This window comes from Semicossyphus pulcher, unplaced genomic scaffold (genome assembly GCF_022749685.1).
Source record: "Semicossyphus pulcher isolate SPU_LCO1_2020_fin unplaced genomic scaffold, fSemPul1.0.p SCAF_8, whole genome shotgun sequence".
In the NCBI taxonomy this organism is placed as follows: domain Eukaryota; kingdom Metazoa; phylum Chordata; class Actinopteri; order Labriformes; family Labridae; genus Semicossyphus; species Semicossyphus pulcher.
This window is the reverse complement of record NW_027211759.1, coordinates 8,955,632-9,099,810: the sequence shown is the minus strand read 5'-3', so window position 1 is coordinate 9,099,810 and position 144,179 is coordinate 8,955,632. Positions and strand designations below refer to the sequence as shown.

The following is a 144,179-nucleotide window of genomic DNA, read 5'->3' as shown; positions in this document are numbered from 1 at the left end:
TCCAGTGGTACAAATAATGTGTCATGAAGTCTTCCAAGAAAATACTAAATTATTATCAACAACAAAAGGAATCAGGAGAAACATCTATGAATACGGCATGAGATATTCCTTAAAACCTGAAGGCTGATGTAGATTATACTCTGGTACGGTATCAGAAACCGTCAAGGACATTGTGTCATAAACACCCAAGCTGTGTTCAAAGGTCTGATTTTTCCTCTTCCCTGTGCTTTATATTTTCCTCCACTATCTCAGTAAGTCTATAAAGATAACCACTCTCAGGCTCTGAGATGATGTTAATCTTTTTCTCCTCGACAGGCTTTAGAGGCTTGCAAAGACGCAGGGCTGGTCAAATCTCTGGGAGTCTCCAACTTCAACCGCAGACAGCTGGAGCTGCTGCTGAATAAACCCGGACTCAAGCACAAACCCGTGTCCAACCAGGTCATCTTTCATTTGGATACCTGACAACAGTTATAACACAATCATTAGAGATAAGATCGTGTGTCCCACATAGATACAACGCAATTCTCTGCTTCCGATTCAGAAATGCTGAAATATTAACCAACAGTTTGGTGATCTTTGTGAGCTCATTACAGTCACTTAATGAAGTTTTCTATTATTACCTTAGGAAATGAATGTGTGCAATGGGTTTCAACGTTATCTGTTAGTTTAGCAATTTAATGTTACTTGTTTTGCTTTAGTTGAATGGTAAAATCCCCACATAGCATGCCTATTACTCAACAGGCGTACAAGACACCTCTCGTGTGGGATTAGATCTGTCTTTTTACTATCCAAATTTACCTTGGCTAGTTAAAGCACATGGCGCTGATGCTATGTCAGATCTTTTTGTGCTAATTCTGTATTTTCTTCTCTCTCACCTCTAGGTTGAATGCCACCCATACTTCACACAACCCAAGCTCCTGGAGTACTGTCGCCAGAATGACATTGTGATCGTTGGCTACTGCCCAATTGGCTCCTCCAGAGATGCATCCTGGTAAGTACTTTTTTTCAGAGGAAAAACAAAGAAGTTGCTCATGTTTTGTTCCCCGTGTTGTTGGATTCGTGGAGGGGTTAAAAATACTCAGGGTTTTTAGACATTACACAACAACTCAGTAAAGTAAATGTTTGTTTCCCCTGTTTTGGTGTCACCGTGACCTTACTGAGTTGCGGTGACACCAAAACAGGGGAAACAAACATTCACAGATGACGAATCAATGTTCAATAACAAGTTGAAAAGAAAAGTGAATACTAACACTAAAATGAAATTAACATAATGCTTAGATATGATAGACTAGACATAGATAGAATCTTACCTACAACATCATTTAACATAACACTGCAACCCACTTTGATAAAAGTCCTGGCATCATTTCTACTTTCTTCTGTCTCTGGTTTAGGGTGAATGTGAAATGTCCCCCCCTGCTGGAGGACGAGCTGCTTGTGTCCATCGGGAAAAAGTACAACAAGAGCAGTGCCCAGGTGGCTCTGCGCTTCAACGTCCAGAGAGGAGTCGTAGTGATTCCCAAGAGCTTCAGCCCCGCGAGGATCACACACAACTTCCAGGTGGGTTTACCAACATGATATTTACCTTGCTTTGGTATGTATGTAATATACATGTTCAATAAATGTGGCAATAGGACAAGTTAATGTGTCAAAATTCCTATTATATGCATGGCTTATGCAGTTATTTCTTTAATTTTTTATAAAAAATATTATGTTTCAGGTATTTGATTTTTCACTCACTGAGGAAGAAATGAAAGCCATTGAAGCACTGAACAAAAACATTCGTTTTGTGGAGCTGCTGATGTAAGTATAAGAAAGTAAAATATAAAGCGAGTTAAACTGTACTGTGCTTTTTATGTACATTTGTAAGTTTTATGTTCATGCACTGGGTTGTGTTGTTTTTGTGTTGTATGCAAGAACAGTTTTGTAAAAGATGAATAATTCATCATCATCCTGCTCAAAAGTGATAAGACTTCTTTCTGCTGTTTTAACGCAGGTGGAGTGACCATCCCGAGTACCCATTTCATGATGAATATTAAACTCTTGGATATGTTTACACTGGTGCATTTTCACACTAAACACTAGAGGGCTCTGGCTGACAGTAAATGAAAAGGCCAAATAAAGGAACATTTTAGGGCTCAGATGTTTGATGACAAAGTTGCGTATTTGTTGCCAATGAGTTTCATTTGAGACTCACGTGAAGCTTATGTAAATTACTACCTATTTGAATGTCCTATTAAATGCAGCTGCTGCTAAGGAGACCTTTTGAATTCACATTGGCAAAATACATTGAGCAATACATCTGGATGATTCTGGTTTGCTGAAATAGCCCTCAATGTTTGCCTTTACAATAGTTTGCATCAGCTACTAATGACCACATTATCCCTGTATTTCAGTTTAAAGATTACTGTAGCATAGAAACACAGATTTTTAGGGAATGCTTTTTGTATTGTTAGTTGTGATAAAAGGAAAAATGTGGAACGTGTGTTTAAACTTTGAATAAATACCTCCTGGTCAAAATCACTTTATGTGTAAAGCACATTTTTACACAACTTAACCAACGTCCTCCTGTACGTATGTTCAAGGTGAGGCTGAAAAAAACAACTGAGATATCGAACAACCTTTGACATTACAGGCTATTATGCAAGTCCAACAGCAAAACTAAAAATGACACGTAAAAGGAGAAGTATTTGGTTGTTGGGAACTTCAATAAATAAATAACTGTAGTTTTAATAAATTCAAATGAGTGCACATTTAGTTAAGCCCATTTGACAGCTGTTACTGGAAAGGGTGAGGAGGATACAAGAAAAGCAAATAATTATTATAAACACGCTGCATGTCATTCTGAATGGATTCTGCAGTGGTTTCGAGGAACTATATTATCAGATGAGTCAGAACAATTCATTCATAAAACTGTAAATAAACACAGGAAATATACACCGTCTCCAAGGGAAGACATCAGCTGCTACAGTCGATTTGAAAAGGGCAAACATGCAAAACATGCTGCAAAGATGTGACGTCATTAATGAGTGTTGCAGGTGCTTACCTTAGTTTAAACTTCTGCTCTCCTGCTGTCCAAGCGACATAAGACACAACAGCATTATTTATGGAATTGAACATTTTAAATTGGATTATTACATATATAGTCCATGAGCCAGGGGGTTGGTCATGCCAATTTGGAGGGACCATGTCTCATAGTGATTTTTATAAAGGTCTATGTCTCTAGTGTTGGAAAATGTATGATAGCATTGTAGCAATGGTAGCTTTCTATGTGCTATCACTCCTTTTTTCATCCCTCCATCATTACAATTTTTCATGTTTTTTCGCCATTTTTCACATAAAGCCAAGAGGTTAACATACACAGAATAACATGAAGTCATATATCGTTGTAAAGATTAGATTATAATCAATCTACCAGTCACATTTTCATGATACTGAGGACGACAGAATTTGACCTTTGACCTCTAACGCTGTAACAGGGCAAATTCTGCATGCCTCTGCAAATGCCCTTATAACTACCTTCATACTAACCTGATATGCGTTTGGATAGCTCCATCATAATGAGCACAAAAAGAGCTTTAAAATGATATATTGCATGAAGAACAACAGTTACAACATTTCTTATCAGAATAAACTTCACTTAGTGCTGTGTGTTTCTGATAGAATGTTCAGAATTTTGCACTGGATTCTGTTATTGTTGCAGCTGTGAATGGTGAAATACAAAATAATACACAAACTCAAAACCTTTCCTAAGAAATTCATCAAAAAAGGACACGAGATAAGACAATTGAATCTGTGGTTTACATATATAATATCACATTACAGAAAAGTACAACTGCAGCTAAGACCTCTTTGTGTTGTGAAATTATAATTATTCTTGTGTATTATTGAAACTGTAACATGAGCCAAATGTCCGCTGGTAAACTTTTAAAACACTAGAAACGAGCTGAAAATTTTCCATCAGACTTTGATATAAATCTGAACTCTCTCTGTCTTGTTTGGTCAGTGAGGGCAAACGAGTTTGAACAGTTTGAACGGATCAAATCTGCCATCAGAGTGTTGACACACCGTGTAATCTTTGTGTACACACCTATTACCTACTTTGCCCATCATGGAAGATTTTCAAATTGGATGTTTGTCACAGTTAGTGTTTTTCACAACAAAATAAAGACGGCGCAAGGTTTTACAAATGTGGGTATTGTGGGTGCTTTTTGCAGTTTAAATGTCCTTTTTCTCCATTGAGCAGACACGTCAACAAACTTCTACTCTTTTGGTCTTTATCTTTGGAAAACCTAAAAAATTTAGTGGACTCCAAACATGCAGTCCAATCAAAATATCCGATACAGTTTTCTTTAGTGCAGTAACCTCATGTTGTTTTTGGATCAAGCTGTTCAATATCAATCATTAACAAGTCCTGTGCAAGTGTGCCCCCATAATGTCTGACCAGCTATGGATTACATTTTAACTTCTTTAACGTAAAGCTTTTGCTTTTTTTAAACTGTAAATAACACACTTGAGATTGATGTAAAGAGACAGGATGGACCATTCAAGACAGACTACAATGTGAGCAGTGACCTGTGGCTGTGTACAGTCAGACAGTTCATTGAGGAGCCCCATGTCTGCATGTCTTCTTTTGTGCCTCAAGGACGTTTGCTAGCATGACAAGCACTCTGTATGAGCATATTATAACATTTGGAGAAAGGAATAGTTGCAATGCTTTTGTTGCAATTGACACAACCAAAACATAATAGTTGAAACAATAGGTTTTTTTTAACATGCTGTGTTTTTGCCTTCTTCATTTTCCAATTTGCAGATTTAAGTCGTGTATACAAAATTCATACAAAATTTCTTTCAGAGAGGAATAGTTTGACATTGGGAAGGGAGGAAGATAATTTTCTTGCCAGGATGTCTATACAATTAGGCCACAACTGGCAGCATGTTACGTTAGCTTAGCATAGCACAAAGACTGTAAACAGAGAGCAAAAGCTAAGCTATCGTATTAGAAAGGTAATGTTACCAAAAAACTCTAACCAGTCCTTTTAGATAAAGACAAAATATAACAAGAAACACAATTTCATAAATATAATAAATGTAACTTGTCAGGTTGTGAATTGAATGACCAAACTAAAAATTTAAACTTCTAGACTATTAGACTAGAATTCTAATTTAACCATCTCTTATTTTTGGTTAGCAAAAACAAGGTTATGCCATCAAATGGAAATGACCTGTATGTGATGGGTTTCATCATCATCATGTTGAAAATGGCAGAGATTTGAAATGAACCCGTTTCCATAGGTTAGTACGTGAGACAACAATGAACTATTTTAATTTCTTGTTAACTTATGTAGGATTGTGTAGGATGTAGGGACTCATGTAGGAGCCAGTAGGATTTCTTGTTAACTTTTTTTAACTGATTCTGGAAAACTTGGACAGGTTTGTTGTTCATATATTTAAAGTCAAAACTGCCACAAAACTTAAGTCAGGCGGCTTTTCCTCATGTGTTTGTGTCTTGAATTATAATTCGATTTGAGGAGGGGGCTGAGGAGTTTCCAAAAAAACAAGGGACCTCTTCCTGAAACATTTCAGACAGGAGAAGCAGTCACTCCCCCCTATCCCCACCTCCATAAAGACCCTCTGGATTGTGACCTTCTAACAAATGCCGTGAACCGGACCACTCTGGACCCCTGCGGTGGGAAAATGTTCTGAATGGGCTACTGGGTCTGTGAGGAAGGAATAAAGACTTCTTTGGGGGGGCATGAATTAAGAATGTTTGGAGCAGGGGGCTTCTTGCAACAGAAGTGATGTTTTAATTACAATCAATCAGTAAAGACAACTGAAATATTGGAGGCTCTTGTTGTGCCCACATGATATAACATTTAACTGTTTGCAGATGATGCAGTTTTCAATCTTTAAATTATTATCAAACCAACCTCTGTAATATTTGGGATTATTGCACATATGCATACACATGTGCACATACATGAGCATCCTCTTACCCCCCGTACTTTGTGGTTGCTCTCTGGACAGAAAGGCCCTGGGAGAATGTGTGTGTCAAAAGGTTACGCAATCAGCCCACCACGCTGAGACAGCACAGACCTCTAGTGTGCTGTGGGTTGTGTGTGTGTGTGTGTGTGTGGCGGGGGGGGGGGGGGTGTCTGAATGGAATTGGATAAAGGGGAGGGGGAGGGGGGGTCATCAGAGAGGGGCAACTCAGAGGGAAAATCTCACTGCGGGCTGCACCAAACTTTCTCAGCTCTCCGCCCCTGCATGAAAGTTATTCAGTGAAACCTGAAGCGGCAGCAGGCCTGTGTTGAGTGCCCAACTCTCTTCCGGAAACTGCCTTGAACAACATAATGACAGGTGAGTACCTTTGATTATTGATCATGTTATTTATTTATTTATTTGCGGTCAGAGATAGATAATCAGTTATTCAATATAATTAACATTTTCACTGACATGTTTAATTTGTACATGATTGCTAATTTATGGCCAATGCTCCACAAAAGCTGTTGTAGTAGTTCTCTGGCATACGTGGTTTTTTGAGAGATCTCTGCATTGCTTACTTACCATGCATGGTTCTGTCCTGCTATAGAGGCCTGCTGTATTTAAATATATCTAATTTGCTCAAGAGCAAAGACTGTGCATCCGGGATATAAAACTTTGCTTTTCTAACATATTTTATGCAACACAATTCATTGCACACTGACAGTCAGAAAGCAGCTCAAATGCGACAAGATGTGCTTTTAATTTAAGAAAAAACTGTTTGTATTGAATGTTATTCATCCCCATATAATAATATAATGTAAAATAATAATATAATAATCAATGTAAATAAATGCAACTTATCTAAGACAGAGAAAACCTTTTGTAAAATACATGTTAAACAAGCAGTTGAAGATGTATTTGCACATTACATTTTTGACACCTGACACTGCAGGTTATTAATTAAATAAATGTTCATACATCAAACTTATAATTCATAGTGATGCCTTCAATTTGTAGTTCTTGCACAGCCAGATTTATTATTCATAACTACAATCTTCCTCAGTTAGTATTCAACATCACATTCTGCTGTAAATATTTGCTGCAAACAGGTAGACGTGTTGTCTCTATCTTACGTAACAAACCCGGTTATGTATTAGCCTGCAATCAGCCAACTGTGAGAGCTTGGGAGTACACGACAGGATGAATATGTAACTCGGAGCTGCTCGTGTTTAGAACTGGAGCCAGATTACTGCCACAAAGACCCACATGCCAGGGGCATCCTCATGCTTTTGTCACGGCCAACACACAACACTATCTGCTAAACTAATGTCTGTCTGATCCGTCAATGTTCTCTTTGACGGCTTTTCACTTCTAATATCAGAGAGTGGACTCGGTGGGTCGGTCGGTCTCAGAGTGAACGGTCTACATGTAAAGTTCTGATCAAATTACAGGTTATAATCAACTATCAATCAAAATAATCAGTTATTTGTTGAAAGCATGCAACTGACACGTGATGTTGGAATTTCACTTAACAAGCAGACATATACGAGGCTCGTATTAAACCTTGATATTAAATAATTTTGCGACACATCTTATTTGATTAAACCAATGTCAAGTCAAGTCATATTTATTCGTCATCCATCCACATGGAAGCTATAGATGAGCAAAATGTCGTTTCTCACAGACCAGTGGCTAAGAAGGATAATGCACTTAAAACTGACATACATGAGGGAAACAAACAAGACTGCAAAGCCTGGTGTGCTGCATAAGGCGCTGTTAAGGTGCTGTGTGCATATCAAATGCAATCAAATGTGTCAACATCAGCTGTGAATCCCGCTTCTGCTGAACTCTTGTGGTTTGATTCCCCTTACTTGTGTGTAAGGAGGCTCCTCAAAATTCCCTCCTCGATCTTTGTTTGTCCAAACAATATTAAGAGTATTAAGATGGCGGGTTCGCCACTATTTTCATCTCGAGCAAGGGTCGAGGAGCGAGGAAATCTTAATTAAGAGACTTGGGCTGTACCCTGAGTAATACATTTTGCACCGCCATTTTCTACCGCAGCCCGGAAGGGACACACAAACACTGTCTGTAGAGTAGACCCTTTTTTAAGTTTTGTGGCCGCTGTAGTTTCTCCAACACAACTGGAAGGGAAGGATTGGATGCGCAGCTGGTTGCAAACTGCAACCTCAGGATAGAAGCTGCAAAATCAAGACTCAAGTCCTCTTAGGTTGAACGATTTTGCACATGAAGCTCATCTGCTCCATGAATACATTTTGAAGGAGGTGTGTCAAATAAATTCAATGACTATGTCATCAGGATTTTGGTGTCTTAACCTGCGCAAAGACAAATAAATGGCGACATTAGTGACATCACTTGAGGCTAAAAGGAGGGAACTAACCAGAACTGGCTTTTCTGATTGAGGCTGCCAGGATAATGAATCAAGTCTCTGGCCATACTGTCAATAGCAATGTGGCATTGTGGGTAATGAAGGCATCAGATTTTTAAAAGAATGCCTGGAATAAAAAAAGACAATATTCCTGGTACTGCTGCATCCATTTTAACACCTCTATTTAAACTGATCATTGTGAGTCTGACAATGTTATAGAATAAAATAAATCCTTTGTATAATTCTTAAGAACCATTGGTGCATAAGGACAAAACAGTGCACAGGATGTCCAAGGAGTCAGACACATTCAGTCAATCATTCAATAGGTCAGTCTGTCAGTCATTCAGTCACTTGCTCAGTCAGTCCATGGCGTTTTAGAGAGAGGTGAAGTTGGCAATGTTTCCTGAGGGTAAAGCTTCACTGCGCCTCAATAAGGTCATTCTGCGTCTTGGCATATTTTCTCACAGAGTGCCTCTCCACCACAGTCTATGAGTATCCATGTGCAAAGACAGCTTCGGCCTATAAATGATCATATTATTGAGTCTCACCTACTAAAAGGGCAGTGTTTGAAGTGTGGTATTTGGCTCGTGTGTTAGCACCCACAAAGAAACTGTGAAAAAGTGAGGTAAAGTGTGATCTGGCTGCAGGGCCATTGAGGATTCTCACTTGCCAGCACAGAGCTTTTGTTGAACCGAGCCTTCATTCCCACCAAGTACCTTCCGAAAACAAGGGGCTCTATTTTTACCTCAGGCCACAATTTGGCTCTGGAGCTGGAGGTTTTGGCACTCAACAGGGTGCAACCTCCAACCCCATATAGCCTACACAGAGCACTCACAGAGTCACACTTGTGCTCCACCTCTGCCCTTTGCCAGTAGGAGCACATTCCTAAAAGTGGTTTCACACAAGACTTCTGGCTAAATGGGATTTCCATCCCGTGTTTTTTTCAGAACCAAACTCAAAAAAACAGACATTTCGCTTGGTCCTGTGAGACCAGGTCACACAACACGCAACGTGTTTATTGTGTGGATGTGTGAAAGATAAAGGAAGGGAAGGCGGTCTGTGTCAACATGTACAGTATTCTTGTAACTGAATTAGTTTGAGCGTGTCCCTGCAGAGTGATGACCAATTTGTTTGAATTTGGCCTGCAACAGCGACCATGATGAGCTGCAGAGAAAGGAAAGGGGGTAACAGAAGGGTTGGTGAGAGGGCTGGTAATGCAAGCTGACAGGAGTGAGCACAGTCAGTGAGCTGTCTGTTTCCTCCACAGAGAGAAATTCTTTCAGCAGCGCAGGCCCCAAAACGGGGTCTTGCCAAGGGCTTGACAAGCCTCTAACGTGGTCACGTAACATCAAGCAATTAGTGACCTCATCAAAGCCAGGAAAAGTGACATACAATAAAGCTCATGTAAACATAAGCATATTTAGCACATGATATGCACAGTGCAAATTAACTTTGAGAACTAGCCAAGGTCCTGAAAGGTTGAATTGGCGTACAGTAGATTAGAGAGTTGTGTCATTGGGTTGGCTGTCAAATTAGCTAGTTTTATCAAATTAGCTAATTAGTATGTATGATAGAGTTCTTTTAACAAACAATGGTAATAAAACAAGCAGTTGTGCAACCTTTCTGTGCTTTTATGTTGGCTAATAACGGCCATTGCAGTGCAGTGTATTTGTCTAATATTGTGTTGTTAATAAAGTTATTAAAAAAGACAAATCGGGCAGGAATAAGTATGAGCGTGCGCAGAACGGGTCGGGCATCCGGCATGATTTGATTTGATTTGATGTTGAAACATAAACTTTGAGAATGTCTCTTAAGTTATCAGGCTTTACAGTAATAATGAAGCACCTTCCAGCTGCAGGCTACCTGCTTTGACCTTTAACCCATGTCTATCCTGCTGTCTTTATGTATTCCGTTGCCACATTTCTTCTTTGTAATTTTTGTTTTTCCTCTTTCCGATGTAACCTCTAGGACGCACAGATGACTCGGACAACATGTCTAAGGTGGAACCCTCCAATGGACACAGCAGGCCGCTGGACATCGTTCCCAGCACAGAGGAGAAGATGATAGAGAGGGGTCAGTGGGGCAACAAGCTGGAGTTTGTTCTGTCAGTGGCTGGAGAAATTATTGGCCTTGGGAATGTCTGGCGTTTCCCTTACCTTTGTTATAAGAACGGAGGGGGTAAGTGCAGGAATTTCTTATCTCTGCTTTGCTATCTTTTGTTCAACAAAAGCTCAAGTTTCTGCATTTAGCCATTATCTATAACATCTGGGTGTGGAGGCAGGATGGCCCCAAGAGAAAGGGGGCCACTTAGTTCAAACATGTTGGGATACATAAAGATAGATTAAAAGTAAGTATAGTAGATTTTTCACCTACCTTTGAAATTGTTCCACCACAAAACACAAACCTCTTGAAAGTCCATCGTCTGATTTGCTTGCAAACCAACAGTGGTGCAGGTAAAGCAATCTTATCAGAGGAGATGATCTCGAATTTACTGGACTAGCCCATTATCTCATGTCTGATAACCTTTTAGTAACAATTCCCCACAATGTAAGGTGATTACATTTATTTAAACATTTTGCAGACGTCTACAAAACCTTATTTTGCTGTGGAACATAATGAAGGTATTAAATCTGTGTTTAGGTGCCTTCTTCATCCCGTACCTCATCTTCCTGTTTGCCTGTGGAATCCCTGTCTTCTTCCTGGAGACATCTCTGGGCCAGTACACCAGTGAGGGAGGCATCACCTGCTGGAGGAAAATCTGCCCGTTATTTGAAGGTAAACTATATCAAAAGATGAATTAATGGATGTGTGATTTAGTTAAAAAAACACTTCATTGCAGAATGATTGCATCAACCTCTTAAGCCTAGACGTTTCAAAAGTTAACATGCGGGACGGCATCCATCTTGTCTGATGATGTTCTGAAAATGAATAATTAATGTTCCAACATTCGGGTATGTGTGTTAATCCACAACAGTTATCGGCTTGTGCACAACACACATGCCTACAAAGATTTATGAGGACAAACCAGTGACAACATCTGAACATGTCATTACAACAATGTGGGATGAAAGAGAAGTTTCACACATGTGTGTAAAACGTGTTTTCGTGCACGTATTCTTTCCAGTTAACACTTTGTGCATGCTTGTGTGTCAGGAAACCACAACACATATGCTGTACAGATGTGGGAGGATACATGAAGTAGTAATTGCTGGCAGGAAACCAGCACTGCCTTATGTTCCAATTTTCTGCCTTTAAATAAATCTGTAATGAGCTATAATCATAACCCACAGAGAGAGGCTGACAGGTGGTGAAGATTAGAGTCAGGCATGCTGGAATCATGTATCAGAACATGAGTTTAACCTAAAATTGTGCCTTTTATAATTTGCCCTGCATTTCATTTACTCTTCTGTGTAAATTATGCTTCTTTGTCTATTGTTAACAAAGCTGTCGGAAGATTTATAAAATAAATTGTATTAATTGCAGCACTTTAAAGATATAAAGTCAAACTTCTCAGTTTGTTCTATTTGGCGGCACCTAATGGCGATAAAAGGCAATTGCAGGCGCTTATGTCCCAGATTACCAGATGTTCACAAATTTGTTTCTTTTTGTAGTCATCGATCTTTTCTTTGTTTGTTCAGCCACAGTAGATTATTGTTTACTCGCAACACTTGCAGAGACCGGAAAAGCAGCCGCTTAGCTCCGCCTACCCTCTCTGGCAGACCTACCTCTGCTGGCTGATGGAAAACACGTCACTAACTGGGCGCCGCTTGTGAATTTTTTACGAGAAAGTCGCACCAGACACCCAGCTGTAATATTGCAAATGCAAAGGCTTTCATCAGTGGGCTCAATCACCATTGTGTTACCTCACTTTGCGATAGATAGTGACTTAAAAGACATTTATTTAAATGAAAATCTTTGAGATTATATCTTTAATGCTCACATCTAAACTTGGATGGTTGTTTTTTTGTTCCAGGTGTGGGTTATGCCACACAGGTGATTGTTGCACTGCTCAACATCTACTACATCGTAGTGTTAGCCTGGGCCATCTTCTACCTGTCCAACTCCTTCACCTGGGATCTGCCCTGGGCCTCCTGCAACAACAGTTGGAACACAGGTGAGACAAAGGCCCAGCGAGCCAATAGCATACAGTACTAGACATACAGTATATACTCTGCGTTTAGTCATTATCTTGACATGCTCATGAACGTAGGCGTGGACATTGAACCAGACTGAAATAGCTCAACTATCTGATGGATTACCATGAAATTTGGAACAGACATGACTATGGTAATTCCTTGTCTTTTCCCGTCTGCTAACATGGAGTTGACATTTTGGATTAGTTTGATCGGCTGGCTGTGAGGTCTTGCACATTTATCTACCTCTTGGGATAAAATGCAACCTTAATGACCGCTTGACTTTTCATCGAGCGCTATAATCGGGTCAAAGTTGAACTTCCAAAATCTAGTTTCTAAGCAAATGCCATAAAAACTAAAAACATTCCCATCATTTCAAAGGGTGCTTTTTGTTCAGTTCTGATAAACAAATATTAGCGTGCTAACGCTGCAAACTAAGATAGAACAGGATAAACAAAGCACCTGCATGTTAGCATTGAGCCACTATCATGGCTGTTGACTTTTAGTTTTGTTTGTACCTAAGTTAATGTTACAAATATTGATGTGAGTCTTATCCCAGTCTTCTCCTTCATCATTTCATTAATTTATGGTTTCATTTATCTTAAGGAGTGAATGTCCTTTTACCGTTTCACGCCTCCGTCTCAGTGGTGGCATTGTTTCACAAGCCTGTGTGTAACTTGGAAACCTCAGAGAAAGCTTGGATTTCTTCACGGGATTGAATGTCTTTTTGTCTTTCCCTCATTCAAGATTCCTGTATGGCATTTCAGAGGGGGAATAGCTCCATCAATCACCATGAGAACACCACCTCTCCTGTCATTGAGTTCTGGGAGTAAGTGCCCTTTTTGTTTGGCCTTGTCCTCAAATGGCCTCGGTTGCCAACAAAGTTTGCAAAATATTCAATTCACAAAGACGATTAGTCTTGCATTCAATCTTAAATCGTGTTTTTGTTGTCTTAAAAATGCACGATTGTATGTCTGGATACCAACTTTTTTTGACCCTTAGCTTCTTAGCTCTTAAAAGCAAACAAGAATTGTCAGAGTAGATATAGTGTTTCTAATGTTTGTCCTGTTTGTGTGTGTGCTCTAGGCGGAGAGTGCTCAGAATTTCCTCAGGTATTCATCACATCGGCTCTCTAAATTGGGACCTGGTAATCTGTCTGGCCGTTGCGTGGGTCATCTGCTACTTCTGCATCTGGAAGGGAGTCAAGTCTACTGGCAAGGTGAAACGTCTCCTTCATTCATGACGGACAAATGTTCACGATATTGTAGGAAGAAGAAAGTTCAATCATATCATTAATAGTCTTCTGCAGCCATTACATACATTTGCTGTGAGGTTAGATCTTCCTCACACATGAAGGAAGTAATGAACAGCAAGGGGAAAGAATGACGTGGGAGCTAGCATAATTAGTGTTAGCCACGCATGTAAAAGGACATGAGGAGGAAAAGGCATGTCATAAACCTTGTAGACACATATTTGATTTGGAAGTATTGCTGTTTGTTTTCAGGTTGTGTACTTCACAGCCACCTTCCCGTATGCTATGCTGCTGATCTTGCTAATCAGAGGGGTCACTCTGCCGGGAGCCTCCATAGGAATCCACTTCTACCTCTACCCTGACCTGGGACGACTGTCTGACCCACAGGTAGGCTGGAAATGCACTTGCTGCATACGTTTGTTAAACATTTACATAAAACTCTCTCACGTGCAGAAAAAAAAAAGAATGAAATTATGATCTTTGTCAAGAATGTTTTTAATGCTTTTCTGTCTGTCTTTTAAGAACCTGGAGTCACTAAAAGGGTTTCAGATCATAGCATATATCAAAGATACAATAGATAGGCATCTCTATTGGTTAGCCATTGAAGCATTTTGCTTACTTCTCAGCTGGGAAAAATACTTCTGTATTTCTCAGTACTGGCAATAAAACAGCTCATGTAAGAGCCTTCCTGAAAACTTGATTGTACCTGATCTGCTTCTCCTTTGGCTGAGATGTGGTACGTTTTTAGTAACTAGAAAGGATAGTTGATAAAGGTCTTACATTTGTCAGGTGATCAGACACATAAATCCAAATAAAAGTTGCGCCGAATTTGCTTGATGCAAAAAGTATTTGCTAGCAAGTTTGCCAATTACCTTAAATCGTGATAAGTATGGCAGTGTTGTGTTCTCAGCCTGCTGTGCCCCCAAGTTGCAAAACAATCACTTATTTCATTGTTGAGAAAATGGGATGTTAATCCTGTCTTTGATGTCAAATTATTTTTGCATCCATCCATCTACTAACATCACATTAGTTCCTGTTTTTGCACTTAACATACATACTAATTGGTTTAAGCAGTTTTAACAAACAAAAACCAATACTTCCTACAATTTTTCCCAAGGGATCACTGTCATTTTAAAAAGTGTCCAGCAGAATGTCAAGTCTGTTAAAAGAAAGAGGATTGGAAATGTTGGTAACGGGGACTTTTCAACTAGTGTGAAAATCTGAGGGGGGCCCTGCAACCCCCTCTGGGGCTCTGGAGAAGAATACAACCCCTGTATGTGCAGGCCAAGACAAGCAAGGCTGGTGGGGTTTGTGCCTTTGTGTAATGTTGTGTCCAGAGCTTGTGTTGTTGGTTGGACCCCTTGTCAATCAGATCTTCAGTGCTGGCTGCTAGGTATCTAAAACATGCCCCAGTGCCCCGAGAGCACTTTAGCAGAATTGCAAGCACAAAGAGAAAGCTCATTTAAATTTTGAAGTGTGGATGAGAGTTCACAGAGAGGATGGAAAGTGCTGCATTTAATGCCTGGGAGAGACCGGGATGGATAATAAGGCTTTGCTTGGTGGGTGATGTCAGGATGGTGGGGTTGAGAGGTTGAGTTAAGGGGTTTCAGGATTTAATAGATGGGAGTTAGATTGTGTTTTAACGAAGAGACAAGTTGGTGTGAACACAGGAAGTTCTTTTTTGCTCTTGTTACTACTGTGGAGTCAGCTAAATGTGTGGAGCATTTGAGTTCAAGACCCAATGGAGACAATGGGGTTTATCACATTGTATCGTATCGTATCATACCGTATCGTATTGTATTGTATCATACCGTACCGTATCGCATTGTATCGTATCGATCGCATCGTATCATATCGTATCATATTGTGTCATATCGTACCGCTTCGTCTCGTATCGTACAGTACGCTATCGTATGGTATGGTATGGTATGGTATCGTATCTGACAGAAAATGTAGCCCAGAAAACCCTGACAGCTAATTTCTATAGGAAGCTGCTCTGGTAACTGAGAGGCCGTCAGTTGAATCAAGTTGAATAAACGTTAAGCCCAATTTAAAGAAGTGTTATGTTGAGCATATCATATATCTATTCTCTCTTCAGGTTTGGATGGACGCTGGAACGCAGATCTTCTTCTCTTATGCCATCTGCCTCGGTTGCCTCACTGCCCTGGGAAGCTACAACAAATATAACAACAACTGTTACAGGTAAGGATGAGATTTCAGACATCTCTAGGTAAGACAAAGCTAGGTAATAATCAAATCACATTAACACATGTAGTTCCTATTCATCATGTTATATGCTCCTCTCTATGTTATTTCCAGGGATTGCCTGTCCCTCTGTTTCCTGAACAGTGGAACCAGTTTTGTTGCAGGTTTTGCCATCTTCTCCATCCTGGGCTTTATGTCCTACGAGCAGAACGTGCCCATCTCAGAAGTGGCTGAATCTGGTTGGTTTTCTTTTTATGACTGTTTATATACTTGTAGGTATACTAACCTTAGATATACTACCTGAGACATGTTCTTTAGCAAACGTTTCTATTTAAACTGATTTACTTTCATTGAATTATTTTGACTTTGGATAAGAGACAGAATAGACTTTACTTTACTACTTTAGATCTATTTATATTGCAAGAGTTTAATGAAGTTTTTGACATCGAAATGTGTTTACAGTATATGATTAATAATGTTATTTTTAATACGAAAATGACTTTGGAAATCTATCTAACTCAGGTCCAGGTTTGGCCTTCATAGCCTATCCTCGTGCTGTGTCCATGATGCCTTTCTCCCCTCTGTGGGCCTGCTGCTTCTTCATTATGATTGTCTTCCTGGGACTGGACAGTCAGGTGGGCAACACACCAACAGGGAACTCCAATGTTATGGTTTAAAAACTGACGCATGGATTATTCATTGAGCAAGTGTGCACATATCTGCTTGCTAATTACGTCTTAACTTGCACCAATACACCTACATACACACTTAAATGCAAACATCACACACTTGTTGTTTCTTCCTCCTTCAGTTTGTGTGTGTGGAGAGCCTGGTGACAGCCATGGTGGACATGTATCCCTCCACTTTCCGGCGTAAGAACCGCAGGGAGCTCTTCATCCTGGCTTTGGCTCTGGTGTCCTTCCTATTGGGGCTCATCATGCTGACAGAGGTTGGTCTCAGTGTCCCACTTCATAACGCACTTTATAGAATCACATGACAGAATAAATTTAATGTTTATTGGCCATGTAATCTTTCCTAAAGAACTGCACACCCCTACTCTGTACACTGTACACTCCTGGGGTTACAAACTCTCTGTCTGTCTCCACAGGGAGGCATGTACATCTTCCAACTCTTTGACTACTATGCAGCCAGCGGGATGTGTCTGCTCTTTGTGGCTATTTTTGAGACTGTTTGCATTGCTTGGATTTATGGTGAGTGTGTCAGCCAGGCTATGCAGTAATGCGGGCCAGTGGTATTAAAAATAAAAAGGCTTTATGCTCACTATACACTATTCATCCCTGCCCATATGCCCTCCACATTCAGCCGATCATTGAAAAGGGAAATTAACCCCCTGGATTGGGCGGTTATGGCTGAGGAAGGGAATTTTATTTCAATCAATTGGTGTATTGAACTAAATGAGATAAAAATCATACTAAAGAAACCTACTTGGTGATTTCATGTTTAATAAGCAGTCATTTCTGCCACTAACAAAGATGATTAAAATAATGTGTTACTTTGAACTGACTGAATCTTGACACAGATATTGATGTAAGTTTCCCATTTCCCTCGTCTCTCCCCGATTACAGGTGCCGACCGTTTTTATGACAACATCGAGGACATGATTGGCTATCGCCCCAGCCCTGTCATCAAATACTGCTGGCTTTTCTTCACCCCTGCAACATGCTTTGTGGGTGTCACGTTCACTTTCAACAAGCATTCTGTTAGACAGCTCTCATGAAAGAAGAGCGGCCTCTGGTGGCCAAAATTGAAAATACATTTGAATCCTTAAACCACCACAAATGGTCAAATACATCCTTCTTTGTCTGTAATGTTAAAGACAAAATTGAGATTGAGGTTAAAGATAATTAGCAGATATGTTTCTTAAGTTTATACCAGCATTTCAAATATCTATGCTAAGCCATGTAAGAAAGTCAAACCATTTATCTAAGAACCATAAAATATTTATCTGTCTCCGTTTTTAGGGAACCTTTGCTTTTGCCCTGATCAAGTATTCACCTCTGAAGTACAACAATGAATATGTGTACCCATGGTGGGGCAATGGGATAGGCTGGATCCTGGCCTTGTCCTCCATGATGTGCATCCCTCTCTGGGTGGCCGTGAAACTGCACTACACGCCAGGAACACTGAGAGAGGTAGCTGACCTGAAAACTTTTGTTTTTAGATACAGAAAAAAATAACATAGTCAAGCAAGTTTACTGTTTGGTTCAGTTTCACTGCTCTCATTAACCTTTCCTCTAGCAGGTACCTTTTTTTAAAGCATTGTACCTGCTCAGCACAAACAAAGTTAGCAATTAGCTAAACACAGAGTAGCATTAAGCAGCTAAAAAGCTCGACATTTCCCTGAGGAGTTGTTGGGGTAACAAAGTTAAAAAAAGGAGAGAATATTGGACTTACATTTGTTCCGAGGGCATTTAGATTTATCATGTTACTCCTTATCTGCTAGGTTGTAATATGTCAGTATTGTATTTACAGCAAGTTGCTCAGACTCAAGACTTAGAGTTATTTGTTGAAGGCGATTGGAACCCTTATTTTGGGGGGCATTATCAATGCTGCATCCCCAATGCCACTGCACGCTAAAACCAATTCAAGCAACGAAACATGTGATGTAGCAGTAGGCTGCTAAGCTAGCTACTTTCAAAATCCATTTCACATGGCTTCTAGTTTAACATAACACACAGGTGTTTGGCATAGCATGATTTATTAGCCACACTTACCACTGAAATGTAGCAAAAACTACCGTCCAGTTTGTTTGATACTGATGGAATAGCAAATACAGAACGTTCCACATCAGCGGCAGTCATCTTGGTTGTTTACAAAAGTCCCTTAACAGGCTTTATCAGACACATTTTAGATAAACAGTTCTGCCGATTATACAACTTAATAAACTTCCACTAATGTCAGTTCCCATGCCTATGTATTAAATCTGGTGTTGGAAAATTAATATTCATCAGTTTCTCCATCATTTTTTCTTCCCAGCGCCTTGTTCTGCTGACGACTCCGTCCTCTGAGTTGCCGAAGACGAAGCAGGAACAGGAGAAGCTGCTGGCCATCTACTCAGCAGACGGCGACAGCCTCCATCAGAGGTCACCTCCCAATAAGGACGGCTACTTCCCTGTTGATGAAAAAGAGTCTCACTGTTAGAGAATCGAGGGCTGAAGTCCGAGCCTTGTAGGGGTCAAAGGTCACTCCTCAGCTTTGACACTGTCTGGCCCAATCACAACTCTCTCTGCAATACCTCACCAGACATGGCGGCTAAACAGGCACAGCGCAGACTTTAAGAGTCATGTGACCTGTAACTGCAGACCTGCTGCTGGAGATTTCTCCCTTTACACTGCCTTCAACATACAGTATGACGGCTTCAGTATTCCTACTCACAGTTATACATTTTATTTGAAAAGTTTGTCATCATTTGCTGCCAGTTGCAGATTCATGTGTACATTTGAAAAAAAAAAAAGTCCATTGTGACGCAATGGCTCAGAATTTACATTTGATGGTTTCTGCTTTCTAAGGAAGCATTTTTTTTGTTATGGACATCTCTAATGTTCAGTTAGTCTGACATGACATTACTTATTTGATTCTAACATCTGCAAATGGAGCACATGAAATGGCACAAGATTGCACAGATCATAAACGTTCGCTTGAATGAAAGCGATGTGTGTATAAATGCACTTCTGTGATGTATACAGAGTGACAGAGTGGAAGTGTATTGTGTATTCCACCCATGATTTCAATCTTGCTGACAGCGTTGTTTTACTGTGTGGGGGAGAGTTATCATCTCAGGAGGTACAATTTTCTAATAAAAAAATCTACAAAAGTTTATATACTAATAACCAATTCTTGATAATTCAAGAGTTGGATTTTGAATTTACAGTTAGCTGAACTGACCTCAACTCAACTCACAGCTGCTTTGCTGCTGATTTTTTTTTCCGAAGGACTGTTATGATGTTCATTATTCATGATGTGTTTTTTTCCTTCTGTGTTACTGGACATTACAGAGTTGCATGATTGTGTTACATGAGCTCCACCCAATCTTCTGAGTATTGACATGATTTTATTGAATTGGGTTAATGTAATGTAATGTTTAAGTTATAATCTCGAAGGTCTCAGTTTCGTTCTCTTTGGCGACACCCATGGCGATAAAACGGTAATTGCGGGAGCACACTTCCCAGATATCCAGACAGTGTTGCATGTGTGACGTCCACGGTTGGCTCCGGTTTTAACTCCTGATTTTCCTCGCTGACGGTCGCTTTCCTTTTTAGACTGTTTGCCTTCATCATCAACAGACATTTATTTAAATGAAAATCTTCGAGATTATAACTTTACATGTAAAGTGCCTGAAGGAGTTGTCATCTATTTTTTTGCTGTACAATAATGAACCTCATCCTGTGTTTCTTTAGATGTTGGAATGAACATATAATCATTGATTACTGATAGGAACACTTTTACACTTATAACTTTTATATGTAATTTTTTTTATGACAAAATACATTCAGTTAAAACAAATATTAAATATTAAATATTTGTTTTGTGGCACATTCATTTTATTATTCAGTGCATGACATGTTCTTTCTGCTGAAGAAGTATCCGGAAGTTTTAATGTTATTTAAAATGTATAGGCCGTACTTTTATGGATAACTCTTCCCTGACCCTTATACCTTAAAGTCAGCAGGCTGTTCTGGGTGTCATTTCACATCAGCAGGATTCTGGAGGAAAGAGAGACAAGTGTTTTGCCTGGACTCCAAAAATCAGAGAGGCTTGTACAAGAGGTTATTAGTGGGAATGCTGTTCAGCATTAACACTATTGTTATTCGGTTCTTTATTATTTGGAGGCTACTTTACAAAACCTTCTGACTTAAAATCTTGTAGTTTAGTAACAACAGTAGTAATGTAACAAAAAGCCCAGTTCAGACAAAAGATTGAGGACTAGACAAAACCGTGGTAGAATGTTGCAGAGAAAAGTTGCGGCACTTTAAATTTGTTTGTCTCCGCTAAACATTCTCAAACCCAGGCCATAGTCGCAATGATCGCAGGCTCGACTCCCGGTCTGCTGATCATTTGGTGCATGTCATTCCCCACTCTCTATTCCCAACATTTCCTGTCTATCTCTAGCTGTCCAAAAACATTTAATTTATAACAGGAGGCTGATCTTGTGTTGGCACAGTGGCACGCCTTCTTGAACTTCCCTTATCTTCTGCCAAGTTGAATCACCATATCGAAAACGTGTGGATCTCCTCATCCGTGGCAGCACAGGAGACATGACTTCTTCTAACAGCATCTGCAATGACACAAGCAGATCATACCAAATTTCAGGAACCCCCACTGCAACCACCAGTTTTGTTATTTTTTATTTTTAAAGGGATACACATCGCCACTACCTTTAAAATGAAAGTTCGGCAATTCTGAAAATGTGCTTACTGTATCCTTGCAAAAAGCAAGATTAGAAAATCTCAAGTCTGAATAATAAATATTAAGCTCAAGTTAGAAACAGCTTCTTATATTTGGTTGATATTGAAGAAGTTTTGTTTATAATAATCTGATTCCCTACTACTTCAGTTAAATACAGTACGGTTTGAGCACAAATGGAAGAAAAAGAAAGTCCATCTTACTTTAGTCAGGGCAGCAGGAAAGAAACAGGCAGGCCCATGTGCACGTCGGGTGTGTCGGACGTCGGGGTGGGTTGCATGTCGGGGTGTGTCTCAGTCGCAGAGCAACCTGCAGCCATGCTGTGAGGATCTGAGAAAGAACAGTGGAAATGACTCAATTCTCATGTGTTTTTGAGACAACACCAAATGTTGGCAACACAATGTAAATTCTATGTTACGCGGATCAAAATGTGCGGCAGTCGCAGTGTGTTTAACAGACACAAAACAGTGAAAATGGCTCCTAATTGTTGTGTGATTTGGTCTCAACATCAAGTGTAGACAACACAGTGACAATGCCATTCAAGCGAAGGATGCATGTCACACCAGGCTTATTACCTCGAGCCAGTGGGTGGCACTCCGACAAAGACTGATTTTTAACATGTACAAGTGTTCAGGAAGGGACTAATACAAAACATATAAACTTTAAGGCAGATAAGACCCTGTATGTTTAAGTCACAGCAACTTCCTGTTTCATGGTGAGACAGGGAACTTTGACAAGCTGCCACGGCCACACCCCTTTAAGTTTTTGATCATTTTCATCGCCCAAGTCTCCTCTACCGGTACACCGAATTTGAAGTGGATCGGGTGAACGGTGTCGGAGGAGTTGATTCAAGTTTGACCCCTGAAAATGGCCAAAATTCACAATTTTTTCATATTCATCATAAAATTGTGGACTTCCTGTTGGGTTTGAGGTATGGGTGTAACAGGCATTTTTGTAGGTATGGACATGCTTAATATGCATATCAACTTTCATACACCTAGGTGAAAGTAGGCTCTATAGGGACCCCTTTTTGAAAGTCTAAAGGTGGCACCATTGAGCCACTTTGCCGCGCCCATGTTGGAGACCCATAAAATATCACATTTTCGCCATTTTTCATGTGCCTGCACGGTTTCATTCGTTTCGAGCATAGACTGTATAAAAAGATGGACGACATGACAGCTTCCTAAAAGTGAAGCCAAAACATTTCGGGCGCCCCCTGCTGACTGGCTGCAGTATAGGTCATAAAGTCCGCCTCCTCCATGTTAACAGGTGGGACATGGGTCAAACTATAAAATCAAAATACACGCCAAATAAATTTTTCTCAAACATGGTTTCTGTCATTATAGCTAGTTCTTATCATGCTGATTTACGTCCAAGTGTCAATGACACTGTTGAGGAAATGCTATGACAGACGCAGACCCGCCTTAAGCTGTCAAATCATAAAGCACTGAGAGTCTGCAAAAATATTTAGAATTGCTTGGGGCATTCCTTTTTAATGTTCTGACATTACTCAGGAAGTGGTACTAAAGACGAATTTATCTCTATCTGACATTAATTGAAGCATTAACATAAGAATTATAAGTTTCTGGTAGGGAGACAGCTCTATACTGAGCATCAAGGATTTGGTGCAACTCTTTTTACTCATAAAATACTCAAGTACAAAAAGGAAAGTTTATGGAAGTGCTAATTTTATGTAATGGTTCTGGCTCTACAGGTGGTATGTGGGCTCCTGGCTGTCAGTGTGCAGCCTCGGGGAAAAGGGAGCTCCTGTTTACCTTGTCTGCACGCCCATTATTCAGGCTCGCATACAATATCCATGCTTACTTGTGCTCCAGCCTTACTTTAACCTATCTCATCCCTTCAATTTAACATGCCATCTTACCTAATGATAAACTGTTTAATTAATACCTCTGAATGTGCCTAATAAACTGGCAACTGAATGAATATTTAGAAATGGAAATATCTCAAACTTCATAAATAATTGATGAAGCCACAGTCTGAATTATATATGTTTTCAGTATTTATTATTCTTATGATCCTGGTATATCAGACTAATGTTTGAGCTTTAAGTATGTATTACATAATTTCAGTGGTGGAGGAGTTATTCATATCAGCTGCCTAAATAAAACTAACAATACCCAGGGTAAAAATACATTACATTACATACATTATATATATCAAAAATACACAAAAGCTTTTTGAATAGAGAGAGTTTCTGTGTAAAAACTATTCCCCTGTGATGGTTGTGTTGGAGCTAATTTAACTACTACCATAGGGCACCCTAACCATACCAATACCTCATATTTCATAAATGATTAGAAAGCTGTTATATAGGCCGAAATATTGAATAGAATTGAACTTTATTTAGAACATGTAAATAGAGAAATGAACATACAAATAATAAGTAATAACCTGAACAGAAATATGTAAATTTTACAAACAATGAAAAGGAGAATGCAAAGGAAGAAAATAATAATATTTGTCAAACACTTTGTTAATTCGATTTACACATCTGAAAAGGAGTGGGAGGAAGTATAAACTTATTAAATCCCACCCATCCCCCCTAAGTCAATGATTATATAAATAAGGAAGCTGACTGGATAATTATCAAACCTATACATAAATTAATTTTCTTAAACTTGTTTAAATATATTATATTTATTACCAATTACAATTGTCTTTATCATAATCATACTGACTAGTTATCGTTTTATATTTGAATATATGAATATATATAATATATATTATTCTTATACATTTATATATACTATGTGTGTATCCACATAACCATAGACAACATATTTAAATATTATTGTTATTTAGAGAAAAATAGAAGATGCAATTTAAAAAGACTGAACACTGCCTAAAAATAATTATAATATAATATGATATAATAATATAGTGGAGGAAGCGAGTGTTTTTCTTGAATGTAATATACAGAAAAAGAAAATAAAAACACTCAAATGCACATACATCAAAACTATATGTGCGTACAGTTGGCTAGTTACTTGAAAATGTTACATTCCCCCACTGTATAATTGGAGTATTAAAAAAAGCAGCTAAAAATGTCTATTACTGCTTCTGCAACTTCTTACCGAGCCTTTAGGCGGTGCATGCTGACATGTAACTGCAGAAGTGCCTCTACGTGGCTTGTCATATACTCTTTGGTCTGTATCGAGCTTTACCAGTAGGGGTCGCTGTCGCCATTATTCTGAATCAGTCTGTTTACGGAAGTCCATGTGACGTGTCACTGTCCACCGAAGCATTGTGGGAAGGAAAGTGGAGCTGACGGCCGCTGATGGCAGACTCCTCTATTAGGCAAATATATTCGATAAGTGAGCAGCTTTAGGAAACAAAGATTAAAGGGAACGGCGTTACTTCATGAAGCTAATGTCAACAGGCTTTGAAGAGGGGGAACATATGCCGGTGTCATCGCTGCTCTCCTGCGCACGAGCGCCCGAAGCAGAGAAGTGGGATACTGTGTCAATGGACCGCGGCGTTTTTATTTTCCTCTACAAGGGAGCCGAGTGAAGTAGCGACGGATTATATCCCCGTTGTGGATGGGTGGGGGGCGACTTGTCTCCCGCATTCGTTATCGTTTGAAGTTTCCTGAAATATCTATCGAAGACGCCGTCAAAGATGTCGACCAGCAGTCCCGAAGCGGTGAAGAAACTGCTGGAGAACATGCAGACGGACCTGCGGTCTCTGTCCATGGAGTGCAAGAAGAAATTCCCCCCAGTCAAAGAGGTTAGCCGGCTAGTTAGCTTGACTGTGCTGTTACCCTGGTTTTCAGCAGGGTGTCTCCTTTTTAAATCTGATTTTAAACATGTAATAATGTAGGTTTTACATATCTGTCCGTTTGAGACCGCTTCCCCACCAAACACTGGGCCTCTGCTCTGTTTAGGGATGTAGACACTGAGTTTTCCTTATACTGTATTGCTAATTTAAAAGTTATGTCAGCTCCTGGGCCTTCCTGCCAACCAGGCATTTAAATAATGGGATATACAGGTGTTTAATATGGCCTTTGTCAGTTGCTTCTAGTATGGTTCGCGTGAGGCATTCATAAAGCCGGGGAAGCTATTGAACTTAGCTGACCCACGTTTTATTGACATAGTAGCGCATTACACCTAACTAAATACATGTTTTGAATGGGAGTCAGGTTAAATATGTGGTGACATATCCTTTAACTGTTACAATCACGTTGAAGTACTGTCGCTTTTTTTTTTTACTAACAGTAGCAACTACCCATATTTTAAAACATGAGCAAATTAAAACATATTTTAACTGGCTAATATACTACTAGAAGTTAGACATAAAATGTTTACTCTCTAATTTTGGTAAAGTAACCCCTGGTGTTCAATTTGAAATGATGTACATTTGGTTTTGTTTATGATATTAATTATCTGGACATTTGTACCACAATGCTTAGGATTTGGATAGTTTAACTAATAGTTTTAAACCACACTTATATGGGAGAGTGATGCTTAAATGATTTATTCTTCAGCCATGCGACCATAGAAAGTACAGTCACCTTATATTATTTATTATATATTCCCTCGGGATCAATAAAGTATCTATCTATCTATGTATCTGTTAGAGTTTCAGGTCATGCAAATTACACACATACACATGTATACATTATTTTCTGATGCTTTGAGCACAGATTTACATTTAACCTAGTTATATAGGGGTGACCACAGGAATAAAATCATGATATCTGAGGACCTCATCAACAACCAACAAAACTATCTGCATGGCTAGATTTCTCAACACTATTGAGTGATTTGTGAGAACCAATTTTTATATAAACCAGGACAGTAGTGCAGTAATGAGTGGACAATACTACGCATATTTGGTTTATATTATTACATTTGTCACAAAAGATCTCACTTTGAAAGTTGGTTTCACAGCCAGCTTTCCATCATTGACACAGCAAAGAATAATTCATAAAGTTTGTTTGTTTTTTTATATTCTTTTGAATGACTAATAGGCTTTGTTTAGTAGCTGTGTTGATGACATCATGGCTTAGTTTAAGAAAAGAATAGTACAAGGAGGGGCAATGTCAGGGCCTGCTACAGTGTATGTGTATTGTTAGATTCTCACATAGAAGACTACAGTCAAACCAGCTCTTATGACACCCGGCTCCAAATGGTACAGGCCTCTTTATTACATGCTCTGCTCAAAAAGTTAGGCAGGGCTTTGGTGAGATTTCATGTACATCTAAAATGTATTTTTTTTTTCAACCGTGACTTAATGTTTAAAAGAGAAATATAAATATGAGGCTTGTGACATAATATCTCGCTTAAACACAACCTCCATTCATTCTGTCGTAGTTTTACTGCACTGCCTTTTTTATATGTGTGAACATGTAGGTGCTACTTTATCATTTACGCCTCTGAAATGCACACAGAGAGCAGACAGTGTTCTCCAAAAGTTATGTAATTCAACCGACACCATCTCAGTCACAGGCTCCTTACCTTAATTCCCTGTAATTCCCAGGTACTGCAAGTTCACTGTTTGCTCGCATACGTAACAGTGGTCACTCGGGTCATTAGATGAAATGCTGTATTGTATGTGGGGCTTTTGGGGCTGTGGAAATATTCGTCAGCCAGCTCAGCGGGGCGATGCATATCAGGCTACACAGCCAGGCCTGGTTTGTTTTCCCTCAGGACTCACCTTGGATAAAGAGCATTACATAGAGAGAGGAATAGTTCAGCAAGTGCTACCAGTTCTTTTGTGATTCTGCCACTGCAGCCTGCTCCACTCCATTGACTACTTCTTTGACAGTCCAGCAGGATCATAAAAAGCATGCATCTCAGGCCTCAGGTCTCAGGCTGCCTGCCGGCCTTTGCCTAAGGGCCTGAAGAAGCGTCTCCTTCAGTATTGATTTATCATCACCCATGTTTCCCTGCTCTTATATCAACATCTCTCCCTCAGGGATCACAGCAGTACATAGACTACTTTGATGTTCCTCACAGCCTCAGCTCTACTTGTGTTTATTGTTGAGAAATCAAATTATTAGTTTGCCTGAATGTTACAGATACGGTCTTCACTCTTTTAAGTTTTAAAATGTTTTTTATTTTAAGATTAGCATTTCTTAGAGATGTCCCAATACCATGTTTCCCTTTCTGATACTGAATTTGATAGCTAGACTTGAGTATTGTGCAATATTACCGATACTAGTGTGACTAAAAATCTGCATAATATTAATGGAAACATTTGAAAAGAATCAGCTGCGTAGATATTTTTAAAATAAGACCGTCATGTTTACAAAAGTAGTGCATCTTGATTGCAAAAGACAACAGAGGAAACCCAGTTCTCATTTCCCAGCCACATTTTACATTCCAGTTCCTTCCCTATTTCCCAATCCATCTCCCACAGTGACATTGCACCACAGCCAGTGGTTACTCTGGGTTAAGAGGAGCCAAGAAGAGCCCCATTGATTTCTCTGCATCATAGCTTCTCACTCAGAGCCTCGTTTTCATTGAGAAGCAGTCGGTGAAACCACCAGGGCTTTGCTGTTTGTTGTGCTCTGATTGCTTTTTGCTTAGGTGAAAAAAAAACATCAGGCAGCCAGCCCTCGGCTCCCTCTGTGGATGAGTCAGGTGCTGCTGTCAACTCGCAGTGAAATGTGACTGCGTGTCTCGGGAAAACCTGCAGAATTAATGAAAGCATTATGGACAACCTTTGTATGCCTCGCTTAGCACGTCTCGTTTTGTAGACAGGTCATGTAGCCCGTACAGAGACAAAATAACAAGCGACATGGAGGGAGGATTTAGTGAGCTGACACTATTGCACTGAACTGAATAAGCCCTTTTCATAAGTTGCTAAGTCAGATCCAAAAAACTGCTGTGTTGAGAGACTCTCACAGCATGTTTCTGAGGAAGTCAATGTGTGATGAGCTTCACTAATGCTGCTTTTCAAAGAAATGAGCTGGCACTCAGACATGGGTCAGTTCCGCTTTGAGGACCCTGACGTAAAATAACTCCCTGGAGAAGAAGTGAAAGTATTGAGCACTTCCTGGTACGTGTTGGTCCAAAAATAGTTTGTACAGCAGAAAACAAAGTCCATTCAAACTAGGTGTTGGGTTTTCTACATGTTTGTATTTAAAGTATTTTGGCTTAATTGTTTGAATTGTTAAAATATCTACAGGAAACTGCCTGAATGATATATACACTGTACATCATTATGTGGTGAGATTGGATGACCTAACAGATAAAGGTGTAATATTGGATTTAATGTATGCGTGTCATATTCCCCGAATACAATATACTCCATTGTGCTGCAATGTGCTGTATGAGAGACTGTAGACTGAGACTGGGTAGAGTCTACAGTACAGTGGTAGAGTTTTTTGTCTTTCAATCAAAGGGTCGGTTGTTCAATCTCCGGCTGCCGCATGTTTACATGTTGAAGACACTGAACTCCGAATTGCTCCCGAAGGCACAGCCTGTATTAAAGCGCTTTATCTGATGACTAGAAAAGCACTATATAAGTACAGTCCATTTATCATTTGTATCAATGATTAGTATAATCATAAACACAGGTTTGAGCGGCAGGGTCTGGGTATCATTCAAAAATGTTGATTCTAATACAATATCAGATTTTGTGTTTTCATTAATATAAAAATGTTTCTTAAAGTCGAAATGAAACAGCATTTCGAGAGTTTGATTTGATCGTAGAGAAGAGGGCGTTGACAGACGTTCTCCACAGCGCATCAGTGGATGTCATGATATTATTGGTTGAATTTGGTTGGACCTAGCTTACGTAAGCATCTAAAAGGATTAAAATGACATTTTTCATTTCACCTCGACTTTAAAAAAATCATTTTTCAAAGTTATTGCCAAACTTCAGAAATTTGGTATCATTGTTTAATGTCTGAATTCCAGCAGCCCTACTTTGCTCGAATAATTTACATCAAAATTACTAGGTTACTACTTAATTCAAGCATGTCAAATCAAACTTAAAGTTAACAAATAGGGATGCACGATACTGGATTTTTGCCCATCTCCAATGTGCCGATATTTTCCCTTTTTTGCCGATTGACGATTTCGTGAACAGGTTTTAGATTCTCAGAAAGACTGTTGAAATCTTCCACTAGGCAAACCCATTAACTGGAAAGGGTTGAAGTTTCTGCTCTATGCTGAGATGACATCACTAGACCAGTGATATTTCCTTAAACGTGGTGCTGACTTCATAATGCTGACAGTTTTCGGGGAGAAGTAAGCTCTACACTTCTCAAGAAAAAATATGAGGAAGTAGGTGGAAAAAAATGCGTTGACATTCAAAGAGAGTTTTCCATCAGCCTTGGACTCCATCAAGGATTTGACCAACATGAAAAAAAACCTTTTCCAGTTAAGAGACTAATTCGTACTAGTTTTCTGCACAAACATGCAGGGATTTACCGTCATTGGTTTCAAGATGGAGCACCTGGTTCCACTTGAGACTGAAGAAAGGAAACCCAAACAATATGCTTCTAATAAGAGGCATTTCTGGCTTCTATTCAGTCACTTCCAGATTCTCCAATTGCAAGAAACATTTGAGGAGTTGTGCAGTGGGCAGCTGAGATTAATCATGATTATTAATCAAGATGCACTTTGCTTTCTCATCACCCTCAGAAAAAAATCACAGAGGATATTATCCTGATAAATCACCTCCCAAACCCCAAAAATCCCTAAAATTGAACACATCCTGGGAGCCATATATCTTGATTAATACTATCAGTACTCATACCCAGGCCCTTTAGATAAGTGCAAAGGCTCATGTTAGAAGATGTTGGCGAAGGGACTTGAGATTCTTTTGCTGTATCTGGCGACTGGAGGAAACATGCCCTCCTTTCTCTCTGCCCTTGGGCCACAGACTGTGGAATTTGTGGGTGACTCATATCAGTTGTCAAGATTGAGTGCTGTAGCACAGTATGCAGTTATGCCATGATGCAGTATATAAGCGCCGAAGGAGCATCACAGGTTCACAGGCGTAGACATGTTTTAAAACCAGCTGCTACTGAAGCACAACTCATGGAGGGCTGCAACTAACAATTATATGCAAAATCAGGATTTTGTCTGATTTAACCATTAAACACATCTGAGAATGTACATTCATTTTACATCAATTATCTGAGAAAATGGTGAAAAATAACAACTGACCATGAGTTAAAAATTGAGACATATTGTGATAAGTGATAATCTCGAAGATCTCAGTTTCGTTCCCTCTGGCGGCACCTATGGCGAAAACTGGTAATTGCAGGAGCACACTTAATATCAAGACAGTGTTGCATGTGTGACGTCCACGGTTGGCTCCGGTTGTATCTCTTGATTTTCCTCGCTGACGGTTGCTTCCCTTTTCAGACTGTTTGCTTCATCTGTGTGTCAAATTTGTTTCTTTTTCTTTGGATTTTCACTTATTGTTGAAGTTGTATCTGTAGTCATCAGTCTTTTCTTTGTTTGTTCAGCCATAGTAGATTACTGTTTACTCCCAACACTTGCAGAGGCCGGAAAAGCAGCCGCTTAGCTCCGCCTACCCTCTCTGGCAGACCAACCACTGCTGGCTGATGGAAAACGCGTCACTAACTGGGCGCTGCTTGTGATTTTTGCTGTGAAAGTCGCACCAGACACCCAGTCTGTAATACTGCAAATGGAAAGGCTTTCATCAGTGGGCCATAGGCTCAATCATTTGGCGGTAGATAGTGACTTAACACTTATTTAAATGAAAATCTTCGATATTATCACTTTAATTTACAATGAAATGAAACTGACAATTTTTTTTCATTTTTAGATGCTAGCAAAAATATCAAATAAATCTGTAACTTTTATCTTGGTGTATGACTGAGAAAATAATCATTTTATGTGTGACTATACATTTTTTGTTCATTAACTAATTGTTGATGCACTAATCGTTGATCAGCTAATTGTTGCAGTTGTTTTATTTTTCCATGGTAAAAATACCAACGCATTAAATTTACAATGAGATTAAACTGACATAAGCAGGAATTTTTTATGTTTTGAAATTCTGTGAAATTTCTTCAACAAATGTTTTCTTTGATAAGTGACTCAAAAAATCAACAATTGGCAAAATTTTGGACTTTTAATTCTCTGTCGATCCACTACTCCACCACTCCAAACTCAGACCACAGCAAGTTAGGTGTTATTAAGCAAATCACATACAGGTTGTAGGACTGTATGTAGAATACTGTACTGTAATTCGGTCAGAGCCGTGATGGTATTCAGTACAACATCCAACCTTGAGTGTAATATTGCTTTTATACAACAGTTATACAAGCGGCAAATAGTAGTAAAAAGTAACAATCAACGACAGATTCCACAACTGAAACTCAAACTGAACTTTTGTTGCCAAGCAACCCAGACATTCTCCTGCACTGTGTCTACAGGTTGCCACTGATCAGCTGTTTTTATCATGTACATTTATCTGTAGGTTTCAATTCATCATCAACCAGTGAAAATAGTCTGCTGTGTGAGTCAGAGGTACCAGCTTGATTAATGTAGACAAACACAGTCTGCTGTATGTTAATTAGTAGTATTCAGAACACCTGGCTGAGGCCGAGTGATGTTCTACTTTATATCAGCACTCATGGAATGCCTCTTGTCCACAATGCACAGACTTTTATTTTAAAGCTCTAAATATAAGTTCAGGTTTGAATGTTTGTAGAAACGTCGCTGCCATCCCAGACTTTGCAGTTTTGGCTCTTGTCTTTTCAGTTATCCTTCCTAGCGGCAGAAGTGTGTTATTGTCTGAGCCTCTGGGAATATCAGAAGCAGCCACAGCATTGTTGTAATTACTCCAGACTAAAAAAAGCTCTCTGTTTTCTCCTCGTCGCCCTGTAAAGACCTCTGGCTTTGTGAGGGGAACAAAGGAGAAGAGGGAGACTTGCATTTTTTTGAAGATTAACTTTTTAAGGAGCCGTATGGTAATGGGCCAGTTACCAGGGGTTGCTTGGTAACCGGCTGTTCAGCAGGTTATGATTTGTTGACTTCAACAGTGGCTCGACTATGTGGTTGTTCAAATAACACGTTGAAGTGATACGAGCCTGTTGTTGACTTAATATTTCATCCACTCCAACATGTCTAGGTGAAATCATTACATTATGCATACAGATGGTGTGTTGTTAGAGTGTTTTGCTGCTTTCTTAACTTATTTTTTAACACATTTTTCACCGTGTTAGACCACAAACGCCAGATAAAATGTCTTATTTTGAATACTGAATATGTTTCTGTGGCTGCAGAGATTCTAAGATGCTACAGTACTCAGATCATGCTGTGACTGTATGAAAAATGCATCAAGGTAATGTAGGCCCAATGGCTGTTTGCTCTGCTGAGAATGAGCTGCTAGTACTGATGACTATGTATGTGTGTAATAACTTATTACATGCTGCATTTTCTGTTTTCCAAGGGAGTTATATCAACAGTTATAAAAAGTGTAAATAACTTCACATGCTGGGAACCTCAGCATTGGGGCTGCAACTTATGACTATTTTGGTCGTCGACTATTCATCGATTATTGAAACGATTAATCGACTAATCGGATAATGACTTGCACAATTACTTAATGGCTCATTTATTTATTGTCTTTATTGTTAGTTAGCACATGCTTAAAAGCACCTGATAAAAATAAATCAAATCAAGTCCAATGTGCACTCTCATTTTACAAAAACTGCAGGCGATTTGAAGTTTTAGGAAGCGATTGTGTTGCATCGGCCACCGCCATATTGCTTTTATGCTTATGTTTTGTTTACCTGTCGCTTCCCGGTCGCTGTTTTGCATGCGCAACTCTCAGCAGAGATAGTAAGGATGCAAGATGGCTCACCCCGCAGCAACTCAGCTTGAAAAACATGTGCGATGACATAACCAACTAATTTGTTGGCAAATTATTTGTTCGATTTTTGTCGACACTGTCAAATAATCGTTGCACCTCTACTCAGCATGCAGTTGACAGTGAGGTGACTGATGAATGAAATAAATAATGTAGTTGTAGACTGTCAATTTGCAGACTTACAGTTAAGTTTTGTCTCAAGGTATAAGAAATGTTTAGATATCCTTGTCCACACTGATTCTGGTGCCTAGTCTTGAGTATTGGGTGATACTGGGTGCCCCTCCAATACTGAGGGTAATTAAGTAATTAATAAAATATAAATATTCTTTTTTTAAAGGCTATATTTTACTATCCTTCTATCTGATATCATTGCTATCATTGATGTATGGTCAGGCTAATTCTTCTTTAGGCACTGTCTCTGTTGCATTAACCCATACACTTTATATTTTATATTTTCACTTATATTGAGAGTAAATAGAGTTGTTTTTTGTATTTCTCTAATTTTGTACTTTATTTTTGGAGCTATCTGGCACTATTATTTCCTTCGGGATTAATAAAGTTCTATCTTACCTTATCTTATTTGACAGAAGGAATCCTAACTTAGAAACAAGCTTATCTTACGGTCTCTCCTAACGTCCTGTTTCTGCAGAACAGCGTCCGACATAAAGCGTCCGACAAACCCTGTTTTTTTTAGCATGCGATAACATGTGTTTGTACTGGTTTAAATCAGTTTACCTGAATTCAGTTCCTCCTAGGTTCTAGTGGCAGCCATGAAATATATTTTTGCTGTATAGACGACTGTTTTGGAGAAAAAGAAACAAATGGGCTCATAAATGATGAAATTGGATCGATTGTCTGTCGTACTCATCGATACTTGTTGCCACGTTTTCGGTAGTATCAGAGGCATTTCCAATACTTTGGAATCAACTGTAACTAATGTGCACATTGCATCTTTTACACAGATTGTTATTTGTATGAAAAGAGATTTTCTTCTCATGGTAATGACTAACAAAAGGTCAGAGAAAAGATGATAGAATAGTAAGAGGGAAGAATGCTGGGAGGAGAGGAAGCAGAGATCTATTCATCCTCTCAGTGGCTTCAGGTTGTTTAGAAAGATAAGAACAACAGCCTCTGTTTCGACTAGTAAACGCGCAGTATCTCTGTTTGTCTGTCTCTATCTCATGCCTTCCTCCTGGCCTTTCACTCTTTTGACATTCCTGCTTCCCCCTCACAGTATCTTGCCATCTCACCCCTGCCAGATACCTCGCTGGGGAAATCACTTTCTGCTAGCACATCCTTCTCAAGCCGCTTCTTAACAGTTTTTCCCAGCCCCTCTCCGACCGTGTCTCTGCAGGCAGGCCTCGCTGTTTCTCCCCTCTGGCCATCATTAAGTGCGGTTGTGTCTGCCACTGTTGTCTGTCTGCACCATCAGCACCTTTTTGATACACATTATATGTTATATAAATGTCTACTCTATCTTTTCGCCCTCTAGGCTGCAGAGTCTGGCATTGTGAAGATTAAGACCATTGCTGCCAGGAATACAGACATATTGGCAGGTGAGTGAGAACGTGTGAACACCACAGCTGAGATATCTAGCTGCCACTTTGTCAGAGTCAAAGTGCACCCTGACTTGCAAAGGATTTAATCATTGACCAAATATTGTATCTGTTTGAATTGAATTTGATAATTTATAAGATTATTCTTGATAATACCTGATTTTTTTTGGATTAAGGTGCAAAAGTGCTATTACATCACTTTTTTCAGTGTCAAAGTCAACAAATTTACACTGTCCCAGATCAATAAAAAAGTACACGCAAAGTATAGTATTAATGTTTTTATATTAATATGACATCAAAGGGAAAAACATTTTCCACTATATCTAGAATTGTTCTTGTCTTTGACGAATCACGTGCAGTGTATTGTACGCATCTGGCTTCAACCCCTCAAAAATATATTGGTTGTTCACCAAGTGCACTGGACGATGAAGGAAAGCTTTATATTTATGTACAGCCCTGGAAAAAATGAAGAGACCACTCCAAATTTCCTTAAACCAGCATCTCTCTCTACATGAATTCTTCCTCCATGAGTGGCATAACGTCATCCAACTGCAATGTGATGGACTGGTGGAGAGCATGCTGAGACGCATGAAAGCTGTAAATAAAAACCAGGTTATTCAACCAAATATTGATCTGTGAACTCTGCCTAAGTTAAAACTTTAGTGTTCTGTTGTTTAAACATGAACATGAACCTGTTTTCTCTGCATATTTCTTAACCAGTTGTCATTTTCTGAAAATAAAAGACCTAAATGAGAATATTTTATCTGGAAATAGGGAGAAATCTAAAGTTCATTTTACAGAAACACAAACCTATAGATTAGGGGTGGGATCAAATATCGTCGTCCTGACTCGTGCGTACAATAATGAATACCGGCAAATATCGATGTTTTAATATACAAATATACGGCGCGCTAAACAGATTTCCCTGCGATTTTGAGTCACCAGTTCACTGCTTCATGACTCCTCACGAAGCCAAAGCCCTTATTTGTTGTTACAGCTGTTTTTTAGTTATATACTGAATACGCGTACATTGTTCCATCTCAGTTATTCTTCAGTTAATCAGATATCTTGATGTATCATTATATGATTTTCTTGTAATATATCACTTATCGCAGAATCGCTATATCATGATATTATCGTTATTGTGGGCCACGTATCGTGTATCGTATCGTGACTTACCCTGCGATTCCCACCCCTTCTATAAATAGAAGAACCAGAGAACAACATATTTTTGCAGTGGTCTCTCAACTTTTTCCGGAGCTGTATATTTGTGCTCAACTTTGTTTGCAAATTGCCAACATTGACTCCATTGATGATCTGAATTTACAACAAAGAGAATTCTAATGGGGCTGCTCTCTCTAACACTTGAACAGGAATTTGTTTCTATGCTGTCCGTATAAACAAAGTCCAGCTTTTAGCAACATTTGCAGAGTCGACACATTTTCTGAGTTCCACTGTCGGCTGTCCCGCGCTGACTGCCCCTCTGTGAACTGTAAAATGTGCAGAGGAGTTCATTTATCCTTTGTTTCCAAAATTAATGTGTCTGTGTAATGAGGTGTCACATAAAGATTGATTGGTGGAACCTGCAGGTGTAAATCATGCAGGAAAGTTAATCTGATATAAAAATGATGAAAATCAGGCAGGAAGTTGGATGCCGAGCACTTTATCACTGTTAAGATGAGGGAGCAGCACAAATGTGTGAAGGCCACACTTTCCATTTTATATTCAATGTATTAACAGTTTACGCTCCTTGATGAAAACCCAGTACGAATATATTCTCAAACCTTGACAGTGAAGAGGAATTGGATTAATTTGACAATATTTTTTAATAACCCAGCCTTGGATGGTAATTTAGCACTCAGGAGCTTCTTCAGAAGGTCATACAGAATTTTCTCGTTCTGTTATTTTATTCTGTGGTTTGTACTGTATTTGTTTCACACCCCCTTCCTTTACACTACCAGTGTTTGATTCTGATATCAATTTTGATACATCTAGGGCTTCAGTCTGTTGAATGTGGCTTCTAAAAATCTCATGCTTTGTTTATAGAAGGAGTGTTTTATTTACTGCTAAGCAAATCTAATAAGTGCATTTTTTGCTTTCCATTTTCCGGCTGAATTAAAAAGATCTGCCTTAAAATGTTCAGTGACGTGGAGCTTTATCTCTGTCCTCTTACTGCAGCTCTGAAGGAGAACAGCTCAGAGGTCGTGCAGCCTTTCCTGATGGGCTGTGGCACCAAAGAGCCCAAGATCACCCAGCTGTGTCTGGCTGCCATCCAGAGACTCATGTCCCATGAGGTGGTGTCTGAGGTGAGGACCATGACCTAGCCTGCTGTTCAGAAATGCTGGCATATACATACACTACATTACGCTACAGCTTGTGTTGTGAGTTTAGACATGTGAATACACCAATCGGCACTTTTTAAAGAGCAATATGAGTCTTTTTTGTTGGCTGAATTATTCAAGGTCCTGACTCCTTTGTGTCAGCTCTGAATCGGAGCGTAAAATGCCCCAGATTTACGCTCCTTCAGGCTAAAATCGTCTACTCTCCCTCCTTTAAAAAGTGAAATCAATAAGAGGCTGTCGCTCTCCTCTGGATTCTTCACCTTGTGACACTCAGCTTCACAGAGTGACACAAGGTGCTTATCATCGTGGAGAGTGCTAAATCAATATTTCATGTTCTTGTAGAGAAGGTTTTCCCATGTATTCATTCAGAAGTTTCTTAACAAGATGAGTGTAGAGAACATTTCTTTAAAGTGTTCTGTGTGCTTGAGGTCATGCAATCCCTTGATCTTCTTACTGTGTATTGATTCTTCCGTATTTAAGATTGTCAGAATTAATACAGGAGGGAAAATTGCCAGTTCGCTAGCCGCTGAATAACTGCATACTGATTGAGACATCAGTGTTCCTTAAAGGGCCTGTTCGCTAATTTTCAACCTCAGTCCTATCATGCTATTATGTGGAGGCCAGGGAGCTTGTTAAACCGATGTCCGATGTCATGTCTCGTTCAAAATCGTCAGGTTTGACATGTAGACTGCAGACCTGAAGATTTTTTTAGACGATCCACCGGTATATTCTCGTCGTATTTCAGATTCTGTACCGCTCTGAGTCATTGCTTGAAGCGAAACGGTAGTATTTCACTCAACCGTCTCTCGCTGGGCCGTTCCTTTCAGAGGGAGGGGCGCAATGCACGCTGGGTGTTGTAGGAATGTTGAATGGGCGAAACCACGAGCTGTTTGTACAACTTTCTCCACAGCTATGGCGCCAATTTCAAATATTATTGCTTGTATCGATTACAGAGAACACCAGCTTTTTCCAGGGGTGAATTTTAAGAGTTGCACATTCAGTGTACACATGTCAAGTTCACCCAGAACCTCAGGCACATCCTGCCTAATATCCAAAGGTTAATTCATTCAGATCAATGAAACGCATCAATACTCAATCAGCCGATGTAAATATTACAACTGTTTACGTAAATGTATTCCTGTCACCTGCTAGCTACATCAGAAAGTGGCCAACCCCCCTCTTCTCTGCCACTACTCATTCTGTCCTGCATTTTCACATGGTCTGTGTGTTCAGTGGCACTTAAAACAACCCTGAAAGACTACTTGGAATAATATCCTCAACAGAAATATATTTAAATCCAAGCTTATGTGATGATTGAAGAGGTTTTGAACCTCTGTTAATAAGCCAGCTGTCCCCCGCAGTCAGACCTGAGATCAGAGCTGTGTCAAAGCTGACACCCTGGAGCTGCTTCACAACCGCCTTGTTAATACACCATAAAAGACTGTCATTAAAAGCTTATGAGTTACCCCGTGCTTTATACATTTTGATGTCGGGCGTTTATTTAATTAGGCTAACGGAGGGTTCAAAGCTTCTGCCTTTGGTTAGAGAGTCTAAATGCTCTACACACCAGGAGAAAAGCTTCTAAAGACAAGTGGCACATGGCTAGTTGATATATATATATTTGAACTCTTACCCCTTTCCATAATGAACACATTTAGGTTGAAAATACATATTATTGTTGCTAATTAATATGTGTCACCTGTTTTTATGAGTAATTGATACACTATCTGCCCGTATAAGAAAACAGTATAAAACAGTTCTCTATCCTAAAAGACTAATCCTTATTTAAGGCCTAGTCTGGATCGCTGGAAACAAGCTGTTGTTGTTTTAGCTTATAAATAATATACATTTATTTATTTTATGCCAACCAACACTAATCCACATCATTTCATACTGTTGCATGTATTCTAGGGCTGCACAATTAATCAAATATTAATCCCGATTACGATTTTGACGTAATCGGGATCTCGTTATTGTAATCTGTTTGCGTTTGTTTTCACCAGCTGTTCCCGCCCTTACCCTTGCGTCACCAAACGCCGCTCCTGTCGCCTAGCAACAGCTAGCTAGCAGGCTGACTAATGTGAAAATACATACAAAATTTTAAATTTTTTTGAATCTGTAATTCATTTATAATTGGGATTAAAGGTACAGTACTCAATTTTCAACCTCAGTCCTATCATGCTATTATGGGGAGCTAATGCCATTAAAAATGCAATTTCGCTCTGTGCCTTTGGAGGACGCTATCCGCTTCTTCAATGGGTCCTGGGAAACCTCCGCCAGACTACGTGAAATGCGTCATCTGGCGGAGGCCAGGGAACTTGCTAAACTACCCTTCCTCAATCTAGGACGCCCGCTTCTGATGTCATGTCTCGTTCAAAATCGTCAGGTTTGACATGTCGACTGCAGACTGAAGATTTTTTCCACCGGTATATTCTCGTCGCATTTCAGATTCTGTGCCGCTCTGAGCTGTTGCCTGCAGCGAAACGGTAGTATTTCACTCCAGTGTCACTGGCTGGGGCGTTCCTTTCAAAGGGAGGGGCGCAATGCACGCTGGGTGTTGTAGGAATGTAGAATGGGCGAAACCACGAGCTGTTTGTGCAACTTTCTCCACAGCTATGGCGCCAATTTCAAATATTATTGCTTGTATTGATTACAGAGAACACCAGCTTTGACTGACAGTGGCTTTTTCCAGGGGCAAATTTCTCCTTTAATAATTGTGACTTCAACATTGATCAAAATAATCAGAATGATCATTTTGGCCATAATCGTGCAGCCCTAAATGTCTTCACGCCTCGAGGATACGGATGTAATGAATACATTTTATTGTGGCCTTTTGACTGTGGTGGGTGAGAGCTTTGTTCAAGCTTAAAGTGCATGAGGCCGATTTTCTCAGCTCCACTGAAGTTTCTGAAGTATCTTTTGGCCTTGAAAGATAGCATTTTATCCTTTTGTTTCTTTCTTTTCTTTTATTCCCCTCAGCCAGAGTTGTTTCTCCTCCTCTTCGAGCGACTGTTATCACACTGTTGTTCCAAAAACAAACCACTAGAACATCTAGGACATCTAGGACGCACACTTCACCTACTCTACAACACACACTTTCCAATCCATTGAACATTGTAACTCCTCTCTGTTTCTCTGCCAGCACCACTCCACATCACAAGCAACTCACAACTGCAGGGTTTAAAAGCTACCTGAGGGCCCCGCAGGACAGAACCGCCTCAGTATTGATTGTTAAGATATCGCTGGAGACAAGCGAGTCTGATACTTTGTCATGTTTATGTCAGTTTGTTTCCTCGGGGAAGGAGAGGGGGCTGTTCAGATGTCTTGAAAGAAAATGTTGTTATAGGACAGAACAGACGCTGAATTGTCTCTCATTGATTGCAAACCTATCTGGGACCAAGACTGTCAACATTTCCAAATGTGGACATCAATCTCTGCAATAAAACACTGTTAAGAATGTATGCCACATCAACATAGTAAACATAGAGTCACGTTGATGCAAGTCTTAAACTGATTGCATGTAAACCCCTGTAGCAACGTCTTGCAATGTAGCATAAAAGAGCCTGTTTATTCCTGCAGTCTTTAATGTAACTGGAGCTGAAACAAGACAAGAACTAACAAAAAACATAAATCTGAGTTAAAAATTACTGATTTTTCAGTAATGACTTCTGCTGTGACGTAAGCCTGTAACACACAAAAGAGCATCTCAGAGGGGTTGCGTGAAGAGTGCTTGTATTTCAGGCGGCTTGACCCATCAAAGGACATGCAGTGTCACTTACTGTGAGCATCAAGTGACATAATATTAACTGGCAGTTAGATTAAGTGTTATTGAACTTGATGATGTTGTGACCTTTAAGCAGGCAGCACCAGCTGATCCCACAATTTTTTTTTTTTTTAGCATGTCTTTGGTTTAGGGGTTGGGCTAACTCGGATCCCATTGGCTATAGTCTGACGACGATTTCACAGGACAACAGTGACCATGCCGGGCGTGTAGCCAGCGGTTAGCGATAAACGACTTCCGGTCAAGACTTCCTTTTCCGCATGCTGCATTGTTTACAGGAAAATAACCTGTTTTTCTTGTGATTGACTTTAATTAATGGGTCTTACCTTTACTGAAACTTTAACATCATGATGCAGATTAGTAAAAAGTAAACATGAAGCTTTGTCAAGTCAAGAAAACTACTTTCAAAGTGCTCGTTTGTTGAACGGAGGTTGGCTCAATCTTTTCTGATGCATTCGAGGAAGTTGGGAAAACTGAATGCTGAACGGCTTTCGTGACACAGCCTCAGGGGAATTTATCTCAATTTAAATTTTAGATCTAAAACAGATTGTTAGCTGTTAGCATGCAGATGTCTGTTCATAGAGATGAATGAGAAGCTGAAACATCGTCAGATGGGGCGCTGGTTTAGCTCAGAGTGTAGAGCAGGCGCCCCATGTACAGACGCCACAGTCCTCAATGCACTGATCGCGGGTCTGTCGATCATTTGGTACATATCATCCCCCACTCTCTGCTCCCCACATTTCCTGTCTCTCTTCAGCTGTCCTATAAATAAAGGCAAAACAAATCATCGTCAGATAGCCCCTGATGGGAGCCGGGATGTCATTACGCCGCATTACGTTCCGCCTGCTTTTTGCACTCCACACGGACTATTTTTCCTGCATACGTGATTGGTCAATATTACTTGGACTACAAGCGTACTACAAACTGAAACCAGAACCCTTGCCATCCCTAAAATACCACGGCCCTGCATTCTACATTTCTATGTAGAATCTGTAAATAGAGATTAGGGATTATGTGACCTCCGGCTGAGCTCTCACCTGACTTTTTTTTTGTCATAATCCAGCAGTTCAGACTACATGCGTGCATGTATGTGTTTCTAATATGTTTGTGTGTGCATGACAGGCAGCTGCGGGGAACATCATCAACATGTTGTGGCAGCTGATGGAAAACGGTTTGGAGGAACTGAAACTCTTACAGACGGTCCTGGTCCTGCTGACCACCAACACAGTCGTGCACGATGAAGTTCTTTCCAAGGTAGAAAAACAACACCCTCCTATATCACACATACTGTTTGTATAGGGGTCCTACTCCTTGTATCTTGCAGGTAGCCATCCATATAACCCGATGATGCTTCTCTGTGAGTCATCTTTCATATATTATTAACCTGAAGGCATAATAACTTATATATATGTGTCTGTGCTCCACTTTGTGGAGCGTCGTAACACAGTAGAAGAACAATTCAAAGTATATTAAAAGTAAAGTTGAAGCTCTCCATCTACTGTTACCGCATCTCTCATACTTGTGTTGTGCTGCCCAGGCGATCGTGCTGTGTTTCCGTCTCCACTTCACCAAGGACAACATCACCAACAACACAGCGGCCGCCACGGTCAGACAGGTCGTCACTGTGGTCTTTGAGAGGATGGTGGCTGAGGATGAGCGTTTCAAAGGTCAGGGGGGAAGACTTGTCGCAGAGAAATGCAATGTTTGACCGTAAAGAAGATTTACAGCAAATATAAGCATCACTTCATGGCATGCTGCTGTTGATGGGAGAGGTGTCTACTTACAGAGTAAAGAGTGGCGAACAGGTTGTGTGTTGAATTCATGGGAAGTCAAGCTCAGAAAAGAAGGAAACATTTCCTTTTTAAGAGGCAATCAGTGAATTTTCTTCTTCAGCAGCAGAGTAAGAGAAAGATAGTTGCTGGTTAGACTACCAAAGAGTATCCTTTCTCTTTAAGGAAATAATGGTTGTTTTTTAATTAAGACTTGGGTTGCTTTTTATCAGACATCCTTGCTAGAAGTTCATTTTTCTGAGTCCAGTAGGAAAATTAACACTAGTGATCAACCAATGTATTAATCTGTCATTATTATTCATCAATCAGAAACTTTAAAGGAGTTTATAACCTGTTGATTCTTTCATGTTCCAGCTGCAATCTCAATGAGTTTCTCAAATACCTGTTTTCCTCTCCAGGAATTGTCGAGCAGACCCCTCCTGTCCAGGGAAACACCAACAGGCGGTCAGTTAGCACTCTGAGGCCCAGTGCAAAAGATGCATACATGCTATTCCAGGTATGTCCACCAGGGGGAGGCAGCCCTCTACACAGTGTTGTGGCCTTTTCCCAAAGGCTGTGGGTAAAACCGTTGGTTGGTTTTGAATCATGGCTGATGATCTCATCGTTTGTAGACTAGAGTCATGAAAACAAAACATTCCCAACAACAGGAAATGAGTGTTAGTTTCATTTTTGCATTGAAATTACATTTGCAACAAGTGATTCAAAGGTCCCTTCATTCTACACCCACACTGCACTTTTCTGACTGCACTGTATCAAGCACCGGGATGGTGTGTAGGGAATAACAGTCCATTGTTTAAAATGCTGTCATGCATCTCCCTGCAGGATTTGTGCCAGCTGGTGAATGCAGATGCCCCCTACTGGCTGGTGGGGATGACCGAGATGACCCGGACATTTGGGCTGGAGCTGCTGGAGTCAGTTCTGAATGATTTTCCTGGCGTATTCCTACAGGTACATGCAGCCTTATGGGCGATGTTAAAGACATATATCAGAGACAGAAATAAACGTGTGTCTTCCTCTTTTGCATGGTGTTTGTATCTAAAGATATGCCTGTCAATATCAGAGAACATGCAGCTCAGTGCAGCAACATGAATACTTTTAACAGTGTCTTTTTATTACTACAACTTCCTCTCTCTGTGTGCCCCAACCAGCACCAGGAGTTCAGCTTCTTACTGAAAGAACGTGTGTGTCCGCTCGTCATCAAGCTCTTCTCCCCCAACATCAAGTTCCGGCAAGGCAGCAGCAGCGCCGCCTCACCTGCGCCTGTGGAGAAACCTTACTTTCCCATCTGCATGAGGCTGCTGCGCGTGGTCTCAGTCCTCATCAAGCACTTCTACAGCTTACTGGTGAGGCCGGAGATGGTCCACTGCCTGATTGATGCTTTACGAGTTAGGGATTTTCTCCACTTAATTGATCTCGTCTGATTAGCATTGGATCAGCGTAGTAGTATTTTTGTCTTAGTTCTGCTCCAGGTGCATAAAGAGCTTAGCTGCATCTAAGTAATTAAACATTGCAGCTTATTTTTTTAAGTGAAATTCTATGAATTCTTGAAAGGAAAATGTGCCTTTTGCCAGCCTCAGTCAAAGCCAGTAAGCCGCACGTCAGAGAGATTCATGGACAAATCTGACTAAACATATGTGTGCGTTTGTTTTGCAGGTGACTGAGTGTGAGATCTTCTTGTCTCTGCTGGTGAAGTTCCTGGACGGGGAGAAGCCACAGTGGCTGAGAGCAGTGGCTGTGGAATCAGTCCACAGGCTGTGTGTGCAGCCACATTTATTACGGTAAGCAACATTAAGCTCTGCAGAAGCTCTAATCTAATCTTGTGCCTCACACTGTTTGATTGATTGTAAACAGTCCTTAATGACTTTTCAATTAGCAGCAAAACAAAACCACGTCTCTGGTCATGAAAGCTAAAAGTTTCCACAATTGCTGATTTATCTAATGTGGTCTTTTGTCTCTTCCAGGTCCTTCTGTCAGTCATACGACATGAAGCAGCACTCCACAAAGGTATTCAGAGACATTGTCAACGCGCTAGGCTCCTTCATCCAGTCCCTCTTCATCGTTCCCAATGCTGGGAGCACTGCAGCCGTCAGTGCACCTGCCGGTCAGTTTACTGATTTCAAAGAGTAATCTAATCCTTATTTTGAGCTCTACAAGACTCTGGTAAAGGAACCATTGTATTTGCTGCTAACTCAATGAAATCCTGCTCGGTCTTTATGACTCTGACTTTCTCTCCAGGCGGCTCAGGTTCGGGGACCCAGGCTGCAGCACAGGGCGGCCCAGGGACGGGCGGGGTCAGTGGCAACCTCACCACCCAGGCTGCATTTGAATACCGCGGCACCTGGATCCCCCTCATGACTGTCAGCGTCCAGGGCAGCGCCAAGGCAACCTAGTAAGAGCTGTTACCATTTATGTTTCACCTGTCAGTCTCACCTTATCTGTACAGAAATATTGTTCCTGTAACACACACACAGAATAGGTGAACAGCTGTGGTAATTACCATCTCTGTGCTGCTAAAGGGCATAAATATAAGTTCACAGCATCGCTATTATGTTAGCTGTAACCTGCAAGCAGTGATAAGCCATTTTGCATTACACAATTTTGGATCATAATAAGGGAGACATAAAAGTCTAAACCCTGCTTGAAGACTGAAAATGTAATTTTCATTAGTCTTTGGCTTTTTGCAGGAAAGTTTAAAATACAGTAAATTGTAGCCAGAGGCCTTTTTTTAACAAGCAGAGCTGTTTCTAAATTGCCCTTTATGCTGGTTATGAAATCTATTTGCTGTAATTAGGATTCTTGCTGGCAGTTTCAGGCTGCAGGGAGCTGACTTTCTTTACTATGAAGGAGAGTGAGGCGCAGGCTTCTGATGCTTTTGATGCTCTTAGACACTGTGGGAGGGATTTCACTAACAATGAATTTCCACCACTGATAGCTTCATAAATTGCGCATCATTTGCACTCGCTATCTGCTCCGTCTCAAGGTCCGATTTACAAAGCAAATTGCACAAATGATATTCAACCGCAAACACGCCCGTAAAGTTTTGCAGATCCGTTTGTTCTTGTTTTGTGTCTGATTGTGGAGAGAAGCTGTCTGCACCTCCACTCTCTGCTGCACCGTGCTGCGCTCTCAGGCATAAGTTGAGCGCACACTGACAGACGTCAACTCCATGCACAGATCCGTGATGAGCAGGGAGAGGAGGGGGCAGTTCTTTGAACACTCGACAGGTGTTTACTAGTTTAACTGTCTGTAACGCCGCTTAATTTTTTTAAACGAGCGCGCTACAGCAGCTCGTCCAGATAATAATCCCCCAGTGCTTATTCTATGTCAGATAAACCAACAGAATCAAGGGAAAAGCTCTGGTCTTGTAAAAGCTCTGGCGTTAAATCCACTGCTGACAGTAGATGATGAGATGTAACAGTCCTGTTATACTCTTTGACAGAATTAACACAAATTATTTAAATGTTGCTCGTGCATATCGTTAATTAAAAAAAACTCTGGACCCCTGGGACAACTGATGTTATGCAGTAATTTGTATAGCGGGAGGCTGTTTAGTTGAGACTCAAAAAAGAACTGTGGATGATGCACCAGAACACACACTCTCTAACCTCCATAACACTTGCTCTGCCCCTTTCTTTCGTCACCCAGTCTAGAGATGCTGGACAAGGTGGAGCCCCCGTCCATCCCAGAGGGCTATGCCATGTCTGTGGCCTTCAGCGCCCTCCTCGACCTGGTGCGGGGCATCACCTCTATGATAGAGAGAGAGTTGGCTGTAGAGGAGGGGGCAGCTGCTGAGTTCAGGGAGACTCATCCTGATCAGGAGTGGCAGCCACAACAAGGTGAGAATGGACAGAGGGGAAGTGTAAGGAGGAAGAGAATCATATTCTTATAATGTTTAGTATAAAATGAGTTGGAATATAGAAGTAAGTAAGCATTGATAGCTAAATAATTAAAGAAACAAAGCTTAAAGAGGTTAAGCAACATCTTAAGGGGGATTGCCAGAGTGTCTCTGCAAACTGTAAACATGTTTATAGTCTTTCTTATTGCACAATTGCCAAACCCTTCAGGACTCTGGGTTGTGGCTCTTCTATGCCCCCTGGTGGCCAGTATTGTGCCTTTATGTCTTTCAAAAAAGATATCAAAAATGGAGGCATGTTTTGTCATACTGTCTGTCTGAATTAAAATAATCCTGTGCTTCTGTCTCAGGGGCTCATCTGGTTTGGGAGGAGATGGTCAGTGCCTGCTGGTGTGGTCTACTGGCTGCTCTCTCTCTACTACTAGACGCCAGGTAAATGGACTCCATGCCTTTTAACAAACTGCTCTTCTGCAGTCAGCAGCTGTGTAGGGTGTATACATGTTGGAACCAGATGGATAGAATTTATACTATGTACTGCTTAAAGGAGCAAGTCTAGCCTGGAAAAAGCCACTGTCAGTCAAAGCTGGTGTTCTCTGTAATCGATAGAAGCAATAATATTTTAAATGTGCCATAGCTGTGGAGAAAGTCGTACAAACAGCTCGTGGTTTCCTCCATTCTGCATTCCTACAACACTCAGCATGCATTGCACCCCTCCCTTTGAAAGGAACGGCCCAGCGAGAGACGCTGGAGTGAAATACTACTGTTTAGCTGCAGGCAACGGCTCAGAGCGGTACAGAATGCAAAATACGACAGGAATATACCGGTGGATGGTCTAAAAAAATCAACATACTTTGCAAGAAGAAACTCAATTTTAGCCTTAACACATCACTCACTTTCTGCTTGTTTTATCTTGAATACATGAGTCAACAGTATTTAATCACCACACACAGTGCAGAGCATCAGACTACACTCATCACCTTCTCTGTTGTTTTTCTCTCCTCTTGTCACATCTCTTCAGCACCGATGAGACAGCCACAGAGAACATCCTAAAGGCAGAGCTTACCATGGCCTCGCTGTGTGGACGTCTGGGCCTCGTGACGCCCCGAGACGCATTCATCACAGCCATCTGTAAGGCCTCTCTGCCGCCGCACTACGCCCTGACTGTTTTGAGCAGCAATGCAGCCAACCTCTCCAGCAAAGGTACGGCTCCACAATTCAGAATGCAGCTTTAAACTATGCTTTTCCTTTTGGTCTGCATGTTTGTATTCCTGCTTATATGTTGGCAGCACAAAATCCAATATATAACTGTACCACACGCAGCTAACTGTGAACATGGCCTCTGGTCATGTGTATTTGTGTTAAACTAATGAGCACATCTTATCTCCCAAAAGGTTGGACGTGCATGCTGCAAAACTGAGCTTAACATGTAAACTGTTGGCTCTCTACCTGTCCCTGTTGCCCCACTGTTATTGCTTTAATCCATAACTTTGCACTGCGGCTCCTAATTAGGAACACCAAGGAGAGTGTGTCTGGGGAATGCAAACGTACACACACAAGCACAGCTGCTCTCAAACCAACCGCTCAGACATTCTTTATTTGCATATTAGCTTGTAGAGATAAAGCCGCCAAATTGGGTCTCAACTTTCGATGGATGTTTGCCTCGGAGTTAATTAAGAAAGCTTTTCTTGCATGTCGTAAGCTCGTTACAAAACCTGTGTGTGTATGTGAGTATCACTGACTCTCAGTGAAAGACGTGACTTCTGTGTATGTGGGTGTGTGTTTGTTCTCCACAGCGTACTCGATCCAGGGCCAGAGTGTGCAGATTATCAGCCCCTCCAGTGAATCTCATCAGCAGGTGGTGGCTGTGGGCCAGCCTCTCACCGCCCAGCCCCAGGGCACTGTGGTGGTAAGGACACGCACACGAGGAGGCTGTGACATTTCAGAATTTCACTCATCTAGCAGCTTTCCAAAAACAATAAATATAAAGGTTTTATTATCAAAACAGATTATATAAACATACATTTTAAGTGCTAATCTAGAAGATTTTCATTTAAATAAACGTCTGTTAAGTCACTATATATCGCTGAATGAGGTAACACAATGGTGATTGAGCCTATGGCATTTGCAGTATTACAGACTGGGTGTCAGTGGTGACTTTCGCAGAAAAAATCACAAGCGGCGCCCAGTTAGTGACGCGTTTTCCATCATCCAGCAGTGGTTGGTCTACCAGAGAGGGTAGGCGGAGCTAAGCGGCTGCTTTTCCGCTCTCTGCAAGTGTTGTGAGTAAACAGTAATCTACTATGGCTGAACAAACAAAGAAAAGATGGATGACTACAGATACAACTTCAAAAATAAGTGAAAATCCAAAGAAAAAGAAACAAATTGGACGCTCAGATGAAGGCAAACAGTCTAAAAAGGAAAGTGACTGTCAGCGAGGAAAATCAAGAGTTACAACCGGAGCCGACCGTGGACGTCACACATGCGACACTGTCTGGATATCTGGGAAGTGTGCTCCCTCAATTACCGTTTATCACCATGTGTGCTGCCAAAGAGAACAAAACTGAGATTTTCGAGATTACCACTTTAACAGCTGCAAAATGAAAGTTAAAGTGTCGCTTTAGTGGAGGATAAATAACTTCAAATACTCTTAACAGAGCTATAGACCTGAAAACCCAAGTTAAAGACAAGACAAATCAGAGTTGAATTATAGAGCAATCCAAAAGAGGGTAGAGACAAGTCAAGACCAAGTTTACATTGGCCCTGTTTACAAGCTACTTGTGCTCGTTCAAATCTGAACAAGACTGAACAAGACACACAAGTTGTTTGACCCTGGTGTTTGAGATATATCTCAAACATTCACTGAAACATGCAATGTGTAAAAAAGCAGGCATATCTGATGTTGATTAAATCCTTCTGTGGTGTTAAACTCACATACACACATACCCTCAAATATACATAAATACAAATGCACAGAAATTACAGGGTTTTCTGTATTATTAATATGCAACATGCACAATAACTCGTTTATAATAACACCCACATAAAAAACAGACAAATCTTTCTGTCCCAAGGCACCGTTCAGGTCAGGGACAATTGTTATGAACACGTAGAGGTCAGGCATCTAAATTTCCCATGAGCGCAATAACGTTTCAAAATACACAGGCAGTGACCTTGACCCGAACATGGAATCGTTGTGCTGTAATAAGAGCTCTCCCTGTAGTAAACAAACATGTTTGAGAAGCCGCAAAGGGCCGAGGGTGGGAGTTGAACCCGAGGCTGCCACATAGAGGACTGATGCCTCTGTACATTTGATGAGTGATTTAACCTACTGGCGCCCCACTTCATGCCAGTATTGATTGTAATTTTTTATTAGACCTACAATCTAGGATTTATTTTTGTTCTGTTTAACTCATTTTTACCCGGAGTAATGTATCAACAAAATGCTTGATGACATACTAATAAAAATGTACAATAATATAACTGTCTGTCTCTTTGTCAGCTAACAGCCAAGAACATCCAGTGTATGCGAACCCTGTTGAACCTGGCTCACTGCCACGGGGCCGTGCTGGGGACCTCCTGGCAGCTGGTGCTGGCTACACTGCAGGTACTGCTGCCACCTGGTACCACATGTTTACACCTAACCACGCACACATGTATGCACACATTATGATCTAATTAGATGAGGCAAACAAGGCAGTCTACATTCTCTTTCTATGTCACAAATGCATATGAAATTCATATATTCAGCAGAAATTACATTTATAAATGCACTATTGTCTACTTGCATGTGAATTAAATGGCCTGCAAGGAAGTCCTTTTGAAACCCCATCGAGAAAATGTATGTCTTTATTGTTTGAAATGTTTTTGTGCGAGCTTTGCAACACATACTGACACAAAAAAGAGTCGAAGAATTCTTAACTCATTTGCATTCCCTCTCATTTAGGGTGAATAATTAGCATTATCAACCAGTCTTGTAGTGTACATTTCATGACCTTGTCAGTTGGTGTAGATGTCTTTTCTCCTCTCTTCAACTCCGCTCATGTTCTCACACTATTTTCCCAGCACTTAGTGTGGATCCTGGGGCTGAAGCCAGGGGTGGGTGGTGCCCTGAAGCCAGGCCGAGCTGTGGAGGGACCCAGTACAGTGAGTCTTTTTAGGCACTGTGTGTTGCACATGTTTTTTTTTATGTATGATTGTCGAAAGCGATGGACTAACTGGCTGTGATTGTGTCTTTGACCTAAACAGGTGCTGACCACAGCTGTGATGACAGACCTGCCTGTCATCTCCAACATCCTGTCCAGACTATTCGAGAGCTCACAGTAAGGGAAAGACCTTCATCTGTGAAACGAACACTGTTCATGCTTTGCATGTGTAATTTATGTATTCAATATGATTTTGTGTTATCTAGGTACCTGGATGATGTGTCCTTGCATCATTTGATCAATGCTCTCTGCTCCCTCTCACTGGAAGCCATGGAAATGGCTTATGGAAACAACAAGGTAAAGTCTTTCTGTGTTTTATTATGAGGGTAACTTATGCTTGTCATTATTAAACAATTTCACAGGACTACATGTTGACTGTGACGTACAAAGCCTCCAGCATTTATATATAGTCTCTTTTTTCTTGTCTTGGTTTCAGGAGCCATCTCTGTTTGCTGTGGCCAAGCTGCTGGAGACTGGCCTTGTCAACATGGATCGTATAGAGATCCTGTGGAGACCCCTGACTGGCCACTTATTGGAGGTCAGTTATATTTTTGGCTACAACCCACAAGGTGCAGATCATAGTCTGCACATGTAGCAGATGAACAGCTCTGTTGTATGGTATCGTTTTGTTTATATAACTGTTAAATTAGACTTTTTTAAAAAGAGCACATAAGGAATCTGACCTATTAAAAGTAAGCAAAAAAATAAATCATTGTATAAATTCTGTAAAAGTAAGTCACTTTTTCCATTGTGATGATCTAATTGGAAACATCATAGGAAAAAGTGGATCCAAACTCTTGAGGTAATGAAAGCTAACCCCTAAAAGAATGTCAAAATTGCCCCCTTCTGATAATAATGCATTTTTTTCCATGAAGTCTGGAGCACACAGAGCCCCTGAAGTTAAAATGATATGGAATTACAGAGGCACCATTTAGACAGAGCTGTAGCTCAGGGGTTTCAGCTCAGTCATAGAGGAGGAGGGTAGTTGAATTAGCTGTAGAAAGGTTGAAAGTTTTTAATGACTGTTTGATATTTTGCTAAAAGCAGAGTGAAGGGTTGTATAGTTTATGTGAGAGCCATCTGTTTCCTCTTTTTTCTTACATACATGTTAAACTTGAATCAGTAACATTTAAAATATCCAGCTGATTGCATTTAAATTAAAGTGATAATCTTGAAGATTTTCATTTAAATAAATTCAAATAAGTCACTATCTATCTCCAAATGATGTAACACAATGGTGATTGAGCCCATGGCCCACTGATGAAAGCCTTTGCTTTTGCAGTATTACACACTGGGTGTCAAAAAAATCACAAGCGGCGCCCAGTTAGTGACGCGTTTTCCATCACCCAGCAGTGGTTGGTCTGCCAGAGAGGGCAAGCGGAGCTAAGCGGCTGCTTTTCCGGTCTCTGCAAGTGTTGCGAGTAAACAGTAATCTACTATGGCTGAACAAACAAAGAAAAGATTGACGACTACAGATACAACTTCAAAAATAAGTCAAAATCCAAAGAAAAAGAAACAAACTCAACGCTCAGATGAAGGCAAACAGTCTAAAAAGGAAAGCGACCGTCAGCCAGGACAATCAAGAGTTACAACCGGAGCCAACTGTCGACATCTGGTTATCTGGGAAGTGTGCTCCCACAATTACCATTTATTGCCATCAGGTGCTGCCAAAGAGAACGAAACTGATATCTTCAAGATTATCACTTTAACATGGTTTGCATTAACAGTACTATCTAGTATCTGTAAGAGGTTTCTCCTTTTATATGTGTGTAAAAAAAAAAGTATGTTTGGAGGTTTTCTTCACAGTTTCTTTGTCTATCTCCCCTCTCTTTTGCATTCCTGTCTGTTTTGCAGAAGGTAAGCTCAGATTCACTCCTCCATAATCATTGGCTTTCCCATCTATTTTCTACGTTTTTTCCCCCCCAATCTGTTCTCTCTCCCTCTCAGTCTGGCATCAACATGTTGGAGTTGAGAGGTTGCTGTGTCAAAATGTGTCCGCAGTGCATTTCCTCCATTTTTCCTGATGCTCTTTTGCAAAATCTGCAACGTGGAGCTCTGATTGTCTCTGAAGCCGAATCTGCAGCGTGTACTTAATGCTCAGATTGAATGCTGCTTATCTGTCTTTGCAGGCTTGTTCAAATTCCAATTCTTTTATGCTTAAAAGGAAAAGTGATAATGACATCACCTTTATTCTGCAGAGATATGTAATGAAAATGATTAAGATTAAAATGTGAGGCATTGATGATCTTGCTGTTGTGAAAGCAAATTTATTAGATGGATACACATGGACCATCTGGGTTCTGGAGCTGTACTGCTACACTGACTGCTTAGTAGTCACTGTTTATGCCTGTAAACAATACAAAGTTTCCTCCTTATACAAATCCTGAAGAGATTCAGGGCCTCCCTAAAGCCCCAAGATTATTTGATGGATCACAGATAGCCTAAAATATATATGGTTTTTTGCTGGGATTTTCCAAGCAGAATACAGATTTGTACCACACTAGTGTACTTTCTCTGTTGAGCCTGGCCTCTCCATGTGCATCTATACCGTACTAGCTTTCATGATTACTGTCTGTCACAGCAAATCTTGTCATCACAGGGGATCCCAGTTTTCTATCACACAGTCGGTAGTTTTTATTTCACCCACTCGTTTCACACCCACCCACTATGACCACTGCTGGGAGCTCTAAATGGCCGCTGCATCAGATCTGTCAGTGCTTGCATGTGTATGCATTTGTGTGTCTATGTGATGTGTCCTGCAGGTCTGCCAGCACCCGAACTCCAGGATGAGAGAGTGGGGGGCTGAGGCGTTGACAGCGCTTATCAAAGCCGGTCTGGCCTACAAACACGACCCTCCTCTGGCCCAAAATCAGGTAGGTAACACGACAGGTATCTGCAGGAAAACAAGAAAAACCTGTCTAGTAGTTGTATTTATAAAATAACATGTATGAAACATACTCATTTCCACCTTGTTGCTCTTAGCCCTCCTCTATCATATGAACATTGTAGGAGAGAATTTTATAAGGTGGATGTATCGCGTCAGTACTTATTATTGGTTGTTTGTAATGGCTGACATTTGCGAAATCTCCTCCACTGTTGCCGTGTTTGTAATGGAAGATAAAAGTGTGTGCCAAATGCTTAGAACGTGGAAAACACAAATGTCACAGTCACTTACTCTTGTCACTCACAAACACAGAGTCTGTGACCTTCACCTCAGCGAGACGGATAAAGGGAACGGCACAGAGCGTATCAAAAGCAGGGCAGGAGAACTGTGGGGAGGTTAACAGAACAGCACAGAGCCATACAAATGATGGCAGTCCTGTAGAAATGCCAAGGACAGAGTCTTTATTGCCTTGTGGGCAATCTTTTATAATTGCGTGTTATTATGTAAACAGAGACTGCACACAGCCATCTAATGATGCACAATATGCAAAAAAGGAAATAAGGAATTTTGATTCAGACTCACAATAAACACTGAAAGTGACAGTGTTACAAAATAGCCATAATAATAACGGAAAATTCGGTGTTTAAGAAGCAGAGAGAGGTATTTTATTTTGTTACGGTATTTACCAAGACGATGGCGCTTTACGCTAGCTAAAGCATCGTCCCGGACGTGCGACGTCATGACCGCCAGTGCAGCCCGCAGCCGCTATCCTCAGCAATCAACGTTAACTTAGGCTGCTAGCTAGCAGGATTGCAAACTCATCATGGCGAAAACAGATGGTAGGCTGTAATTTGTGTGTGTTTTGAATGTGTTTTAAATGAAAATAAATTGAAAAAGTGTTGAAATAACTTGTATACACGTTTTTATTAATAATATATATATATATAAATCCGTTTTCCCTCTGGATGGCCCCTTAAAACTGCGTCTTATATTCCGGTGCGATTTATATCCCGGATTATACGGTATTTAATATTTATTAATAAGTTAATTACAAATTTTACAAAGTACTAACGCTGTTTAAGTGGTGCAAATTGAAGTTTTATTTTCACCATCCTCCCAAATAAATTCAGTAAAAACGATATAAAATGTGTTCTTCTCAGTATGTCACCATGCTAATCAGAGAACTTGGGTTATGCACAGTATCCATGGTTTGATTGTGTTAGAACAGATAAAGACAATTAATAAGAAACACAAATATAACCGCCTTCATTTTTAAAGGACTTTGAAATTGGCTAACTCTAAAATCATTTTAGGTATTATTCAATATGCAAGTGTAATTATCAACTGCAATCGGCAAAAATATATGTACCAGCAACCTTTGTTTCATAAAAAGTACATTTAAAATATTCTGGATAACCTTTTACAGTTAAAACTGTCTTCATTAGACTGTTCGGCTAATATATGTCCCATAAACTTGATGTAGTAAATGAGTTAAATAAAGATGACTTGTTGGAAAGCATCATTGACAAAGCAAGAATGAATCTTTTCTGATAGTTGTCTGTCAGTTATTAAATTAGTTACTATCTTCTTCTCTTAATCTCAAGCGGCTGCAACTTCTGTTGCTGAACCCTCTGAAGGAGTTGTCCAACGTGCTGCACGCAGACATCCGGCAGAAACAGCTGGAGAGTGTCCTGCAGATCCTCCAGAGCCAGGGAGACAGCCTGGGGCCCGGCTGGCCCCTCGTCTTAGGTGTCATAGGAGCCATCCGCAACGATCAAGGGTGAGAGCACGAGGCAGGAGGAGAAGATGGCCCAAGCATTCAGGGCTTTACGAGTGTTCTTGTTTTATTTATAATGCAAATATAGACTTAATGTCTATTGTAACCACAGTTCTGACTTAAGTAATTTAAGGAACTGAACGCCACCGAAGTCATGTGTCTTCTTTCCCTTCAGGGAGTCATTGATCCGAACAGCCTTCCAGTGCCTGCAGTTGGTGGTGACAGACTTCCTGCCCACAATGCCTTGCACGTGCCTCCAGATCGTAGTGGATGTAGCCGGCAGCTTCGGACTACAGAACCAGGAGCTTAACATCAGCCTCACCTCCATTGGCCTGCTGGTGAGAGAACAGATGCTTTGTCTCGTGGTCGTCGGGTCAGGTTTCCTGGAAACATTTGATCAAACGGCCTGCTTGGCTTTTTGAGGCCAACTGGAGAATAATGTGATTGAACTGGTTCATTCTAATGTGTAATTGTGTGGAACAATGAAGGTGATGCAGGGCATTGCTAACAGAGAATACTGAAGTATAATTTGTTAAAGAAACGGGGAATAACAGGAACTTCTTAGCCTACAGCATTTTTCAATATATGTCTTATGTGTGAAGGAGTGACAGGTTGGAGACTTTTCTTTTCCAATACTTTAAAAGCTGAAACATAGTATGTTTAATACGATTACACCATTATAATAAAACGTAATTCCTTGTTTTGCATTATTTTATCTAATTTAACAGCACTTAACCACTCTGTGGACATCTCATAGCTACTTTATACAGTATTCAGGACATGCAAAACCCGATATTGATCTGTGGTTTACAGGATTACTTCCCTTGGAGTGTGGCAGTTCCTGTGAGATTACTTTATGGTAATAGGATAGCAAAACTGCCAGAAGCATTTTACCAACCTTCCTCTCCTACTGGCTTCCCCCCACACTTCCTTTTTTTTTCACCCACAGTGGAACATTTCGGACTACTTCTTCCAAAGGGGCGAAGCCATCACGCAGGAGTTGGAGAGAGAGGAGGAGGCTCTGCAGAAGCAGGCCAAGGAGAAAGGAGAGACCCTGAACAGGCCCTTCCACCCCGCCCCTCCCTTTGACTGCCTGTGGTTGTGCCTGTACGCCAAGCTGGGCGAGCTATGCGTCGACCCACGGCCCGCTGTGCGAAAAAGCGCCGGGCAGACGTTGTTCTCCACCATCGCTGCCCACGGGACCCTGCTGCAGCAGCCAACGTGGCATATTGTGGTCTGGAAGGTAGCTTGCAGGAATTTGTTTTTGTCATTTCATTTAGTTATACTGGAGGAGGCTGTCATGCATATAGACTACTGTTAAAATATAGATATTTATTCTGAAGAAAGCAGTATTTCACACACAAGTCCAGCTCTAATTAACGTTTTTTTCTTTGATTCTGTGTAATATTTTAAAAGATCATAAGCTATCTTACCTTTGCATGATTACCTTACATCTGCACTTTACAGTTGAACCTTCGCTAAGCCCCACCCTTGAACGGCCACCGTCCAATCCTACGTTAGCAACCGTAACCTAGACCAGTCAAGCTTTTAGAACAAGGAGAAATGCTGAAACGGCGTACAGATGGAATCTGCAAGTCCAGCAGATATCCTCAAAGTTTAGAGGGGGGTGTCATATTTTTCAGTTTTCCGAAGCCAAAAACTTGAGAGGAGAGATGTCGGACATGGATTAAAAATTGTGGAAGACAGTCAACTGGTCTCCTCTTGCAATCCTGTCTGGCCTTCGCTACCAACACCGATGATATCAGCCCAGCCTTTATTTTACCACCCCATGGGTTGTGCCATTGTTGTGGCAAACTTGTACAGGATTTTTTTGGGCTTTCCTGTTGTGCTTTTCGGAGATCCAGTGTTTGGATCAAGCCCACGATATTCGAGCAATATCCTGACGCGCTTTAAACAAAATGTGGGATAATTTAGTTTTGCTAGCAATGGGCTTAAACATATAAAAGTTATAGGGAGTCATAACTAAACATTAGCTTCAAATAAAACACAATACTTACTTACCCTGCTGGGCAAGAACATTGTTGATCCTGTATATGATTGACCTTAACACGAATTATCAAGCCGTGGGGTGCCTGACGCTTGCATTGGGTTGTTGGATTTTTATGTCCTCTTCATTCTGAACACTCCGCTGAGAAATTATATTCTGGATGTAGCTTTTAAATGCGTGTTGTCGTCCTTTCTGTCAACTTCTCTCTGATATTTGGGAACTATTTTTCCAGCAATTTGCTATTATTTCCCTTGGAACGTCTCTCACTGTTACAGTTGAAAATGCCCTAATATTTACATGCCGGTGCGAAAGCTTGACATGCGTAGCAACAGTAACCGAGGGGTGGAGACCTAGTGAAGGGTCAATTGCTATCAATACTGAAAGATAAAAACAAGCTCAACTATCTTTGGCGCTCTGTTCTTGAAAGATTGCACTTTGTGAGATTGCAGGTTTTTGATCGATGTTGCTGTTACCACTAGGTACTGTTCCACCTGCTGGACTGCGTCAGGACGTCATCCACCACAGCCGACAAGGAGAAGATTGAGTCAGGTGGCGGAAACATCCTCATCCACCACTCACGGGACACCGCTGAGAAACAGTGGGCCGAAACGTGGGTGCTGACGCTAGCTGGGGTGGCACGCATTTTCAACACAAGGCGGTATCTCCTCCAGCAGCTAGGTGAGCCACAAGAGGTCTACTCAAACCACTGTATCTAGTGCTGTTGTACATAAGGTGGACTGTGCCGGTAAGACAGCAGCATCAGTGTTGTAAACAATGAAAATTAAGGAATTGAAATGTATTCGTAAATCTGCAGCAGAGGTCCAGAAAGGGCCCAGCTGTTCCTGAGATATTACCACACATTAAGTAATGTTAAGCCCCATTCAGACAGGATTTATATTCCTGGGAGATATGATAAAATGTGAGCTCCTCATTAACTGCACTCATCCCTCTGAACATTTATGTCAGTGCCAAATTAGAAGAGGTGACTCATAATATACAACACATTTCCAGCCTAATACACGTTAAATCATGTAGAGGAGGGCTGATCGTCCTACATACATCCTAGATGAGTAAGTGTTGCTGGTAATATAATATCACCAAATGGGATTAGAATAGTTCTGACACCAATTCCAGTATTGGAAATGCCAAGATCTGACACCATCATTTATTAGCCCTGAAAAAGTCCACTGGGAATCAAGTCGTCTTTGACGCTTCGAAACAGTGGACAACACAGCAAGTTGTGCTGTTTACAAAGTGTTTAAGTGAAGACGGACCATACAGCAATGATAGCAATCATGTCACATGCACACAGGATTTGTAGTACAGCCGTGGTTTCGCCCATTCTACATTCCTACAACACCCAGCGTGCATTGCGCCCCTCCCTCAGAACGGCTCAGCGAGAGACGCTGGAATGAAATACAACAGTTTCTCTGCAGGCAGTGGATCAGAGCGGTACATCCGAAATACAACGGGATTATATTCGGTGGATCGTCTAAAAAATCTTGGTCTGCAGTTTGCATTTCAAACCTGACGATTTTGAACGAGACATGACATCGGGGGCGGATGTCCTAGATTAAGGAAGTGTAGTTTAGCAAGCTCCCTGTAGTCTCCCCAGACTACATAAAACGTTTTTCAGGGCCCATTGGAGAAGCGGATAGCGTCCTCCAAAGGCACAGAGCCAAATTGCATTTTTTCCCCACCATAATGGCATTAGCTCCCCATAATAGCATGATAGGCCTGAGGTTGAAAATCGGCGAACTGGCCGTTTAAGGTATCATAACATCTCTATATGAGATCCCTGGGAGGATTTTTAAGGCGTAGAAATTGGGCTCATATTCATATTGACAAAGTGCATTAACAGCTAACAGTGTTAGTGGCTGATGCTCCTACAGTTCTGCTGATAGCTCCCTCCATGTGGCCTCTTTGAATTTCTGTTTGTTGCCTCATGTTGCTTTGAAACCTCACATACTAAAGGGCTAATTGTCACATTTTAATTACAGTTGACACATGCCGCTAACTGGCAGTCTCACACTCTCCCGTCATTTTGCTGTGTCTGCAGGTGATTTCTTCGAGGCCTGGGAGGTGCTGCTGAACCACATTCAGTCAGCTGCTCTCAGCAAAAACAATGAGGTCTCCCTGGCTGCCCTCAAGAGCTTTCAAGAAATCCTTCAGATAGTCACTCCTGTAAAAGACTCGGACAAAGTAGGGGATGCACTCGCTGCTATGGGTGTCCCCCCAGTGCTCATTGACCCCCTCTCAGCGTCTGGCCCCGGCAGACCCCTGGTACGTTCAGACTCGCTAGTCGAGCGGCTCACGCGATACAACGGCGCAGAGATGCAGGCCCCTCCCCCAGGGGAGGAGTCAGCCTTAGAAGACTCTGCATTGTGGTGGTCGGCGTGGAACACGTGGTATCGAACAGGAACGGACAGCACGAGGCCGCCGAGTGGCCCGACAGAGAAGTTCTCCTTCATCCCCAGCCAGCCCTTCCTCACAGCGTTGATCCAGATTTTTCCAGCTCTCTACCAGCACATAAAGGCCAACTTCAGCATGGAGGACCTAAAGAAGCTGGGGGTCATCCTCCACGGGGCCGTCTCTGTGCCTATCAGCAGCGACGCTTCGCCCTTCATCCTCCCCTCCTACACTGAGGCGGTGCTCACCAGCCTGCAGGAAGCTGTGCTCACTTCTCTGGATGTTCTACAGAAGGTAGGGCGACATGTATTGTCAGAAAACAAAAGATATAGGTACCAAATAGGGATGCCACCGGTTAATAAACTTGTGACAGCACCGGTGTTACCGATTACAACGGACCAAAATAAAAATAAAGAGTCTTCGATTATGCTCAATACCTGAGCGCTTGCTGTGATCTTCCCTTTATGTTTGAACAAAACAAATGCTTAGAAGGTTGGTTCATTTTTATTTTTTAATGAAACGCACAACAGCTATAAAACAATGCAATACTAAACATTTAAATAGGCAACAACTATGTCAGCGAGCAAGGCGGATGACGGCTTGGTGGCAGTGCATTGTGCAAAGCCTAAGCTCCAGATTTTAGGCAACGATAAACAACAAAAATCCACAGGCTTAAAAGCCTAATATTAATAATGATGATAAAAATAATAATAATAATAATAATAATAATAATAATAATGTAGAGAGTATAAAATTGGAATTAGCAAACACTATTGAACCAAACAAATAAAGGAAACAAATATGACAAGTGACCTTGCTTTGCTGCAAATCTGCGATGGAGCGGATACTGCAATTTCTAATTGTATCAACAATATACACCATAGTATTTCCAAAATAGTTTTTTTTATTTGGTGAACGTGGGAGCTATGCTGATACATGAAAATGAAATATATAATATTATTCCTATACGCCCAAAAAAGGCAAAGCGGCGGTGTGGGAGTTATGCAATCGGTGGGTGCCTGAACACCGTGTAACACCGACGACCGCGGCTAGCATAGTACCAAAGATACTTTTGACATAGGTGATACATTACGGTCAGTGCCATATAAAAAAGCATCAACATAAGAGCCAAGTGTGGTGTCTGTGGGGGTCTAAGGCTAAGGTCTAAGGTTTTGTGTAATCACAAACCCCCCCTGCTTGAATCTGGCAAGAGAGTTGTATGTCCTCCTTCTCCTTTTAAATTCATATTTCCTGTCTGCCTTTCTACTGTACTCTCTCAGAAATACACAATCATTATAGAATAATCTACAAAGACAAAGTGAAAAATGAAAGGTCAAAAATGAATTTACCCACATTGATATTGCAGAGCTGTTTGGGAGCAGCCCTAATGCTTTAAACCAGTGTTTAAACAATATATCCAAATACTACAATTAACCTTTATGGGCTGCAAATTAAAATAATTCTAAAAGAACTCCTGTCATCTTTGACATAAATACTCTTTAAGCAGTGTAGACCCTTACTCTCCCTGTCAGCCAAATAGTTACTTGTTCCCATATTCTGTTAACTAAGCCCAGGAAACAATGTGTCAGTCTGCTAAATTATGCAATGTGCAGTCCCGTGGTGGATGTCAGCAGTGTTTGTTCCTCCCTTCCCTCCCTGCTGCAGGCCATCTGTGTGGGCCCGGAGAACCTGCAGGTCATGTACCCAGCCATCTTCGAACAGCTGCTACTCTTCGTGGAGTTCTCCTGCAAGCCTCCTCAGTACGGCAGGATGGAAACCAAACACGTGGCCAATGCCAAATATAACCAGGTAGGGGGAAATTGATTTGCCCGCAGTGCTGCTTTGATTTTATTTGCAAATTCTGTGTGTTCACAGTTTGTTTCATTAAAATGTTGGACGGCGTGTTTTTCATCATTTCTCTCTTCAGACATTCTTAACGAGATCATCCCTCTTCTTTGATGTTCATGAAGCATCTGCCCCTCTCCCCTCTAGGGTCTAGTTCTTATGAAGCCCCTATTGTTGCCCTTCATGAGATTGAAAGGTTCCTATGCATCCATGCATTAGTAGCCCCAAGTCATTTCTTCCTCACATTCCCTGCGTCATGCGTCATCTTGTTGGCAGCACGCCAGAGAAATGTTTAAAGTTGTAATCTCGAAGATCTCAGTTTAGTTCTCTTTGACGGCACCTGTGGCGGTAAATGATAATGCGGGAGCACACTTCCCAGATATCCAGACAGTGTTGCATGTGTGACGTCCACGGTTGGCTCCGGTTGTAACTCTTGATTTCCCTCGCTGACGGTCGCTTTCCTTTTTAGACTGTTTGCTTCATCTGAGCGTCGAATTTGTTTCTTTTTCTTTGGATTTTGACTTATTTTTGAAGTTGTATCTGTAGTCATCCATCTTTTCTTTGTTTGTTCAGCCATAGTAGATTACTGTTTACTCGCAACACTTGCAGAGACCGGAAAAGCAGCCGCTTAGCTCCACCTACCCTCTCTGGCAGACCAACCACTGCTGGGTGATGGAAAACGCGTCACTAACTGGGCGCTGCTTGTGATTTTTTTCTGCGAAAGTCGCCACAGACACCCAGTTTGTAATACTGCAAATGCAGTGGCTTTCATCAGTGGGCCATAGGCTCAATCACCATTGTGTTACCTCATTTGGCGACAGATAGTGACTTAACAGACTTCATTATTTACATGAAAATCTTCGAGATTATTACTTTAAGTTCACACAGTTTATTCTAATTTAAAAGATCTAAAATATATTTTATTTTAAGGATACTTGGTATTCTTCAGTAGAATAGATCCATTCATAAAACCATATTAAACAAAGATTTTCACAGCCTTGTTTTGACATTAGGAGGCTTTCTTATTTATTTTCTTGAAACCTACAAAACAGCATGTGCTATACCTCCAGGGGAATGATGCTCTAACGCTGGCAGGCTGGTGCTGTTGTTATGTTAGCGCTAAACAATCCATGCCTGAAATCCTGACTGTCAGTCTGTTAGTCCTTCATGTGGGGTCCAGACTCAGCCTTGTACTGGACATTTCTGTTGATCTAAATCTGTTTAAGTAAGAGGGTCAACCTAAATCCCCGCCCTACCAAACAGATGTTTTGGGTGGTCCTTATAGGCTTGTTGGCTTTTTCTCAAGTGTTGTCAGATTGCCTCGAATGTCCTTGGTGCTAGGAGTGAGTGTTTTCCCCCTAAATCAGTCCTGATGATTGAATCCCATTTAGCCAACAACAACACTGCAAATTGGACACAACTCACGACACCAGTTTAATTGCGATCTTCTCTCATTCTGTTTCTTGGGACTACTCACTGGATAACCATTTTAGATCCAGCTGTTTGCACCGGTGAGTTCTCTCATCTCCTTCAGCCCCCTCTATAGTGTTACTAAGCTGTGCTGAGTGGTGACGACCTATCCTGTGCGGTAGATGAGATATCACGCCGCATGGTAGGCTCTCACGTCTCATCTGCGTCTCTCATTCACTCCATGCTCCCCCTCTCTGCCTGCCACTAACTGGTGGTTATGCCTCTGTGTGCACAGTCCCTGTGCAGTTTGATTTCTTTCAGTTGATTTTGTGTTTTTGGTCTTCATATGCACTCATGTGGTTCTGTTTATATTCCTTAAAGACACACTTTGTAATGACGCTCAATACTCATATAAGCCTAACAAAACTTGCTGTCCCTATAACTTTAAAGTAAATCTGTTGTAATTATACAAAGTGTGTCTTTAAAAGCTGCTTTTAATGTAACTCTGCCAAAAAAAAGGTCAAGGTCAAGGTTTTCCAATTTGTTCACTGATATCCATTCCTGTGTCGCCCTGCAGGCGGAATGGGTTGCCTTAAACTATGTGCCCTTTGCTGAGCGATCCCTGGAGGTGGTAGTGGACCTGTACCATAAAACAGCATGCCACAAAGCTGTCATCAATGAGAAAGTCCTGCAGAACATAATCAAGGTAATTTAATCACGATGTACCCTAAAGTATCAAAATAAACGTTTTTGTCGATGTCAAAGAACATAAAGGCTACAGTGGGTGTATTTTCTTTATGGATACACAGGGTTTAACAATAACTGGTGCAGTCATAAAATGTGGTTATTGAATGGCTTTCCTTGTCAAGTATGCTAAAACAGTTTATTTCATTTGCTGATAAAGACAAAGCACCATCTTAAAGCCCCCCTTCAGTGATAATAGTGTTAAACCTTGTAAACATCTCCATGTGGTGTTTTTTGATGTGCTAAAAGACATATCAGGGACAACATGAGCAGTCATCTCTCTCGTCTGCTTTTAAAATGCAGTGTACCAAGGACAGGCTGAACAACACGTTTTCAGATTGGCAGGTTTCACACGTCACAAACCTAAGGAGCCAATCCTGTTAATGGACGGGGTGACGCTATGCATATCATTATGTGTAACCTATGGCAACTTAGGCGATGCACGAGCCAGCTGCAACCGTCATCGTAATTTTTTCAAACTCACTACTGAATACTACCGTTAACGTTACTACTGCTAATGACTACATTTCAATCTAGATAAGTTTCAACAAGTTGCCACTAAACGATGGCAGAGACGTGTTTTGTTTTAATGACAGAGGGGGCGGCTGGAAATTTGCATAGTGGGCGGGGCCTATGCAGATTTGGGGGTTTTTAATGAGGGAGAAGGAGGAGATGCATTGGGAGGATTTTTACAAGGTAATTAAACATATTTTGCAGAAAAAACATATACAATATTTTATTTTAAGCAGAGCATTTTATATGTCTTAAAACATGACATGAGCTGGTCTTTAAAGCTGCTATAAATAATACTTTTATATCAACAAAGGATCACATGACTTCCTGTATCTGAAAGGGAGATTGTTGCAAGAGGAAAGCAGAGCTAAAAGTGCTCTGTGACTGCTGGATGTGTAAATACACATCTTACATGTAGCGGATGTGTTAGCCTGAGTCATTAAAACCTAACCTCTTGAAGCGGACGTGGAGTCATCCATTGTATCCAGATTCTGACACCTGCATTTAACGGCCCTTTTCCCATACTCTGTTCCTCAGGCTGAAGAGAGATAATTTGCAAAGGAACTATTAAGAATGTTCCCTTTGGACAACTCCGAATCTGGCCCCCACCCTTTTTCTCGTCTCCAAAACAAGAAGACGATACTTGTAAAATCTGAACCTTAGGGAGCCCAGCTGTTCTCTGAAAAGAGAGTAAAAAAACAGGATAGTTGTTTACTTTTTCTGGTTCATAGAATGAAACTAAAGAGGACCAACTCTCCACATTTAAGTTAATAGAAGAATGCAAGAAGCCTCCATGTTGTCCAGTTTAGTGGATTTTATCTTAAAGTCTTCCTCTTCCTTTCTTGCCATCTCTTCCTTTTTGCCTTCACCCTCCAGACTTTAAGAATGCCGCTGGGTTTGAAGTATGCCTGTCCGTCAGAGAGCACCTGGAAGCTTGCCGTGTCGTCTCTCCTCAAGGTGCTCTCAATCGGACTTCCGGTGGCACGCCAGCACGCCTCGTCTGGGAAGTTCGACACTATGTGGCCAGAGCTGGCCAATGCCTTTGAAGACTTTCTTTTTACCAAAAGGTACAAATTTAAACCGTTGTAAAGTCAACAATGCACTGTTTGAAGTTCTAATAACCCAGCTGATTGTTTTCCCCTTTCTAGCACACCTCCAGATAACCTTTCCATCCAGGAGTTTCAGAAGAACGAAGCCATTGATGTAGAGGTGAATACTTTCTCCTTTTAACAGTGTGTCGACACGATTTTCTCTGTTAGCCCACTTCAGCATTGTGCTCTCTTCTTTTTAGGTGGTCCAGCTGATCAGCACGGAGATTTTGCCGTTTGCCAATTTTATCCCCAAAGACTTTGTTGGACAGATAATGGCCATGCTCAATAGAGGCTCCATTCACTCACAGTCTCCCTCATTTACAGGTAAGATGTTCATATTGAAGCTTATAAAATGTGACTTTAGCTGTGTTGTTTACTTCTTATGGGATCATACTGCAACCATTAAGTCCTTGGGTGGTGTCAGAAATTCTTCCCTGTGGCTCATCACCAACAATGGCCCCTGTCATGTGTTGAGCCAGGCAGTAAAGCCCCGTCTGTCCACTCGTTGTAAATCACTTTGGAGAGCAGCGTCAGCGAGATGTCTGACATGTGAACGGTTTTGTCTTGACAGAGGCAGAGATCGATGTGCGGATGCGGGAGGATTTTTCTAAGGTGTGTTTCGAGACCCTGCTGCAGTTTTCCTTCAGCAACAAGGTGTCCACCCCGCAGGAGGGCTACATCTCTCGCATGGCGCTCTCTGTGCTCCTAAAGAGATCCCAGGATGTCCTCCGGCGCTACGTGGAGGATGAGAGGTTGAGCGGACGCTGCCCACTGCCCAGGTACAACCCACGATACACCTCTGGATAAAATATATGGTGCACTTCTGTCGCCCAGACATCCAGATACTGGAATTTGTTGCTCTTACCAATGAGACATTCACTATTGCAAAACCAAGACAACCTCAGCTCCAGCTATGCATCCATCATTTTTTCGTTACTGTTTTGTAAACAACACGAAACCACTTATTTATTTGACACGTTGGCACCACATTTTACGGTTGGGTGTAACTATTCAGGCTGCAATCTGGTTTTTTTTTCTTTTTAAGACACAATGGAAGTTAAATGATGCCCGAGGGGGAAATTGCGGCATTAGTACAGAAAATGACAAAGGCAGGGTGGGGGGAGTGTAGAAAAATAGGACAATTGGAATATTCACATGAATGGCACATGAGACGTCTGACGAACATTTTGACAAACAACATTTAATAAATTATGTACAATGTATGTGAATATAAACAATGAGAAAATTATGGATTGGATTGTAAAAAAACTGCAATACAATATGACAATATTCACCTTGTTAAGATTACATGAATCTCTGTGGATTTAGAGGTTTTTGTGAGGAGCATTGCATATGTGACACATGTTGAATTATAGGTTTTATTAAAGATAATGTAGGCACCACTTTTTGACAAGGTGAAAAAAATGGTGGACTTTAAAAAAGGATGATTTGCTGCACAGATTTTTTTTTACTTTCAAACACGTCGTCATCGGCCTCATAACGACAGTCCTTGTAACACATTGCCCACAAAAGCGTGCACTAACCTGATGCAGTCAGGCACATACTAGGTTTTGACCTAGTCTTGTTGAAGTTGTATCTGTAGTCATTGATCTTTTCTTTGTTTGTTCAGCCATAGTAGATTACTGTTTACTCGCAACACTTGCAGAGACCGGAAAAGCAGCCGCTTAGGTCCGCCTACCCTCTCTGACAGACCAACCACTGTCACAGTCACCAAAGACGCCCAGTCTGTAATACTAGAAATGCAAAGGCTTTCATCAGTGGGCCATAGGCTCAATCACCATTGTGTTACCTCATTCGGCGATAGATAGTGACGTAGGTAGTATGTTTAACAAATACATATTGTTAACTGTTTTTAATAAATGCAGGTTTGTAAGGCACAAACTCTCTATACGTCCTGTGATAGTGCTTAGGCAACATTGTGACTGTTTTTGCCTTTTTCTTTAACACCTCCAGGAGCTTAATATCTGACCTCATAAAGGATACAGTGAAATAAGTGCCCACTGTTTCCTGAATAGTGGAGAGAAAATTAATTTAGGTTATTATAGTCATGTAAAGTAAACTTTAAGTCTGTTTTTCCATTAACTTTCTGCACTGACTTGTTGTTTAACTGTAACAGACAAGTTTATAATTCTCCAAATAAGGATGCAGCTCTCATAACTAAAGTATTTTATGACGCTCACCCTCCTTGTTTTTTCCCCTCTATCCTCTTACTAACATCTTACATGTTTGATGCACTGAACGTCTTTGTTGCTCATGAAATGTGTTTGGTCTGTTTAATTTCAGGCAACAAGTGACAGAGATTATCTTTGTCTTGAAAGCTATCAGCACTTTGATGGATTCACTTAAAAAGACACAGCCAGAAAACGGTGAGTACCAAACTGTGTCGAGCATGAAAGAGATCGTGTAAAGAGGTAACACAAAGAAAAAAACTTCATAGAACACAATAATGCCACCGTATCTGTCGTCTATTCACTTCACATAAATGTGTCAGAGTACAGTTGGGACCGTTTTTCAAATGAGTTTTATCTCCAATCTGGGAGAAGTGTTTATGTTTCCAGCAAGGTCAATTACAAGATTTTTTTTTTAACCACTATAGATTAAAAAGAGACATTGTGAGATTACGTTTTTGAAGTGCCCTTCAAGATGTTTGCATTCCATCGCCCTTTATTCAGAGCAAAACTCATTTCCTCGCGCCTGTGGGAATTTTATTAAGAAAATGATTTCTCTGATTGCTTCTCTAACAATTTATATTCTCCTCTTCCTCTCCCTCCCATCCCCGCTCCTCCTTCTGTTTCTTATTTTCCTTTGTTCTTCCTGTTCCTTCTTTGTTTGTTCCTGCGATTCTGTTGTTTACGGCCTGCAGTGGATGGCAACACATGGGCTCAAGTGATTGCCCTGTACCCCACGCTGGTAGAGTGCATTACGTGCTCGTCGTCTGAGGTGAGCTCAGCCCTGAAGGAGGCCCTGGGGCCCTTCAAAGACTTTATGCAGCCGCCCGTCTCCAGAGTTCAGAACGGAGAGTCCTGACCGGGCTCGCTCACATGAGCTCTTTGTTTTTTATAATGAAGAAATCTTGAATGTGTCTTCTCGACCCACGTGCTTTACGAGTGCACGGACATGAGCTCCACGTGAGCCCCATCTTACGGTGACATGAAGCAACCCCTCGATGAACAAGAGATTCAAGGCCCGCTCGGACCACGTTGACGACCCTGACCTTCATACGCTTCATCGTATGCTTCTCATGTGAGCTGAAAACGCCTCTGCCCCCCCCTCCATTCTCATTCAGACTGGCTGCACTCTTGTGTTATCTACAGAGATTAAAAATAATTGCAGTGTTGCCTCTGGGTTTAGTTTGTTTTTTTTCTCCTGACGAGGCCGAGTCGATGTACAGTGTGTGGTGATAGTGTTGATGATGTAATTAAGAAAAAAATGCAAAAACTGGGGCTTTATCGATCTTAAAGACTTTTGCAACATTTTCAACAGTGAGGATTTTATGCAAGAAAACAAATCTTACTGTAACATTCCATGTCATCTTAGCCAGCCATCTGAGAAGGGATGTACTTGTCTGTATAAAATAAATGGGACAGTTCTACAATCAGCTCTGTGCTTTGTGTGTGCTCAGTTACAATTCACAGTAAGGTCCTTATTGTACCTTACGCAAATGCATTATTAATCTGATGATCCTTGATAAAAGACGTCTCAAGGGAACAGATTTATTTATGTGCGTTATCACACTTGAGTTTGTTTTCATAATTTGAATCAGCCTGGATGACCCTGCAACATTCCCTCTAATTAATCTGGCCTCTTTCGGTATCATCCTTATTAAAATATCATCACCACTTTAGGCGTAAAAATGTATTTCAATTCATAGCAGGCATTTCCATAATTGAAATACAAACTGTTATATAATGTAAAACAAGCAATGAAATGTGGCTACAACACCTTTTGCCTGCAGGTGGCGCAAGTGTTTAAATTGCAGCAGTTACATGTTCTGTCCTGTAGGCGGCGACATTGAAGTGACTTCATTGGCTGGTTGCATCTCCAGCCTGCTTGTTCTATAGGATACTTTGCATTTGTGGAACTGGGGCTCGTTTAATCTAAAAAACGGCATGCTGTGTTTTGCTACAGTTTCCAGGTTTGACAACGTTTTCCCCCCAAAGATTTGTCAAATGATGTGCAAAGGACTTTGAGGTAAGTATTCTCTTGTTTTCAGAGACGTGTATAGAAAAAGCAGCACATTAAAAAGGCATTACGCTTTTTTGTTTTTACACAAAATAAACAACAGGCTGGTAAATGCACCATTGTTTCCGTTGTGGAGAACGTCCAGCCTGCTAAACTTGAGTCAGTAGCTGTTTCCCAATCCAGGGGCTGCATCCTACGAAGCGTGTATTTGAAGGCTGATTGTGTCACTGCGGCACGTCAAAGGCTGTCCCAATTTGAAGGCTCCTTCAGATGCGGACGAAAAATGCGTCCTTCTCCCGGGACACAAAGGATCCATCGAGTACATCCTTTACAACGTATCCGGAATTTCATTGCGCAGCAATTCAAACGAGATGGTGAACTCTTAGGGCCCGATCAGACAGAACGCGATTTAGCAGCTGGGGGCGGCTTTTTTGTCATTGTTTTCAATGAGAGCTTTTTGCCAATAAGTGCCCCGCGTTTTTCCGCTTTGTGCGTCTCGTTTTGAGGAAATGCTCTGAACGCCTCGAGTTGAAAAAACTTCAACTCAAATCAGAAAACCCCCCCAGGTAATGGGCGTTTTTTCTCATTGTCCAATCGGATGAAAGGAGAGGCGGGCCTTCTGTCATTTTACAATATAACGGTTAGGTTAATGACAGCTAATAATTCGGTGGTTGCCTAAACAACAGTAGAAAAAAAGGCGCAGCGAGCAGCTTTTTTTTTAACCTTGGACCAATTATCTTTAAAAGAATAGGTTAAGTTACATGAAATTAGTTATGCTAGCTAGTTAGCCCACTAGCTACCTGTTGCTAGGCTATCTATAAATAGAAATCCTTTTAGTATTATTTTAGATTAAATGATTTATTTATTCCCAAATCCTACCAAACGAACTCCAGATCATTCAGCACTACACATAATGGACATGGGACATGCATGCCCACATAACAAACCCACACACTCTACTTTGCCACACAGTTAGCAAACTTAAACTGCCCACAGTCCGTATCCATTCGGTTGACTGTGTGCTGTCAATTCAAGCTAGCAACTCCAGCCTGGGAGAAACATGACGCCCGTTAAGTGGGAAAAATACAGGAAGAAATACACAAGGGACTGGTAAAGTGAAAATGTAATCAAAGAAAGGATAGGACGTGTGGCTGGAGATAATACAAAAGCTTTATGTCGGTACTGTACAACCAAGATCGCAGGGGGTGAGAGGAGTTGTCCATGATGGATGCCGGTTTTGATAGCATCCTACACTCAACCACCTCTATGACCGTCTGAGTTTAATTAATCTGTATTTTATAATGCATTTGGCAATGATAGCAATGCTGTTAGACTATAAAAGCAGTGTATATGGTGTGACAGGGGTACATTTTGAGTTCTAGTATTGGGCTGGTTTTCTTGGCCGTTGGGCTGGTTTTGATTGGCCATTGGGCTGGTTTTGTCAAACAGACCTGGCAACCCTGAATCTTCGTTGTTTCTTTACGCTTTAGCGGTCTACACAGGCTGTGAATGGCACATGCTCTGCAGACAGCCTCCTTCGAAGGCTGCTGCCCCTGGATTGAGACACAGCTATTGAGTTTGTGACTGTGAAACAGGCCAGCTGTATCAAATATTTCAGACTAAATAACAAGTATATTTATTTATGAAGAGTGTGCTAGATACCTAGAATTAGTTATTTGTAATGATTGAGAATTCACCTACTCTTATTGTGAAATATTTAAATATATATTATTACCGTTGTGTGTCCCTCAAGGGCATTAGAAAGGAATATTTTAATGTCTTTAATGGACACATTGTTTTATCCCCCAAATACCAGCACACCATATTAATTTGGTATTAAGGTGTTATTATTATTATATATTATTTCCCAGTGTTTATATTTGATTTAAATTTTAGGTCGAAGGCCATTTTAGAGAGACACTGAGGCTCTCTCGGTCTGTGGTATTTTACAGTATGAGTGTCAACACTGAGCAGTAGGTGGTGTTGTAGTGAGAGCAGGGAAACCTCTGCAATGGAAAACACCTCTTTACTCTTCATATTGTTGTGCTCAGCGCCTACACACGACATTACACAGTCCTCACTCTCTGTGTAAGCCGTGCGGACCGCTCTGCTTCCTCCCTGTGTCCCTGCGGAGGCCCCCGAGCCTGCGTTTCGGATCATCCACTAGGTCATATGAGGGGAAAGGACCGGTTTGTGGTTTGCATTGAAGAAAGGGAGGAAGAAGAAGAGGGGGGAGGAGGAGGAGGAGGAGAGCGGAGCGGAGGGAGCAGGTCTGCTTGGGCGGGGTTTCCCTCATATTTCAAGTCTGCACAGAAGAGGAGGGAAGCGGGAGAGGACGGACCAGCTCCGGCTGCATGGGAATGTCGACACGGACGGTGCATTTCTTCAGCTTCTCGGCATTTTTCTTTCCTTAAAATGTCCTTTGTTTCCCGTGTTTCTCTCGCCTTTTTTACCACGCACTGGCTGAGGTAGTAGTTTGTGCTGTTGGTTGGGTTGTGACACTGCCCGCTATGGAGATGACTGCGCAAGCTACTGCCTTGCTAGTGCTGGTGCCTTCACTTCAGCCGAGGTGAAAAACAGCCCTTCTGCTTTCATCGCTGTTACACGGTTAAAACAGGTAATGCATACCGCTAGTGTCGCAGCTCTGTTGTATTTGAAGCTGTAATTTACTGCTTTTAAATGGCTTTTGGTTACGTTATTGCATTTTAAGCTGAAGCCTTTAAAGAACTGTATTACGTTTCATCCAATAAAATAGTGAATGTTTTTTGGGGAAAAGCCACTTTGTTGTATGCAGTTTTATTTTAACGCCGCCTCACTAACATGCATTCGTTTTCTATTGGTGCCGTCTTTTTTGCAGGGTGGAGGCAAACGCTTGTATATTTTAGATGGGATCAGATATGCACGTTTTCTTATATTTGTACGCACATTTTAAAACCCAAGAGGGAGTCGATATCTGCTATGGATTTGCATAGTTTTCCAGCACCTCAGGCGGAGTGGGCTGTGTAGAAAGCATGTAGGTCAACTGTACTGTTGCTATGAGGAGAGGAGTGACGTGGCTCCTGCTGCCCACAGAGGTATCCTACAATGCATCTGCTCTGAGACACCCAAGCTGGCTTTATGGCTCGTCCTTTGTTGATAATGCTGCATACCATCACACACTGGAGCAGATAGTGTGCGTGCGTGTGTTTTTCCCTGCACATAAACACCTCTTCTGTGCAGGCCAGAGCTCAGACATAAATCTGTGCAGCACTGTTGGCTTTAATAATCTGATTATTATGCTAAATCTGGATGCCTCAGTACTTAAACTCTATGGTATGCACAGACAGGCGCACCACATGACCTAACCCCCACAGGCGTCTCAGCAGCGGTGTCCTCACTGAGCTCTGTGAGCTGAGCGCTGATGTGGGTCATGCTGTTGTGACTTAACCTTTGAAATCCTCTCTCTGCTGCCCAGCAGCATCTGGTTTGCTCTGTATCACATTAGTATGGGCAGTCAGGGGTCTCGTGGTGGGGGTTGGGGGTGGGGGAATGGGTAATGAGCTTTGATTGGCTGCAGGGCCAGGCAGCGTGCCCTGGTCGATGAAACCATGCAGGGGCTGCAGTCTTGTGTTCATCAGACCCCCATCAGCCCAAATGATAGCATGCCACTCACTCCATGACTGAGTGGAGATTGAATCCTGCGTTTGACCTTCCAGGAAGACTCTTGAAATATTTATGAGTTCACACTTGATAGTGTGTTACGCAGAGTTATCTTCATCGTGGGCCTCTGCTCTGCCCACTAGCATCTGTGCTGACATTGAACAATAAATCCTACTACTCATTGTAGGGATACACGTAGGTTGGAGAGAAGAAGCAGACTTGTAAACAAACCACACATGAGCCTGTTGCTGTCCTACACGTCTGCATTAGATATATTGACACAAGTGTGTGTCTTATGTCAGGAATCTAAGTAATCCAGCCTCCAGGGTTAAACCAAACATCATTTATCATATCCAGACTGTAAAGACAGCCGGTCTATGGACCAGTGAGCAGAGCCGAGGCAGCCCGTGTCCTCCTCATCCATCTTGTGTCAGGGCTCTCATTTGAGCCGGCCCGCAGATAAATCACACTCGAGGCAGCCGAAGCCCTAAAGCAGTAAATTAGAGCCCCCTGTGGAAAATTCACCCGCTCAGATGGGTATCACAGCTGCACGGCTGAAGCAGCCGCACCCTCGTCCTGACAGGACCGTCAACCCTCGTGTGTGTGCTCTGTCCACAAAATACCTCCGCACACGCTGCCTCTGTGATGCAATATGTTTGGACGATTAGTTTATTTACTGAGCAGATTATCCCCACAAATTTGATTGGCAATAATCAAGGAATTGGGGGAAAAGCATTTGCTGCTTTTAAGAACTTCTGCTAGCTTCCTTTGTTTTATCTTATTAATAGGGCTACAACTGGTTTCGTTATCACTTAATCCACCATTATTTTTCAATCTTCTTTTGTCCATCCAACTGTCAGAAACCCAAAAATATAGAAGAAAGGAAAGACCAAGAAAAGCAGCAAGATGTAACCTGTAACCGTTAAATGTTCCCTTTTTTTAATGATATAAACGATTATACATTCTGCATCACTGGTTGGACAAAAGAGCTCTTAAGACGTCACATTGGGCCCAGAGAAATCCTGTTCAAACCAATCAGTTTGAAGATAATAAATGGAATAATCTCCAACAACCAGAGCTGAAACCATTAGTTGATTGCAAGGAGTGTATTCAGCAACAGTTGTGGTAATGGGTTCAGCATTGAAGCCGTTTTCAAGCAGCAAAAATGCCAAACGAGAGGAAATGCTGCTTCTTGTCTTGATATAATACACTGAATATCTTAAGGTTTTCAACTGTAAATCAGACAAAAAAACATTGATTACGAGACAAAAAGGGGAATAAAAAATGTAATTGCAACAGTATTTGTAAGACAGGGAAAAAAACCCATGGAAATAGTATCTTTTATCGTCTGAAAGGAGGCTTGAAGGCTGTCACCTCTCCAGCACAGGAGATGAGTATCTCGCTGAAAGCCCACTCAGCATCTCCCTCAGATCTGTCCACGGGTGGGGTGGGAGTGCTGTAACCTTGGAAAAACAAGCCACCCACAGGAATGACTGTGTCATCATTGCCGTCATCCAATCTGGACCACACACACACACACACATGCACATACACACGAGTGGAGAGTAGGAGTGGAGTGCCAGATCAGTCCTGGCCTGACTGGAGGAGGATGCAGGGCCGGCCTGTGGGAACCAGATGGCCCTCCAGCTCCTGCAGAGGACGAGGAGTGTGAGACTCCCACGACAACACTTTGCGATCGTCTGAGTGTTTGTGAGGACATTCATAAGGTAGGTATGTGTGTGAGACGCTCAAACCTGAGCTTATGGTGTGAGCCGCATAACATGAATCAAATAAAACTATTATCAAGCTAGTAATAAAGAGTAATTGTTTACAACTGTTACTGCATTGCATTGTCCATAAACCTTCCCGGGCTCTGCTGTGTCATCTCATACTTACTTTCTTTTATTAGCTTTAACACAGACATTAAAAACATCGAAATTTACCTTTAAAATAAGAGAAATAAAAGCAGAAACAGAACAAAGGAATTTATAATATGAATGGAAAGGCAGGCGGGCCTCATTAGCTTGTCTAAAATTCAATCAGCTGGCTGCACGGTGGTGCAGTGGTTAGCACTGTCGCCTCACTAGAAGGTTCCTAGTTCGAATCCTGGTTCGTACGCAGGGAGCCTCTCTGTGTGCATGTTCTCCCCGAGCATGCACGGGTTCCCTCTAGGTACCCCGGCTTCCTCCCACAATCCAAAGACATCGCTAGGTTCATTGGTGACTCTAAATTGCCTGATTGTCTAAATTTGAGCGTGAAAGGTTGTCCCTCTCTGTGTGTCAGCCCTGTGATTGACTGGCGGTCAGTCCAGGGTGTACCCCGCCTCTCGCCCCAAATGACAGGTGGGATCTGCTCCAGCCCCCTGCGACCATGAACAGGACAAGCTGTATAGATGATGGATGGGTGGACAGAAAATTCAGTCACCTACACAAATAGAGCTGAATTTTGCAGCAGCACTAACAAATTGTTTTGAGGTGCAACCAGTCTCATTTAAGTAGGTGTGTTGATGCCTGTTTTATAAGCCTTGATGTGTAAAGTTACAAAATGCTTTGTGATACATGAAACAAAATGATTACCAATAAAGCCTTTTCACAGAGCAGCACTGGTTTTAAAATAAAACTGATGCTGTATGGGTTCCGTTTAGCTGCTTCAGTTTCAGGGCCCTAGTATTATGTTGATGTTACTAGCAACACCTCTTCTCTTCCTATTGTAACAAGTCATAATGTCAATTGTTAGAGGCCTACTTAAACCTGCGTTTCAACCCCACTTTAATCTAAAATCAAGTGTATGTTTGCAAATATATATTACTTTAAAGGATCTCATAGTGTTGTACACACTTCTGTCGCTATGAATTTGTAACAATACAGTTTTACACCACCTGCAGGGAAGCACGCCCCGAGGCCCCACCTGCCGCAACTATGATTACTATCAGGTTCATAGGTTCTTTAGTTGTCACAGTAGGATCTCAATCCTGTTATAAGAATAACATTTTCATTTTCGTTGATAAAATGTTGGCTACAAGCAGGAGCAACCAAAACTGACGTGTTTGTTATCAAAGATGTTCAAAAGAATCACGACGACAGGACATTGTAAACGTTTGGCTTTTACCAGTGGATGCTACCGTAAGCTAACTGTAGCTTAAAGGAGCAGTTCGCCCTGGGAAAAAGCCACTGTCAGTCAAAGCTGGTGTTCTCTGTAATCGATAGAAGCAATAATATTTGAAACTGGCGCCATAGCTGTGGAGAAAGTTGTACAAACAGCTTGTGGTTTCGCCCATTCTACATTCCTACAACACCCAGCGTGCATTGAGCCCCTCCCTCTGAAAGGAACGGCCCAGTGAGAGACGCTGGAGTGAAATACTACCATTTTCCAGTCAAGGACATTGATTGCTGCAGGCAATGGCTCAGAGCAGTACAGAATCTGAAATATGACCAGAATATACAGGTGGATAGTCAAAAAAATCTTCAGGTCTGCAGTCTACATTTCAAACCTGGCGATTTTGAACGAGACATGACATCGGAGACGGGCGTCCTAGATTGAGGAAGCGTAATTAAGGGAGCTCCCTGGCCTCCGCCAGATGACGCATTTTACGTCGTCTGGTGGAGATTTTCCAGGGCTAATTGGAGAAGCGGATAGCGTCCTCCAAAGGCACAGAGCGAAATAGCTTTTTTCCTACCATAATGGCATTAGCTCCCCATAATAGCATGATAGGACTGAGGTTGACAATCGGGGAACTGGCCTTTTAAGAGCATAGAAATGGTACTATAGGACTCAGAAATCCTGCTAATTCACACCTAACCTTTGAGTAGTTAAAGGTATACAGTGTAATGTAATCAGATCTCCTTTCACTGCTCACAAAGGCTGTGAAATTCATCATTTCTTATATGATAGCTCCGTCATGTCATGAGCAGTGAAAGCTTTATACATCCTTGGTCTCTCAGGTATTTCAAGCATTTGTTATCCAAGCAGTTACCACGTATAGAAGTGTTAAGGTTTCATCACATTATTCCTCACTGTTCCACACCTGCTCTCACTTACAATAAAGAGGTGACGGACCAGTTGAAACGGGGATGAACACTTTCTCTTCTGAGTTATCAAGTTGTCTTTCACCACTTCGGGGTGTGCGTGCTTCAGAGTCGTATTACGCCCCTCGCAGCAGCCTCCGCCATGAAATCTTCTGTCAGGCTACTCTGTGAACTGATATCCTTCATCCACATATTGCTCTGGGACTTGGCGTGACACAGTTTGTCAGAGTGGTGATGCTCTTATTCTATAGAGTCACTGGAGTGTAACAGAGCTTGTCCCAATTCAAGCCGAGAGTTCCTGCAAAATGTTCTTTTGGATGTGACGGTCAAATGTCTGCACATATTGAATTTATCAAAGTAGCACAATGCGGGCAGGTCATGACTTTGATTTTAGGCTTTTAGAATTTAAAAAATATAACCATAAAAGCTTTAAAATACAGGAACTTGCTGACACGACTTGTAGAGTTGTCGCCCACAAACTTGACACTCTTCTTATTCGCTCGCATCCTTGAGCCAGGATCAATACACACCTCCTATCTGCTCTTTTTCCGTCTTCTATACATTTACTACACACACTTTATTTTATTTTGTTTATCAATGACACATCAGAGTGAGGTAGAAAGAAGACTACAAGGTCAAAAATGTTTCCATTTGTTTTTAATAGAGCAGAAAAGTGAGCATGTAAACCATTTTCTTTACGTGACTAGATTCCAAAACGGTACAAATTACGACTTAGGTTTCAGTAAGATGTACATCACTTACAATAAAAGAAAGGGTGGAAGTGTGCACTAAGAACGTTATTTACATTTATACATTGAAGTTTAGTTTCTCTGTTCCTTTTTTCACCTGTTTCAGACACACAGCAGTTAAGAGACAACATTTGTGCACAATTAGAAGCTGAAAACAGAAGCCCTTAGCAGACATGCATCCATACTTTATATTTACTCCGTTTTCCCGTGATAACGAGCTAATTTCAGTTGTTTTCTCGAGATCTCGACTTATTCTTTTATCTCAGGATAATGAAGCTGGTTTTCCCATTATAATGGATAAATTTGGCCCATTATCTCGAGATAACAAAGCTTGTTTTCTCCTGATAACGGGGTAATTTTCCGGCGATCTAGAAAACAGAACAACAGGCTGGTCACTGTGATATTACAGAGCAGGACACGCCATGCTGCCATTGCCCACACTAATGAGCTAAGTTAAGCCTCTTACTATGTTCGTTTCGTGCTTTTACAACTCTGGAGATACGAGTTATGATCATCTGACGTTATGGTGGTGCTGCGTCATTATCTCGTGATAATGACAACAACCAGAAATGACTCGTTATCACGGGAAAACGGAGTAAATAAAATGTATGGATGCATGTCCGCTAAGGGCTTCCGTAGCAAACTACAAATTAACTCAATAAATGAAAACGTGGAAGATCACTGAATCCGGGAACAATGTTGATTGTAGAGACACTTAAGGTAAGTGTTGCTTATTTAAATGTGTGCAATGATAGTACTTTTAAATGACATGTTTAAAATGTTTGAGGCACCTGCTTTTCATAAGGACGGTTTGGGGCAATACATCCAACTGATAATGAGAAAAGGTAAACATAAGGGCATGGAAATATGGGGTTTGGAGCATAATATAAATAAAAAAGTAGGCCTTTTTTTTTTTTTGCTTCAGTGCTTTTCTGAAAACATTCGTACAAATGTTGCAAGTCCGGGAGCGAGACCACAACCATGCAGCTGAGTAATGGCACAGGGAGGAGCTGATGATGCAGCTGATGTAGCGTGCAAACAGCAGCGTAAAGAGGGCAATGACATCATTTGGAATGGGTAATGCGATAAAAGGAAGTAAATCATGAGGTAGATGACGAATGGTAAATGAGTGCAACGGAAAGACAGCAACTGTTTTTCCTTTTTTTTTTTTTCAGAATTCAAGCAGAAGTTTGGGTCGATTAAGCAGTTTTCACCATATTCACACAGCGGCCATTTTCTTCCTACCTCACATTCAGGGTAGGAAGCTCAGTTTGTGTTATGTTCCTCCGACCACCAGGGGGCGTATGTTGGAGGCCAAGCTGGCCGCAGGTTACTTAAGTTCATGCCCTCTAAGCACAGGTGTCACTGATGAGAGAGGCAAACAGTTTTGGACTGTGTTCGGACACGTCATCGTATGTATTTTTGTTTTAACGCATGGGAACGACGGACAATATACATTTTTTTTGGTACCGAGCACACGTCTTAGCATGTATCTATTAGCAGCCAGTAGTGGCTAAGTGTTGGACTTAGTCACTACAGGGACTAAGGGGCATATTAAAAATGAAATAACCCATTAGCTACCACGAGAAAGCAGCTAACGTAAGCATTTAACCACATCCTAGCTAAAATTATAGTTTAATAGTGTTAAATGGTACCATACACAAGGAAGTAATCGATTCTTAAGTCAGTAACGTTGCGTTGCGTGTTATATTCATTCAGACTAACAACACATAAGTGTCTTTTTGTTGCATGAGGAGGCTGGCAAAACATGCCTGCTTTAAGGAAGCATCCTCCATCTTGTTCTGTAGACTAAAAACACCTGGATGAGAGGATCTATTAGACGTGTGGTGACAGAATATCAAAAGTAATTTATCCTTTCCAGAGGTTCCTGTTAGACTGTCAGCGACTGATGAAGGAAGCAAGGAAATGATAATTATTTGTCAGGTTTCTGAGCCTGATGTCAGGGGAAAATGGCTGCCTGGTGAATATGGTGCGTCATGAGACGCTGAAATCTTCAGGTGGCCCTTCCTGGTAGTGTTTTCTTCATTAAATTATTTCTTCATTTTCAAAGGAAGTCGTTTTTCTTCCTCCTAGACAGCAGGTTAACGATTGCTCATGTCTGCGTCTGGCTAATTTAAAAGCTCTACATGGGGCAGAGGCGGTATGATTCATAATGCAGGACATCAGTCTTTTTTTTACACTGTACAGCTGTTCAACCAAACACTTATCAAACGTCTTACGCCTTGGAGTATTTACACCTTTTTACAGTTATAAATATTGTGCAATAGTTCATATCAGCAATCCTGAGATGCACGTCACAATCTCATCCATGAGAGTCCACGCTCTCAACCTCAGGCATTGCCTAACAACAAGATTCAAGATGGCTTCTTTTCACTATTCAGTTTCTTTTCTATAAAAAGGAAGAAGACAAAAAGAAATCATCCTGCTTGAAGATGATTGACGGGAAAACAGCCTGGACAGAGATCCCATCTCTGAGCAGAAACGTCTCGGACCCCCCCAGCAGAAGAGGGACGTCCACACTAAAGCACTTTTAAAAAGAGCACAAGGGACGAGGGAAAATGCAGAAGTGGAGTGGGGGAGGTCAAGGCTTGGTTACGTTTTTCGGTTGATGGGTGTAGTTTCATAGCTAGTTCTGCTTGTTGCCGTACATGAGGGGAATGATGTAGACAGAGATGTCGTCTCCGGAGCCTAATCTGTCGTTGGATATCCTCCAGCCTCGGTCCTTCAGCACACCTCGTGCTCTCATCACCAGGTCTTGAGCTGCCATTGTGTACCTGATAAAACAATAATGAGAAATCATTAAGTTGTATTCACAGTACTGGGACATATAATTAAAAATTAATGTTCACTTCTGATAATAAAACAAAGTATCATCCCACTAAGGCCAGATGAGAAAAAAGAATCTGAATGACGGTGAACTTTTGAACTACGCTAACTAACAAAGCTAACAAGAGGAGAGTGAGAGCGCCCTGTTAATAGTCTCAAAAGCTTTTCCTTGACATCAGAGAAATGACTAATCTAAATGTTTGGAAATTTGCATAACAAGATAACAGCGTTCATCCTCTACAAAAAAAGACAGGGGTGAGAGGAAGTTCACTTGTGACAGGCGGCTGCAGCTGTGCGGTGAGTGAAACGTGCCTGTGCTGGTCGTCGGGGTCGCAGTTTGCCAGGAAACAGGTGACCGCTTCAGCTACTTCCTGGTTAGAGAGGACGTCCCACAGACCATCAGTCCCCAGCACCAGAACGTCATCAGCTCCGTGCTCGCACTGTGCCAAAGGGTAAACCTTAACCTGAAGGTAGAGGGGGGGGAAAAGAGGCGAGGGATGAGAGATGCATGGTTGCCTTGAATCATTTTAACCTGTTGAATTAATTTCCTCTGGAGATACAGAAAGTAAAGAAATGGAAAAATAATCGTTCATGCATTATTTATAAGGGGTTAGCTGTAGGGCTAACCTTGTAGCTCAAACAGATAAACAGCACACATGAACTGCTTTTGTTGTGTTATGCACTTGTATCAATGATTTACCCAGTTAAACCACATACAAATAATGTGTAGATCCTATAAAATAAGCTTAATTAACATATGAGTGTCAGATTTGGATTTTAAATTGATGTAATTGTCAGCTTTGTTTCATTTGCAGCCAAGAGTTTGTGAGATTCCTTTAGATTAACCAAATAATGTGTGTCATCACTTACTGCTCATGGTAGCAATGCAGATAGTTTTGGTTTTACTTGTGGTGCTCGAAGAAAAAGAAATGTACTTAATAAGAGACTACAATCACACTATTGGCTTGGCACAGCTGTGCTTTGAGCTAAATGCTAAAATGCTAAAGATATGCTAACATGCCGATAATGCCAATGTGTCCCTCTTCTACAAGGCTATATCTTTATGTTCGGTTTCTGTAGTTATACAAGAAATTAAAACACTTAACTGTTTTCAGCTGATGGTAAATTCAACAATACATTTTAAGTCAGACTTTAAGTAGAGTAAGAGTATGCTGATTGAACTTCACAAAAACACAGTAAAATGTTTTAACATAAATAAAGTAGCTATATTTTTGGTTTCTTTTAGTTGTCTGGGGTGTTCCTGTTGCTGTTACACAATCATCTTAAATTACTTTTCATAATTTCAGGGGCTAATTCAATCCCTTTGAGAAATATTTAGTGAGTCGTGTACATCAGCAGCACACTGAAAATTCACATAATTCTTAGCTAGCATTGAACGTGTTGAATATACCTTATTTTGTCGCTAGAGGTTACAATTAGCATGTATCAGAGCTAATGCTAACATGGTTATGTTTTGCACATTATTTTAGCCATCTTAGTTTCACATGTTAGCTTACAATCTAGCACTAATAGGCATTAAACATTTAAAACAGCTAAGTCACCGTTAGCATGGCTAAAATTGACAGCAATATCCTTTGTGTTCCTGTTCTTTAAGATTACCCAAAGACCTCGCTGTCATTGTGTTTTATTGTGGATTATTTTTCGATGGAAACAAGTGTTTTATCCAAAGACGATGTGTGATTATTCAGAGTAATGGGGACGCTGTTTCTAAATGGACATGAGGACGACAAACAGAACTAAAAATTACCATAAGAATTCCAATTTTCTTTGCGCACCTTCATTTATAAATCTTTCTGAAAGCTAATAACAGCCTTGAATTACTCTGCCTTAACAAAAATTGCCAGCAGAATAACTCCCCGTGGCCATAGTTTGGTTTCTTCAAGTTATTTCTTCCCTACAGTCGACTATTCACAGCAAACACTCAAACTTACTGCAGAGGCTGCTGGCTTCAGAATACCCTCTGTGTGCATCATGAGGCTCTGGTTTTGGAAAACCTTGTGATTTAAGTCAAGGTTTGAAAGAGTGAAAAGGATCCATGAAAGAGACAGGAGTTACTCGAATCGATTTTACAATCTGGATTTCAAAAGTATTTCTGGAGAGGAGGCGCCGACTGGAGCGTTTCATTTCTGACTCAACGGCCATATTTGATCTCATGATGAGTATGATCTGATGACTCCAAGGGTCAATGTTAGCTCATCTCACAATCCCTTTTCTCTCCCTCCTCTCCCACACATAGGATCATTATATATAGAAATTAATCTATTTTTTCCTGCATTACACATCCAGCTGGACTAACATGTACTTATAACGTGTTTACACTCTGAAACAATAGCGACGGTGTATCTCCGAGGGGAAATCTGAAAAGACATTAAAACAGGAGGCTGAACTACGACTGAACTCGGAGGGCAATGAATTAAAGATCAAGAGAATTCGTGGGCTTTGTGACGACTGCAATCATGTTCAGCAGACACCGGGAAGGAAAGGAGTCATTTGAGAGCGGCGGCCGGTGGGGAATGTTAATGTGCACATTGACCACGCAGTTCACAGAGTGGACTGTTAATGGCTGAAGGCATTTTTACATCGTTACCTCTGCACTCTCTTTTATCAGGATGGAGAGGTTAGGAGGGAAGGTAAAAGGAAAGTTCCATCATTAAATAGAATTAAACTCTTAATGCACTGCTAATGATGATGTGAGTGGCATTTCATTTTACATATGCACAGTGTATAATGTTGATATGTTAACAACTGAGTATATTAGAAGAAATTCAACAATCAAACAGGAACAAATCTGTTCATCCAATATTTGTTCACCCACTTTTTTTGTGCGCTACAAGTTCACATCGCGCTTCTAGAGATTAGCGTTCAATTTAAATTGTGTCAATTGAGGGACTTAATATTTGAAGTGCCAGTTTGAGAAGAATAGGGGAGTGAAATAAGAGTGTTTCAACGCTCTCGGGCGGCTGTGGCTCAGTGGTAGAGTCGGTCGTCTCTCAATCGGAAGGTTGAGGGTTCAGTCCCTGACTGCTACAGTCACATGTTGAAGTGTCCTTGGGCAAGAGTCTGATCCACAAGTTGCTCCTGAAGGCATAGCTATCGGGTATGAATGTGAATAGATAATGATTCGATATTGGCATCAGTGTGTGAATGTGAGTGTGAAAGGGTGAATGTGACATCTAGTGTAAAAGCTCTTTGAGTGGTTGGAAAAGCGCTATAGGCGCCTGTTTAGCTCAGCGCTTAAATCGGCGACCATATACAGAGGCTACAGTCCTCGATGCGTTGGCCCCGGGTTCAACTCCTGCCCTCTGCCCTTTGCTGCGTGTCATCCCCACGCTCTCTTCCCCCATTTCCGGCACTATCCACTGTCCTCTCTCTAACTAAAACCAAAAAATAATCTTTAAAAAGCATACAGTCCATTTACCAATGTATTTCATGTTGGCTATAAGGCGTCTCTCAATCCAAATAATTACTAAGGGCACAGTTTGATGACACCTTGCGGAAGTGTACATCATCTACACCGCTTGTCCTGTTCAGGGTCACAGATGCGCTGGAGCCTATCCCAGCTGTCATTGGGCGAGACGCGGGGTACACCTTGGACTGATCACCAGTCAATCACAGGGCTGACATGTAGAGACAGACCCACTCACATTTCACACCTACGGGCAACTGAGTCACCAATGAAGCTAACAAGCATGTGTGTGGGAGGAAGCCGGAGTAGCAGGAGGGAACCCACGCAGGCAATCCACACAGAAAGGCCCCGTACGTCTGAACTGGGATTCAAACCAGGAACCTTCTAGCTATAAGGCAACGGAGCTAAAGCTTACAGCACCTGGTATTCCCAGGCAGTAATGGAAGTTGTTGGCTGAACAACCACACCTGAGAATGAAAGTCAATCTTATGTGACTTAGGCAGAAGTTTAGTTACATTTATTACATTTAATCAATCTACAATTAAATAATGTACCTGGCATTTAGTTGGATTATCTCTCATAAACAATTTGCGGCCTTTTTTATTGATGTTTGATCTGGTGTTTCCTGTGTTTTGCACCGTTACCTTAAACAAAATTAACTCAAACAATTTTGGAAACATTTGGGATAATGTAAGTACACAACTCAAATCAACATATATAACAGGTCTATTTGTTTCAGATGTTTAGATGTGGAAATGTTACATATTACACCTTTAAGACTCTTATTTATGTATAATTGACAATGCAATTAATTACACTCACTCCGTAGACAATATGAAGGAGGATGTAATGAAGAAAATTCAAAGTGGAGCTTACCTCTGGGCAGCACGACAGGAAGGGCTTTATGTAAATATTCGAGTCGTGCACTTTGAGATTGTGGTCGCCAAGACCTCTGGTGACCCCGATGGTTGCCAACACACGAGCCTGCAAAAGATCAGAAGCATGTAAAGCACTTACTCCACAATCAATGTTCACAATAAGATTATTTATAAAACACTGGAGTTTGTATGAGTCATTCACTTCTGTCGCCTGATTGGGCTGACTTCCGCTTTAGCACTCTGCTAACATTAATGGAGATTAAATTTAAATGTGCAGCCCTTCTCGACCTTTTGATTGTTTTTGGACCTAACTGATCAATTCCTGATAGTAAAGCGAGTCATTTTGTAGGGTTTGTGACGCTCGTTTTCCCATGATTGTGTGATAGTGCTTATTGTGCCCCGCCGTGTTGGGAGAGCGGCTACTGAGTGAGTGATTCATGTAACTCGAGTCAGACCTTCAGCTAAGGGCAGGGAGCAAGCTCCAGGCACCGGACTGTGGGAGTGAGTACGGAGTTGAAACAAGCACAGAAGTGGTTGTTTTTCTCACAGGGCGAGGCTGATATGGTGGTCTCGCCTCAAATTTGCAGTTTGCAGTGGCTAGTAGGAGGGGTGAGTCAGTGAACGAGTAAGTGGAGATGAGGACTTCGAACTCATGACATGCACATCACTAGTGCAGCCGATATGCACAGGAAAACAAAACTACAGACTAATTGACAAACTACAACTCCTGACAAATTGTTCTGTGAGGACATTTTGGGTCAGAATTTTACAGTTACTAACTAACTAAGATTGTTTTTCTTTATTGATAGGGAAAGCTGAGGAGAAACAGGAAATGTGGGGATGAGAGCGGATGACACACGGAAAGGGGGCAAGGACTGTACATGGGGCACACGCACCAACAGGTGAGCTTCCAGGGCGAGCTACACCTTTCTTCTATCTTCCAAGACAGCTTGGCTAACCTGTGTTTTTTTTTTAGAACCTGTCTGATGAGGGCCCAGAAGCTGTGTAGTTTACTGTGTAGCCAAAAACTGCTTAAATGTAAGTTTTGGAGTAAGCCACAGAAATATGAAGGAAACTATTTTAGGGACTCCTCCTGGGATGAAGTAGAGACTCATTTCTAACTATATGACTTCAGTGAGCCTTCTATGAGACTACAGCATTCATTCCTGATAAGTGTAATGAAAAAACCTGCATGACACATCCCAAGCGGCATCTCACTGACGGGTAGAGGCTACTCCCAGCGGGAACCCTTATCTGGATGGATAAGCAGCATTTAGGCAAATAAACACAAGCTCAGTGTCAGCATCTTCACTTGTGTGCGAGTGCCTAATGGCCGTTCCCTCAGCCCCAGACACCATCAAACTCATTTGTGAGCTTTACAAAAGTCTTATTGACTTCTGCTGTATATATAGATCGCCACCAACGCTTCTTAAAACGGCTGCTGGGGAACTGGGCTAATTGAATGTACTGTACAAGCGTATGAGACGGGGAGGCACATAAGGACGGGGGAGAGGAGTGCGGGGTCGAGTGAGGCCTGGTAGCAAAGAGCCTGAATCAGTATGCGGCGCAGAGAGGGAGAAGGGAAGGAGACAGAGAGGTAGAGCGTTTTCAAAGTGGCGGCAAAGCTCCTCCGGCGGAGAAGGGGAAACATCCTGGGATTAATTGTTGAGCGTTGGGGCCCAGCGAGCTGCACGCCGGGCTTTGAAGTGCTCTGGCGTTCCTCTCCCTCGCACAAAGCCCCCTCACTCTTCTATCTAGCCATCCATCTCTGCGCCTCACATCAAAGGGAGGAGGACGCGACGTGGGCACGGCCGACTGTGCATGGGTGAACCCGAACGTGGTTGCAGGCAGGGAGCACCGTGGGGTGACATCTGCCCCAGTCATCAGTCAAACATAAATCTACTGTCTGTCTGGGTTAAACTGAAAACTGCAGAAGGCCTCAGTGAGAACATATTCAGATCTATCGTGTTTCCTCTCTGACCTTTTCAGTGCAACAAGGACAAGATGCTGCACAGCGCCACATGTACAGCATCACCGGGGAAAAGGAAAATGTCATGAGCAGTGTGCTGAGCTCTTGACCTTTTCTTTTATGTTTCCTGTCAAAACACTGACAAGATTCTCCTGGTTAAACGATGTTGTGTTCAAACATATGTCACTTTTTGGACTATTTTCAAATGTCTTCTATCAAAATGTTATCGCCTGACAGGTGGCTCAGATGGGAGTCTCACCTTTGACCCCCTAGCTATGTTAATACAACATATAACCTGCTGAGGGAAATAAAAACCCATTGACTATATTCACATGGCAGCCATTTTCCTCTAACCTCCTGCTCTGGGTGGGAGGCTCAGGTGCGGTTGTAATGTACTGCTGTGATGTTAGTCGCAGGTTTTCTGTTGAATATTATCAATTCACTGCTTTAAGTTTGATCTGGAAGGAAATCTGGTCAAACTTAAAGATAAAACAACATATTGGATAAGCTTTTATATATGGTCAGACAACAGCTAATGTTAGCATCCTGTCCTTACTAGATAATATTGCTGTTAGCTAGGAAGTGGCTGAAAGCTAATATGACCGTTCTGTTAGTTGGAACAAATAACTAGTTAACAACGTACTTGCTAGCGTAATGTTAACTAACGAAATGTTATTTAGGAAGTGCCCGAATGCTAGAATTAGCTGTAGCCTAAAGGAAGCTAATGGGTTATCAAATATGTTCTTTAACTTTGAAATATGGCAAGATTTCCCTCCAGATTTTTTACTATGAATTGTATATCAGTTGCACATATATCATGAACTGGTAAAATGATAACTATTGTGAGAAACCCTACATTTACACTGTACAACTTACAACCTCAAAAATAGTCCTAACAGCTAACATTAGCATCCTGCTTTCACCAGATAATATTACCGTTAGCTAGGAAGTGGCTAAAAGCTAATACTACTGTTTGGTAGTTTTACACAACAAAAATGGGAAAGGCTTAAATTCCGAGCTATCAAAATGTTGTCGGAGTGCTTCAATGCTAACATTAGCTATAGTCTAAAGGAAGCTAATGGGTTATCAAATATGTTCTTTTATTTTGCAATATGGCCAGATTTCCCTCCAGATTTTTTATTATGAATTAATTTTATTGTTCATATATCATGAACTAGTAAAATGATAACTATTGTCGGATACCCTACATTTATACAACTTACAACCTTGAAAACAGGCGTCCTAACAGCCAACATTAGCATCCTGCCCTCACCAGATAATATGACCGTTAGCTAGAAAGTGGCTAAAAGCTAATATTTTACACGACACAAATAGGAAAATTCCTAGCTAACATATTGTTGATTTCCCTCCAGATTTCCACAATTAATATTTTAAGTTGCTCATTTATTGTGAAGTGGCAAAATGATAACGATTGTCAGATACCTTACATTTATACAACTTAAGACTGGAATAAAATAGTACAACATTTTAACTGAATTTGAGATTCCTACCTTGAGCATAACGTCAAAGAAAAATGGCCGCCATTTGAATATGATGACTAGAGATATTTTCTGTGCTATAGGTTGGTGAGAGAGGCCAGGAATGCTTCCCGCTGGCGGTCTCCTCCCCACAGTGACGGGGGAATGTCTAGGGAAGTCAGGGGCTGAGTAATGGTGCCCTAGCGAGCTTTGATTACAGGCGAGGAGCACAAGGCCAGGGGAGTAACTCTGTCAGCAAGCTGCCGTCGACCACTTCTTACCTTCTTCCCTTCGCCGTAGATCAGGGGAAACTTCAGGTCATCGTCGTCAATGGTTTTATACGCCCTGTGCAGGGGAGAGAGGACACTTTAATGAGTTTTTGGTTTATGGCAGGCAGCGTACACGTGCCCCGTAGATACATCACCCTCCACCCTTCCTGCAGGCCCTGCTGCTGCCGAGGCGACTGGCACGTAGAGAAAGAGTATGTTAGGACGGGAGAAAAAAAAATCCACCCAGACATCACACAGAGCATAACACAGAGCCTTAGCATGTTTCTCTCCTTTTCTCTCTTACTGATCCCTAAAAGCCTCCCCAGCGACAAAGAATGAGACATCTATGCATGTATGAGACACTCTTACATTACTCCTGCATTCGTGTGTGTGCATGCGTGCTTCTGAAGGTCTGGATGTAAAGCAGCTGAATGATGCAAGAGTATCCACGTTTACATTCCCCCGCTCTCGGAGCAGTGTTTAAACTTCCTCCACTGATGAATAATTTACCATCTTCAGACTGAGACCAGACGGAGCAGCAGTACAAGGAGAAAGAGACTGTAGAATACTGTATGCATTCATGCCAGGTCTTAAGATACACTTTTCTACCTCTGCAGCTCAGGAACTTGCAGTGAACCCTACACTTTTGCTCTGTGAGTTTACTTTTTAGCCAATACTGCTGCTGTGTCTCTGTACCAGAAATGACACATTTAAGCCAGAAAACCACAGCAGGTGCAAAATCTGGCTCTGTGTGTACAACGTCCTTACCTTGATCAAATAATATTTTACATTTATTTGTAAGTTATTCTTTATTTTAGCCTTGAAACTGGAGAAAATGAAGGAACACATGTTAAAAACTGAAATGAACGGACTTTAGAATGATTTTAATTGTAAAGTAAAACAGAAAATAACTGATTAGTCTGATAAAGCTGCTTAAAACAGGCCTATAGTATTATTTTCAAACATCATGTGACCCAGGCCGGCCCCACACACACCTTATCAGACATTTTTCAGCTGCTGTGAAGAAGATTAGAAAGGACCGGGATGGTTTTCACATTACTGCTGGTTCCACTCAGAGCGACCATATGTTTCCACCTTAGGCGAGCGCTATACTGCTGCCCTCAGCACTTTTATAACAGTGTGCAGAGCGAGGACTATCTCGGCGAACGCAGCCCCACAAACACAGAAATACAGTCTGCAGCCTGAGACTCGTCGGAGCGGAGAGCTGCAGCGCAAAATAACGACCCGTGGACGAGTGTGAACGCTAATGTTTGCAGTATTCATGGTGTGGAAATACCTCTAAAACAGCAGTTTGATGATGTTGAACCTAAATTGAGCACTAAAAGGGGCGCTAATTGAACTAGGAGAACTCTTACACTTGCTATTTTTAAAAGGGAGCCACCAATTCTCCTGCAAAAACACTCCAAACTTATTTTTATTTGAGTATTTCACCTTCAAGAAGTGAATAGAGGCACACACTTTATGTCTTTATTTCAAAGATGTCTTGAATGAAATCCCCAGAGCCTGCTGTCGGGGACAGTATCCCTCCTGAGACTTGTGTTTACAGCGAATCCACCCTGTCAGACTTGAGATAACAAGTGTGTGACAGAAAGAGAGACACACGCATTAATCCTGTTTTAATACCCGCTTCCTGCAGTGGGACACGGGGTGCAAAAAAAAAACGGCGAGGAGAGTTAGCTCAAGGGTCGTACTGTTCGACCACAACACTGAGCGCTTTCACGTTCAAAGGGCTGTTTGGATGCTTCGACGCGTTACGGAGCGTGACTGACTTGGATAGACAGGGTGGGGGAGGGGAGGAGAAGGCGAGGGATGCAGGGAAGAGATAAGGAGGGTGTATCATCATCTCTGCAGGTGATGAGAGACGGGCAGGAGAGGAAAGGAGTGATGTCATCTCCGCTCGGTGCAAAGAGGGGTGACAGAGAAACATTAGCAGTGTGTGCTCTGCATCCCGATCCGCACACACACACACACACACACACACAATTATATACGTCTCTACACACACACACGTTATCAGACTTCGAGGTGACATTGCGGCCCGGGTTCTGTGTCAGCACCGGATGAGTCAGACAAATTGGAGCAATTGACAGACGGGTTCAAATAAACTTTCTGGCCAACGTTGATGGGCTTTTTATTGATTGAGTGGTGCTTTCAGGAGCAGAGCAAGGCCACCGTTAATGGCAGCGACCCAACGCAGGCATCTGTCAGAGGGGTACAAAGGCATCATGGAAAAAGAAAAGAAGAAGAGAAGGATGAGGAGCAGTAGAGGTAGGGAAAATGTATGACAGTGATAAAGGTGTGCATTTGTCCCTTGTTCTCTCATTTGTTGTCTATAGGATCCGGAGGAGGACAGGCGCCCCAGTGGGCGTGGACTTTAAAGAGAGACAGCTTGAGTGCCGTTCATTGTCATTTATCACTGCCCTCCTGTGTCCCCTTAGCACCATCTTTTTTCAGTTTGTCACAACCCTTTCCCCCCCCTTTTCTCCTCTCCTTTATCTCTATTCTTATCTCCACAGATATCGTCAATCTACTCATATTTCTCTCCTTTCCTCTATCTGTCCTCTCCACCCACCTACCCTCTTCCCCACCTTCCCCACCTTCCCCTCCGCCTGGCTGGCTTTGTTACCGTTGTGTTTAGATCACGTTGAACATGGCCGACCGCTCAACATCCATCACTCTGAGACCTCTTGCAAACAAAAACCACAAGGCGACTACCATTACAGCTTGCAACGCCAACGCCAGCTCGCACTCTGGTCTGACTGGCCGAGGGAGGGGACGTAAAGAAAGCGAGGGAGGAAGACAGAGAGAGGTGGGCTGCGGACCTGTATGCCTTCATTAGAGCGTGGCCTTGATCATGGATGCCTTTGAGGGAACTGGATGCCAGCATACACCCACACACGCAGCATGTGGGCACGCTGGCTGCACATACAGACAGGAGAGCGTACATGTACAGACAGGGAGCGAAGAGGCTTTAAAAAAAGATCCTCTGTACCTATAGAGCGTCTGAAGTGCACCTATACTAGCTGACACAGTTAAGTCACATCCACGCACATCAGAAGCCGCGGCTGACAGGGGTACTAATTTAAGACCCAGACTGAGTCCGGGTGAAACGAGCAGAACTGGCTTATGGGTAGAACCTGATTAAAAATACATCACAGGCTGTCTGCGCTGCCGAGGCGGTTAGCAGGCAGACGACAAGCTGCGAGTTCTGGGCCCAACAAGGCACACAGCTGCAGACTGACCTACATCTGCTGAACCGAGCGCCGCCGCAAAACACAACCGCACAGAGGTGGTGTCAGGAAACTACTGCTCATCTCTCCTCAGTCACCTGCTGCAACTACTACTGCTCTTATGTATATACAGGTACATGCAGCAGTACATACATCTGCATGAAACATTTTAATCAGGGGGTAGACATTAATAAAAGATATAAAGTACTTCCATAAAGTATCTAAATATGCTGGATGATTATAGCTGTCAGCTTATACTTTTACAAGTATATTTAAAGTTATAGGCATGGTAGTACATTTTTGAAAGTAGTTTTCTTCTCCTCTTGAGGACAGACCTGACAAAGCTTCATTTTTACTTTTTACTAATTTGCATCATTATGTCGAAATATAAGGTTAGACCCGTTAATTAAAGTACATCACAAGAAAAATGGGTTCTTTTTCTGTAAACAATGCAGCACGCGGAAAAGAGTCAATTATCGCTAACTGCTGGCTACACGCCCCGGCATGTTCACCGTTGTGCCCAGAGGCTACATCGTCAGACTATAGCTGATTGGATCCAAGATTGCATCAGTAATAATCCACTATAATAATTGAATATACACTTTGTTACATTTTGCTGTAAATGCTATTTTACTTGGTTGTCGATGACTACAGATACAACTTCAAAAATAAGTGAAAATCCAAAGAAAAAGAAACAAATTCGACGCTCAGATGAAGGCAAAAAAAAGGAAAGCGACCGTCAGCCAGGAAAATTTTTTGGGAAGTGTGCTCGTGCAATTACCGTTTATCGCCATAGGTGCCGCCAAAGAGAACGAAACTGAGATCTATGAGATTACCACTTACCAATTCCTTGGCTCATTTTATGCTTTTTAAATCTACTTTTGCAAAGTTAATACTTACTATAGCTGTCTGTTTAATGTAATGAAGTAAAAAGTACAATATTTCATTGTGACATGTAGTGAGGTAGAATACGCTTTAAATCCCAGCTAACTACAAGTACCTCAGAAATGTATGTAATGACATTTTTGAGTTAATACAACTATGATCGTTTTACTTACGGTTTAAATTCCTCATTAAAATGTAATTAAATAATCTACCTGCTGGACACTTCATTATCGTTCCATTGGTTGCTATCTGGTTTTCTTTGACATTTTTCATCGCTTATGTAGCTGTTTCCTCGCTGTGCTCACAGATTCCTTCTCACCTCTCTCTCACAAACAGACACAGAAATGTCAAGGCCTCCTCCTGAGAGTGAAGCTTTAAAAGGCCTTTTAACGCTGCTGCAACTGAATTGGGTTGATATGGCTATTTTCATTAGGGGAATATTATAGGAAATCACTCAAATGTAGAAAATGAATCAAATTAATGTTCCAGCAAGGCATGATTATACAAGGCTAGGTAGCAGAAATGATTTGAATAGAAAAAAAGTCTCTCGGAGGGCTCATAACTGGATTCCGCCTGATGCACAGGAAGAGCAGGGATGTGAAAAAGAAAGGGGCAGTATTCTCAACAATGTGTTTAGAGCTTTAAATAATTTAGCAGGAAGGGAGAGGAGAAAGTTACAGCCACATATACTGAAGGGAATAAACAGTAATATCATTACAGTTAGCATGCTGTGTAAGTTGTGCATTGTATTTGACATCAAGATTAGAACCAGACAGATATGGGATTATTGAGACCGATACTGAGGGGAGATATTCAAAGATTAGCGATATGGCGGCCAAAGTAGAACTTTTCTAAGTGGAATTGGAGCAAATTTTTCATCGATATAAATATCAAAATGTATTCAGAAGGCTGATTTCTTAATCAGATTGTTCTGATATAGAATATTTAACATTATTATACATTGTCAACCAATTCTTGTGCAGACCACCTACTACTCATCCTTGATTTTCTGCTACATGTGCTGCAGACGGCTGCTCGGTGGTGCAGCGGTTAGCGCTGTCGCCTCACACCTACAAGGGTCCTAGTTCGTATCCCGGTTTGGACGTAGGGGACCTTTCTGCGTGGGGTTTGCATGTTCTCCCCGTGCATGCGTGGGTTCCCTCCAAGTACTGCGACTTCCTCCCACAGTCCAAAGACATGTTTGTTAGGTTAAGTGGAGAATCTAAATGTCATAGGTGTGAATTTGAGCGTAAAAGATTGTCTGTTTCAGCCCTGTGATTGACTGGCGATCAGTCCAGGGTGTACCCCGCCTCTTGCCCAATGACAGCAGGGTTAGATCCAAGCCCCCCGCGCCCCGGAACAGCATAAGCAGTATACATAGATGGATGGAAGGAGGTGCTGCAGACAGGGCTGAGAATAGTATTGTAATCAAGGGGGGTTTGAGCGTTCTAAGCTGGACAAACTATATGATGACATTATTTCAAATTCCACTGAAGCATTGTTTTCTACATTATATGTTTTGTAAAAAAAGTTATTTCAAGATTCAGATGCAGATACCGATATATATTGTGATTGGCTCATATAGTCCGGGAAATATCGGGCACAAATATATCAGTCGGGCTCCAAATAACTTGAATCAAATCAGACAGTCAGTCCAAAAATCAAGAAATTAGTCAACCCACCATCCAGACATGGTGAAGTCACGGTACAGCATTCTCTTCCCCACCTCCTTTCTCTGGACTCTCCTCGGGAATTCCAGATGTGTGAACTCGTTCCCTAATAAGTGGGGCTGCATGTAGGCCTTTGATATGAAAAGAGAAAAAAAAACAGAAGAAAAAGAAGATTGACATACCCAGGGGATAGGAAAAACAATTCCATAGTCTATTAAGCTGGCAAAGAGAGCATGCAGTGTAAGAGAGACAGAGCTGAGCATAGCCAGTGTCTCAACGGGAGGGGAGGTCAGCTCTTCTAATATCTGACAGCTGTGCTCGCTGGAAAGGAGGTGAGGAAGGTTATGTCTTACCAGGAATTGCAGTCGCTGTCTCTCTGACTCCGGTGTGAACTCTGCTGACATGGGGATGACCTCTCCGGCTCTGATAATGATAGCTCTGAAGGAGAGGAGCAGACAAAACACATTGCTGTTTATTCAAGCTAGGGCCCTGTTGCTCCTGCTGTGAGAAATGATGCCTATAGGTTCACTGCAAGGGTACACTCGATTATTATGTGTATAAAGCACCTTTCTCACTGGTCATACAACCCACTAACACCCGCTAACACCCGGCTTTTTTGCTTAGTGGGAAAGGTTACAATCGGCATTCAGACCTGGTTCAAATGACTCTGCAGTAGAGCCGGGTAATTATCGCCTCAGCATTGATGGGAACACAAAACCTGTGTCAACATGCTAATCTCCGCCCCCTTTCCAGCGCGATGCTATGCTCCGTCAGTAACTTGCGACTCCTTGTCATCTAAGCTACAAATTCCGCCCGTCTCCGTCCTAGCAGCGCTTGAACATTGTTCCAAATTTGTCGGCGCTGAGTTTGATAAATAGACTGAATGAGCAATAGATACAATAAAGACCTAACCACTGTTAAGTAATCCTGTCTCCGGTGCGTTTGTGACGTCAGACGGTGATGCAGCAGAAAAAAGAGTGGAAGGAGTATATTTCACTGGCAATGGGAAAAGAGACAATCGGCATTTATTAGCGGGTCTTCCTGGGGATAAAAAACCCGCGTCAGCGCGCTAATTTTGGTGGGAAAGGGGTATAAGTGTGTGTGGGTGTATCTCACCTGCTGTCCCCTGCATTCCCAACGAAGATCTTCCCAAGCAAATAGACGACCACGAGAGCGGTGCAGCCACCCGAGATGTTGTAGATGGCCTTCTCCTTTTCTATCTGCACATCCTGAATACAAACACACACACACACACAAATTAATCTTATGTGAGCACATTATCCAAACCTATCCGCCGCACAAAATCATTTTTCTAATCATCACAGCTTTCAAAAACTTTTTCCTATCACACAAGCATGAACCTAATACTGAGTAAAATATGCCCTGATACTTAAAACCTGCCATGATGCTGTTATTAATTATAGCACAGTAATGAATTCATTTATCAATAGTGCCATGAGTCAAGCAGCAATAAAACAGAATGGAGACCTAAAGGATTGGAGAGAAAGTTAGGAGCGGCCGCTGGTTATTACACCAGTTAATTAGCCCAGATTAATTTGTTGCTAATTAAACAAAAAAAAAAAAAAGATTTGAAAAAACCCATGTGATCAGTTCATTAATAAGATGAATAATTAACCTGTCAGGGAATTAATCAAAACGCTAACGTAAATTTGAACCGAGCTGCGCACACTTTAGTTTAACCCTTCTCTGCTCTTGTTAGTCTGCAGTTAGCAGCTCCTGAGGGGCCTTGAATCACAAAACAGAAGAAGGAAGTTATCCGGGGAAAGTGGATGACCCCTCCGGCACCTCTTTCGCATCCCTCTGTCACTATCAACAGATTGAGTGGGATGAGAAATGCTGCGTGTTTGTGTACAGTGAGTCTCTGTGTGTGTCTCTTTGGAAGGAGACAGCGGTGGATTGTAATGTATGCGAGCATTGTGTGTGTAAATCTGTTAACAAGGTTAAAAAGGGATCTTTTGTGTGACTGAATGTCTGTACGACTTTATACGTGTGTACCTTTTTGTGGAGAAAATGTATGAAACAGAATCATTGTGTGTTTGTTATAGACACTTCATTGTCCGTTCTAGTTACAGAAAAAACGCACACTAACGTTAATGCTGCTGCACACGTTTCTCAAGAGTAAGAGGGCATAACGGAGTACAGAGGATGGATACATGTGTGTTGTTAGGGAGACTGAAAAAATGCGTTCTTCACCCTGAATGAATCATGAATCCATAGTGAGCCATACATATTTATCCTTGCTGTATCCAGCACCTCTCGCTGCAGGCAAAGTCTTTAATAATGAAAATGTCTGCATAAACATCCACACCTTTCTCCTCTACACTTCCAGTAGGAAAAACTTAACAAGTGTACTAAATAACCAGCAGGCAGAGAGAGAGACACGCAGAAATTTTTCATCATTCTGATGCAAAAACAATTTTTACACTTCTTCTAATTAAACATTTTAAACACAGGAAAAATGCCGCAAAGTAAGACCGACAAATTGGGAACTGGAGACATCACCTCCGCCCTTATGACAAAAACTACTAAGGTAATCACCAAGTCATTAAAAAACAAGTGAGAGGACAAGAGCAGCAGGAATAACAATATTCCACTCACAACCACTTGACTATAAAAAATAAGGAAGAACACCAAATGCAAAATGCAAAAATAAGTGCTGTGCGAAATACGTTTACACATCTCACCCTACTCAACATAAAATACTGCATCTGCTTAAGAGGTTAAAAAAATCAATGAGAGAGCCTTAAGCTACAAATATGTTAAATAACTCAGAGAACTGCAATGGTTAAAAAAAGAGGTTGAGCGGCTGAGAAAAGATGGAAAACTCTGATGATGGAAAGTGAGACAGGTAATTAACTGAATTAATTAATTGTAGCAAAATCTGTTGCATATCAGCTGTGTTTGAGTGAAAGAAAGACCTTTGAGCAAATTCTTAAAAAAAATGAGCTTATGTCACTTTCATATAAAGCATTAATAACCTGCTGACAACGCACAGTCACACACCATGGCAGTGTAAAGGTCAATATTCACGCATTAGTGGTTAAACAGCTATTAACATGTAGTGCATCTAGAACAAAAATACACACACATGCATGTTAAAAGATACATTTATCTTCATTTCCTGGAGGCAAATCCACTAAATACATCATGTTTACGATTAAAGTAACTTAAAGGAAAAGTTTAACCTTTTGGAAAATGAGCTTATCTGCTTTCTGTTCTGAGCTAGAGGAGATCAAAACCACTCACAGGCCTTGTACTGTTGAAGCCAGGAGGTGATTAGCGTCCCTTAGCATAATGTAACAAATAGGAAAACTGCTAGCCTGGCTCTTTGTGTTCAAATATCTGCCCACAACTCTGCAAAGGTCACTATTAAAGGTATAGTTTGACATTTTGGGAAGTTAACTTTCTTTCTAAGACATGGACAGAAAGATAAACACCACTTTCTTGTCTGGAATGAAGCTACAGGCAGCTACACAAGCAGCCAGTTAGCTAAGCTTAGCACACAGGCTGAAACAGGGGGAAAGGTTAGCTTGGCTCTGCCCAGAAGTAACAAAATATGCTAAACAACATTTCTAAAGGTCAGTAATTAAAATAATAGTTCACAATTTGGGTAATATATTTTTGCAAAGAGTTAAACCGGAAGCTAGCACAAGCAGCCAGTTAGCTAGGCTTAGCATACAGACTTAAAACAGGGGAATTTCTTAGCTTTGATCTGTCTAGAAAGAAACAAAATCTTCAAAACCGAATTTCTAATTAATAAAAAAAAAAGAATAGTTTACATTTTGGGCAATTAACTTGCTTGCATCACAAGCAGCTGGTTAGCTTAGCTAAATGCACTGACTGTAAACAATATATATATGGTAATTTGCCTGGCTCTGTCCAAAAAGAAAAACTAAGCCTAATATTCCATTCAATGCTAGTTTCTTTAATCTGTACCAAAAAAAGGAATGTAAAAATGATACATTATGGTATTATAAGCATGGATTCCTGGAGTCTTTGGCTGACTGGTAACCTAATGTTAATGATAAGACCCTTAAGTTTTTGTGCACATTATAGAAACAAGATATAATGCAGTAATTGCTGAGCTAGGCTAGTCAAGGTAGCTTTTCTGCAAGCTAAGCTAACTGGCTGCTAAATTAAAGAAATAAACCATATATCCAAAATGTTTAACTGTACATGAAAACCGAAGAATAAATTAGGCTCTAAAATAATTACATGGTGGTTAGACATCAAGTGACAGCCTGGAAGTGAAAGCTCAACCTGACAACACACAAACATACACAGGATTATAGGCCAGTGATCTCACCCCATTATTTCTATCCTGAATCAACCAACAATGTGATGTTTGCACATCCCTGAGTGTTTATCAGCCAACACGCACACCGGCTACTTCCATAGGAATGCAGTGAGTCGCGTCAGAGGAGAATTTAAGGCGGATTTGGCTGATAAGACACAGAGGCTCGGTGAACTCTGAGACAGAGATTTAGAGTGATACCAAACCATCCCAAGGTTCTGTGACACTTCCCATTTTCTAAAAGGATGAGCTTCATTAAAAAAAATAAGACAGGGGGCTTTAGGGGAGAGTTTCTGCCAAAATGTACTTAAGGGTGGTTACTTAGCGAAAGCAGAAGTGACAGTTTCTTGTTCCTAGTGGAAGTGTGTACATTTGGGCCAGAGTGCATCTAAGTTTACACATTGCTAAAATTAAAATAAATGGCTGTGAAGGGAAGTAGGTTCTGTAATAAGAGCGCATAGGTCCAAAGAAAAACGCTGTTTCCACCTGGGAAAACACCGGGGGGAAGTAGTACCAAGTGCCTTATATATGGTTTTATTTATATCTTACTGAAGAGCAACTTTAGACCACCATTTGACAGTTTTGTAGCTGTAAGATTTGAGTTACACTCACTGTGACATTATCTGCAATGTTAATGGTGGATTTGAGTGCAATTGCCCTTTAAGAAAGACAGAGGTAAGGAGTGTAGATTCAGAGCTGGAGATTCAGAGCTGGATAAAAAGCTAAAGAGGTATGTGAGAGGAAGCAGGAAGAGATGTAGATGTTTGCTGATTGCTGAGAGTGCAGATAACTCAGTAGAAAAAACAAGAAGAGAAAAGAACAGAGGCAAGACAAGAGGATTATTGTATTATAAAAGCAAAATGTTTCCTGGCTTTACAGTATAAAACATTATAAATCTGATATAAATCTGCTGCTAAAGAACTGGAATTCTGATTATTACTGACATGTTATTTTAATAAGTCTTTCTGTGACAAAACAACAATGTCCCAGTTCACAACAGAACATTAATTTCATTCACTGATACTTAAAAAAAAAAATTAATTACACCTACACACACTAAGCCACAAGAGCACCAATACACTATTCCCCCTTAATGTCCATGCAGTTTGGTAAAGATAGTTAATTGCACACTACCACCTAGTGGCTGAGAGGTGGAAACACTAGGGTGCAGTTGGATGTTGTATTTTCTAATGAGATTTATCTGCACTGCTCTCTTTAGTGATCGAATTAAACCTCCATGTGTTGTCTAACACGCAACTCAAATGTTAAGCATTCGCACTGAATTTGTGCTGTGCAGGCCTGGATCGAGAATTAAATATATATAATATATGATCGCACTTGAAGCAGTGTTTTGGCACTTACTGACTTCATTGCTTGTGTTGTATTAACTCTTAGACGTACGTCGCTTTGGATAAAAGCATCTGCTAAATGAAATTGTAACATTGTAACATTGTAATTACAAGGAATTTATATTTCTGTTCAAAGGCCAGGTGGGTGGGGTTAACAGCAGAAGGATGACATAGATCACAGTCCGTCTGCAACAAAAATAATAACCTAGAGGGTTCTATGAATTTATAAAATCATATTTTTTCATGTGATTTTCTTTCTTTACTTCAAAAGACGGCTTTAATCATATTTCCATATTGCTTTTTTAATGTACAGTATATATGGTTGTATACTAGGTACTATATGTGTGCTATCAATTATATACAATCGGGTTGTGCACAAAGCAAGACATCACGTCACCATGGCCTCCATTAAATCATGTTTAAACCTTCACATAGGCATGTCAATAAAGCCTTTTAATCTCCACATGTCTACATGGCATATTATGAATCACTATGAGTGAAACCACTTTGGCTTAAATCTCCGGGTCTAACTGTTCATAAGATAATATCTCTTCCACAACCCAGCAGGAGACAAAGATAACACAGCCTGTTGTTCAAAACCCTGATGTTGAAACTGAGGCCGGTGACCTTTGACCTTTCCCCTTTCAAATCCCGTCCTGCAGGCCAGCACTGTTTTGATTGGCTCTGGTCTTGATCTCTTGGCCTCTGCATGAGTTAAGTCTCCAACATCCACTTACAGCGCGGCCAGATGGCGAGAGTGTGTGAAGTGAAGCAGTGTGAAGGAGAAAGTACTTCACTCCTGTGGCTCTGAGGCTGTTCTCTGACTGACTGACACCACATGCTCACAGTTTGAGGGAAACAGTCACATATTATGAAATTAGAAAAAGTTTTTAGCTTTTTTACATAGGATTTTAATATTTGAGTAGAATGTTTTTTGCAGTTTCCTGTGTGACCACATACGTACTTAACGTTTTCATCTTATAACCTTGACTCAGCTGATAAGATATCTCCTCATCTCTCTGGGCTGCTGAAAGAGGACGACACTCCTGAGTCCGGAAGATTTCATTTCAACTTGAAGCAGTAAAATAAATATCTAAATAAAATACCTAAAATCCAACTAACTATTCAGCATCAAATAAACTTACTTTTATACTTTAATATTTGCACATTAGCTTTCTAATTAAACTCACTAAATGAGCAGGAGAGAGGGAAATAATGGTATTTTGATGTGTTTTACTGATGTTTTATAGCACTTTCGATGTATAAAACTTCGGTTCATACATACATATTTTTAGATTTTCTTCCTTTGTTTTGTGTTCATGGTTAAGTGGACTGTCTTTTTGTCAGGTATATTGGTGTTCTTTGTTCCCTAAGGTGCTTCTTAGGGTTGATTGCCCCTCTGGGACAAATACAGTGATTTGAATGGATCTATCCATCCAGCCATCCATTTATTTCCGCATATTAGGTGATTTGAATTAAATTAAATTGAATAACATATGTTTCCACCTAAAAATTGGAATAAATTCAAACTGATGTAATTCAAGCTGATCACACCCACAGCTCCTGACAGTTTAAGATAGAGTAAGCTTTTGGCAGCTACCTTCAAACCAACAAACGCATCGGGGTTTTTTTTAAAGTTAAATGTTGATTTTGTTGATTTTTGAGTGTCATTTTATGGGATTAAAGGGGTGATTTATGTTATAAAACAGGGGTGTTTGTGCCATACTGTATATTCTAAACTTTATTCATAGCATTACTTTACAGGGAAATGACTTGTTTGCTTATCTTTGTAAACCAGCAACAGGAAACTAGGAGGCCCCTGTGCACTTTTCTCTACCATCCAAGTAAAGTGAATCAATATCAATTGACTTAGTAAGTAATTAGAGTTTAATGGATGTTAAGTAACCATTCTGGTTTCCATTAGTGCATAGTTATCGATAATTGTAGAAGCTTGTGACGTAAATGAATGGAAGCTTGGACATTCTCTATACAATTTGTTACATCACAGCCTATTTAACTGTGCAGGTTTTTTCCATGTCCTGTTATGTTGCATGTGATTTGTAAATATGCAAAAGCGTGCAAAAAAAAACCAAACTTAGATTATATAGTTATTTGTGTTGTAAGCTTGGATTTATCGGTGCAAACTGAAAATGTTCCTTGCTACAAAGCAATGCATATCTTTTGTTCTGAGAACAGAACATGAAGGAGACAGCTCAGGGCAATTTGTTGTTCTATATAATTATAGGAAATCAGCGACTGAAAAAGCAGTAGACAAGGAACACCAAGGGAAGATCTGTATGGTGCATATACAGTACTTCCTTAAAGGACATTATTAACATACTGTTTATCTGTTAAAGTAACAATGCCTAGTTTTAATATAGAGTATTAACCACCTGATCTAAATGTCCTCCAAACGTACTTTTTAAGAAACTCTATTAAAAGGATAGTCCAAGTATCAGGGACAGAATCTTCAAAGGGGCCATATCTTTTGAATGGATGTTCTCATATTTGCATCGGTTTCACATGTTTGGGTGTTTATTGTTCACAGTGAGAAAGTGAAAACTGCATAATTCCGTGTTTTTACAGAATCACATTTTTAAAAAGGTCGCCTCTGAAATGGGCCGTTCAGAACAGCTGCATGTTTCTACATAGAACCTTGCTTTCACTGAAATCGACCAATCGTCATTCACCTCAGGCTGCCTTCTTGCACGAGCTTATAGTCAAGTCGTCAGGATTTCAACTTACCATTCTGATACCTGCTGGTGATTCTGGCTCGTACATATAAGGCCGAATAACCGATCCTAAAGCAGCCATGTTTTCTACAACTTTGGCGTGACAGTGCAGCGCGGCCACTCCCACACGTGGGGGAGGGGCTACACGGTCACTCCAAATACTGTCAGCCAATAGTGGCTAAGGTCTAACCTTTGAATGGCAAAGCGGCTTGTTCGTTTCAGGAGGAAGGAGAGGCTCCGAATAATTTATTAAAATACGTATACAGTTTTTAAAGCGAAACAGTGTGATTCAAAAACACATTAGAATAAGCTACAATATGTCCCTTTTGAGGCTGTAAGGCTGTTTAGGGGTTGAGTTGTCCTTTTTGCCCTGCGCAAAAAGAGGATTACAGGATTACAGTAGTTTAATTACACATTGGAGAGTGAATCTTTAAGACCTTATTTGCAAAAAAAGGTCCACAACATTCTGCTTACCATGTCTTTGAAAGCGTTCTCGATGGCTCCGATCACCAGGCTCTCATGAGAAACCTTCTTCTCAGTGAAGAAGCGTGTGGGCGGGGTGCTGGGCGAGCCCGGAGCCCCTGCAGCACCGCGGAGCGAGGCGGCCCTGGTAAGAGCGCGTTGGGACGTCGGGGTGAGGAGGTGATTGATGGGCTCCTCTCCTAGGCATGTGGGAGGCTGCAGGCTCGGAGTGCAGAGGATCTCCAGCACCTCCTGAAGATGCAGGGCGATGTGGTGATGCAGAAGACGGGAAGCCACCACGGCCACACCGGAGCCAGCGTGGCCATCGAACAGCGCCCAGTAGTGGAGGGTTAGGTCTTCAGAGCTATCCTGCACACATCGAAACACAAGAGAAGTAATCAGTTCTGTCAATATTTGCATCTGCAGGATGTTGCATGGAAGCAGAGGAGGGTTGTCAGACCTCGTTTTCAGACTAATCAAACAACTAGGGACTAAAACTTGATTGATTTTCTATGGACTAAACTCATCCAGCTGAGAATACTAGCCACAGCAGCTAATGAATATTTCATGATCTATTAATCACCTGTGAACAGAGGCTTGGAGAAAAGCTGCATCTAACATTGGGGTTAGACTAGAGCAACAGTTAATGATAACTCCAGGAGGTTTTCATGACCAGAGATACAGTACAGAGCAGTTGATTAGAAAAAGGAATTAAATGCAATGTGTCCCAAAAAACAGTGGTCAAAAGTTAATAGATGGAAGCTTCATTCTACCATCCCTGCATTCAAATTCATCCCATACTGTTGGTGTTCAATGGGAAAGCTTTCAACCTTATGTATGCTCTGGGATCAATGCTTTAATCTTCAGGTATTAATAGACCCAGACTGATGTACTATATGGTAAACAAAACAGTGCCCCCTCCCACATTCAGTCAAAGAGTCTTGTGATCCGGTTCTTTCATTGTACACCTTTCTGTTTGCCGCCTTCAAAAACAGCAGCAACTCTCTGATCTTCCGTCCTCCTGGAACTGATCGTTATGCTTTTTTGAAGTCCGTTTCGATTAAGCGCAAAGACTGCTAATACGAAGTGGAAGTAGCAACAGTCCAGCCCCCCACGAACATTTTAAAAGGCTTACATCTGGCATTTTTGCAAAGCCTTTGTGGATTTTTAGAGGTTTGGCTCCATCCTGATTGACAGCTGGTCTTGGCTGAGACTTGCATTCTCAATGACAAGGTAGCAAAGCCCAAAACCATACACTGGTTAATAATCAATTTTACTCTAAATGGAACCCTAAAGTGGTAATCATGAGGATCTCCGTTTCGTTCTCTTTGGCGACACCTACGGCAATAAACGGTAATTGCGGGAGCACACTTCCCAGATATCCAGACAGTGTTGCAGTGTAACTTGATTTTCCTCACTGACGGTCGCTTTCCTTTTTAGACTGTTTGCCTTCATCTAAGCGTCAAATGTGTTTCTTTTTCTTTGGATTTTCACTTATTTTTGAAGTTGTATCTGTAGTCATCGATCTTTTCTTTGTTTGTTCAGCCATAGTAGATTACTGTTTACTCGTAACAACTTTTGCAGAGACCGGAAAAGCAGCCACTTAGCTCCGCCTACCCTCTCTGGCAGACCAACCACTGCTGGCTGGTGGAAAACGTGTCACTAACTGGGTGCCGCTTGTTTTTTATTGTTTGTTTGTTTTTTTTCCGTGACAGTCGCGACCGACACCGAGTCCATAATACTGCAAATGCAAAGGCTTTCATCAGAGTGGGCCATAGGCTTAATCACCATTGAATTATTTTTACCAGTGTAATTTACTACATTGACATCATACTGTTTTGAAAAAGACTTGAAACTTCTGATAGAGACCATAAACTCATCAAGAAACAGTTTCCTGGGGTAATAAATCAAGTGAGAAGTCGTTTTTTTCTCATAGACTTCAATACAATCTTGTTTTTTTGGCAAAAGAGCCCCGCCCCCTTTTGCTGGTCATTAGAAAGAATGGCGGTTCAAAGCACCTGCAAAAATTGGTTTCACCTGTTTAGTACTTAAGTCACAGATGCATAGAGTTTCCTTTGTACTTATCACATCCTTCCGTCCGTGACTCATATGTACTGTAAAAAAGGGATGTCTGAGGCCAGCATTCATACTGCATTTTTCTGGTTTATCATTGCTAGTACAAAAAGCATTGATTCTCTAAATATAGTCCAGGTAAAGTCTACAACACGAGCCTACGAAGCAAGCAAAGAACACTAGAAAGGCTCTACGCTACTCTTATTGGTTTAGCATCGCTGCAGAAGTGAGTCATGAGGTACTTGCATGAGTTTGCTGTAGGCTCCAGGTGGGCCTGAGCAAAGTACTGGTGGGCTGAGAGGAAATTGTAGAAGCAGTATTACTTAAAATAGATACATATATATGCCTTTGGAAATAAAAATCACACAAGTGCTGTATATTTGGAAATGCAGAAATCAGAGAGTACATGTACAAGTACAGCAGGAGATAGACATCAATGTTTAGTGGTTGAAGAGGTTTTTCAGCATAGAGGGATAAAGCCACTATTGTCCCTAAGTGAAATAAGTGTGCCATTATATTATGTGAATAAGGTTTGCTCCCCAACAAAGGCAAATAGTTTCATAAATGACAGTTTTCCTTCTTACAAGACATGCTGTACTTGTGAAGGACACTTAACGGGAGCTGAACTCTAAAGCCTTTGTGTTAGAGCCTGACTGATATATTATACTGCCGATATTTCAGGCCGATATGGACCTATCAAAGATGTACTTCAATATGTGGCGATATTAGAATTTATTTTAAAGAAAACACAACATATAAAACAATGCTTGGAATTATTTCAGATGGTGTCGTCAGGCGCTTTCCAGTGTTTTAACTCCATACTTCCTACAATCCTCTCAGCACTGTGTGCAGCACCTGTAGCAGAGCATCAGAGCTGGGCAGATGGTGGTTTGCATACAATGTATGATCATTTTACATATTCATTAAAAAAGTTTGTTTAAGAAATAAGTCTGGGCACAAATGTTTACAAGGTCCGTCGTACTTTCAGCTAATAAAAAACACTATATTGGCCACCATATCGGTAATCGCTATCTGTTTAAATAAAGGAACCCTTATCAGTCAGGCTCTACTTTGTGTGCCCTTTTCTGTGTGTCACTGAACCAAAGTGCGATTTCCAGCCCATATTAGTGGCTGTCAAGATAGGTTGAAGGCAACTGTGATGTGTAAAGGACGCTGTGTTGTACACCCTGATAAACTGCTGATGGGGCAGAAAGAGGGGATAGTGGGTTCCAACACAAGCCCCAGGGATCTTCAAGGACTACTTCCTCTCTCATTTGATTTTGAATTCTTGAACTGAAATACAGATATGGTGAAAAAGGATGTATTAGTTTGACCCACCTGGTACTCTCTGATGCTCAAACCCTCTCCGTTGGGCAGGGAAGACCTCCTGCGGGTCTGGGGGGTCCGGTTGGGTGTGGAGTTTCCTGCAGGTCTCCTTTTGACCACCAGCACCTCACAGCAGGCCTGGTCCTCGTTTAATGTGCTTTTTCCTGCATTGATCACCCTAAACAGAGAGGGGAAAACAGGACGGGAAGAGGCGGTATTGTAGCTTTACTTACGTTTAACAAGACATGGAAGATAAAAAGAGACAATAAAAATCATTGAAATTAATAAAGTAAAAATTAATCAAGATTAAAGAAATCCACATGCCAAATATATTGTTCCGTATATGTAGGATGTATATATTTAATTATATATGTAAAATTTAATACAAAATCCTTTTACATTTTTTATTATTAGTCATTATATTACATGTTATTTATAATTTTTGTATTGGTTTGTAGTACAATTTTGCAGCTTTTTCTATTGTTGCTGGAATGTGAAGGAGCCAAAAAATGTTACTCTGTTAAACTTGTTTAATATGATGTAACAATAAAGGAATCATGAATCTTGAAAATCTAGTAATGCAACAGTCAGGCATTAAGTGTGTATAAATATTAGGGGTGGATATCGCAGGATAACTCACATTGCGATGCGATACGCGTCCCACAATAATGATAATAGCACGATACAGCGATTCTGCGATAATTAATATATTGCAAGATCATATAACGATACATCACGATATCTGATTAACTGTTGGCTACAGAATGCAAAAGTGCACGATTCATGTATTTATTCAATGCAATTTGGTGTCACAAACTGAGATGAAACAATGGACGTGATTTCAGTCTGTAAATTACATTTACAGAAAACTTCAGAAACAAATTAGGACTTTGGATTTGAAAGTTACTGACGCATCTCTTGACTTCTATTCACCGCTTTCCAAAATTATCCCGCTGTCTTCTTCTTTTATCCTGCTGACAATTTCTTATTCAGTCAATCAGTTTCTGTTCACCCTCATTCATGTCATAAGCAACACCTCGGGGAGTCATCAAGTAGTGACGTGGGGAGTCAAAATGGCAGGGATATATATTTAAATTAGAAGATCGTTTTTTGGCGCTAGCCTCTAACGATAATTGTATTGCACGAGTCAGGAGGACGATATGTTGCCGTATCAATATTTTGTCCCACCCCAAATAAATATTTATGGTATATAAGTATGAATCATAAGTAAATACAACACAAATAAAATATAGACATATATACAAAATATATATGCAGTATAGGTATTATACATACAATGTGAAATTTGAATATATATTGTAATTATTATTATATTTAAATGAAATACTACATAAGAATATATGGGCGTTATGTATATAATATCTTGTTATGTACAGAATATAAACCTACACACACACACACACACACACACACAGACAAACACACTCTCACACACAGTGTCTGAAGGACCTGAGGGCTGAACTATTCTGAAGACATCAGCTGTCGTCTTTACTCACATCATTTCAATCACTTCCTTCTATCAGACACTAAAACAGTTCAGCAGCAGCTGTGTCTTTGAGTTCACTTTTCAGAAGGTGATTGTGCCTCTCTGCATTTATCACCACAAATTACCCGAGAGATGAATCACAGCTGCGGGTCAGTTATAGGTTTCAATGTCTGCCAACTGTAGCAGTGACCTTTAATCCATATGACGCTCTTAGCCCCATGATACTTTACTTAATGTCTGTGAAAGATAGTACAAGTTTCCCTTCATTACAGCAGTTTGTTTAAATAAAAGAGCGAGACAATGCAGGATGAAGTTCAGCAGGTACACAATCTTTAAATACACATTTGAAACCCACGCATGAAGGGCAAAGGACAGAAAGACGTATGAATACTTCGTTATACAACACCTGGCAGATGGTGCGCTGCTGCTGTGAGCCGCTGTAGTCATGGACAAGCAGACGCTGCTTAACAATACTCCAGGCACTCTCCATTTAGACGCACTGTAGATGTTGAGTCAACAGTGGGTTTATTAAAACTATAGGAGCCTTTTATGTGAAATTATGTGAAAGTTTTTTTTAAGTCTGTGTGCTCTCAGACTTCTTTCATTTTGATGCTTAAGTAGACGTAAGGACCTGTAGCATGTGTCTGTAATTTAAAGTGAGTATCATATGACATAAATGACATTATATGGCTGTACTGTATGTTGATATAGGAGGCAGTCGTGATTACTTCCCTGTGCAGGATCTTATGTAAATAATCCTAATTGGACCAGAGGATGAACACGCAGAGCAGGGACCCTCTGTCTCCAGCTAAGGAAACACAGTGGGCTGTAAAACTGACAGGACGTTATCTGTGCAGACCTTCACTCACAAAGATTGATGTTAATTGGGGTCTTACACAATGGGCTATTGTCAACACTTCCTTTTCATAAAAGCTAACAATAGCACACTCCCTGTGGTGTGTCAATAAGACAGGTTTAAAGGAAACAGTCCCTGCCTGCACAGTGAGTTAACTACTTTCTATTTTACATTCAGTCTGACTGTCACTGTGCAGCAGGTTAATGCATTAGTCAATTAATTGATAAGGCAAAATTACCAGCGACAATGCTTTAATTGAATAATTGAAGTCCTTTATTGACTAAACGCGACATATATTTGATAACTCCAGTTTATTCAAAAGAAGGACCTGCTTTTTGTCTCTGTTGTACATCATTAGAAGTTAGAACATTATATATTTTTGGACTGGACATCACATCGGCGTCAAGGATATTTTGGCAGGATTTTTTCCACAGTTTGGTTAATTGTTATAATTTAAAAAATGACCTTAAAAACAGGATGTAAATACTTGTGAACTAAGGCCCGACATATTTTACAAATCTCACTAATCTTCAGTAATAATGTAACATAAATGCAAATGTCATAAGTGCACATGAACATCACACAGTTTGTATTCAACGTATGCATGTTTGTCACTGCTCTAAACCACACTAATTTTATCCATCCATCCATTATCTATAGCGCTTATCCTGTTCAGGCTCTTGGCTCGAGCCTATCCCAGCTGTCATTGGGTGAGAAGCGGGGTACACCCTGAACTGATCGCCAGCCAATCACAGGGCAGACAGACAACCTTTCAGGCTCACATTCACACCTACGGGCAATTTAAGAGTCTGTGGGAGGAGGCTGGAGTACACGGAGAGAACCCACACATGCACAGGGGAGAACAGACACAGAAAGGCCCACTATATCCGAACTTGGGTTCGAACCAGGAACCGTCTAGCTGTGAGGTGGCAGCGCTAACCACTGTTTCATAAAACTGCACTTTATTGATCTTGTCACGTCTGGGCGTGACCATCAAATGTGGTTGAAAGTGCAAAATATTTCTGTCACAGTAATATTTATAATAAGGTCAGAAATCAACTTTCATACTCAAGTTGTTGGTGGTGTTTCAAGATAAGGGTTTAATTGTGTGTATCAAACCACACCCACACATTTCTGATGTAGATTTAGAGTTCTAACTTCTTATCAGTTTATAGCTTACTGAAGCTTTATTTCACCATTAACTGTCACTGTTTTTTGTTAAGTAAACAATACTTTATAAAAGATTTAAAATATACTCTACTCTCTATACTCTACTTTACTACAGATTTGAACCACAGCAAACAGATATTCAAACTAAAGGAAGCAGTTGGTTTTAGTTCCTGCAGAAACTCTCAAGTCTCTTCTCTTTTTGTTGAGTTTTTCAAATCAGTTCATGAATGAAGGAATGGTTGTTGGAAATGTAAGAATTATTTAGTTAATATGTTAAAATATGCCAAACAGACGGTGTGCTCCTTCATCTCCTTTCCCTAACTTCATATGATGAATCCAGGCCACAAACTTCATGCGTGTGAGAGACCAGAGCACTGCAGGGGCTGACGGTCATTCGACCCTTGAGGATCAGAAGATTGACACCGGTGGAGCTGTCGAGCCTTTCATCTCACGATATGAGAAGAGAAACCATCCACGCCCCGAGGCACGAGCTGGGTCCAAGAGCAGAGCTGTCGTATCGGCTTACCTCGTTTCATTTCTTCACGTTTGAGACAATGATGTGACCTTAATTACCCTGTCAGAGCTGTAATCTGCACACGGCCTTCTTTAGAGAAAGGTTATATGTTTCAAGTTTTGCTCCAAAGGCAATATCAGACACCACCGGGTCATTTAGTGGACATTATGATATTATACTGTATGTTGGATAATGTGCAGGAAAAACTTTTCCTATGGCAAATGCATGGGAATAATGACAAACGGGTAATACTAGTTTATAAGCAGATCTCATTTGGTGCTTGTTATATGTGCAGGGGTGTGTCCAATGGGCGGTCTGGGGGGGCATGGCCCCACCTGAAATCTGATCGGCAACCCCAGCGTGTGCCACCCCAGTGGCAGGACTTTTTTTCAAACCAACTCTTTGGACTGTGTTTCAAAAGGCTGCTAGCTTTTTTTTAGCATTTTAATATAGCGCATTTTCTTTTGTTTGTACTTGTAGTGGTACTGTGGTACTTTTGAAAGCACACATTTTCTTTGAATCCTTAAATAATTAAGCATTGAAGATCTCTGTTGTGTTATTTTTTATTGTTAAAATTCCTATATGCATGAATCTAACAACATTATAAAACATTGGTGTTAGTAGTTAGCACAGAAATGATCAGTGTGCCAAGAAATCAGGAAGAAAATGTGCATACTCCATGCCACTCCTGTGTGAGTCCGTGCCCAGGTTGGGCCACTCCTGTAAAAATGCCTGGACATGCCCCTGAATGTGCTGGGCATTTTCCACTTTCTAAACCTTTGTATAGACAAAAGAATTGGCTACCTAGTTTTGGATGATAGGCTTAACCATTGGAAAGAACATCCACTTTAAGTCCCTGTGCAGCCAGATTTTAGAAAACCACATCCAAGCTCTGTTGTAATCTGTCCTTTGTTGCCATGTTTTTGAACTAAAGCACACATTAGGGATGCCAAGTTGTGAAAGAAACAGACCTGGAGGCACTGAGTACTACTAACACACTGTTCTAATTATAGTTTTTTCAGGTTAGCAACAGAATCTCTGCACTGCTGATGCTGTAAGTGAACGTCTACATTCATTAATCGCTTAATTTAATGTATCTTTTGTGTCTAAAAGTATCCTGTTTAAAGTTCCATAAGGAGTAATAACATATCCAGATTAACATATATTATTGCATGTATTGTCTTTGTTTGGATAATTTGTTTGCTTTGCTTTCCGTTTTTCTATGTATTTCCTATTTTTGCAGTTTCACACTCTCGCTACCGTTTTCTGCTGCGGCTTCTCAGTTTCCCAGAACATCACATGTAAGATAACAATAAAGTTCAATGATGCGATCTCAGTAGTGAGCGTCACATGTCTTTTTCAGCTCAAGCTAAACGCTAGGTAAGCTGGCACTGAACTGAAAAGGCAATGCGGTGAGTTAGTTTCTACCTCAGAGGGATGTGCGGTGATGCTGTAGCAGGAAGAAACACAAGAACATGTGCGGCATCATGTGATTGAGCAATGGGAGGCCTTCTACGTAGAAAGTGCACCTCATAATCATCCTCTTTACAGATGAGTGCGACATTTACTCGATTTAACTCCTTTCTAATGGACAAATGTAAACCTACATCAAAATTAAAGGACAACAAAAGTATTTCTTTATAAATATTCATTAGGTTTATTGAACAACCCTGAAGCTGCCATTTATCTTATCTCTGTTCCCTTAACTTAGATATTAAAGCTGAGAGTAATAAGCCAGAGCACTGACCTGCCCTCTTTCACAGGCATGTCTGCCAAACCGCAGACCAAACATACAAAGTGCACTGTTGGTGTAAGTGTTTAGCTTACAGACACGCATATTGATTAAGTATCGATCAGACTGCTGAGGTTTCAGGGGTGTGTTTTAAAGATAGTGGGTCAGGAGAGTGAGTGAGGGAATGAATACGTAAGTGGGTGGGAAAGCTGTGTCACAACTTATTTACCCTTTCAATGCCACTACTCTTCTATAGCAAAAAAACAAGTTGTTAATGAACCTCTTCAACCAGATGGAAACATTCTGTCACTATATTTTATGTCAATTTCCAGCCTTGATTTGTTCTTCAGACAAAAATAAGTCGAACTAAAGTTATATCCAAACTGAAGCTACACATGGAATAGTGCCAAAAGGTTTTTCGCTGTCTCATTCACGTACCATCCCTGGGCTCTCTTGCTCTCTCGCCTCTCTCATAAATAGGATCAAACAAAAAGCAGCTACAACCAAAGAAATAATGTCAATAACAGTCAAGAAATGATAAGGAGCGGAAATTATGAGAGATAAAGAAAAGGCAACAATGGCGCTATGAGAATCTGACTGAGCCTACACTGGGTAAAGTAATCATGTAAAAAGCCTGCCAGTAGTGACCTCTTATAATATAATTATCTATTAATTATTTTCTTGTTTAATTGATCACTTTCTCATCTGTTAAGTTTAATGTGATAATGGCTTTTATCAAGGTGGCCTTTAAGTGCACAAACTGTACACTAATATGAAGGTAAGATTATGACGTTAGAAATGACTGACTGTATCACAAATATGAATATAAAATAGGGCTGCGCAATTAATCAAATATTATTCCCGATTACGATTTTGGCTTCTCATTATTAAATAAACATGATTGACGGATATATTTAGGTTTAAAATGTTTATTTCACTTTTTGGGGAGCTGCCATGTCATGTCATGAACGCCTACCTTGCAGCAGCAGTTTATAGAGGAAGAGTAAACAACAGAGACCAGTCTGGAGAAACAAAAGTCAAATGTCTGGACAGAAGATGAAGAAGCTGGTCCCACGAAACGGCTCGTTGTTTGGAGGCATTTCAGGTTTAGGGTAAGTGATGTTAAGCAAGAAAAAATAATATGCAAAGAGTGCATGAAACCTGTGTCTGAGCCTCAAAGCAACACAACTGTCTTTTTCAAACAGCTGAAAGGCCAAGAGGAATACCGTCGCTACTCCCCGTCACTGTCCAACATCAAGTCAGACATCCATAACAGAGACGCTGTACAGCATCAACACCCTATCCACCTAACTCCCAAAGACACACTGAGATTACCCATGATGCACCAAGGCAAAGATGCTTCAAATTCAGGTAAAGACCTAGTTGAGCAGGAATGTAGAACAAAATGGACCTGAAAGTGTTCATTTAAATGAGAAAGTACAATACAAAATGAATATATATGATTATATATATATATATATATTTTAATATTTATTACAATAATTGTGATTATTATTTTGGTCATCATCGTGTAGCACTAATTTTAAGGCATGTTAACTGACAGTTAGTCAGAGTCCACATTTTTTATGTACAACTGTACAATCCAATGCATTCCAATACAACTGTTTTGCCATAAAGTCAGGCCTATGATGGAGGTAATGGAGATAATTAGTGTAATACATATTGTATTTTAAGGTCTTAGTTACTGATGGTGATGTACTCAAATATATTATATTCGGACATGTATGAAAAGAGGAGAGACAGCAACTAAAAACCCTTTTAATATCAATAAAATGTAGTCACAACACAAGTACAACACAAACTTTACCTGTGACCCCTGGGATAAACATAAACATAAATGATTATGAATTAAAAAGCTAAACATTGTTAAGGTAGAATTTATGGCAGAGTTTTTTCAATAGCATTAGTTGGCTGTTTTTGTATTTAATGGTCACTGGAAGGTCAATTCCTCCAGAGCTGCAGCACTGTGAGCTGTGCATTTAAAGTAAGCTGAGCACACAGAGGAGACTGATTAGAGGTCAGTGCTGGTGTGTAAGCATGCTGAGGGGAAAACAACTGGAGAGAAGGCAGCAGTAAACGTAGCCTGTCTGCAGATTTGAGGCCTGAAAGTGTGCTGAAGAAGAAAGGGTCACCCAAGTTAGAGTGAGCAATACTCAGTGATCCATTCAGATGATCATGCTCACTGGACCTGACAGGCAGAGCACGCACCCGGAGACAGTTCAGCAGAATCCTCCTCGTAAAGCAGAGCTGTTCTTCCTGTCTCCACGGGGAAAAACGCAATAACCCAGAGTAACCCCAGCAAGCTAAGAGGGGGCCTCTTGGACAAGCAGGGGTATGAAGGAGAAAAACACAGAGCAGAGTAGGCACGTGTTATTCATCCTGAGTAATCCTACTCTTATATTTTACATTCCACTGCTGGTGATAAAAGTCTGTTTTGTATTCCTATGAAACAGCATTAGGGATTAGAAACAAGAAGTCTATAGCCATGCTAGCCAGTGTCTCTGTGAGACTTAGCTCATGCTGTGTTAATGTCATATGTGATGTATGGTCCAATAAAGAAAGCAATGCACATCATTAAGACAGTTAATTACAGAGTTGGTTGTGGGAGAATTAAAATACTAAGCCTTGATTTTAACGCAATATATCCACTAACATTTAGAGCAATTACACTGGAGAGAAGACTTGTTGTTTCACAATCTCAGCTACTGACATGAACATTAGTTCACAAGTTGGAAACTCATAACTGCGATAACTCGCAGGATGATAAGAACCTGGCATTGGGTTGTACACAGCTGTGTTTTGACCTGAATGCTAACATCAACATGCTAGCAGGCACATGTTTGTTTCCATGCTTACTCTCTTTTTACATGCTAACTGTAACGACAAAGAACCTGGCATTAGGCACAGCTGAGTTGTGAGCTGAATGGTAACATCAACATGCTAGAAGGTACATGTCTGTTCACCATGTCCATCCTCCTTTTACATGCTAACTGTAGCGACTAAGAACCTAGCATCAGGCTCAGCTGTGGTTTGAGCTGAACGCTAACATTAACATGCTAGCAAGAACATGTTTGTTTACCATGTTCATCCTCCTTTTACATGCTAACTGTAGCGACGAAGGTGATAAAATGCCGTTAGAGCATAAGTGGGCTGTATCTGTGATGCGTATCGTTCCGAAAAAACAAAAGAAGTTCAAAGTCCTGAAACAAAAAGCAATAAATAATGACTTGAAAAACCACTATAACTAAGAGGATGACGGTCAACAGAAAATACTTGACCCACTAACCCTCTTTGTCAGCTTCCCGCCACCGAGCTGAACAGATACAAATAATGACAAACCCCGCCCAAGTGCGCATTACCGGAAATGATAATTGAGCCATACAAGGGGTGAAGCGTAACAAATAATCAACACAGGTAAAATACGCATTATGGCTCCTACACTAACATTAGCAGTAAAAACAAAGTACAGTTGAGGCAAAATTAAATGTAATCTGTTTTGCAGGTATTTGCTCATAAATCCAAATTAATTTATGACCTGATGATGTCAAAAACAAGTTAAAAAAACAAGATGACGCGGTGCTAGTTTGGCTCGGTGTGTGGAACAGGTGCCCCATTTGCAGAGGCAGCAGGTTTGACTCCCGCCCTCGGCCCTTTGCTGCATGTCATCCCCTACTCTCTTCTCCCAATATTTCCTGTCTCTCTTCAGCTGTCCCCCCAACCCCCAAAGATTACAAGCCCTGGGCCAGAGGATTAAGCCAGTCGGCATCATCCCCTACTGAACACGAATGTCTTTGCAAACTCACTCAGTCATCATTGTAATCTATCAAATAATTAATGAGATATTTGTGTTGAGTCTGGACCAAAATGGCGGAGCTACAATCCAGCATCTGTCAATTTTCAGCCATGTAACTAGCTTCGCTGAAAAGTGCATGAAAGTAACTGTTTTCAAATAATAGAGTGACTGCAATATTTACCAAAAAGGGCAGGATTCACACACTTTTACTGCAGGAAATAATATATACTTTATAGGAGCATCACACATACGAGCCCCTCACAATGCTACCTGTATAGCGACAACCACCTCGTCTTCAGATGCACTACAAGCATCTATCCTGCCTTTTTGTTTTATACAAGAGATCTGATCTCATTGCTATATGAACCTTTAAACGCTCTCCAGGAGATCTGTATGGATCACATCATCTCATATGGGCTCAGGTTTTCTCTGCTAACAGCGAGTTTTCACTACAACAAGGCCTGCTGGTCGGCCAGCTGTTGACAAATCCCCAGTTTGGCTCAGTTCTGGCTGAAGCTATGCCAAGCTGCTACGTATGCACACACACACACAAGCACACACACAAAGTTGGCTGTAGCATCACATCTACATTGTTTTGACACCGAAAAATTCATAATAATGAAATGCACAAGCAAACAAGTTTAATTATACAGCCTACTTTAGAACATATACGAGTGGGTGATGGTTTAACAGAAGCAAGAGATTAAAAATTCTTCACAGCAGTTTAACATGAGGAAGCATAGAGGAGGGCGTGTGTAAAAATCCAACTGTTTCAATGGATTTCATTATTCTATAGGAAGCAGAGACCATTTAGATATCTTCTTGTGCTAAAAATAGGTAGTTAATCAATCCACAGATTAATCTACAACATTTATTAGTATTAAAGCAAGAAGAAATGTTTCAATACTGATACCAATATTGTATTAGGGGTGGGACAAAATATCGATACAGCAATATATCGTCATCCTGAGGATAGCGTGAACGGAAATTAATTGGCCGAAGAAGAAGTTAATCACATTGTCAGAGGAGATCAGTCTAACACTGAACTACTGAGATGTTGATCCAGGAGCCACCTGGCTGACGAGCTTGACCGCGGTTTGCAGTCACCTGTAGCAGATGATGTATTTGAGCTCAAACAGATGGCAGCCAGACCGGATTGCGGATAAACGTGTTCATTTGTTTCTCATCAGTAGGGTCCAGGGCAGATACAATCCAACAACAGTGACACAGCCCTCGCGGTACAGCGGTCAATACCCGTATGCTCTTCCGGGATCACACACCTAACCTGACAGGGCTCTTCCTTACCATTTATGCCTGTAGCTGTGGCACTCCAATTTGGCTCTTACACACATATATGATTGTCTTGCAATATATCAATTATCGCAGAATCGCTGTATTGTGATATTATCGTTATCGTGGGGCACGAATCGCGTATCGTATCATGAGTTACCCTGCAATTCCCCTCCCTCATACCAGCATCGGTATCGACCTCCAATACGTCCTAAAACATGGGTTCAGGTTTAAGCAAGTATGCCATAATTTATTACCCCCCCCAACAAACAACAACAGTGCAGTGCTAATATTGTAATATTAGTTAAAGGTAGCAAAATATGAGAAATCAGTGACTTTGCACCAATATAATGTGTATTTTTTATTCCCCAGGTCTCTGAGGGGTACTTTGTACCAGCCAATACTCAAGTATAGGTATTAAATCTGTATTGGGAAGAATATCTCAACAAAATGTCCCCATTTTCTCTGATAAAAGTCTCTAAAATGTACAAGTTGAATATGGGCTGTTCCTCGGACAAAACAATCATGTATAGACATCAACTGAGGGGTCATTTGCACTTCTTTTTATGATTCAAACAGCTGATCTGCGAACAGAAATAACAACCAACCGACTAAGTTGATGTTAAAAATGATTAGTGTCAGTGCTAATCTCCTTCTGTGATGTTAAAATGTTACTTTGGCCTGTGTATTTCTTGGAAAAAGGAACACTAGCCTGAGGGAGTGAGACTGCGCTGGTGTGTTGCAGCCCTGTCTGACCTAACATGACAAGCATTCACACATCCAGAGTGAGTGGGTTAATAACAGCAGAGCGGCTGAACTTGAAACACTAGATGCAAAGAGATCGGGGGCGTTTCTGCACACAGCGTTCTTACTGAATGTCCAACATCATCGATTAAACAATTAAGCTGTAGGAAACAAGTACTCTATCATAACAGCCCGTCACTAAGTGCAGATAAGATTTAATGTCGAGAGGGAAACACGGAAGGAACGAACTCCTCTATCTGAACTTTAGAATTCAGGGCACTGAACTGCAGTGACACACTCTGTGTTTGGACTGCCAAAGTAAACCATGACCCCTATAGATATGAGACAGCCTTAGTAACACCCAAACACCCAAACACTTGATGTAAGACTGCAGGAATGGAAGTGATTATCCTCTTGGGCTTTAGACGATAGAGACAAGCTATGTCCTGCCAAAGGTAAATGTACACTGTGTATTTGCACATAACCACCTCTATCAACCTCTGTGTACCGTTTATATTAATAACTATATTTCATTTTATTATTTTATTATTGTAGTGTATATTTTCTGTGTTTGTATATATGTCTATCTTCTAGTTTTAGAGTATATTTTACAGTGTATATTTATTTTTTCTACTGTGATATGCCTGGATGATCTACAGCTGCTGTAATCTCTATTTACAGAGTCTGTTTAAAATGCAGGACCAGATTTTGCTATTGCAACCGTTCTGGTTTCCATTTGTAGTCCCAGAAGTATTAACCCATCACGTTTCAGCAGGCTTCAGTTGCATGCAAGAAAAATAGTCCCTGTCGAGAGCAAAAGGGGCGGAACGCAACCCGCCGGGATACCATCCTAGCTTTTATCGGCGGTAACGGACATCTGCATGCTAGTGCAGCTACAGTCCATTCTAAGACGACGTATCTGAACTCCAACTCCACTCTCGATTCCTAAGTTGCTAGTCAGAATGTAAACAATGCAACACACGGAAAGGAAGCCCTTGGCTGGAAGTCCTTTAACGCTAACTGCTGGCTACAACGGAAGCCCTAAAAAGTTGCCCATTGCCCCGAGAGGCTGATGGGTTTTGAGATTGGCAGCTGCTTTAGAACCATAATTTCCCAGTCTGAGATCAATAAAGAATATCTATCTTTCCGTCAAACGATATGAAATGGAAAGTAAGTTTGTGTAGTGCAGCTTTTTTTGGCCATAGGAGTGGTACAACATCCTTGTTCCTGCATGCTAATTTAGTTTGTTGTCATTAGAAAAGCGTCACATTTTTTCTCCAAGTGCCTCATGTTCTGCCAGTCTATCCCAGCTGTGTTCCATTTTAATAATGCTACAAATTAAAGATGCAAACTTAGCTTTTCATGCAACTGCACTAAATGCTATTTATCATTTGTCCTTTTGAAATACAACACAGCTGCTTCATTGCAGCCTTAGGAGGGGTGTGCAGGGAGCCAAATGGATCCTAAACATTTAGAGTTATCAATAATACAAGGGATGATCAAAGGGCCGGTTGCAAATTCTGGTCTGGTAAGAAGGAAGGAGGATGAATTTTTTTTTCTGACATCACTGAATGAGTAAAATACCTCCTGTGATTGCTGAGTGTCAGGTTTTACCTGCTTTACTGAGACAACAATCGGCAAGAGCAGAATATTAGACTATGCAAATACAACATAGCACTGAAAGAGGTGAAGAGGCAAAACAGGTACGCTTTCTCGCCTCCCCACGTTTGTATAAGCCAATAACAAAATGTTATTGCTGTTGAAAATAAAACCTTGAGGGTGCATTTTTCTGTTTATCTCATAATAAAGCACCAGTATGATCTGTTTTACAATGAGTCACCTTATAACAACCTACTTTATGGTATAGTATCCTTCACCTGATTCTTCACAATAATAAAACTCTTATATCACCATAAAAAGGGATTATAGCGATCTTATCTGCTTGGTGGAGGTGTGTTTGTGTCCTGTGGTGCTGGCCTCCCCTAACTGTCATGCAGACTGTATTACAGGATATAACTGAAGGAATACATGGGGTAAAGCAAGCTGCTGCACCCTAGCCTATTTCTAATGTAATATGCAGACGAAATCTGCAGTAATAATAACAAAAGCGGCTGGTGCATGCATGTTTTTTTTCTTTTCTTGCCTCTGTGAGTGTTCTCAGTGGTCCAGGAAGGACGCGCTCACTTCCAAAGGATGCTGCTGTGCAAGAAAAAGATGGACGCACACAGGTTACTCACTCTGCGTAGCCGGTGGACCACGGCAGCCGCTTGGTCTCCTTCAGGATGAGGATCGGTCTCGCTATGTGATCCGCCGAGCACTCGATCTCATCCGGGGACAGTCCCAGGAACTCCGGTCTGCTGTACGGGAACCTCAGCGGCAGATCCGAGCCGCCGGGATGGTCACCGTTGGATCCACCAGCCATCATACCTCCCATAAAATTGGCCACCGCCGATTTCACCCGCGTGAGCATGGTCCTGCAGCAGCGTGGGTCCAGGCGATGCAACTGCGTGAGTTTCCTCCCGCACGGCGACGCAGTTTCTCGGCGTCAAAGATCCAGACACAGGGCGGCCGTAAAAACTCATTCAGCTCAGCTCAGCTCTTCTCCCTCGGTGAACGCGGAAATAAAAGCAGCACAGCCACACACACACACACACAGACAGGCAGCGCTGCACGCAGGTCATGTGACAAACCGGTTGCTGCTGGTGGATTTGGACGTACAGGCATCTCAGTGAGCAGCTTAGGCTCCTGTTGACAGCGCTGGAGGTCAAAGGTGCGTAATCCCGGTGTGGCGAGCAGCCTACCAGCTCCTGGGCAAGGTGCACCGCGCAACTGGGTGACGTCATCAGAGGGATGACCTCATTGAAATATGAGCCCGAAATCACACACAAATAGACAAACTAACAAGCAATTATTCACCCCATTTGAGTCCACCTTTTAATCTTCACTTAGGGTAGACTAAATATCTTGACCTGGACATGATTCGATTTATTTTACTCCCTTATTTGTGGGGGTCCTTACACAGACCCCGATTTAGTTTTTGGATGAAAAACATACCAATATGTTTCGTTTTGTCCGATTTTATTAATCCCAATCTGTGCTGAACAGTTAACCCTTCCCTTCGCCATAAACATGGCTTGCCTCGCCAATTTGATGAAGGTGGCAAAATGATAAAATGACCATAAAAGAATGTTATTACACCAAATTAAGAAATATGGCATGCTTTATACGGTATTTTGGTGATACATTAACAAATATATATGTCTTTATTCAAAGTCATTCAAAGACATGCACAATATGAGAGATGCGACTTATGTTTGGGGACTTTATGAGTTAAAAAAGATTAGATAAAATAGAACTTTATTAATCCCGAAGGAAATTATAGTGCCAGAAAACACAATGCAAAATTAGAGAAATACAAAGAACAACTCTAATAATAAGTGGAAAATGTAAAATATAAAGTGTATAGGTTAATGCAAAAGAGACAGTGCCTGATAGAAAAACAATATTACAATAGTTATTTACAGAAGTAGGCGGGAAGTAATGGTGGCATTTAAATGACAGCAGTATTGACAGTTATTACGTAGTAAGAGCTTCTATTGCACCAGAGTATGACTTTAAAGATGGTACACAATAACAAAGAATGATTCCTGATACTAAAAGTTAAAGTAGGGACCAATAGGGCGCTTGTTTAGCTCAGCGGGTTGGATCGCCGGCCCATGTACATAGGCGATAGTCCTCTATACGGCGTCCCCTTGGCCCCTTGCTGTGCGTCATCCCCCTTTCTCTCTTCCCCTGTTTCCAACTCTATCCACTGTCCTCTCTATCAATTAAAAAGTGGCCAATAAAATAATCTTAATAAAAGAAAAACAAACTCAAATGATCCCTCCTTGAACAGCTGGATCAGGCCTCTGATGAGGGTCACAGCCTCCGATCTGTACACAGTAACTTTCCAGGGATTAAAGAAAATAGCAATTTATTTCTCCTGGCAGGACAGAACACAATAAAAGGTAAAGAGGTCACAAAAATACAAACTCACTGTTCTTCTCTCACAGTCACATGCGCGCACACACACTAAAACCAAACACAGGAAGACAGTGTGAGTGTAGTCAGCTGACTTCGGCCTGCATGCTTGCTCTGTACCTGATACTATCTATTGTAAATGAGAGGGGTGGAAAACCAATACTGTTATTGAGAGGAAACAAAATAAGCAATTAATCTTTGTAGTTAAACATAATAATTATAGAAATAATATTTATTCAAAGAGCAGATTAAAAACAAACAAATAATCCAGTGATGCACATGAATAAGTAAACCACATAGAATAAGAGGTAAAGAACACACAAGGTGGAACAAATTACAGAGAAAAATAATAAATGAAAATAATGACGATAACGAAGAAGTATAAGAATGTTTTCAGAGGAGATTTGAGACATGATACTGACTGTGGCTGCCTCACTTCCTCAAACTGCATTCAGGGTCCGACTGACAGTTACTGGACTTGTAGCAACAAATAAGGCTCTGTAATGAATTCTGCACACACAAATAGGGTTTCTTTTCCTCAGTGACTAATGGAGGGGTTACATTCGCCACAACGTGTCAGTTAAAACCAGAGATATTACTGCAAATATGACATTTTCAGCTCGATTCATGGAGTATCACATGTCTGCTGGTTCTTTTCTCAGTTTCTCTCTTGCCGTGAGTCGGTTTCAGTGTGATTGGCCGGGCGTTCAGCCAACCCACCAGGATGTGTGTCTAGACAACACGGAGTACACGGACACACTCGGAGCTGCAGTTTGGAGATGTAAACCTCACAAAATCATCTGTTATACAATCCCACAGTGTGCAGAGCAGCCAACCCACAGATCAGACTCTCAGGCTTTCTTTCTCTTGTTGAAAGGTCAAGTTCAAAATCATGAGAGTCCAAGAATGCCTTTAAAAAAAACACCCTATTTGTTATGATAGAAAGGCTGTAACAAACTGGCACTGTTAGATCCATCTGGGAATTGATTCAAATCCATTAAGGCCTTAGGCGTTGCCATTTGGACAAAAAGGCCTCTTCTATCAACAACCTGAAGTCAAAATTTGTCAGAGTCTTCTGAGAGTTGGCAGGCCTCTGCTCAGCCTTTAAATAGTAAGTATAACTAAGTTAGGACACTATTTATATCTCTTATGGTCGTGCTTTTTAAGGTTCGGTATGCACTTCTATTCATTAACTCCTCTCTGTACTCCATCAACATGTCTTTTGAGTCGTTTGCCTTCTAATGATCCTCCAGTTATGTCAGAATTACCTCTTTGCAATGAGTCTCAAATCAAGCATGACCTGATTAACCTGTTAGGTAGTCTCAGGGCTAAATTGCTGTTAGTGCTTACTGGCCTCCATCCCACCCACCGCCTGCTTCATTATACAGACAGACACAAGTCAACTTGATTAATAATACATGGTCAGCTGATTTAATCCAAATTTATTTACTGAAATGGGCCATGTTACCAGCCACCACCAAGGTCTTCCTAGGGTCCACACAAGTAAACATTACATTATAATGTGCAACAGTGATGTACTTAATAATAAAAGGCAAAAGGGAAGCAAAAACATCCATCCATTCATTATCTATCGCGCTTATCCTGTTCAGGCTTGTGGGGGAGCTGGAGCCTTTCACAGCTGTCATTGGGTGAGAGGTGGGGCACACCCTGGACTGATCACAAGTCAATCACAGGGCTGACTCACAGAGACAGACAACCTTTCATATTAACAAACACACCTACGGACAATTTTAGAGTCACCAATGAACCTAACGAGCATGTTTTTGGACTGTGGGAGGAAGCAGGAGTACCCGGAGGGAACCCATGCAGGGAGAACATGCAAACTCTACACAGAAAGGCCCGTTGCATCTGAACTGGGATTGGTACAAGGAACCTTCTAGCTGTGAGGCGACGGCGCTAATCACTGCCCCGAACCAAAAACAATGATATGATAAATAATGATGAACAACCAAGCATAAACTAACAAGGTTTAAAGCTTTGGTTTGACACATGGGCCCTCCACAAGACAGGGTCACAAGATATCTGACAGTGAAATGACAGACTTTGTTGTTTATTTTTATCACATGCCAAGTATGTACGTGTTCAATGTACCTAAGATTTTCAATTATTTCAAAATTTCCCAAATCTACATGAACCTGTGAAAATTTGAATTTCATTTGTGATGTTTTAGTGCATCTGTCTTCTACCCTCATCTGTTACCAAGATGGCAGTTTAGTGAATATAATGACACTTTTTTGACAATAGTTCTGGTTATGTGGTTATGACCTCAATCACATGTGATTTTTTTTTTCTTTACAGGGAATATAAACAAACGTATACAGACAAACATACATTCCCACTAACCCCACTTCCTCTCCAGACCTGAAAATATACACAATTAAGAAAAAGAATAATGAATACATAAATAACAACAAAAAAACTTTGAAATTTTTGTCCATCCATCTATTATCTAAACCGCTTATCCTGTTCAGGGTCGCAGGGGGCAGGAGCCTATCCCAGCTGTCATTGGGCGAAGGGCGGGGTACACCCTGGACTGGTCGCCAGTCAAACACAGGGCTGACACATAGAGACAGACAACCTTTCGCACTGACACCCACACCTATGGGCAATTTAGGGAACCCACGCATGCACGAGGAGAACATGCAAACTCCACACAGAAACCGGGGTTTGAACCGGTGACCTTCTAGCTGTGAGGCAACAGCGCTAACCACTGCACCACCGTGCAGCCCCAGATCAAATTTCACTTATTTTTAATTCATCTATTTCACTTGTGATATATCTGAAAGTCTAGTGTCAATTTATCACAAATTAAATGTTCCAATATGGGGATTTTCCACATGAAATGTTTTCTATATGCAGTATGATGAGAAACATGTGAAATGTATTTTTCTGTGGGTGTTGAAGTTCATTGTTTCTGAAAGGCAGTATGGGAGCATAGGATTCTTGAAGATTAGAACACATGATTCCTTTCCACAAACGCCCGGTTGCATTATTTTCAGTAAGTCTAAGTTTACATGCTCATTAGAACTGTGAGTGCCCTCATTATACAGAATGTCTCCAGAGAAAATGAATGAATCCAATGAGAGTGGAGTTGCCGAATTGGCAGACTATATCCGATCAATAATTCATGAGTTTGCCAGGAAAGAGCTCTACTGACCTAATTACGCACAATGAGCCAGTCTGTGGGCTGGTGTGCGAGATGATACACCTTAGTCTGGATATACAATCATCTATACTTAGTAAACATGAACAAGTGCGCTAAATTAGACCTGGGTCTTTTCTGTATGTAGACTCACATGTCTCATTACCACCATTAAGCTAACGTACAACTATCTTAATCACTCGAAATATAGGGTGCCAAAAATGGCAACCATATTTTCAGTTTCAGGATCCAAAGCTGATAACTTGGTTGCCTTGAATCACTTTACTCACTCTCATTGAAGCCAACCAAATGTTACATTTTGAACTCCTTTCACAATAAGTGTGCACCCTAAAATCTTCTAGGATTTCGTTTGAACTTAATGCAACATCACGGCAGGCTTTAGTCTTCAATTAACGAGCAATAATGTGAGAGAATGAGTTGGACCCAATGATCTGTAAGCCACAAAAAAAGGGCCCTTAATTGAATTGGAAGCAATGGAAAGCACTTTTTTATAGCTTGCAGGGAATTGAGAAGAGATGGCGTTCTAATAAAAAGAATATTGTCTAACCTCGGCATTGTTCTGTAAGTAGAACAACTACTAAGTAATACTAAGAAAAGGGCCTCTTACAGTAAATGAAGCCCTGATCTGCATTTCAGAATGAAGGGCAAGATCATGTCCAGGTGAGTTTTGATTCTCCTTCCCTTACCAGATTATTTAATACTGCAGTGTTAATTATATACTGTGGACTTGTATATACTGCGATTCCACTGAATGCTAATGTAAGGTGCTTCTATTTTGTTGTCTCACTCCCTGCTCATCATCCTCCCTCCAACTCAGTGTCTGTCTTATTCCTCACAGGATAATCACAGTGCTGACAGGGTCAAGAAGGCCTGCCAGTGTGTGCGTGTGTGCGAGTGTGTTTGAAAGTAATCAGACCGCTAGTCTAACTGATGAATGACTCACCGATGGACTCAGACAGCTGCCCACACACACTCGTAGCAGAGGATAATGCCTGGTGCATGGTGAACCAGAGGGTGAGTATGGATGATCTGCATATCTGTGAGACAGTTTAACACATTGTCATGTACGCCCTGCATACATCTGAGACTCTTATCACTTATTGTTTTCAGGCAGAAACTAAACTACCTAAACTTCTGCTATTGCTTTACTTCTCCTGCTGCCACTGATAAGATTGCACTAAATCGTATTACTTCTGCTCTTTAATACTAGCAGTAAATGTAGAAGATTTTAGTAATTGGTGTGTGACTTGTGCTCTCTGATGAGTGCAGTTTTGTTCTGCCAACTTCAAATAGATCTCATATTGGTGTAAGGCAAAATTTTAAAATTATAAAGCCAATTTTATTCGGGCAAAAAGCTGCATGTGGCTCATCAGCAGCTGCTTGGCCACTCATGTACAGTGCTGCATCTGCTACTGCAACTCCAACTTCAGCTAGAATTACAATCTCTTATAATAAGTCAACTCAACTCAGCTTTATTTACCTATATGGCATCTTTCGAACAAACATGTAGCTCAAAGTTATACACATAAGAACAGATAGGCAGAAAATAAGAACATAAATTGACTACAAATTATACAATTTTGGAAGACTAAAAAGTAAAAACAGTAAAATGTCAGAAATCAATAAATAAAAATCAGTAAAACGTAATCAGTGAGATGAAATAGTAACCAGAGATAAAGCTACTGTAAAAACAATGATATAATAATGATAAGGATAATGATAAACAATGATGATACTTTGACTAAGGCTATAGTATTACTCCAAACCTAAATTAAAAAGATAGGTCTCTAATTTATTTAAAAAAAATAATATACTATATCAAAATGATATTACTGTTCCTTCTAATACTACTGCTACTTCAGTTACTGCCTTACATCTTTCACTTTACTGTGCTGGTACATTTACAAGCAATAGTTTGCTGTTAATTCTGCCTCTAACACGCTGAAAAAATGTCATCTCGACCCAGTCTCTAAGTTTACGTAATGACGTTTAAGTGACGCGAGTGATGATGACGTTGAACTTTGATTGGCGATTTGATTGGTTGATTCGTATTCGATTGCAGGTGCGGGACAATGTACACAAACGTTACTCTAGCAGTTTCTAATTTAGGAGTTTCTATAAACTCCGAACCCAGTGAAACATAATACGTTCGTGCGTTTTTGTGTGTTGAAGCTAATCAGCTGGTTATGGGCCGCTTCACCTCTTTAACCGCTAGAAAACGTGGATGATATTTGTGACTGACTGCTAAATCCAACAATGAGGATGCTAACATGGTGGAGACATTTGTCTTGCCACAAATGCAGGATAATGAGGACGATGAAGAGGATGAGGAAGAAAGACTGTGGGACCAAGCTGCATTTAAACTGTAAGTAAATATCGAGAGCTAAAAGTAAGCGACTGTTGTTATGTGCTGTGAGCCTCGGGCTAATGTTAGCTACAACCAATGACGGGACCGCATAGTCTCATACAAATCTCAATTAACCTGCATACATTAAAAGATACTGGCTTCATGTCCTTTCATAATTAGCTGACATAGATTCATATTGGACATTGTACGCCATGATTGAAAAGCTGGCTTAATATAAAAAACAACAACAACGTATTAGTAGTATTTTATTTAAGTATATGGCTATTTTTTTTACAACTGGATGCAGGCCAACGATTATCAAATAATAGAAATAACCCCTCTGCGTGTGTTCTATTATTTGGCCAGCAGATGGCACCAGTGTAATTGGAGATCTTCAGGGAAAACCTTAGTGGACCACTAAAACAAGGCATTTCTTTGTGTGTATGTGTGTGCGTGTGTTGCCTTCAGAAATGGCATGTATAATTATGCACATGGGCCAGCTTGTCTGTTACATAAACGTGATGTTAAAGCATAGCATAACCCAAACACCTGCATAGTGTGTGAGTCAGTGAAGGAATAACATTGCACGCGACCAACAGGTTGTGTTTGCTGGTGTTGAACTGCGAGCTTGTGTGATTTATAGGTGTCAGTGGGCCCAGATTCCTTTCCCATCTGGCCCATCAGAGGGTTAAGCTCGGGGTGGTCAAATGCTCTGACCATTTGTCTCTGTTATTGCTTTCCCCACCACATCATGGTAAACAACCGCTTCATCCTGCACAGTTAATGTTAGTGTCTGCCAATGGAAAAACAGGACATATGTTGAGGTTCTGCACGTGTTTGTGTTGTTTTTCAGGGCATTTTGCAGTACTGTAGAGGGACTTATTGCATCAAAAATGTCTGTGATGTGCTATCAGTTAGTTTCTCTAGTCATATAACATGATATAATTGCATTACATGACCTTGTATGAAATTGTTATATAAAATAGAGGAAACTTTGGTGGTTCATCCAATTTTAAAAACAAAATTCAGGAAACGTAACCCTAATTCCTGCCTCATCAAAAATAATGACTTTTATAATGTGTTTTTGTATTTTTAATTATGAAAAACAAACAAAAATAGAAAGCCATCGCAAGAAAAGGTGAGAAAATTACATGAAAATTGCAAACTCATAACAATATTGGAAAAATTATATATAATTTAGAATCTAGTGTTCCAGGTTTTGGTGCAAAAGGAAACAGTCCCATTGAGTGTGAGGTGTAAGTTGAGGGGGGTAACTACATGTTTTAGTTAAGCTGTTTGGACTTGTTAATAATGTAAATTTGATAAAGTCTTTAAAATAGTTTATTTCTTGACTCATCCATTTTTTAGCGAAGTCACTGTGCGATCATGATGGTGTGCCTGATTGGCACACAGCATTGATATAGCAGTCGATGTGTAATCACAGAGGACTTGCAGCTCCTCATTATGAAGACATTGTAAGGTGTTGATGAAAGTACAAAATCAATGCATATTGATGAGGAAGAAGTCTCCCTAGCATTTTCTGTATAGAGAGCAGAATCATTAATGTCTCTGTAACTTTATAATGGGAACACAAAAAAGACCTGTAATGTTAATAAGAGTTGAGATGCAAAATCTTTACTGCTTTGATTTTGCGGCACAAAGCAGATCCCCAGAAGTAAGCACGTGACGCATTAACAGCGCATCCCAATAGGTCACGTTTTATTGTGGTGTTTTTTCACACAGCAAAGAGATAAGACTGAAGCTTTATTTGATAGAACAGGAGGTGGGCTGCTGTTCTCCCACCACACACAGGTGATAATAGTGCTGTTTGTCAAATTGCACGTGTGGGATTTGTGTTTAACTAAACATAAAACATGTAGCTGCTGGTTATAGATTAATACTATAGACATAATATAGACATATAGAACTTGCTCACATGTAGTTTGTGTACATTAGGAGTCAAAAAGGAGGATACAAAAAAGAGGCTTATTTCTCAGATCTGCATCGTGAGCTGTTAGCAATAAGTGCTTAATTTTAAAGTTTTAAAAAGTGTGTTTGTTGGTTTGTCAACCTCTTTTTCCTACCACAGATACCTACACCAATCTTACAGTAAAGTCAAGTTTTGACAAAGATTGTCACCACTGTTTTGTGACAAAGCAAGTAAACATCCAGTCAGTTAGGATGCACAATAATATCAGCACATCATTGGCATTTGCAGATAAAGACTTTAAATAAAATATCAGCTCTGTGATTGACTGATGATCAGTCCAGGGTGTACCTCAACTCACGCCTAATGACAGCTGGGATCGGCTTCAGGCCCACAGCGACCATGAACAGGATCAGCGGTATAAATAATGGATGAATGTTTTACATCTAAAAAATAATAACTTAAATACGGATTTGCATGTTGATTCCACTGTAGCAGAAACTCGATGGTTTCTGTAGTTGGTTAGAAAAGAAAAAGTGCATAAATTGGTGTCGGATATTGGTCAAAAAAACACTTGGAAAATATTGGATATCTGTAAAAAAAGAAGCTATAAATCCAATGTTTTAAAGCTGTTTTCCCTTTTTAAAAGAGACGTTTTCCTTGGACACAACATCAATGTAGCTTTGGACTTGACATTCAGCCACATCCCCGTGTTCAAAGCCCAACACAGCACCACAGATGAGAAGTTGTGATAAAACCGCAGAGAGCACATTTCCTCAGAAGCCAACAGCTCGCCTCTGGAACATGCAACATTAACCAGGCGGGGAGGCAAAAAAACGAGCAACACCTCATCTCTCTCCTCTGGTGACATTACTGTTCACAAACAAGGCTTTCACAATCACAGAAGGTCAGTGTTTCCCTAACCTGCGGGCATGAGCGGGGGACTGTTGCTCTGACTCCTCATTAATCATTGTCCACCAGGCCAATTCAACCTGCTGGTAGTTTCTAGGCAACAAGTCCGCTGTGAAGGCATCGCATGCCACTCATAGTTTAGTGGTTTTGGTGTGTTTGTGTGTGAGTGTCAGTCAGTTGCATGTGGAATAATACAGCTTATCATGTTTTCTTTGAAATCAACACACAGTTTTTAAAATATTCCTAGCATAATAAGGAGTGTCGTCAATGGGCACAAATATATCATTTGGTTTCACGCTTGCTTTGTGCTGCGTATGTTCTGTACACACAGGTAACACGTCATGCAGCCGCTGGATAAAGAAGATCACAATCTCTCCGTCAGTGTCTTCTCACCTCCCCTGCTCTGCCTTTGATTCCCACCTGGTTCGGATGTGCACAGCGCGGGTCTATCATCTTGTGTGCAGCCTCCATATGAAGCCGTGCTGTGATCTTGCGGCACATCAAAGCGCATTTTTGATTAATAAGGTGATGGCGTGACCTTTCCACTTCTTTGAGACACCAGGCTAAAAGGCTTTAGAATATATATGCCTACAGCTGTGTGAGGTACACGCTGTGATGTAAAGCCGGGGCATACATCTGTTTGATGGATTAAGATTGGAAAGACAACTTACTTTCCTCTCCGTTCTTCAAAACCGGCTGTGTTTCTTGTAGTTAGATATATGCAAAAATGATGTGCAGGAACGGTGACATTAAGGTGGCACACAGAAAAGGTCATGTTACCTAAAGGTGTTTGCTAACTTAAGGATATGCAGGTCGACCTTTTATCTTTCTAAAGTTAGAAAAGAAGGGCTGTGTCCGACATTTCACACACTTCTACATTTTATTTAATTCCTACTTTAACTGTTGTGTGTACACGCACATAATGAATACTTCTGATGGATGATTATGCAGAAGTTTGCGTGTTCATCCTCATATTTCAACCACAGGCTTAAGTTGTAAACACTCGAACCTTCAGCTAGTTCAATTTAAACATACCGTGGTAACTCTTCTGTTCAGTCTGGATATTTTGGGACATCTCAGACTCCCACCCTGTCTCCTAAAAATGCACACTTCTATGTGCTGCTATTTTCTAGCATTAAATATATTTTGTGAGAAACAAACATGCCCAAATTAAGCAACTTACTTTGTGTTTTTCTAACTCGCACTCCATCCACCCTGACGACCTCTGTGTCAAGTCCTTGCGGTTACTTTAGCCCCGTGTTTACATCACAAACTTTTGTTTTGATTCAGGCAGCCATGATGTTATCTCGGAGGCATATTAACCATTTTAAAGTGTGTAAAGTAATTCTGTTAAAGAAGGGCTGCAGGCTACCTCTTATATTGTGCAAACTTAAGCATGCATGCTAACAACTTCTGGATTAAAACATGTTGACATTTTGCATATGGAAATCATCGAGTGCATATTTAACGTGTGATTTATATTAGCTATAGTTTGTGGTGTTCTGCAGGTTTACAAAACATGTCCCTCCTCAGTCCAAAATATAATGTATGGTTTTTTTTCTGGCAGTGGGGAAAAGAGCAGCCCAGGTTTCGGAGTCGGTAGTATATCAATAAGTTGTAACATCACAGGCAAAGTTTGAAGGTTTCAGACTTTTGGAAAAGAAGTGTCTCAACATAATCTCTACTTTAGGCCCACTGAGATGCTGTGTTCAACACGTTTGCTTAGTTGAGTAGCGTATTGAATTTTGAAAATGTTATTTGTCTTATTAGTTTTCAGTCATTGTTTTTGTTTTAGTGTTTCTGGTTTTTATTTATTCCTTCAGAAGTAAATTGTATGTTTTTCCTCACACGTCACGCTTGTCATGGTCATGAATCTTACTTAGGATTGAAATTCCTCTGGTCCCCCTTTCCAAGACCTCGGCTACAAAATACCAGGAACTAAACCCTTGGCTGGTAGGAAACAATAACTTATAGACACTCAGCCGACCAAAAAGATATGCTGACAGTTGAAAGTGGAAGTAGATAATGGACAAACAGTTTATATAACCACAGAAAAGGTCAAATCTCTGTAAGATAGATAAATGTTACAGGAGACCTGGACAAGCTATACATCAGGAGGTATTTCTCACCACAGGAGGGCTCAAATTGTGAATATACTGTCATTCCTCTTTGTTCTGAAACTGCTCCTATGGGTAACATTCCAGCTGCTCCATACATTTCTTCCTCTTCAGCCTCCCTCACACTTCCAGGATGCAATACCTCTCGGACAATAACGTTTGATTGGGCACCAGATCTCATGCATGTTTAGACCTGCTTGTTTGCATGAAGTGAATGACCTCTGGGGAGTGATTAAACAACACAATACTAAATAGAAACGTGTGTTCTTTTCAAGGCCGATGGAAGGAGAACAATGGAGCAGGAAGGGGGAGGCTGCATGTAAAGGAGGTTGATCGCCTTAAGAGCCTCGTTTCATCTCCGTCCTCTGATCAGGCTGCTGAAAGAACTTCCTGTATTAAAGACATGTTTATGTGAAATCCACTAATAACCCACAAATTTTGGTCTAATTCAGCCCTGAAAAGTGACTTTGTAAACACTTTGTGAGACTGTTATGTTTATGTTGGCTGTTGGTGTCCATAGGTTGAGGAAACAGCGGGGTGTCAGGTGGAGGGAAGCCAGCTGTGGACACAATTGTCCAGATTGACAGAAAACAGGACTCGTTTCCTGAATGGAAATCAGGATGGGTGTTGTTTTCTCACTAAGAAAGGAAGCGTGGATCTTCTTAGACTCGGGCCCCCGTCGATGCATGATCAAAATGTTTTTCTACTCTAAAGAATGCATCAGAGGGAGCCCCGTTTAGCAATCTTCAATCCAACTCTCTGAGAAAAACAAGTCTCTTTGAGCCGTCTTTCAGCTACTACAGAACTGCTTGTAAGGAGAAACCCAAACTGATGCTTGTGGTCGCGTTTCAAGCCAGAGAGGCGAGAGAGTGAAGTATGTGTGAAGTGATGCTTGAGAACAATGTCTGCAGAGGCCGAGTGCAGACATCTTCAGACATCTGTTCAATTCTGCTTCTTCGTATCCATCTTACACTTCCCTCCATGTGTTTACGCCTGCGGTATTGATACATGAAAAACATGCAGAGAATATGAAAGTGTTGTTGTTGTGCTTCACAGATTTACACTGGTGGACAAATGAGAACCTGCTGCAAAGGCCTGAAAGATTTCTATTAGCAGAAACAGGCTGTAAATAGTCCGAAACAAAGCTAACAAGAGAAACGTGCAGCAAATAGAAAAGTGTTATGCAAACAGACACAAACCCTGAAAACAAGTGCAACAGCAAAATGCTGCATATCAAGTCATAACAGCAGAAACACTCCCGGGGCCTATTCTAGGAAGCGAGTTTAACATACCCAGTGTATCTTTTCCTGATCTGGCTTCACTTAACCTGACAAAGGCAATCACGCTGAGCGCTCACACAACACTGGTTATCAAGTCAACCCAGGGTTTCTATGAGCGCAGTCACATACAAGGGCCGTTGTTTGGAGGAAATGACTAATCCAAACACGGACAAGTCTGCCGTCAGCTGATCGGCATATTTTACAAACTCAGAGCAAACTATAATTTTAGAAAGATAGGAAGAAATGACACATAAAGCAGACTAAAACGCAGAGTGAGTAAATGTGTAAATATAAGAATATCACTGCCCCATCATTAGAGCGCAATATGTTTAATGTAACGTATTTATTAATACGCTGCACAGATGTATTTTTGTTGCGTTAATGACAGATTTAGACCCCCTGGTCAAAACACCCAGCTTGTATGCTTAGTGTGAAAGGTTACAATCGGCATTCAGATCCTGTTAATTATCGCCTCGGCTCTGATCGGCATTGATGGGAACAGAGAACCCGGGTCGACACGCTAATCTCCGCCCCCTTTCCAGCGCGATGCTACGCTCCGTCGGTAACTTCAGCGACTCCTTGTCCTTGTACGAATGCTTACTTTCATATTTCATCATATCTTTCTGAGTACAAAAGTACTTCAGGCTTCAGTTTTTATCAGTCTCTGTTGTAGATGTATATCAGTAAAGCAAATCGTATGGTAAAGCAGTGCTTTACCTCTCTCTCTCTCTCTCTCTCTCCCTCCCTCCTCCCTCTCACGAACTGCTCACAGCTCCTGAATCAAAAGACCTGATTTGTCAGTAGGTGGTGTTTAGTTCAGGTTGATCTCTTGTCTCCGACATAACCTGCTCCGGAGTTCAGCGCAAGTTACCATGGTGATCAACCCCGGTAAAAAGTGAGCCATCTTTGTCGTACTGAAAACTCAAAATTAACCCTGAAGTGACCTTGATAACAACAATTCCTGCGTTGTGGTATCCCCCCCTGGCCTGCCATTTGCACCATTTTTGCGTTTGCAGCTTGTATCTCCTGGAAATCTCACAGGCTGTTGCACATGTTGGCAACCATACAGAGTAGACCCCTCTCTGACAAATGTATCTTTCTCGCTCCATTTGTCTAACTAGCAGCTGAGTAGAGGCGAACAGGAGGCCGTTTAGTCTAAGTGCGCGTCCCTTTTTCCTTCCTGTGTCGTCACAGAATAAGACAATTTAACCAGTGAAGAAATAGATAAATTGCAGTTTGGTTTTTTATTTTTAATTAGCAGAAAATGCAGTGTTGAACTGGCACAAAGAGCCTCTTCTGTGGCAGTGCTACCTGTTTTATGACATCTGTCTGGTCACCTGCTGCCTAACTTTGAGTCATAATGTTTTTAATGTCTCTGGAGAAATCTGATCACTGCCTCCTGCAGCTTTTGCTTGGTCTAGACTCTGACTGACAACCTTAGCCTGGATCACGTTAGCCTGGCCACCCTTTCAGACGCATGCCACTTAATGATTGACATGTCTAACGAGATGCAGAGCAGGTTCCACACAGGGGATTTGAGACATGTGCATTAGAGCTGCAGCCTTAACTCAAAAACATGGCTGCGTAATCCCAGCTGATACCAGCCCGGATCGCTGATGCTTGTTTTATTCCCCTTTTTATTGCCGGCCATGACCACCTCCATCCTTTATGGCAGGTCAAAACATTCTCCTCCCTATTTGAGCGACTAATATAATTTCCTGTAGGACTTCCACTCCCATAAGTCTCTCTGATATGACGACCAGACTCTTATGTTAGAAGGTCAGATGGTGAGAGATAAGTGGAGCCGCAGAGGATCAGCGGGGATGTGAGGCTTTAGTAACAAGGAGCCTTCAAAAACTGGTCGATATCAGCAGAACGACGTGCGTTACCAGAATAAGAGGCTCATTAGATTGTCAAATATGTGCAAAACCTGAATGAAGTAATATCACTGCATTATTACATTACACAGTTATGATTTCATAAGAGGTGTAACACATTTTCAAATGGAAAAAGAGGAACGCATTAACTCTATTAGACAGTAATATCATTAAAAATCAAATGAAATTAGGCTGCATTACTGGTGGAGTCTGACGGACAATTACAGTGTCACATTGCCCAAAGTGTTTTGTAGCCATGTAGTCTGATTTTGAGACATCTCCCTTTCTTTGATTTATAGCACCACACCGATACAAAGGAGGTGAATGGAGTTTTGTCTGTGTTGCTCGAGTACTGAAAAATAAGATTTAAGAAAATTTAACTGCTACACATCTTTCCAGGAAAGGTGTCAATGTTACTCTGAATACAGCTCTGCTGGAACCGATTTCTTTGGAACGACTTTCTACAAAGGAAACCAATTAAAACCGTTCACGGTGTGCTCCTGGAGAAAAACAGAGACGTTGTTTCTGGAAAGAGAAGTTCCTGTTAAGAAATAGTTCAGGAAATATGTCTCACTCCTCTGCCGAGCGTTTGATGATAAAATCATTACCATTCTCCGTCTCTGTATGGTCAATGTGAAGGTACAGCGAGCACTTTATCCTAGGATAACCAAATCGACCTACCAGCTTGTCTAAGGCTCACGTTTTAAAAAGACTCCAAGCCAAGAAAAAGTTCAACATATAAAGTCCACTTAAATCACAATTTGACATGTTTAAACTTTAGTTTTTGATTAATTAATCAGCATATAGCATGTAAATAAATTTGATTTTGAAGTGCTGGTAATTGGAATTTGTTTCCTTCTTACATGCCTAGCTAGCTATTTCCACCTGTTTCCAGTCTTTATGCTCAGCTAAGCTAAGCTAACCAGCTGCATGCTGTAGCATCAAACTAAACGTACACACCATGAGCAGTATTGATCTTATCTAAGTGTTTTAAGGTAAGAAAGTAAAAGTGAAAAGGCAAATTTCTCTAACTGTCATAATATTAAATGTTTAAAATGTCATTTCTAAGTCTAAATTGTCAACTTTGGGGCCTGCGTCCACAATCTCAATTTCAGAGCGCTTCTCACCGGCACTTACTGTTGCTAGGTTACAAAAGTTGACCGGCGGCACTTATGCTTCCGTTGGTAGTGACCACTAAGTCTGTTTTAAAACATTTTGTATGCTTAATATCTGCTTTTATTCAAAGAAATGTGAGAAATGAATCTCGTCCTGGCGTTAGCAGCAGCTCTACTCCTGGAAATTGTACCCTAGAAAATACGAAACGATAAGCTTCTCCTTCGCCATTGTTGTTGACAAAGTTGATATCTGAAGTCCCGCCCCTTCTTGATTTTGATTGGTCGGTGAGGGAGAAGCGTCACTGACAAATACAGCGGTGTTGCAAAAGTTTAACCATTTTCAACTGGCGATGATTTTACTTTAACCAGCACTACACTACACAAACAGCTGTATTTAATATATTTTTAAGTAACAGATTAAGCTATTTACATCGTCTGTTATGACTTTTGTAGGTATTGACAGCTTCTTGACTAAAAGCCTCCCATTAAAAGAACTCCTTTTTTCACATTACTTTAAATCTTCACTGTTGCATAATCCTCGATCTTGGCAGGTTCTTAGTGCTTAGATTGGCTTGAGATACGAAATAAGCCTCAAAATTGCTCAATCAATCTTCAGCAACAATAACACCAGAGATTTCAAGGTCGTGTAGCGACTGAATGAAGCATAAACAGTGAAATGAGCTGTGGCTGTGAAAACAGAACAAAGAGCCAGCGTGGCCTTCAGTGAATCAACATGTATATTTCAACATATATTTATAGTATGTTTACATTATTTTCCATGTGCACAAGCCATTACAGACAATTACAACTCATGTTGAACAGATTTACATATATTACTTCTATTTACAGATATTTAAGTGCCTTTTTATGTACAAATATACAACACAGCTTGATATTACACAACACACATCTTTTTTAAGGATGTCCAAGAACCATTACTGCGTTGTAAACACTTTAATGTGGAAAACTTGTTATTGTGTCTGGAGTGGAAGTCGAGCCACACATCAGACCCCCCGCTGCGGTGCAGGATGTCGGGGAAAAAGAGGAAGTGTGTTGACGTAGCGTGTGTGGAATGTGTGAACTTCTCGACATTTTGTGAAGCCGTGGGAGGGGTCTGCGGGTCCGTAGGTACACTCCTCCAGCTGTGGCCAATCTCACTTCATCAAAATCCCCACCACACTGTAAATGTGTGTTTATGTGTAGGTGAACTTGTTGCTATTTTCAAGGGAATCCCTTCTGCACAGCTGAACAGGAATGAAAGCCTCTCTGTAGGGATCAACACAAAGGACTGCCTGCTACAACATGAAATAGGTGGATGCGGAAAGGCCCAGATTTATGTCTGAAACCTAAAGCCTCTTTTTGTGTAAAGTTAAAGCGCTTTTTTTAACATAAGCCACTAAAGTCTGTTTCTGATAGAAACAACAACAACAAGGAGAGCTAAGCACAAAGGATGAGGTAAACGCCTCAGCGATTTAGAGACGTGCGGTGTGATCGAGTTCTTTTCACCACCACAAACCTCCCGGCTCTTCTGTTTTTATCTTTGCAGACACTCTACCAGGAAAGGTGTTTAGCGGCACCGCAGGGAGACATAACCACTATGAAAAGCATCAGTATTTCTGGAAAGGGGCTTTCTGTGAATAACATTGAAAAACAGAATCATGCAGGGACTGAAAGAAATCATTCTGACCAGTTAGAGCTGTCCAATTTTTCAAGATTCAACTAGAAGATGTAGCAGTTAGCATCTAGTGCCGTGGAGATATGAAAACATGGTGTATTTTATGTAAACTTTGCAATGTCCAGATGTTTCCTAACCTCTTTGCTGAGGTTGTGTGGGAAAACAACATTTTAAACCATAAATGTGTCCGTATATTCTGTCCTTGTTGCTAATTCTCAACATCCCTCTGGCTGCTGTTTCGTGCAAACTGCTTGATTTCTTAATGGTTTGGGCTGCATTTAATTACTGTCAGTACTGCCCCGAGTTAAGATGTGTTCATTCTTCATGATAACTTTGATGCATCATTTTCATTTATGTCCCAGTAAACAGAGTTGTCTGGCTGCTTGTTCAGTCTGCCTGAATGGAGGTCTTGGGAGAATTGTCCAGCTCTCTCCAGTTGCCCGTGCTGCCCGTAGGACTCCGATTGGTCATCTTAGTCAGCAGCGTTGTTCTGCGGAGGCTGCTGTCTGAGTCCTCCTTCTTGTAGTCCGGGTTCATTTTGAGGAGGCATGAGAAGCAGTGCACAAAATCCTGGAGGAGGTGACCGCTGAAGATCATGTATATCCACGGGTTGCAGCAGCTGTTGAGACTGGCAAGGAGCGCAGACAGAGTCACCGCTGTGTTCTCAGAATCTGGAGAACAGAGAGAGAGAGAGAGGAAAAGGATGATCAATCTGCGAAACATCTGGAACGGGCTAGGCTGCAGAAATGCCTGGCTAATGCGATTAATCTGATGGTGAAATGTAAAATCTATTGAGTCTTTAAGAGGAGAAAATGCGCCAAACTCAGAAGTTCAAAAAGTTAGTTTCCTTTGCTAATCCGATTTACTTTAAGCCTGTTTGGATCAAGTGTCATTTCCCTTATATCGCTGAAGCAATCTGTCTGCTGGCATGTTGGTTTTGTCTGAGAAAAAGTTCAACAAGCAAAAGAACCTGAAGCAAGCGCAACTTTATCACCCAATTACATTATTTTTATTTTAAGGTTGAAAACATTTTAAAGGGTATAAAACTAAACGTCTACAAATGCAGTTTCTGCAGCCAACTTTGAAGGCTCTTAGTGCTGCACTTGTCTGTTTTATGCAGATGAAGTGGCATGTAAACAAAAGTTCAGTGTAAACACATTTCTTTTTGTCATTTTTTATTAGAAGTTTTATTCACTCATGCCTTATTTGATTATTTTTGGATATGTTTGACGATTAAATCCGTGCGTAAAGGCTGTGCGCACTTGGAATTTTGTTTACGCACGGTGCGTTTTTTGTGCCAAGTGACCAAGTGCTTCCTTTTATGCTGTTATTATTTAGACTACATGCTACTTCCTTAATAAAGCTGCCACACTTGTAAATAATGTAATGATTAAAACATTTCTTCAGAACTCACCAGCCCACTGGAAGTTTTCATCCCACACAGACCACATCTGCACGGTGAAAAACGGCGCCCAGCAGATGATGTACGCCAAAACTATCACAAAAGTCATTTTCACAGTCCTCAGTTTGGCTCTGGATATCGTCGTGACGCTGCTGACTGAATTCTTCCCAATTAGCCCGTTCTTGCTCGCAGCACCAGCCGTCGTTTTTCTCTTCTTGTATTTAATATTTTTCCAGATGCTGTGGCAGATGAACCCGTAGCACATCATGAGGATGATAACGGGCACGAGGAAGATGCCCACGGTTATCCAGGTGATGTACGCCTTGGCGCCCCACGGCTCGATAAAGTGCGCCCAGCAGTCGTAGACTTCCGAGCCGTTCTTTATCTCGCTCAGGGAGAAGATGAAATACTGCGGAGTGCTGAGCACCAGGCTGCACATCCACGTGGAGATGATCATGATGTAGGAGCGCTGGGTGGGCTGCTGGAGGGTTTTCAGAGGGTGGCAGATGGCGATGTAACGGTCCAGGGTCATCATCACCATCATGTAGGTAGACGCAAACATCCCCATCACCTGGAGGTGTTTGACGATCCTGCAGAGAAAGTCTGGACCGTAGAAGCGGAAGGTGATCTCCCAGCAGAGCTGCGGCAGCACCTGGAAGAAGGCGACCACCAGGTCAGCCAGGCTGAGGTGTTTGATGAAGAGGTGCATCCGCGACATCTTCTTCTTGGTGTTGTGCATCGCCAGCAGGACACTCACGTTCCCAATCACAGCAACCACAAAGGTGATGCTCAGGACCATGATCTCGATTTGCGCTACCTCCTCGTTCCGCGCAAACGGATCGGACCCGTTCGCGTGGACGGTGTCGTTTCCAGGCGTCCCCATCGTCAGGTCATCGGTGGGGCTAAAAGCCAGAGAATGGTTCCCTCCGCTCAGGAGCAGCGCATAGTCTGGAGTGTGCATGGCACTGCCCCTCTGTGCGCCCTAGCAGATACAGTGCCAGAGGGGCTGTGAAGTGCCTGTCCGATCCGTATATGGAGCTACCTGATGCTCACACTGAGGAACACGCTGCTCTCTGACTTGTGGCCGCTCTCCGGGCTTTTTAAACTCGAATCAAATTTCAGACAGCGTGTGCGTAAAGCGGATACACTGCAAAAAATAAAACACCTTGTAAAGTCATTTGGTGTAATCATGAGTCCCAGAACACATTTCTCCTCAGAGAAAATCGGTGCGCCCTGGAAATCATGACATAAATATGAAACATGTTTAATTAAGTAATATGATTTGATTAGAATGTTCCAGTGCACATCGAAAATTCAATTAAATGTACTCACTCTGGAGCCCTGTTGTGAAAGGAAATATGACGAAACAAGAAATAAATACGTCAATTAGTGGCGGTAGTTTTTACTTCTTTTTTGTTTTACTTTCCGGCATTTTTAAGCTAATCAATACGGCGGCGTATATTTTTTTGCAGTGTGCAGCCTGCCTCTTCACAATGGTGTTCACAACCTCCACATCACCACAGTTCTTCGCACTCATGGTGTTTGTCACGTGTTTAGAAAGCAGTTTTTTTTGCGTAAAGTTGCACAAATAAAATGGAAAATTCCAAGAAAGATTTAGTACTTTTTGAAGTATTGAAGTTATTTTTAAGTTGTTTTTTGTTGTCAATCTGCGTTTACTCAAACAGGACTGCATTGATCAGCACACTGGAATGTTGTTTGTGGTCACCTCTGCAGAGCGTTGTGCAATGATGGACTGTTTAAGCAAAACACTTTAGATGAACAGTTTTAAAGAATAACCAGGCTGGATGTATTCAGCTTCAGTGTTTCTTATGTAAAATAAAATTTAAAACTCTAAAAGCTGGTTTTGAGCACCAATACTCTTCAAATCAGGGGTTGAGTGTGTTTGTTTGCACCATGTGTACGCAAGCTCGTAGTTTCAGTTTGAGACAACTCTATTTATCCCAGAGGGCAGTTCAGTTTTACAGCCTACCGAGTCACATAAACACAAAAACACAAAACAGACACAATCTCGGCAGAAATAAACAACATGTCAACAAACAACAGTGGCAACAGGTCAAGGATTGTGAACCAGAGCATGGCTGCAGACACGCAGGTCGCACAGATAAGAACACGTTTATAGGAACATTCCAAAAATCAATTACTGCCGTCAGCATTTAGCGGCCTTATAACAGAAGGAATAAAAGAGTTGGAGTATCTGTTTGTTCTCCTAGGCGGGGCAAGATAGCGCCGCCCTGAGGGTATTAAAGAGAATTCAGATGAGAGAATGTGGTCTGATTGACTTGTGATGCTTTCTGGACCGCACGTTTCTTCCAGAGGGAGCTCAAGTCACCAATCTTGGAGCAGACTTTAACAATGTAGTTCAGATTGTTCTTGTCCTTCACAGACAAACAAACAAAAGATTAAAAGACTCTCAATAAAAGAACGAGAAACGCTACATAAAAATGTTCTCAGAGACACTTAAAGAGTTCAGCTTCCACATCAAATGAAGTCTTTGTTGTCCTGGTTTCACAACTGACTGTGTTTTCACCAAACTTCAGTTGAGAGTCAAACACTGTTCAGAGATACTTTTATGTATCTACTTTTTGGACATCTTCTCGATGAATAAATGTGTTTCAGACCGTTTTTCCTAAAATCAATTATGAATTCTATATAATAGTAGTTTTTTTATCATATAGACTTACATATCTGACATCTTTTCCAGCCCGTGTCTTCGCCCTCTGTTAGACAAAAGAAAGAATGCAGGTTAATGTTTCTGCATTGGCTTCATGTTTTGGATCCAGAGGCTTCGTCCACTCCTGTTACTGAGTCAATGTGAGCAACATTTCTTGTCAGGAACGATGTCTTGCTTACTCGGTCCTGATTTTACGACGGAGCGGTCGGGCACCATTAAAGAAAAAAGAAAATAGAGATTGGGAGAAAAAAGACGTAATATTATGAGAATAAAGTCGTAATATTACGAGAAGAAAGTCGTAATATTACGAGAATAAAGTAGTAAAAATACGAGAAGGAAGTCGCTATATTACTAGTATAAAGTCATTATTTTATGAGAATAAAGTCTTACTTTTAGACTATTGTTAGCCTAAATGTTATAAATATCAGAAGAGCAGCTGCCTTCACTAAAATGAGGAACGTGTGAAGTTTAGCTTCACAGTGAACATCTCGTGAAGTTATGTTTGTAAATGATCGCACAGGAGGCTTCACACAACTTGAGCTGGAGCTGTATTTATTGAACACACCCAGTAGCATGGAAGCACAAATACGAAATACTTAATCTTTCAGAACACCAGCACCACTTTGTCAGAATATCAGGACTCTGAAAAGTGATTTTATTTAAAAAATAAAAAGAGAAACTTTGACATTACCAACCAGCCGTTTATACTTCATGTTTTATATGTCTTCTCTCTGCCTCTCTTACAGCTTCCATCCTTCCCGTCTCCTCCAATGCACACTTGTCCTGCACTTCTGTCTTCAGCGCCTCAGTTTCCAAGTGAGCCATAACAATGTTAATTGCTTATTACAGTTTCCATTGCGAAGGTACATAATTGCCAGCCGTCCGAGGGTATCCGGCAGCTCCTCAGCTCATCTGATCCATGTGCTGATAGTGAGGAGAGCTATCTTTATTGTGTTCACATCTCATTTCCGATGGCCCTTGCAGTGAGCGGTACATACTGGAGGCCCCGTCCTAAAGTTTCCTGCTGGCCGGTTGACCGAGCTT

The 144,179-nt window shown here is 41.1% G+C and overlaps 5 protein-coding genes across 7 annotated transcripts in view; 3 read left to right on the top strand and 2 right to left on the bottom strand.

Annotated features, from left to right (window-relative positions):
- The window catches only part of LOC138612816 (aldo-keto reductase family 1 member D1-like), a 3,917-nt gene extending 1,641 nt beyond the window's left edge, over positions 1-2,276 (top strand). The window contains exons 5-9 of one of the 2 annotated variants that reach the window (XM_069686275.1): positions 316-438; positions 882-991; positions 1,395-1,560; positions 1,721-1,803; positions 1,997-2,276. In XM_069686275.1, coding sequence (XP_069542376.1) covers positions 316-438; positions 882-991; positions 1,395-1,560; positions 1,721-1,803; positions 1,997-2,039 — 525 coding nt within the window. In that variant the 3' untranslated portion in view covers positions 2,040-2,276. The remainder of the gene's footprint in view (positions 1-315; positions 439-881; positions 992-1,394; positions 1,561-1,720; positions 1,804-1,996) is intronic. The other variant, XM_069686276.1, reaches the window with a different exon arrangement.
- An 8,155-nt stretch (positions 2,277-10,431) lies between these two features.
- slc6a13 (solute carrier family 6 member 13) lies at positions 10,432-20,594 on the top strand. The gene is made up of 14 exons (XM_069685687.1): positions 10,432-10,549; positions 11,012-11,146; positions 12,345-12,485; positions 13,252-13,333; positions 13,591-13,723; positions 14,009-14,143; positions 15,855-15,958; positions 16,076-16,200; positions 16,484-16,596; positions 16,773-16,910; positions 17,070-17,172; positions 17,548-17,648; positions 17,944-18,114; positions 18,959-20,594. The coding sequence occupies exons 1-14, from the start codon at positions 10,432-10,434 to the stop codon at positions 19,121-19,123; spliced, it is 1,764 nt and encodes a 587-aa protein (XP_069541788.1). The 3' UTR covers positions 19,124-20,594.
- A 4,066-nt stretch (positions 20,595-24,660) lies between these two features.
- Positions 24,661-69,032, top strand: mon2 (MON2 homolog, regulator of endosome-to-Golgi trafficking). Of its 2 annotated transcripts, XM_069686035.1 has the most exons (35): positions 24,661-25,132; positions 34,701-34,764; positions 36,943-37,070; positions 42,010-42,141; positions 42,425-42,554; positions 43,076-43,173; positions 43,500-43,625; positions 43,826-44,020; positions 44,331-44,455; positions 44,639-44,778; positions 44,913-45,066; positions 46,323-46,513; positions 46,881-46,962; positions 47,549-47,730; positions 48,324-48,436; positions 50,030-50,134; positions 50,593-50,673; positions 50,776-50,849; positions 50,939-51,029; positions 51,169-51,270; positions 53,495-53,605; positions 55,221-55,396; positions 55,569-55,731; positions 56,343-56,636; positions 57,881-58,079; positions 59,461-60,104; positions 61,476-61,619; positions 63,149-63,166; positions 63,643-63,771; positions 65,199-65,389; positions 65,471-65,531; positions 65,614-65,737; positions 65,985-66,192; positions 67,718-67,800; positions 68,298-69,032. In XM_069686035.1, the coding sequence occupies exons 1-35, from the start codon at positions 25,025-25,027 to the stop codon at positions 68,459-68,461; spliced, it is 5,130 nt and encodes a 1,709-aa protein (XP_069542136.1). In that variant the 5' UTR covers positions 24,661-25,024; the 3' UTR covers positions 68,462-69,032. The 2 variants fall into 2 exon arrangements, with proteins under 2 accessions (XP_069542136.1, XP_069542137.1); XM_069686036.1 differs by lacking the exon at positions 63,149-63,166.
- Positions 69,033-77,920: 8,888 nt separating this feature from the next.
- Positions 77,921-121,209, bottom strand: ppm1h (protein phosphatase, Mg2+/Mn2+ dependent, 1H). Its single transcript, XM_069686956.1, has 10 exons — positions 120,825-121,209; positions 106,973-107,138; positions 103,574-103,930; positions 95,820-95,932; positions 95,057-95,141; positions 94,716-94,834; positions 88,910-88,973; positions 85,180-85,287; positions 81,189-81,340; positions 77,921-80,824 (listed from the first exon to the last, which is right to left on the bottom strand). The coding sequence occupies exons 1-10, from the start codon at positions 121,055-121,057 to the stop codon at positions 80,677-80,679; spliced, it is 1,545 nt and encodes a 514-aa protein (XP_069543057.1). The 5' UTR covers positions 121,058-121,209; the 3' UTR covers positions 77,921-80,676.
- A 16,981-nt stretch (positions 121,210-138,190) lies between these two features.
- avpr1aa (arginine vasopressin receptor 1Aa) lies at positions 138,191-141,404 on the bottom strand. Its single transcript, XM_069685868.1, has 2 exons — positions 140,456-141,404; positions 138,191-139,712 (listed from the first exon to the last, which is right to left on the bottom strand). The coding sequence occupies exons 1-2, from the start codon at positions 141,402-141,404 to the stop codon at positions 139,429-139,431; spliced, it is 1,233 nt and encodes a 410-aa protein (XP_069541969.1). The 3' UTR covers positions 138,191-139,428.
- Between the last annotated feature and the right edge of the window lie 2,775 nt (positions 141,405-144,179).

Excerpts from the sequence above, each read along its gene's own strand:
- avpr1aa (XM_069685868.1), bottom strand. The coding sequence starts at position 141,404 with ATGCACACTCCAGACTATGCGCTGCTCCTGAGCGGAGGGAACCATTCT. Across the intron at positions 139,713-140,455 it reads TGAAAACTTCCAGTGGGCTG|ATTCTGAGAACACAGCGGTG; the intron begins GTGAGTTCTGAA and ends TCTGTTCTCCAG.
- slc6a13 (XM_069685687.1), top strand. The coding sequence starts at position 10,432 with ATGATAGAGAGGGGTCAGTGGGGCAACAAGCTGGAGTTTGTTCTGTCA. Across the intron at positions 16,911-17,069 it reads GGCTCATCATGCTGACAGAG|GGAGGCATGTACATCTTCCA; the intron begins GTTGGTCTCAGT and ends CTGTCTCCACAG. Across the intron at positions 17,173-17,547 it reads TTGCATTGCTTGGATTTATG|GTGCCGACCGTTTTTATGAC; the intron begins GTGAGTGTGTCA and ends CCCCGATTACAG.
- mon2 (XM_069686035.1), top strand. The coding sequence starts at position 25,025 with ATGTCGACCAGCAGTCCCGAAGCGGTGAAGAAACTGCTGGAGAACATG. Across the intron at positions 25,133-34,700 it reads AATTCCCCCCAGTCAAAGAG|GCTGCAGAGTCTGGCATTGT; the intron begins GTTAGCCGGCTA and ends TTCGCCCTCTAG. Across the intron at positions 53,606-55,220 it reads CTCCTCTGGCCCAAAATCAG|CGGCTGCAACTTCTGTTGCT; the intron begins GTAGGTAACACG and ends CTTAATCTCAAG.
- ppm1h (XM_069686956.1), bottom strand. The coding sequence starts at position 121,057 with ATGCTCACGCGGGTGAAATCGGCGGTGGCCAATTTTATGGGAGGTATG. Across the intron at positions 88,974-94,715 it reads GACTTCACCATGTCTGGATG|GGCGTATAAAACCATTGACG; the intron begins GTGGGTTGACTA and ends TCCCCTGCACAG. Across the intron at positions 81,341-85,179 it reads TCCTGTCGTGCTGCCCAGAG|GTTAAGGTTTACCCTTTGGC; the intron begins GTAAGCTCCACT and ends CTCTACCTTCAG.